Below are 111,794 nucleotides of genomic sequence, written 5' to 3'. Positions count from 1 at the left end.
ATGATATATTACTACCTAAAAAAGGTTCTAGAAATGATCAAGTTGAAATTAGGGAGCTTGAAGAAAATGATTTTATATCGAAGGGCATGCAAGATGAGTTGGATGAAGATGTTGAGATTGAATTGGAGTCCGATAAAGAATTAGACAAGAGTTAGATTATGGTAATAGTTAAAGTATGTATTAATCTAGGAATTATTAGGTATTTGTAAGTTTATAATATATATGTTTTAAAACTAATTTATTGTTGGAAACTTGGAAAACATGAATTTTCATAAATATATTATGATCAATTACATGTTGATTCATATTTATTACACATACAAAGGTAATATAGACTTATATATATATATATATATATATATTATTTTGACATTTAAAATATAAATTATTTTGTTTATTTAGTAGCCTTATAATAATATAATTATAAAATACCTTTTCATATCTAGCCTCGTAAGGCTTAAGATTTGACGTTGCCACCTTACAACGTCTTACAACTTTTAGAACACTGATATAAATACTGTTAATTGTAACATGATGTTAGAAATTGAACTAGTCTAGATGGATTTTAAAATTTTAAAATCCAATTCATCTAAATTAAAAATCCAAAATCAATTTTGAAATTCTATGTTATGGCAATTTACCAAACAACCTTCATTTACAATAAGTGTATACTCACAGTACATTCTGCAATAATGAAGGCACATAATGCAATCAAGGATGTGAGTACAATAGTAATTGTAACTGGTGAACACGCACCTCCCTGCCCACCATCGCCAATTTCCCTTTGATTTTCTTATGTTAGCAATTGCCAATGAATCTATTTCTTGTTCCTCCATGCCTACTTAATTTCTATTGGAAAACCCAAGGAGTATAAATAAATAAATAATAAAGAGAGAGAGAGAGAGAGAGAGAGAGAGCATAATTCCATTTGTGATGATAATTATTATTATTTTTTTGCTAAAATCTATAGCAAGCAACAAAGAATATGACTAGTTGTTTATAAAAAACAAAGGGCCTGTTTGGCCAGCTGTTTTCAAAACAGTTTTCTGTTCTTGAAAACAGAAATTTGTTTCCAAAACAATCTGATAGTTGTTTGGCCATTTGTTTCTAAAACCAAATTCAGAAAACAATTTAAAAAAATAAAATAAAATTGGGAAAACATCAAAAAGATGTTTCCACCTGTTCTCTCACCTTGGCCTCTCTATTGTTCTTTCACTTTCGTTGCTCGACCAGCTCCTTCACTGGCCTTCGAAACGTTCACCGCTCGTCGACCCACGCACACCAGCTAACCTTCGTTGAACAGATCTCGAATAGCCAGCCATTCCTTCAACAAATTTCGAACAGATCTCTGCTCAAGTTCATCGATCAGGTTTTCCTCGCTTCTCAAATCTTTCAATATTGGTTGGATTCTGTCTGTTGATAAATTGTGTTTGTAGTTTTGTTGGATTTGGGTTTAATTGCTTATTATTGATTGTGAATTTTTCTTGGTTAGCCTTTGAGTCTCATACCAATTCCACGATACTCTGGAACTTTTTTTCTTCTTCTTCTTTTTCCTCCCAACGTCTTCGATGGAACTTCTGTCTTTTCGTTCTGTCGGGCTTCCCATTCCTAAAATTTAAAAAAAAAAAAAATCAAATTCAACCCAACTTGCCTATAAGCTTGCTCCTCCTCCTCCTCCACACTTCTGTGAAACTTGGTAGAATTTTTAGATCATGAATGATTGAGATGTAAAGGGTGGTGCCCAGTTATCAAATTCAATTTTAAGTCCTGAATATGATATGTTGAAGAATAACTATATCTAAATGAATGAAAGAAAAACTTATCAGTGCTGAGTCGGATAGTTAGTTGGCTAATTATTAGTTAACTCTGGTTAGGCTCTGTCCGATGTATTATTATTATTCGATCATATTCTGCTATTACTTCCACTGTTCTTCATTATTCTTCTCAGTGTTCTATTTCTGTGTACATAAAGTGCTTGTCTATTAGGGGCTCCTCAAGTTTCCTCTCAACAAATCATTTTCATAAGATCTTTAAGTTTGTTAGTCAAGTTTAATAAGGTTTCAGGGAAGTCATCGATCTTGTATAATTCTCCTGTAAAAATAATATATATATATATATATCTATTAATTGTTTCTATTTTTTTTTTTTTTGGCTCTGATATATTAATTGTTTCTAGTGATAACTTTTAAGCACTAACTGGTAGTGATAGTGCCAGAAACGCACCCTCAACAGATCAGTACTCTTATCAATTAATCATCTAATCTACAACCTTACATGCAACTTCATAGTATCACATTCTTTTTGTACTCTTTTAACTTTTGTTAAACTTGGTAGAATTTTCAGATCATGTGCGATTGAATTTCATGCAAGTGCCTTGATGTTGAAAAGTCAAATAGATGTTCTGTGTGTTTTGGTTTGTGGTAACTTCATTGAAATTTCATAAATGAAAGCATCCCTTATTCTTATGCTTTGCTCACAAAACTGAAAGTGGGTGCAAACCTTTCCTTTTTGAAAAATTCTATTTTTCTACCTACTTTAATTGAGTACATGGGAAAAAAAAAAAAAAAAAACATAGTGAGTTTTCTTTTCTTTTTGTTTAGTTATTTTGACTGTGAGTTTTCTATTTTAACAAAAACCAAATAAACCTGACAGCTCCTTCTGCTGCTGCTGCTGCTCAACCTGTTAAGCTTGCCAAGCTTCCTTCCAATTGTCTAATTCAACATATTGAATTAAAGCAACTTTTTGCCATATTGAATTTCCCTTTCCTATGCTTTTGTTTTTTTGGTGATCTGGGTAAAAAGCTAGACAGAAGAGAATAGTTTTTATATAAAATACATATTCAAATGTGAAGTGCAAGTGTGGCCTAATAGAGACGTGTGGACACCTTTTTTGAAACATATATATACATGAAACCGTGTACACATACATACATATACAAACAAAAGAAAAAAAGATAAAGGATGAGATGTTTTGACATGTGTGTGTGTATATATATATATATGCATGGAGCCAAGAAAAAGTTTGTGTGGCTAAACAAAAGACATGTGGATACCTTTTGCCATATACATGTATGGAGCCATGTGCCTTGGCGACAATTTTCATGTTTCACATGTTTATATATATATATATAAAAAGAAAAAAGAAAACAAAGCATATGGAACCGTGTTCTTTTATGGATTTTTTCCAAGCTCTACATGTATATATATATAGGTGGACATTTCTTGTGGTGGGTTTCTTTTAGATATATATATATATATTATTATTTGGATGAATGTTTATAAGCAGCACTTAAAAAAAAAAAAAATCTGTAGAAACTGGCAAAATTTTGATTTTCATAGAGTTTGATGATATAAATTAAGAAGTGGGTCATTTTTGTGGGGGAATAAAAAGAGTTACATATAGAATGGACTAACAAAGACATGCAAAGAAATGGATAGGAAACAGGAGCTAGAGATATGAATGTAGATTAATCTTCCATACCCTCCATGTGTGTAATTAGTTTGATAAAATACCTGTGGCTATAACGTTCAGATTAAAAATCATGTAAGGCTGTGACATTTTGGTCAAAAAATCATGTAAAGTTGCATATGTTCAATATATTCACGTTTATCATCTTTCTTGCCTTTTCATTCATTGTTTTGTCTTTGTGTCAGCATGGAATTTGTCTCTCTCACTTTCTATGATAATTCCCTTTGTTGAAACTTTTAAATTCCTAGAAATGTTTATGATGATTGCTTCAATTCTGCTGTTTATTTTTTCTGTAGTATATTTGTGCGATGTCAACTATGGAAAATGATGGTGGTGATAATTCAACTCTATGGGGTGCTACCAATGAAAAGATTTATATAGATGTTATGGTAGATTTAATAAACAAAGGTGGTATGAAAGATGGTCAGTTCAGTTCAAAGGAATGGACTAATATGCTTGAAGCTCTGAATAATAAGTCTAAAAGAAACTACAACATGAAGCAAATTAAGCAGAAATTCAATAGACTTTGAAGTAAGCATCGTGAGTTTAGTGAGCTGTTGCAACAAACTGGATTAGGTTGGGATGCTGAAACTAATACTGTGAATGCTACAGATGAAATGTGGCAAAACTATATACGGGTATATGTTCTTTCGTTTGAAGATATACAATACATTATTATTATTATTATTATTATACGTTGATGAATATATTATTTATTCTTTTAGATGCATCCTAAAGCAACTTAATTTCGAAAGAAAGGATGTAAGCATTACAAGCTATTAGGAATTATATTTAACAAGTCAACTGCTACTGGAGTGTTTCGTCATGCATCTACTAGTGATCCACCCAATACTGATGATGAGATGGAATTGGAGGCTGAAAGTGCACATGTTAATATTAATCGTGATGATCCCTTTTCTACTCTCGATAAATTAACAAGCAATCTGAGGAAACGCACTGCATCATCTAGCTCAGAACGTAGAAGTAAAAAGGAAACTAGGTCACAACAAATGAGTGATGCAATCCAAGCATGGACTGAGACAGCAAAGGAAAAGACAGAAGTTGCTAAAGCTAAGGCAGAAAAGTATAAAAGTTCCTATAGTGTGGATGATAATAGTATTGGTAATGTAAAGATTGTTCCATTGCTACATGTGTGAGCCTTCTTGAAGCAATAGATGGAGTTGACAATGCTACTTATCTTAAAGCAGTAGAAAAGTTGAGAGAGGCAGATTGGAGAGAGATATTTATCCATATGTCTTCGCCTAGGAAGAAGGCTTGGTTAGATAGTCTTTAGCTAGATTATCATATATCATAATTATATCTGTAGTAGGATTTGGTATATTAGGATTTAATTTTGTCGGTTTAATGTTTGTGGAATAATATATTTGGATTTTTTTTAGATTTTTGTATGTTTTATATGTTTGGATTTATACTTTTTATGTTTAGATGGTATGTTCAAATGAATGCTATGTTTGTCTACACGTGGTTAATGGTGTGCTTGATTATTGGATGGTTAAATTGTTTTAGAAGTTGAGATCTTTTAATTCTTTCGTCTTAATATATATTTATATTTTAATATTATATGCAGGAAGGACAATAAGTAAAACTCATCTATGGATGATATAAATAGTCCCTCTTCTTCTAGTTCATATGTAGAATTTCAAGACTTTATGATGTTTCTTGATGTATGTGAGTAAACTAAACGTTTTCTAGAAAAAATACCTCAAAGAACTTCAATGTTGAGTGGTCAAAATTTTATAACAGAATTGTTGAATGGGAGTGAAAAAACATGCTATGAGTTGTTTCGAATGGACAAAAATATTTTTCTTTCTCTTTGTACTTGTTTGAAGCAACATGAATATTTGAAAGATACTAAAGAAGTTAGAGTTGAAGAAGCACTTGCTATGTTTCTTATAATAATTGGTATAATTGGTCACAATGTGGGAATGAGACTTATAGCGGATCATTTTCAACATTCCCTTGAAACTGTGGATAGACATTTCACTTTGACACTAAGAATAATATATAGACTTGGAAAAGAATTGATAAGTCATACAAACTCTCCATTGCCTTCACATATCGTCAACAATCCAAAATATTTTCCATGGTTTGAGGTAAATACTTGCTTTTGTAAATATAATTTATGAATTTTGTTACTCTTAGTTACTTTTCTAAAACTAATACTATAATATTTTGGTGTTTTTAGAAATGTATTGGTGCAATTGATGGCACACACATAAGCGCTCATGTTCCTGTTGAAAAGCAAGTTAGCTATAGAGGTAGAAAATCTATAGTGACTCAAAATGTTTTATGTGCATGCAATTTCAACATGATGTTTACTTTCGTTTATGTTGGTTGGGAGAGCACTGCAAATGATTCCAGAGTTTTTCTTGATGCAATTACAAGATCTGAGAATAAATTTCCATTACCTAAATAAGGTAAACATAAAAAAATTTATTGTCTTATTTGATGTTTTTTAGTATAAAAAATTTCCATACATGATTTCATTTTTTGTATCTTTTTAGGTGAATATTATGTTGTTATTTCTGGATTTCCATGTACCATGGGTTTTCTTCCTCCATTTCGAGGTGAAAGATATCATTTGCAAGAATATCATGGTAGAGGTTGCCAACCAAGAGGACCAAAAGAATTGTTTAATTATAGGCATTCTTCACTTAGAAATGTTATTGAACGTTGCTTTGGTGTGTTGAAAAAGCGGTTTCGAATTTTGAAAATGATGCCACCTTACAAGCAAAGTAGACAACCTTTGATAGTTATAGCTTGTTGTACAATACATAATTTCATTTGAAAGTGGGCACAAAATGATGTTATGTTTACACAATGGGAATAAGAAGAACAAGAGATTGAATATGAAGAAGCTAGTACAAGTGGATCAAACAATAGTATAGATTTGTCAGACGAAGCTGCAACAGCTATGGCAGCTTATCGAAATCAGGTTTCACAAGTAATGTGGCATGACTATGTTATTCATATGTAAAATTAGTAATTTAATGGATATTTATAGTTGGAGGTTTTATATTAGACTTATAAACTTTAATTTCCTATTAGCAACAATTATTTTATTATATACTATCAATTACATTTTATTATATAATAATAGACAAAAAAATTCAACCAAAAAAAAAAGTTATATTAGATTTCAATATATATTTTATATATGTATATAATTCATTAATATGGGAATGAATTAATATTATGTAAATAAATATATATATTATAGCTACATATATTATATATAAGGTTCTTTGTATGAAAGAAAAATAAATAAAAACCTAGTATGTAACCCAAAAAAAAATAATAATAATAAAAACAAAAACAAAAAACTGTTTAAAAACATGTAACCAAACATATTTTCTGTTTTTTGGTGTTGAAAACTGTTTTCAAACATCAATGGCCAAACGCTCCTTGTTTTCGTAAAACAAGAGAAAACAGTTTTCTATTTTCATTTCTGAAAACAATGTTTCAAAAACAGAAAACAGAAAACATGGCCAAACAGGCCCAAAGAGCTCGTGATTTTACTTTAATTTCAAAGTACCTAATTTGGCTACCTTATCATTTGATTTTACTTTTTGCAGGCTTTGCATTTTTTTTCCACTCTCTATTCTATTTTGTTCTTAAGCTAGCTTATGTGCTTTAATGGCCGCCGATGGCAATGGGCTTTTGCCTTTCTTTTCAATTTATTTATGATTATGAATTAGCCTAAACAAATAAATAAATACCTTGTTTCAGGTAAATATTTCTTTCTTTTTATCCTAAATAGCTCCACCTCAGTTAGTTTAATAATAACAAGGCTAAAAAGGATGATAGTAAAAGGAAAAAAAGGAGGCTAGAAAGGGTGGATGACAATTTTATTTTGAATTTTTTTGAAAAATAGCCTCATATAATTTAAAATTTGAAAAATAACAAATTTTTTTTTTCTTTTAAAAACTAACAAATATTTTACACATTTGGATTAAAGTACTCTTATTTATGGTGTTTTTTTTTTTTTTTTTTTTTTTTGTACTTTTCTCTATCAAAACGCCTTCTGTCTTTTTTTTTTTTTTTCTTGTTTTTGGTTTTCATTTTCTCTACTTTCACTTTTGAAAATGCATCTAGGGCAAAATGCATCTAGGGCTTTTCGAAAAAGACCATCCCAATCACCATTTTCACCAAAATTCTCTTCCATTCACCAGCATCGTCCTCGCCCATCGTTGTCTCGGCAAAAGTCACTCGATTGAGAGCTACCCAGAGACAAAGGAGAGACATGAAAGGCAAAGCCTTCTCATACCTTTCGCCATTGTCATTGTGATCCTTGCACCACCGTCGTCTTCCTCCCACCATCATCATCCCACCAGAAGCTGGTCGTCGCCACAGCTACATGGTAAAATAGCTAGCCCAATGGTCATGATAGCAGTCCTTTAGGCATTTTCATTTTATTTTATTTTTTAAATCCTACTCCTTTGTACCTTTGGGCATTCAACTTAACTTTAGCTTTTAATTACAGAGAAGAAGTGAGAAGAAATGGCAGGCCAAACTTAACACATAGTCGAGAAACCTCTCTTTGAAAGCACTGATGCAGTCTCTTCCTCCTCCTTCTGACCGCAAAATTATAATTTTTTTTTTTGTTTGTTTGTTATATGATTTGGGGCTTCTTGAAAATATGGGGATTACAGCATTTGCAGATAGATTACAGCATGAGTGGGTATTAATCTCCTATTGGCATTGTTTATGCATTTGAAGCAAAACTTTTGGTGGTCATTCACGCCATTGAAATTGCTAAAATTTTCAATTAGAATAATCTTTGGTTTGAATGTGACTCTATGAATGTAATCAAAATTTAATCTTTGATAAATGTTTGGTGTCTCCTGTTCTACGGTTGGATGGTCTAATTACATGCATTCATAGATGTAATTATACATGGGCTAAGGTGTGCTCAAGCCCACACCCCAAAGTGTAAAAATTTTAGTGGTATATATACAGTCATATATATATATATATATATATAAATTATAACAATATAGATTTGGGAAAAGCTTGTTCTGCAGCGCTGTTGCATTATTTGTTTTTTATAAACTTCAAAGTTTCTCATATCTTCCAGGAAGGAAATGATTGTTGCAGATTTTCTTTCTAAGGTTGCTATCTCAGTTAATTATTTTAGTTAGTTGCCTCATTTTCCTTTGTGTTGTGCTAGATGACATTAGTTGGATATTCTAGAATGGTTTCACCATCATCTTTGTTAGTGATTGTCTTTTACTGGTGTTGTTTTTTTCCCTCCTTTGTGTACTCTTTTAATTTGTTCTCTTAATAAAATTTTGTTTTTTTATGTGGTTTGCTTGTTTAGGTGCCGACCTAGTTGTGATTCTTCAAGGTTAGTACTTTAAAATCACTTGTTTACATTTCCTTTAAAGCAAATACCCATTCTCAATTCAATTTATTGTTTTATTTTTTTCTATTGAAATGTTTCTTTTGCATATTTAATTAAATGGATTTAATATCTTTAATTTATTTATTTTTCTTTATGGCTAATCTCTACATAGAGTTAGCATTTTTTATAATCAAATTAGCATAGTAGTAATAAATCTGCATATATAACTTGAGGTAGCATTGTCTTTTATGCAGTATCTTATTATTATTATTATTACCCATATGAATTTTGGCCTATTTTATCTTGTCATTAATTTTTTGTATCATCCAATAAAAATTGCTTCCATGTTTTCAATATGGATATACATCAGTTCCAATGGAAATCCAATGGATTTAAACAATATTCATGCTAATCTAATATAGTTTGGTTTTGAATTGTTTAATCTAATTGAATCCAAATGTAAGAAAAAAACTCTGATCCAACCTTGATCAATCTCGATTGATTATTTGTATTGGTTTAGAATAGATCCAAATTGTACTCAATCCGATTTTCAATGTCTAAATTTGAACAAATTTTATGCCAAAACTTGATTAGCTAAAATATGTATTCTAAGATATATAAAAATCATTAAACCAAAAAAACTATTAATTAATTAATTTCAATGATAACACGCACATTGATTAAAAAAATGATAATATGCATAAAAAAATATTACATAACTTTTTAACTAATTGTATCAACAGCAAACACATACTACAATACCAAAGCTAAATTACTTGTAAGTAATTGATTCCATATAACATAAACTAATGTTGTCATTAACCAAGAAAACCACCTGGGGATCAATAAAAAAAATAGGCCATGAATGAGGAAGTAGTGGGCCTTTCACCCTCTTTTTACTGACTCAGGGTGTTGATCTGACAAGTGCACTTCAAAGGAAAGGAAGCTAGGTTTCCTATATTTGAATTAACTATTTATTGTCATTTTGAAATGGGGAATAAATTCCTTCTATTTGCTCCCTATTTGTCCATTATGCTATTGCTGTAACTTTTTTTAGGCTTATAAGTACAATGATTATTATGGGACTCCTTTTGGTTAAATGATTTGAATGCTATATGATAGTTATAATACTGTTTTTTTTTTTTTTTTGTTAGTATAAACTATGCTACTCTAACTGGATTTATTTGGTTTATTTATTATTATTATTATCAATTTTTTTTATTCATTCTTTCCTCATTTTGGAAACCTGAGTGATTTTGTACTATTATTTAAGCATTTGGTGCCTTTTATTCTTTCCTAGAAGCTAGAATCTATAAATTTTCGGGGCATGTATCAACTAACATTATAATTTGATTAATAAAAATTGTCAAAGTTGTATAGTGATATCATAGTGATGATTAATAAATGTTTTATTGTAAAATTCATTTCAGTTTAGTTAGCTCATCTTAGTTAAACTAAAAAATATATAAATAATTAAGTTTTGTTACTAATATTGATTTTCTATTTCTTTCAGCATTGGAGGAGCAAGTGATGGATTGAGCAGAGAGAGAGAGAGAGAGAGAGTACTAACACAGCTTTGAGAATATTTATAGAAAATATACCCATAACTACTAAAGCTTCCATTCCGGAAGATAAAATACTTAAGCAACGTATAAGTACGTTGGAAGAACGTGTCAACATCTTAGAAGATTAACTAGATGCCTTAATTGAACAAAAAATGGAAAATCCTATACCTCCCTTTGTGCTTACAACAGAGGAATTAAGACAGCATGAAGAGGAATTAGCTCGTGCAGCTAGTCAACCTCTTCCAGAAGAAGATATGATCATTATCCCACCTAGATCAAGTTAGATGGATAGATAGATAGTCGGTTTATCTCCCATTTGTCGTCTCTCTTTTTTACCCTTACTTTTCACAGATGCTTGTTTTCGTTTCTTATTTCTTTCACTATTTCTAAGTGCAATACCTTCATCTTTTTCACCATGACTTTTCTGTGGTGGTTTGTTTTCGACAGCAGGTGCAATGCTGTATGGAGTAGTGTCATGATGTACGTCGCATGCAATTTTGTCAATATATAGATAGATAGATAGATAGAAGCGACTTCCACAGTCGATGATGAAGGATGGTCGGCTTAGTTAGATATAAACAACTCCCGCAGTCGATGATGAAGGATGGTCAGTTTATCTCCCATTTGCCGCCTCCCTCCTTTACCCTTATTTTCCATAGATGGTTGTTTTCGTTTCTTACTTCTTCCACTACTTGTAAGTGGAACATCTTCATCTCTTTCACCATGACTTCCCTGTGGTGACTTGTCTCTGATAGTAGCTGCAACACTGTATGGAGTAGTGTCATGATGTACGTCTCATGCAATTTTGCCAATATACGCACACTCAAATTCAGTTACATTCCAACTTAGTAATATTATTTATAAACTTTTGTAGTATTTGTAGTAATATTAGTAATCATCATTTGATGATAATCCTTTTTGGAATAGTGTCATGATTTACGTCCCATGCAATTTTGTCAATATACGCACGCTCAAATTCAGTTACATTCCAACTTAGTAATATTATTTATAAACTTTTGTAGTATTTGTAGTAATATTAGTAATCATCATTTGATGATAATCCTTTTTGTCTTTTGTGGTATCCCGTTTATGGCTTAATGAATGTAATTGAATTTGAGCGTGCGTATATTGGTAAAATTGCATGGGACGTAAATCATGACACTATTCCATATAGTGTTGCACCTGCTGTCGGAGACAAGTCACCACAGGAGAGTTATAGTGAAAGAAATGAAGGTGTTCCATGTACAAGTAGTGGAAGAAGTAAGAAACGAAAACAATTATCTGTGGAAAGTAAGGGTAAAGGAGGGAGGCAGCGAATGGGAGATAAGCCGACAAACCATCCTTCATCATCGACTGCGGGAGTTACTACTCATGTTCATGTTAAACCATTGACTCCATCTGAACCTCCATCAACTCCATCCCAACCTCCATCCCATGATAAAGTTTGTATAACTTGTATGAATGTTTATCTTTTTTTATTATTGCAACTACTAATCATTATTGTTTCTTTAAGGTACCTTTGAGAGAGAGATTAACTATCGTTGAAGGTGAAGTGGCTAATGTATGGTAAGATATTAAGGAGTTAAGAATCGCCACGCTTAGAGAATTTGCAAATTTGGAGACCGAGCTTGATAAGTTAATGAAGTACTAAGGAGTGGGAGTTCATGTAATACTTGTAGTTTATGTTGACACAAATTTTTTACATTAAGCGTGTTTAATATTAACATTGATTGTGTTGATTATTTATTCATTTTGTAGGTCAATGATGCCCAAGGTCAAAGTTCAGACCCTCATTTACATCAGTTTGACAATTTGGGAGGTGCTGACGGTTTGGGAGATAGGATGAAAGTGGACGTTGAAGGGGATAAAAAAAAAAGAAGAGTTTGGTCCTGAAGCAACCCCCGTTGATAGACAGTCACGTCCATTCGTTGTAGGTGATGCAGGAGCAAGTGTTGAGATTATTGAGAAAATATCTCCATCAAAGTTTCTGGCTGGGAGACATGCAAGAAATGTAGCTAAACAAAGTATAGATATTGGAAGGCAGGATAGGAAGACGGCACCAGCTATTACTATTCTTTACAGTTTTGAAGGCTTATGGAAAAAACTATAGCGCACTTTACCAGGTCCATCTTCTATTTTGAAGTTTGACCCATACAGACCGGTACCTATTCGACTTGTAAAATTTTTTGACCAACTTATGAAGTTTGGTCGAGCAGCGAGGGTCGATATGGACATTTTATCTGTGGGTAAAGATTTTTTCCAATTGCTTATAACCAGTGAGAGGTGGCTGAATCACGATATAAGTATTTTTCGATCAAGATTTTAATTTTATAATTTGATAAATTCCATAGATTGTCGTTAAACTGCATGGATGTAATTTAAAATTAACTCATATTTTAATGCAGCATATGGAATTCTTGCCTTACTTATTTCGTGTACGTGCCAATCAATTCTCTGATGTTTTTTATCCTAATTTTGAGGTGATAGATGAAGGATTTTGGATAAGTAAAGAAGTTTTAATGGCAGTGTCCTATATGTGGCTATTGTGATTTTGGATAACTAATAATTTATTTTGTTGTAGGTATACATTGAGCAGTGTTATGGAAAGTTCATCCCCAATTCATTTAATTATCAATTCTCATATGCAATGCAAGAATATGTATTGGGGATTCGAATGAAGGAGTTGAAGCCATGGAAATGCGTAAATCATGTATAATATACATTTCTAAATTGTGTAATGTTAACTATTCATTTATTTATGTATCTTTCTTTATTTGTTGTGCTAACTGAATTCCTGTAATTTACTGACAATTATTGATTCCACTAAACAAGCGCAATATACATTGGCTTCTAGGGCAAGTGGATTTGAACGAGTGTTGTATGACTGTATATGACTCAGATAAGGCTGGCAACCGAAATAGGGGAGAAACATATTTTAAGAAATTATGCATTATGTTACCTTATTTACTGCAGTCTGCATCCTTTTATGAGCAGCAGATGGATCATGTAGACCGTTGATGAGTTTATATGTGAATTGGCACAAAATTTCCCTCTAATAAAGTAACGAGTAAAGCTCCTTAACACTTATATGTTTGTTAAATAAATATTAACTATTGAATATGGTTATAATAATGTTATTGTCTCGTTATAATAAATGTTTTTTTGTAGTGGTGACTGTGGCATGTTTACACTCAAGATCATGGAGTTTTTACATACTAGATCACTAGTGACATTCACACAGGATGACATAGAGTTTTTCAGGAGGAAGTATGCATATGAGGCTTACAACAAAGAACTAAACATATGAGTTGGGTGGTGATGCATTTTTCTTTACTTTTGTCATGTTTATAGATGCAAATTCTTTATTATATTAGACTTTTAATTGTAAAGATAATAGTGGCTTATAATATTCATTTAACGAAGATAATGATGTGTTATTTATGTAAAGATAACTAATTGACCTTATAGAAAATGTGTCATGTTTATTTATTAGAATTCTAGTATGCACAAATATCTTATGAGCTTAATTGCAGATTCTGTAAAAATTTTCGCTTGTCCTGTAAAATTTTCCGCTTGTCGAAAAATATTTCCTCCAAGTGGAAAAAATTTTCTCTTGGAGAAAAAATTTTCTTCCAGTCGGAAATCCCATATGGAGACCAATTGAAGCTTTTGGATAATTTTCCGCCAGGTGGAAAATATTTCCTCTAAGCTGAAATCGTTTTCCTCCTGTTGGAAACTTTTTCCTCCAAGTGGAAATAGTTTTTCTCCTGTTGGAAAAAATTTCTTCTAAGCGGAAATTGTTGAATAATATTTACTTCTATCGGAAACTAATTTCCTCCACTTGGAAAATCAATTTCTAATAGATTATTTAAATTAATAGTGGGGTAAAAAAATTGAGAGTGGAGACAAATATTATATAAGATGAAGATAGATTTAACAAAAAATGTATTAATGTTTAAAATCAATAACCATTTTAAAGAAAAGAAGAAATGATATATATTTGTTTTTCTTTCTAAAATCAATTGAACATTTCATAAAATGATATGTAAACTAAAGATTTAAAATCAACTTCAGAAAGCCTCTTTTCATTTGGGATTAAATTCTAAAAAAAAAAAAAAAGAAAACAAAATTGCTAATAAATCTTCCACCGTCGAGTAGAAAATATAATATCCAAGATATGAAATAATTATCAAAACATATTAAACCATAACACTAAATTAAAACTTCCTAATTCGAAGCATAAGATAATGGATTCGTACATCTCTACCTATAATGTCCAACACCACGCATCAGCTACATCTATGTCCAATAACATCTTCACCTTCGGATGGTATGCATTGCATCCTCGGCCGACCGGCTTGCCTCCGTGTCCATTTCGGTGGAATAACAATACGACTTGCCATGTCATCTGGAGCATGCCACTGTTTTTCATCTAACACATGGTAAATGGACTTAGCATAAACTGCACGATATGCAACCACGGTGTAGTAATGAGAACACATGCCATAAGGAGCAATTTTGCATTCTCTGCAAGCGGCAATACAGTGATCACAAGGATATTGATCAAGATTGAAGACTTTGCATGAGCATGTTTTTGATTGAGATTAACTATACCCCTCAAACTCCCACTTTCCACAAGAAATTCATGCATATTAATGGCCTTCATACGTAGTCCAATAGACTCCAAATTTCGTAGTTTGAGTTGCTCTTCCATATGGTCAGTCATAGGCTTCGTCAATTTTGCACCTACAGTACGTCCCTGATAAAACCACATTTACAGTAAATCTCGTATGTGCTCAATTAATGCTACTATTGGCATCTCTCTAGTATCTAGTAAAATACTATTCAAGCTTTCTGCAATATTGGTGGTCATGATAGAGTACCTTCTACATGGAGAAAGAGAACGTGCCCCCCTTGTAGGGTCACATGATCAAATGTACTGGGCAATCCTACTATTTTTTGTCTCAATTTGCCCCATATAAAACTCAAAATCTTCAACCAAATATACACTAGCTGTGAGCATAAAACATTCTATTATTGTTTCATCTTTCACATGTCCATTTGCTTTAATATTTCTGCTTATATGGTACGTGCACAGCGCATGGTATGCATTGGGAAAAACTTTGCGTAATGCCTTTTCAATAGCAGGGTGTTTATCACTCACAAACACCAAATCTAGGAAATCTCCAATGGCATCCTTGAAGTTTTGGAAAAACTATGTATATGCTTGCTTGTTCTCTCCATCTCCAATGCCGAAAGCCAAATGATATATTTGCTTATTGCCATCTATGCCTGATGCAATTTACTTGTACCCTTTGTATTTCCTTTTCAATGTAGTTGTATCAACAGCCAACACGGGTCTTATGTGGGATATAAACCCCTAATGCTTGCTCCAATCGCCATAAAGAAATATACAAAATTGTTATTATCATCTATTTTGATACGTGTAAGAGTCCCAGGGTTCTTCGACACTAACTCATAACAGTAGGCAGGCAACTTAGCAAAATTCTCCTCTGGAGATCCCCTAACACTGTTAAGTGCATACTCTTTCCCTTTCCATGCTTTGTTGTAGCTTATATTAACCCCATATTTCTGCAAAAAATCATGTTGAATTTCTTTGGGTTTGTAAACACGTGCAATCCCTTCATATTTAGATTTGATACATTGTCCGATAACCCGGCTACTGGTCTACTTATGTTCTCAATGCACAATATCTAACGAGTAACTGTGTACATTATCAAAAATTCTTACAACAAATATTTCTCCATTTTTAAATGTGGTTGCACGTAGTCGCCATTTACAAGTATTTTCCAAGCATACAACCTCATACCATTGTGTAGTTGACCGTGTCACCTTGAACTCCTTATTTTCATGAATGCAATAGATACTCAGTTTATTCTGTAAGTCACATTTGTTGCGAAATAATTGTCCAACTGCTATGCTCTCACAACCAGTAAACTTTGACGAAAATATGGCCATAGAACCACTTCTGATGCTCGATGATATGTGGTCACTTGTAGCACGATGAACCATAACATCATCAACTCCTTCATTGTTCATTTCAGGATGCATATCATTATCATTGTCCAGCAACTCATGATCAAAATCTACATCATTATGATCAACATCATCCCCTACTGCATTATATTATGATCAAAGGTTATTTGATGAACATTTCTAGATACATGTTCAACTTTCGAAATCACCTTAACATACAATGGAGGCCGCATCATTGTCATCCCTCCATTCCTCACTTCTTGAAGAAAATATTTCATATCCCTATCACAGCGTATTTCTGTAGGATCCAACTTTTCTGCACATCATCCATATATCTATTTTAGCTTTAGCAAATATTCATTTCAGTCTATCTCAATAGAATTGAAAATCTCATCCTCTAACTTTGATTTTGTGCATCTCTTGCCGACGGAAACCATTATATTTTTACCATTTCGATATTCCTATTTACCATCATCATTTTGTACCAATGTTCCATTATATAAAATCACACTTACAATATCATCATCTTCCATTTTACAACAAAATCAAATGAATAACGTTAAACTAAATTAATAAATATATAAAAATTTGAATAATACTAAACAAACATATTAATTGTATTAAAAAAGTCGATTATGTTTTTTTTTTCCGCCAAATATAGTGTTTTCCTATTGGCGGAAAACTAGCGGAAAACTTACGAAAACTGACAAACTGGAGGAAAATGGCGAAAGTTCATCTTTTTGGCCAAATTTCCTTCGTTTTTACTGTTTTTCGCGATTTTTTAGTTTTACACAAATTTTTTCCCATTTTCAAACCATATGTCAACTAAGTATCTTTAAACTCACATTGAACAGCTTATAAATTAATTTCTTACATACCCATATTAAATAAAAATCTTAAAAAATACAAAACTAACAAAAAATATAAGAAAAAAGAGAAAAAAAAAAGAAAAAACTACATGCCCATATTTCCTCAGTTTCATTTGATAAGAAAAAAGAGAAAATTTTAACCTAAGTTCAGTTTCAGAAATGAGAAAATACAAGAAAAAGAGAGTGAGAATAGATAAGATGCAAAGAGTGCTTGTGGCTTGTTAGAGAATGTCTTGCACAAAACATGAATGGGTGTATAGAGGAAGAAAGAAAGGATAAGAAAAAACATATTGCGTAATTTTCAATTTGGTCAAGGGTATTTCTGTTCCAAGATGGCTAATTTTTTTTTAAAACATAAATTTTGCTATTCTTCAAAAAATGATTTACAGGGGTGGCTGGTTTTCGAAAAAATCCTTTTATTTTACTTCCAAGTTTAAATTTAAAGATCTCTCACATAAAAGTGAAATTAAAAAAAAGAAAAAGAATAATACAACTTACACTTTTGAAATTTACCCCTATTTCAAACTATAATTAAAGATTTGAAAGATTTCAAAAATACCCATTAAAATTTATCTTTTCTTCAAACGGTTTCTCTTTTGTATGTGGCATAATAAAATTACTTATACCCTTAGAATTAAAAGTTCATTTATTTTACCATTTGATTAATAATTATTAATATATATGTACTAATTTAGATGTTTTATTTTATAGATAAAAAATAGCAATTTTATCACTTTATAATTAAAATATTTTCTCACATATTTTACATGTTTATTTTCATTCTCTATGATATATTCATATTTTTAGAAAAATTTAAATTGATTTACTATTTTTCTTAAAAAACAACTATCGTTTTATCATTATGAAAAATAAATAAAATTTTTATATAAATTAATATATATAGAGAGTAAAACTTTTCATAGTCATACTGTTGGAACTAAATTATTTTTATAACTATAAGAAGTTATAATTTAGTGGAGTTGTTCTTAAAAATATTCTAGTTTTAACAAAAAAGTGTTCATGTCGCACTATATATCAACAAGTTTATAGATATTGTGACAAATCTAAAAAATAAATTATCATCTCATATAACTTTATATAAATATTTCATACAATGTTGAACATCAAAAGTAAGATACCATATATTTTTTACAATATATATAAAATTATTACTATGTGAAGGCAGAGTTCTTTAGTATAGATCTAATAAAATTATAATGTAGAATTTATTTTTATTTATAACTAATCCCAACTAGGAATAATTTTTTTATGATTAGATAGAGATTATTCCAATAAAGTGGTTTTATTTAAGGTTTAAAATATCTAACATTTCCATTGAAATTTTTTCAAAATTTTCGCTTTTTTAAGGGGTTGAAAAAATTTAGATCCCAAATAAAAAAAGATAAATTTTCCATAATAGTGATCGAAATTTTTGAAATTTTGTCAAAATTTCCATAGAAATTTTGTCAAAATATCCACATTAAATTCTTAATAATTTTGTTAAAAAATTCATAATATTCATCAAAATTTCAAAAATTTCCATGGAAAATTTGAAAATATTTATGAATTTTTAAAAAATTTGTTATAAAAAATCCATAAATATTATAAATTAACTATAATGATATTTTTTTTTTTTACCTTTGAATTATCTTTCAAATATTTAATGATATTAATAAAATTGAGTAAATCAAATTGAATAACCTTGATAGTTTTTATTTCTTAATGAAATATATATATATACTTGCTAAATATTTTGTATAAGTTTTTTAAAATTCCATTTTACAAATTTATTGTTGATTATATAAGAATGGAAAATAATAACATGAAAATACAATATTATATAGAATTGGTATTGATATTATTTAAATTAATAATATTAAGCAAATAAAAACAAAAACATAATAGAATATATTATACAAGAACAACTACATTTAATATAAAATTCTTATAGTTGATATATTAATAATTACATGAAAAGTTATCATAGAAATATATTTTTTAATAATTATTTTTTATATTTTCTATCTCAAAATGAGAACGAGAAAGAAACCAACAATTTTCAACCATTTAAAAAATTTATGAGTATTGAAATGATATTTATGAAATATAATATAATTATAATAATTGTTTTATCTTAATTAATAAATAATTTTTATAAAATATATTTTTTTTGCATATTTTTATTAATAATAATTTATTTATGATCATTACTATTTACTATAAATTAAATTAATTAAGAGGAATATATTATTTATTTAATATTTTTATAATCAATTTGATAATTTATTGATTAAATAAGCTAATTATAAAGTTTTAATAAAAATTTTTATTTTTTAAAATAAATTTCCATCAAATTTTGTAAATTTTTATTGATATTCAATATTTTCCTATATATCCATGGAAATTTTCATGTTTTGAACCTTCAATATTTCCATCGATATCGAAATTTTAAACCTTGATTTTATTGTATCTATATATATTATATTAAAAATATTTTTTCAGTAGATAATTTTTTTTTTTTTAAAGATAAGATTTTTATTAAGATATATAGAAAAAAGTAAACAAATTTTTGTAATTTAGAACAAAAAAAAAAAGAAAAAAGAAAAAAAAGAGCCAATCATAGATTGAAATTAGATAGGCATGAGGATGGAAGAAAATCCAAGAAAACAAATTCACTTCTCCATGACAACAAATCTCCAAAACTTTAGCAAAATTTTTCGATAATATAGAACTCACAATCTGGCCAAAAAAAAAAAAAAATGAGTGAACCCATACGATCAAGTCCCTCATTCCCCTCATTCACTCCTCCAATTCCAACTTTAATCCTCAATAACAGATATGACAATTCCAAAATGTAGATTAACATATGAAATCAAAATATTTGATTTCTTAAAAAAAAAGGGTCAATTTTCTTACAATCTAAACGGATTTTATCTTATTTTCGAAGCATACATTGTTTTCACCATCCAAACAAGTACATAATCTCTCAATCTTCATCACAAATTCAACATCAAACCCACCCAAATGGATTATGCACAAACTTCTTAGCTTCTTACTCCATTTCAAAATTTATTGTCTTCCATTTGTTTTTTAACATAAAAATGGAAACAAAAATCATATATAAATATATATATACACCGGTTCGTTCCCATGCAAAACCACACCATAACATATTTCCATGTATATTAGGCTTGGCCCACGTGCATTGCACGTGTACTGCTATGTAATAGAGTTAAATAAGAAAGGATGAATATTGTAAAATTGTTTAAGATTTTGGCAAAGGTAAGCTAATATGCCTTTTGATAAAGTATCAAAATTTTTAGTAGATAGTTTTTTTTGAAAAAAGTAGTGGAATTACAGAGATCAAAACTGTAATACAAGCAAGCTTCGATTATGGTGACAAATACAAGATTGATCATTTCCACCTTTTAATCACTCATCGTCCCTGTTTACACAAATCAAATAAAAAATAAAAACAAAAATAAATAAATTATTAAGTATTATCAAGCAAATAATAATTAATAAATAAAATAATTTTTTTACTAATTTGGAAAATATACATTTCATCAAATCATTGCCTAGCGCTTGTTTAGGGAAGACCTTTTTTTTTTTTTTCTTTTGTAGTGGGGATGGGGATTTGGTGAGAAGCTGGAACAGAGAATAGAGAGAAAGAGAAAGAGAAAGAAAAAGAGGTAGCAAGCTGGAACAGAGAGGAGAGAAAGAGAAAGAAAAAGAGATAGGGATCTTCTTCAAAGACAAAGAAATTCAAGGGTTCATAAATTGAGTGAAAAAATAGAAAAGAAATAAAAAAAACAAAAACAAAAAACAAATGAAGCTACTTGGTTGTAGCTGTGAGGAATGAAGTAAGAGTTGGTGCATTCTTCTTGGACGGTCGTTCTTCCTCCTCCTCCTTCTCATTTCCGTTGCTTCTTGACATTGATAATTTCTCGAAGTTTCACACCTTAGAAAGCAAACCCAAATAATCCCAAAGTACACCTTTCCCATCACAAGAATCAATGCAACTTGATAGAGTACCACTTACTCCTGCTGACGTGTTCTTTGATAAGTCGAAAGCTGGTTGAAAGTCTAACCCTACTAGATAAAGGTTTCGTGTATTGTATTTATCTACTGTTGATAAACTCAACCTTATCACAGCTTTATCACAGTAGGTGATAACTACTCTATTTTCGGATGTGTATGTGCAGAGTCCCAGAACAACTTTTTCCCTTGTATTTATATGTGTTATCAATACAAAGCTCAATAAGATCCTTTTTACTTATTCAATACTCTGTTTTCTCACATGGTATCAAAGCCCATCCTATAGGATACTCCAATGAGTTTTTCTTCGATCCAAATGGCCACCTCTTCGTCCAAGTCTTCTAGTATTATTGCTTAACTTACTATGGCTTCCTTCTTTTACATAACATTGCCTAATTATTCTTTTCCCTATAAGTTGGAACAGCATAATTATATTATCTGGTGTTCCCAAATATTACTAGTAATAATTGGATGTAATCTTGAAAACTTCATTAATGGCAGCCTTTCGATTCCACCATTCACAACAGTCACAAACATTATTCACATTGGTGAAACAGTACAAACTGCTGTACCCAACCCCTCTTACCATCAATGGCGTAGAATTGACCAGGCCCTGGTTAGATGGATTTTACTTTCCATTTCACCCGATATACAAACACAGATATTGAAAGCCTCCACTTCTCTTACTGCTCATCAATTATGGACCTCGCTGGAACCTTTTTTAGCACTCAATCAAAGGCCAAAATAATGCAATTGAAAATCCAATTTCAGTCAACCAAAAAGGACTCCCTAACAATCAACTCTTACTTTTCAAAAATGATTTCGTTATGCAACTACTTGCTGGCCTACCTTTAGAGTATGATGTTGTCGTTGCCAGCATAAATTCTAATCATTCAGCCATGACAATAGAGGAAGTACATTCGCTCCTTTTGACTCAAGAAGTCCAAATTCAACAGGCCACAATGTCTAGAATTCCCTCTACTTATATAGCCAACAAACAGTCAAAGAAATTTGAGTCCAATCGTTTCAATAATTCCAGCCGAAATACTGATTAAACTTGCGCCTCAAATGGACCACACTCAAATCGTGGAGAAAATTCTACCAAGGGAAGGGGCAGGGGCCATGGGAGATCTAGCAATTTTGGTGCACGAACATTTTGTCAAATATGTAAGCTTGCTGGTCATACAGCCGATCAGTGTTGGTATAGGTTCGATGATACCTACACAAGTCCAAGTAGTGCAAATGCCTTCTATGCATCCCTTAATGTTGCGTTTACTCCTGACTGGTTACTTGATAGTGGTGCTACCAATCATGTCACCACCAATCCATCCAACATAACCAAAAGAAATGACTGTTTCGGCAGCGACAAGCTTATAGTTGGTAATGGACAAGGTTTGCTAATATCTTTTACCAGTTGTTCTTTCCTTAATACCAGTACTGGAAAAATTAAATTAAATGATATGCTTTATGTTCCAAAGATCACAAAAAATTTATTAAGCATATCTCGTTTGACTAGTGATAACAATGTTATAGTGGAATTTAATAACTAGTTTGTTTTTGTGAAGGATAAGGACACGAAGAGGATTCTTCTCAAAGGCTTACTTAAAGACGGTCTCTATCAAGTTCTGTTGCCAAAAAAAAATTGAATGATCATCCTAGTAGTTTTATTTCTCAGTTCAATAATGTTTCTGGACCTTTACAATGTTTCTGTTCCTAGCTTTCTTTACATAAACGATGGCATTATCGTTTAGGCCATCCTAATTCCCTTATTATGAATAAAGTTGCATCTAAATGCTACAGCTCTTTTTCTGTTAAAAAATCTTGTGATTTTTTTTGCTCATCATGCCAATTAGGAAAAAATAAGAGGTTGTATGCATCACCATCATTAAATAATAGTAAAGAACCTTTAGAATTAATTTTTTCTGATGTGTGGGGATCTGCTCCTGTTGAATCACTGGAAGGTTACAAATATTACTTACTTTTTGTTGATAATCTCTCTTGATTCTCTTGGATTTTTCCAATGAAGTTGAAATATGAAGTTCCTACTATTTTTTTTATCCTTTAAAAAAATGGTTAAAAATTTACTTAATAAAAACATAAAAAAATTTCAGTCTGATTGCGTCCCCTTTAACAAATTTTTAGCAATTTGGTATTATTTTTCAACACCCATGTCCTCATACTCACAATCAAAATGGACGAGTAGAGCATAAACATCATCATATAACTGCAACATCTCTCTCTCTCCTTGCTCAAAGCTATAGCAGCAACTCTTCAACCTTGTCTAAAGCCTTACATCTTGATGTGACAATATCCCATTCCAATACTCCATCTCCACTATTGACCCCATCTGACACACTTCCCTCTACCCCACGGTCAAAATAAATTCTTATAACCAAAGATCCATGTGACTCCATAATGCCTAGCTCAACAAACTCTATCCAATGGGCCTTGCGTGTTCTTCAAAATACACCACTTCGGCCCTCTCCTTCTCCCGTGTTTGAGCATTCTCCCTCTTTGGTCAAACATGTTATTCACTCCGCAAACAGATCTATAGACTTTCTTTCTTCACCTCCTTCTCACTCATTGCTGCCTTCACACCCAATGATCACTTGGGCTAAAGCTGGGATCTTCAAACCGAAAAATTTCCATGCCATGACTGCACCTACTTCTCCGACTAGTGAGCCATCTTTTGTCCCTTCGACATTGCTTTGTCCTAAATGGAAATGAGCTATGGTGACTGAATTTGATGCGTTAATGGCCAATAATACATGGAATCTTGTACCCGCTCATCCTTCTCAAAGGTTAGTTGGTAACAAGTGGGTTTCCAAGGTGAAAAGAAATCTAGACGGAACCATTTCACGCCACAAAGCTCGGCTTGTTGCCAAGGGCTTTCATCAACAACCTGGCTTGGATTTTAAAGAGACTTTTAGCCCGATTGTCAAGCCTTCAACTGTTCGGGTTGTGCTTTTAATTACTGTCTCTCACCGCTGGGACATTCGCCAAATTGACGTAAACAATGCTTTCCTTAATGGTATCCTCATGAAACTGTTTATATGAGGCAACCCGAGGGATTCATTGATCCTGCTAACCTAGCTGCTATGTGCAAGTTGCATCGTTCACTTTATGGTCTTCGTCAGGCACCACGAGCTTGGTATGATCGGTTATGTCACACCTTGTCCACCTGGGGTTTCTGCAATTCTAAAATGGATTCTTCTTTATTTTTGCTTCGTTCCTCTCTTGTTGTTATCTGGTTTTTAGTGTATGTAGATGATATAATAATCACTGGAGACAATTTGAAACTTCTTGATCAATTTGTTGCTGAATTGGATAAAACATTTTCTCTCAAAGATTTGGGTTCTCTAAACTACTTCTTGGGCATTGAAGTTCAACATACAAACGTGGGAGTGCACCTGTCTCAACAAGCTTACATTGATAACTTGTTATGCCACACTGGTATGGTTGACTGCAAACCTAGCCCTTCTCCTGCCAGCTCTTCTGTTCAGCTTGGAGCGGCTATCGGGAATCCCTTTAAAAATGTGTCTTTATATCGAAGCACCATTGGTATGGTGCAGTACTTAACTATTACAAGGCCTAAAATTTCTTTCAGCGTAAATAAGTTAAGTCAGTTTATGCACAACCCCACCGATGCTCACTGGTCCATGTGTAAACGCATTCTTCGCTATTTGAAAGGTTCCAAAACTTTTGGACTTCTTCTTCGTCCGTCTAACCATCTTCGCATCACTGGCTTTACAGATGCAGACTGGGCATCTAGCATAGATGATCAAAAATCAATGGGGGGATATTGCATTTATCTTGGTAATTCTCTAGTTTCTTGGTTTTCAAAAAAGCAAAACATTGTTGCCTGCTATAGCTCTAAGTCTGAATATCGAGCACTTGCACATGGTGCTGCTGAAATTAGCTGGCTCCAATAGTTGTTGCTTGAACTCAAGGTTTCATCTCCATCCATCCCGATTCTTTGGTGTGACAATATGAGCGCTGGGTCTCTTGCTGCTAATCTTGTCTTCCATCAGCGAACCAAACATATTGAGGTTGATGTTCACTTTGTCCATGACAAAGTAGTTTGACATCATTTGGAGGTTCGCTATGTTCCTACCACAGATCAAGTTGCTGATATCTTAACCAAGCCCTTACCAACTGCTCGGTTTTGTCATCTTCAAACCAAGCTCAATGTTGTTCCACCTACATTTAGCTTGCGGGGGGATGATAGAGTACCACCTACTCCTGCTGACGTGTTCTTTGATAAGTCCAAAGCTGGTTGAAAGTCTACCCCTACTAGATAAAGGTTTCGTGTATTGTATTTATCTAGTGTTGATAGACTCAGCCTTATCACAGCTTTATCACAGTAGGTGATAACTACTCTATTTTCGGATGTGTATGTGCAGAGTTCCAGAACAACTTTTTCCCTTGTATTTATATGTGTTATCAATACAAAGCTCAATAAGATCCTTTTTACGTATTCAATACTCTGTTTTCTCACACAACCCAACCCATACAGTAGTATACTTTGTCCTAACTTTGCAGAATCCTTCCCATACGCAAATACACCTTCTCCTCCACAAAAGCTGACACCACACCATTTTTTCCTACTATAGTTATATTATATTAATATCCTTATCTCTTAAGTAATAGGTTAATAAAAATTAAAGGTATATTTGTAATACTGAAAGACATCTTGGTAACTTTATGAGGGCCCAAAAATTTGCTTTTATATAGAGTTATAAATATATATACAAACAATTTTCTTTCTCCCAACTATTGCAAATCTGCAGTCATTTGAGCCATGCCCTTTACCTCGTCACTACAGCTATTTTACCCTCTATCATCTTAATAATCTTTTTCTAATCTTTAAAGTCTAAGTAAAAGAAAAAAATAATAATAATAATAATAATACATTTTTCAAAAAAATAATAATAATAATAGTGGAAACCCCACAACGGAAGGAGAGGGAGTGAATTTGGGTTTGGGAAGACAGAGATTTAGGAAGAATAGAGAGAGAAACTAGGAGAAAGGGAGATAAAAATAGGGAATATTTCATCAATACCTCCAGATTTCATCTAATTTCAATTCCATCCATGTGGTTTAAAAAAACAAAAGAAAAAGAAAAATGAAAAATCAAACACACCCCTTGACGTACTTTCCGTTAAAATTAACTGATAAAAGATAAATCAGTGATTTTTCTCTTTCTCTTACTCTTTAATGCCATCTGTAGAAAACTTGGCCAGTCATTATTAATTTATTTGGATTTTTTTATTATTTTTTTAATGTAAAAATCTTCTCTCTTCACGCTTTTTCTTTCTAACCCTTCCTCACTCACTTTCGTCTTAGGATTAGGATTTTCAATTTTACTCTTTCAAAATTGACTAATTAGAGAGGGTATTTTTGAATTATTTAAATTTTGGATATAATATAAAATAAAGAGAGATTTTAGAATATGAAATTGATATTTTAAATATTATATATATAATGACATTTATTATCTCTGATAATAACTCATTTACAGCTCACATGATTTGTTCTGTTTGTTATTTTAACATGATTAATGGTAAAGAACATGTAAGTTTAGAGTGTAAAATATGAAAAAAATTGTTTATGGATAATGTATCAATCGATATAATTCGGATGCAATCATGCTCTATTTTTTTTTTTTTTTTTTAAGACACGGGGCTAGCTATTAGATTTCAATATATTGTTTTTCCAAAAATTAATATAAAAAAATTGTGTTTCAGTTTTAATTTGAGTTTCAATTTACGATTTACCTTTTTTTTAAAATAAAAAAAAAATTAAACTTCGGTTCTAAGTTTTGTTTCAGATTGGATTAAAATGGTAAATATTGCGTCCAAACAAATATTTTATTGTAAAGTTTGAACCAAAATAGAAAATCCAAAAGTATCACTAACTTGAAAAATTTAAAGATCCAAAAAAGAAAAAAACTTAAAAAAATCTAAAAATATATGATAAGGAATAAGATTAACTACTAATAACTGGTTAACTATGCATTGTCCATGTTAAAACTAAAAGGGTTAATACACTTGGTCGCTTGAACTATTATATATTTCACCTTACTTTACAAATTAGAAAAAATATGATTGCCTCCTAATTTATTGGTTTTTCCCCGTCATTTGAGCTTAATTATGCGTTTTTGTGAATTTTATGAAATTAATCATACATAGCATAATGTAACTCTATTGAAATTTGCTTTACGCATAAATAAGTTTATTTTGAACCTATGCAATAAAGGGTGGACATAAATTGAATCAGACCAATTAAACTGGTCCAATCAAACCTATTCGATCTAATTTGAAAAATTTTTAACCTATACCAAATCAAAACGAATAGATGATTAAATTTTTAATATTTTTTATTATAATTAATCATATTGTTAATACATTTTTATGTTTTTAAATTATTTAGTTTAAAATATTAATAATATTAAATTTAAAATTTAAAATATATAAATTATAATATTTTTCAAAAAAGTTAAAAAATAAATTAAAAATAATAATAAAACATAGGATATTGGACCAAAGACCAATGTACATTTACTTTAATATACAAAGTTGAAGAGACATCTATAAAATTATCCCCTTTGTTTCTGATTTATTTATTTATTTTTAATGCAGCTATTATTTTCAATTGTCTTACATATTCTACATGCGAAGAGTAATAACTCCAAAGATGGGAAACCATGCAAGAAAACTTTTTTGTTTTTTTTTTTTTTTTTTTTTTTTTGGTTTTGTTTTTTAGCTACTTTTTCACTTTAATAGCTTTTTACTTTTAACCATCAGTACTTTACAGCCACGCAGCAAAATGGCCATCTAGAGATTTTTCCTACTACCAAATTCCTTGGCATCTTCAGAGAAATTTCCATGGGCCATCATCATTTAAACCAATGTATCATCTTCAATGATATTTAATTTGCAGAGAGGACAGATTGCGTTGATTCGGAGCCATTTGCTTATTGCATTCACAATGAAATTGATGGTTGCATGGAAGTGCACAGAGTTCTTCTTTCTGCTCCATCATCACAATTTGAAAGACAAATGCAGCACTCCTTGTAGAAACACAAAACAAAGATGAGCTACATTTTCACATTAAATATAAGCGAGATTTAAAATAAACTCAGATATTGCAAATGGTGCTCACAGAATCATTATCCTTTGGACAAAGGTCAAGCATGTCCTTGTTGTTGCTTGACTCTAACCTCTCCATAACAGCTTCTAGCTTCTCATATTCATCGTCAAATATTGTACTAATTGATTGTTTATGCCGGTCAAGGCCAGTCAAATATTCGGGAAGATGCGAGATATCATATACTGAACCACCTTCTAAAATTGCCGTAGCATACAAAATATCTAAAACCACAAGGGAGAAACAAATACTAAATAAAATGATACAGACACCATCCCAATCCAAAAGATAATAAGGAACGTATCAAATGCTAGAAAGACCTTAGTCAATATGCAGTAATTAATTTCCATATAATTTTTCGTTAAACAATTAGTAAAACACATAATAAAATCATGTTTGATCATTGGATCCATTGACTGGTTTTTGTATGCTAATACATTTCGTATTATTCAATATAATATGCATATAGCATTATATATGTCAATATGTATATATTATAATATTGTTCATATATGATATGTATCAACTATAAATACAGCAAATTACAGCTTGCTCTCTTTTATACTACATAAGCATTTTTTATTTTTTTTTTAATGAAACTACATGAGTATTTTTTTTAAAGTACTTAAGAGCGACTCTTTTTTTTACTATTATTTTTTGTTTTTGTATTTTATATGTTAGGATAGGGGGATTTGAATCCAAGCCATTGCCTAGAAACATTAGCTTTTACAGCTTATTTGTTAACATTCAATGATGATGATAAATTTGCAATAACTTATTCAACAGCAATTAATTAGTTAATGCGGATAATATCAAAAAATGAACTAGTTAATGTGGATCATATATAACATTTTGAATTCAAAAAAATTTAGATTTGTAGCAATATGAAGAATGATAAATCTAGAGTGATCAAATTTTTTTACTAAAATTTTAGTATCCATGATTTGGTAACTTTTAAATGGTTTATTTACCCATGTATATAAGACAATATCAATTTAATATTATTAAAAACTGCCACATAATTGGTTATCAAAATTTTAGTAAAAAGATTTAATACCTGTAGCATTGTTGAAGAAGAAATCCTATCAGAATCCTTAAGATCAAGATTAAGATCAGTAGTAGTACAGTACCATTTGTTGTCATATTGATAAGAAAGATACAATTCAGATTCATAAGGCATTCCAAAGCCTCAAAGGAGTGGAAGGTCGGACTCTGAGAGTACTCAAGCACAGCACCACCACAGACACCACAACAATAGCTAGGTTCCACACTATTTTTACCGCCATAGCCTCGGCCTGCTGCTTCAAGTAGGGCCTTGGTTGCTGTTCTTTTTCCACCATTGAAGAGAGAGAAGGTGGTGGTGGTGGTGGCACTAACAAAGTTGTCAACTGAGTATACTATCTTAACAAATTTAAGTAAAAATATAGAATTCAAACATAAATTATACTATCTATAAAATGGGAAACAAAAACAATATCTAAATACTTGTTCTCCGCTTGTGACTTAATCTTCCAAAATATCGATCTGTCATATACTTTGGCACAATTTAGGGAGCTTATTGGGAGGGGTGGATAAATTGCCAAAAATAAAATTAAGCTTAATATTTACAAGTTTTTCAATTTGTTCCACTAGATGATTTTTTTTTAAAAATTTAAATTGGTATAACTTAGGCTTTTTCAATGAACTTTTGAATTTCAAATGTTATTTTAAATTGGTCTAGCCCTGCTTCTAAAAAGATCAATGGTTACATAACATACTACTAATGTAGATGTAGGTTTGGGCCAAGCAATGCTTCCAGTCCCCGAAAGCCCAAGAATTATGTCTTCTATCAATAAAATTTGTTTTTTCATTTAAATATTTTATTTTAAGTAGTGATGTTTAAAACGATGTCGTAGTCAGGTTAGGACAAACTTAAACACTTTGCTGACGTCAGTTTGTAGGGGTCATGTAGAAAGGATGTTAAAAGTAACTGGCTCTGCCATTGATGAATACAGAACCGATGATTTTACCAGGAATTTTCTCTAGATGTCTGAGCGTTGAAGCTAACAATTTTCTAACACGGAGTTATCTACACCAACTACTGAACAAATGATGAAATTATAGAAAAAGGTTCTTATAATTTACGTACCAATTAACTTAATTCGTGTATCAGATTTTGAAGACTAATGGATGTAAGTGGCTTTACTCTTAATAGCTGGTTAACATAATTCATTATATAGATAAATAAATCTCTTAAAATAATACCACTTAGATTTGTATATACAACAAATAAATTTGATGAATCTAGCTTCTGGTCTCGTAATTCTCAATCACTCCCTTTAGCCATGTCTACAAAAGCGATCTCTCATCTTTTCATCCCTTCTATTTGATCTCTAGCCTTTTTCTTAATTTTTTTACTTTTTTTTTTTTTTTAAATCCTATTGGTTAGGTATGCAATAGTAACAGGAGAAAACTTTTTTGTTTTTTTGGGTGAAAAAAGAGGGTTGTATTAACCAAAACAGGCAAGATACATCGAGAAAAGCCATATCAAGGGGAAGCACTCGAGCTTCCATCCTGATATGCAGCCTCATCAAAATTCTCAAGATACAACAAGAGTGGAGTGTGGTAGTGCAGAAGACTCCTCTTAGAAATAAAATGAGCTAACTTATTATTATTTCTTGGAATCCAAGTAAAAGAGATATCATGAAAAGCAGGCCGTAGCTTGAGGATTTTCCGAATGAATCCGACCGTAGACCAATGGCAAGAGGCCTTTAAAGGATCATTAAGGTTTTCAATGATAGTTTTAGCATCGCTCTCGCAGCAGATGCGGCGGTATCCACCTGCTATGGTAAGCTGGACCGCGTGGAGGATACTAGCTGCTTCTGCTGCTTCAGGAAACCCAAGATTAAGTCTAACCGACTTCACCATAACAACTTGACCCTCATGATTTCGCATAACTATTCCAATACCCACGGCAGCACCCTTAACATCTTCTCTCGATGAAGAGTTGGGCCGATGGGGAAGAATGGAATTAAGAAGCTTCTTATGTTCTTCGAATTTGTTGAGCAGAGCCTATACTTCCTTTCCTTAATCAGGTTGCTTCATCTCAAACAAAATGTTGTTCCTCAACTTCCACAAAAAGCCCAATGTAAGAGCAGCAAACAAAAAGAAATAGAGCTATCATCGGGCTGGGCTGGTAGCACAGTAGACAGATGGATCAAAAGCTCGAGGAAATTTTCGAAGCCCTCTATCTGGTAGGAATCCCATCTGATAGTCCAAGGCGATGCCAACCAAAAGGCCCTAGCAGCGGTACAGAAGAAGAACATATGGACTTCGTCTTCAGAGCACTCGTAGCCATGGGGACACGTGATATCAGTAAGCCCCCAGTTTCGATTCCTCAAGGTTGCTCGTAATGGAAGTCCCTTTGAAGCTAATTTCCACACGAAAAACTTCAAACATTCATGAATATTGGTTTTCCACAAGTGGTTCCACCAATGTGAATGATCCCCGATCACAGGATTGATGAAGTGTTAAGCTAATTTGACTTGAAACCTACCTGAGTGGGAGCCTAACCAGATAACCGTGTCTTCTTGAGTATTGTCGACCCAAAAAAGATTTAGTATTTGCTCCATAGAATTTTTATCAAATACTCTATCTAGAACCGGTTGGTTCCATCACCCATCAGGTAGTAGGAGGGACTCTACCATCCCAGACTGCAAACTCGATAAGTTTGGATTGGGGGAAGGTTTAAAATTTGGGCAATTGGGGATCCACGGATCTTCCCAAAAATTTATATTGTTTCCTGGTAACAAGAGAAAACTTGTGTACATCGCTGGCACCGCATTATTGGTGCCACTCTCAATAATTAAACGTCATGTATTCAAAATTTATCACATCGTTTTAAATTGTCCAATTCATGACCATTTTAATTAATTAATTAATTTTTAAAAAGTTTGCATAATTTTTTATGCCGTATTTGCAGAGCCACGTCTTCTCCCTCCCACTTGCCCCTTGCCCCTTGCCTTAATGGTTTTTGGCTTCTCCATGACCATTGTTAAGAAAGGTTGGATAAAAACATTTGTGTTATTGTTGTTGGATTTATGCTTTTAGAACAAGTTAATTCATTGATTAGGAGTTTTGATTAATAATGAATCGTAGGATCCTAAATTAATTCATTAAATGAATGAACCTATTCAACTGGTTATTAAAATACAAGAAAGAGCCTATTAATATGACCTAAGGTGTTATAGAAACTCTAGGAAGATTAGAGTCAACAATTTCTAAATACATTGCTTACTAGCTTTCAGTCACATAAGATTTTACATACTATTTTATCGAGATTGAGAATCTTAGTAGAAAATAAAACACCTTGAAAAAAAAGTAGAAAATGCGAGATTTCTGAATGTTTTTCAAATTAATCTTTTTGTTTATTTTGTGATCAAGTATGCGCGCACACCAATCTGTCGCGTAAAATATAGTTTAGAAAGTCCCATGGATTTAAGAAGATATTTTCTGTACCATTACAGGTTAGTAATATATAATGAAATATATTTATGATATATTTTATTCAACTGTGCGATTTTTTACTTCAGCTGTATGATTCCAACAATTGGTATTAGAGCATTGATTTAATTGGTGTGTCATAGATTGAATCCAAAATTTTAATTTCATGTATATGTGATGTTTATTAGATATATGGTACTTAGGGTTTTAATATTCATATTATTTATAATTATGAATAAATGATTGATTTTTTGCCTTAATCTACGGTAGATTTTTGCCCTTTTTTTTTATTAGGATGTAACAAGGAGGCTAATTATAAGATTTGGTTTCCTTCTTGATTTATTTATTTATTTACTTTTCTAGCAATTTTTTTATTTATTTTGTAATAAAATCATATTTTGAGAAAATTATATGTAAAATACCTGAAATAAAACGCGTAGTCCTCACTCTTCATCAATTTTCAAAACCTTTTGAAGATCGGTTTAAGATATAACCACCATGGATGGATAATATATAGAGAGATGAAGCCAACAAGCATCGAAATGCCATTGGCGGTCCTCAGACGCGCTCGCACACACTGTCGGAAGTGGCTGCGAGTGTATCTTACGTACTTAGATTCATTGGGTGCATGAGGATGCGTGAGTTGTCCAATTTGGATGATTTTCTATAGGTAGCTTCTTATGGTGATGATCTACCCACTTGTAAAATTTCATGGTGATTGGAATTTTTTGCAGTCACCAGTGATGTTTTTTATATTCAAGTTCAATAAGAGACAAGCTAGGGTTGTGTGATAGTGGGTTTAAAACCTTAGAAAACCCTAGAAAACCAGTTGTAGCTTAGCCTACATCCTATAGACTTGCAAGATTTGGAGAAAGGAAGAGGAACGAGCCAAGAAATCAAATTTGGCCTTTCTTGCCCTAACTGAGCTTGTAGGTTTTCTTTCTAGGAAACCATTGAATAAGGGCCTATCTATTATTCAAATTTTTTTATAGTTGTTTAAATTATACGGATATAACATGTTTATATGTGTTTGTATGCCATATAGAATATGTGGTGCCAGATTATTACATCATATCATACATACATGTGTATAATAATATATGTTTTAGTTATATTATTATGGAAAATCCCCATATTAATTTGATTATAAAATATTAAATGAGTGAAGGTTAAAATTAATTTAATTAATTTAAAACCTACGAGCTTCATTAAGGGTCTAATAATAAAATAGTTATGTGCCCCAACGGATAAGCGTAACTGGGTTTTATTGGATTGAACCTAAATTAATTTCAAAATCTTAATTAGGTTGTGTGGCCCAATGTCGACAATGCTTAGATATTAAGAGAATTTTGAAATTAAATTAATGATTAATACATTCAATTTTAATAATATTAATAATCCTCCCAATGATGCTCTATCAATATTATTAAAAGCACAAAGAATATTGGAACAATGATTGATTTTTCTAAAATCAATTTTGTATGGTATATTTTAGTGTCATCTAAGAAAGCTTTATCTAAGAAGGAAGATTTTTAAGAAGTTTGAGACCCCCCTCACCTTTTCTGGAAACTGACTATGTAGGATATTATATATATCATGTTCAAAATGGTATAGTTTACTACAATCAATTTTAAGTGGTAGGTATTAGTGTTATTTAAAAAGACTCTATCTAAGTAGGTAGATTTTTAAAGAGTCTGAGACTCATCTCACATTTCTTGAGAGCTAACTTAGTAGGACACTAAATATACCATGTTCAAAGTTTAATTTATTACAAATGTCTTATCCAACGTAAGTATTTGTAATGGAAACTAAATTATTGTTACAAGAAATATAAGAAAAAAATCGTTAAGGGATCTGCATATTTATATGTTCATTGTAAAAATTACGTGTGAATATATGTGCATTTTTTTTTTTTTAAGAAAATGTCAAACCTAAATCCTTTAGCTATGACTTTGAGTCAAAAGCCTCTAGATGGAAATGGCTATAAAAAATGGAAAACCAATCTTTTTATTATCCTTGAGTTTGAGAGAATCAAGTTTGTTTTAACAGCCCCAAAGCCCCAAGAATTTACTGCTACTGTGTCTGAGCAAACTAAGATGAGATATACAGATTGTCAATGAGAGAATACTATAATTTGTTATTATTTATTGTCAGAGTTGCTAGTTATCTGCAGAAGCAAATAACTAATCTAGAAGATGTATCAGAAATGATTAAGATTCTAGTTAGGATGTTTACTAAGAGCAGTAATACTGCTAGACAAATAGTAATAAAGGCACCGATGTACTATCATATGACTGAAGAGAGTTTCTGGGAGCATTGTCTCATGATGGTGGTGCATTTCAGTCATGCAAAGATGAGGGTGGCCAAGTTGGATGAAGAGGAACAGATCGATATGATCTTGGAATCTCAACCGGATAGCTTCAATCAGTTCAAACTGAACTATAATATGCATAATATGAAGTTTTTTCCTATTGATCTTATGTACTAGCTTGAGAGTGCTGAAAAGACTCACATGAAGTCAGCAAGTACATATCATACTGAAGGTTCTTCTAAACCTAAAGGGTAACCTAAAGATAGGAAGAAGAATAAAAAGCAGAAATGAGTAGTTCTAGTTGCTAAACTAGTTGCAGTGAAGAAGCCGAAAAGTAAGTGTTTCAAATGCGATCAAAAGGGTTATTGAAAAAAGAATTGCCCTAAATTAGGTATGAGTAATTTACATGTAGTTGAGCCACTAGCCATATTTGTTACTTTTTGCAATGGTTCAAACAAAGTAGCCTGCTCATTAAAAGACAAGAAGCTTGAACTTGGAAAATAGGAAACATGTCTCTGTAATGGCAATGCGATTAGTGGAGTTATCTTTTAATAATAAAACCTTATGTTTGTCAGACTGTTTATTTGTTTCAGATTTTAAGAGGAAATTAGTTTCTATTAGTTATTTATTTAAAGTTTCAATTAAGAGTAATTGTATTTTTATTTGTTTTAGAGAATTGATGAATGATCTTTATATTTTAACTCTTTTGTCCTATAATTTTAATGTCATTGAAAATATAGATAATAAGCAACTTTCCTTATCGAAGAAAAGGAAAATGTTGAATGAAATCTATCTTTGTCATTTGCAATTAGGTCATATTAACATTAGAATCTGTGGATTCTAACTTAGTCTGGTCTCTTATAGAAGCACCTGAAGGGATAAAACCCATTAGATGCAAATAGATCTACAAGAGGAAAAGAAGACTAAATGGGAAGATAGAAACCTTCAAAGATAGATTCTTGGCAAAAGATTATACATAGAAAGAGAGTATAGATTATGATGAAACCTTTTCACCAATAGCCATGCTTAAATTTGTTCAAATTCTTTTGGCTATATTAGTAACTTTCGGTTATGAAATTTGAAAAATGGATGTCAAGACAGCTTTCCTAAATGCTAAGCAGGAAGATGACATCTATATGTAGTAACTAGAAAGGCTTATAACAAAAGGCAAAGCTGCATAGGTTAATTTATGGACTTAAGCAAGCATCCAGGTTATGGAACATCAAGTTTTATCGGACCACATAAATGTTTGGTTTTAAGAAAATTCCTAATGAACCATGTATGTACAAAAAGATTCAGGGTCCAATAGTCGTTTTTTCTGATCCTTTATATAGATGATATCCTTCTAATCGGAAATGATGTGAAGGTGTTATTAGGCATAAAGAGTTACTTGAAAATACAATTTGATATGAAGGACTTGGGTGAAGCTAACTATAGTTTAGGGATCAAACTTTTACGAGACTGGAAGAATAAGATGTTGGCTTTATATCAAGCTTCCTATATTGACAAATAGTGGCCAAGTACGACTTGGAGACTTTTAAGATGAGATTTTTAACCTTCAAACATGGAATACATCTTTCTAAGGAGCAATCACTAAAAACTTATTCATGAGTAAAAAACCTTATGCTTCGACAATAGATAGTCTCATATATGCCATGCTGTGTACTAGGCCAGATATCTACTACGCAGTGGAAGTAGTGACTTGTTTCCAATTAAATTCCGGAATGGAACATTAGGTTACAGTAAAGTATTTACTCAAATATCTAAGGAGAACAATGGATTATATGTCTAAGGAGAACAAGGGATTATATGCCTATGTATTTTAATGGGAGTTCAAAAACCCTTAGTTATATAAACTTAGATTTCCAATGGGATATTGATTTTAGTTAATCAACATCAGGCTATGTTTGTACCTTAAATGGAGGAGCCATTAATTAGAGAAGCATTAAACAAACTTGTGTTATTAACTTCACCACTGAAGCTGAATATGTGGCTGCATCTAAAGCTGCAAAGGAAGCTATGTGGCTTAAGAAATTCCTTATGGATCTTCAAGTGATACTATATGCAGATCGACCTATTGCCTTTTACTATGACAATAGTGAAGCTGTAGCACAATCCAAATAACCCAAGTATTACGAGAGACAGAAACACATAAAAAGGAAGTACCACTTGATCTGTTATTTCATACAGAAAGGAGACATAGTGGTTATTGAGATAGCTTTTGAGGAAAATTTGGTAAACCCTTTTACTAAAACTCTACCTCATCAAGTATTTGAGAAGCATGCACATAGTATAGGTCTGAAAAGAGTCCCAGATTTACTTTAGAGTGAGTAGGAGTTAATTAAATTTGTGCTTTAAGAGCAAGATAAATTTTAATTTCATTTTCTGATTTAATAATATGAAGCTTTTTTTTAAAAGTTTTTGCACATTATATTTTACATATAAGGTCCATATTAATTATATAATATATGACCATATGGATAAGTTCATAGAAGACATGATCATAGGTTCTCATAATTAATGAATTGTCTCATAGTTGTTAAATAAAGTTGGGCACTTTATTTAAACTGTAATATTTTATGAAATAATCTATCTTGGTTATTATGAAATATTGATGTGAATTATGGTTATTCTGAGAGGATTGAGAAAGATTTAATTAAGGATAAATTTCTATTAAAGAAATTAAATCTTAGGCAATATTGGATATGTTATTTTTCTTAATCCTGAGTATATTACAAATAGTAATTAAGTAACTATGGTTCTTTGAATTATCCATAAGTGACGTCTATTATGAACGGTCGATATCTTGATGATTTGGAAATTATTGTTCTTTGATTACCAAGTATTTATGAAATATACAAAATGAAATTTGTATGAAATATCCTTTTTATATGTTTCAGTACTCGAATATTGAAAGTTACTAGCCAGTATATTGGATTCGTTAGAGAAACTGATAAGTCAAAAGAATAAATGTTCCAGGCTTGCTCAGATTAAGTGAGAGATTGTTGCATTTATACTCTTGAAGCAAGCTAATCCATTTATTATGAGCTTTGATTAATAATAACCATAGGATCCCTAAACTAGCTTATTAAAAGAAGGACTCTATTAATTGGGTCCAAGATGTCATGAAATCCTAGGAGGATTAGGGTTAGCAGTCTATAAATATATTGCTTACTAGGCTCCAGTCAAATAAGATTTTACGTATTATTTCCTAAAGACTGAGAATCTCGGTAGAAAATAAAACATCATGAGAGAAAAATAGAAACTATGAGGTTTCATAGTATTTTTAAAATTAACCTTTCTGTTTCTTTTATGATCAAGTGTGCCCACATACAGATCTGTCATATAGAGAATAGTTTCAAAAGTTTTGTAGATTTAAGAATATATTTTCTGCACTATTACAGGTTATTAATAAATAATGATAACATATCTATCACATATTTTATTCAATAGTGCGATTCCTAACTTCTGCTGTTTCAACAATTACAAAGGGATCTCCCATTATTTAGGAGGCTTTTGTAACATTTGCAGATTAATTAGTTGTTCTTCCACATATTTCATGGAAAGAGTTTTTCTCATTTCTGAATTTTAACTCAGGTTTATCATAGGGCTTGCAAATAAAAGTTGTTTGATTACATGAGGAAAGATGAATGTTTTCCATAGAGAATAAGTAACTTTCATTTTTAGTTGTGAATGTGAATTGAAATAATAATGGAGAAGAAAGATGGGTTGTTAACTTCATCATCATACAATTTATATGTTCATGATAACAGATGCCTATTTTTTTCTTTTTTTATCGGATGTCCCCAAAGGGATTTTCTTTTTTTCTTTCTTTTTTTTTTCTTTTTTCTTTTTTTGGGTTAAAAAGCAAATGTTTAATCTTAACCCAAGCTTCTCTATTCTTTCCTCATGAGTCATGAGGCTGCAAACTTACATCTTTTTTTTAAAATAATTAAATTAAATTTAAATTGGTGAACTTGTAGTTTTAAATGACATGAAAATTTTAAACGCATGGCACAGAACTATAACAAATTTATAACAAAATTTATAACATATGGTATTTAATTATTCAATATGGTACAAGCTGATGTGGTACCATCATGCATGCAAGATTTTCTTGTTGTAACAAGGTAAGTAAAGGAATTGGCAATTGGCCTCAAATGGAATCAGTTTAGGGTTAAATTGCTAGACATGAAAAAGGTGGGTCCTGAAGCTGTTGATGAATTGAATGATTTCGAGCTTTATGGTCAAGTGTTTTTTCGTTAGCTTGATGTGGTTGACCCTTCTACTGTTGCTTATTTGGAACATTTTATTAAAACCCAATTTAGGTAACTTGATATATTGGTATGATGGTTTTTTTTTTCCATTGAATTTTTCTGTTTTTAGGATTTATCTTTTTGTCTCACTCTTTACTTTAACATACATGCAGCATCTTATGCAAAAATGCATGAAGTTATAGATTTCATTTGAATTTCAGTTTGTTACTGTCAGACTTAAATTTCATTTTATTGGTTTCCCCAAAACGCTATGTTTAGTTAAATTTGTCTATTGGCAACGTTTAGTTAAATTTGTCTGTTGACAACTTTTGCGTTCGATTGGTTAACACCCTGCATCGTGCCATGTGATCTAAGGCTTGTATAAATAACCTGATCATCTTCATTTAAGTTAGTTTTGTGATTTACTCTATTGTAAACCTGTGAAGCTTTCTTAAGCTTGATATCAGTGAATTGAGCTGGAGGCTTTCAAGCTCTCCTTGCCTAATTTCCTTATCAGTAATTCAATCTGTTTAAGACTTCCTACGTCACTTTATGGTCTACTATAAAACCCAAAAATTAGTTTTTCCCTTTGAGATCTTTTTTTTTTTTTTTTTTTGGTTATGTATTATTTGCTATTAAAAAGGCTACTTGTTCAATATTCTTGTGAGAAGTTTAATCATATCTATCTTAAGTTCTCTCCCAAATTTGGTATAGATGCAGTGTCATAACCCAAAGAACTTTGTTGTACGCATGCAATTTATTTGTGAATAGTAACTAATAACAAAATTCCAACCAATAGCTACCAATTTCAAGCCTGCAAAAAAAGTGAAAATGTAGTGGTGAATTACTCTATTTCCATTGTTTTCTTGTCAAAAGAATGGTATCGAACTTGGAACACAAAAACTCTATATGATAGGCATTGAGTGTTATATATTCCATAAATGGCTACACTAGTACTACACAAGTGTAAAAAAAAAAAAAAAAAAAAAAAAAAAGAACAGTTTTTTACAAGTTTATTATTCTAAGCTCTGAGTTTTTAGTCTTCAAGCCATAATCTCTAGTAGGCGATTTAGAATGGTATGGTTTATTTGATAGTATTCTGGAAAGTCATAGTGGCCCACGTAGTAAGCCATAACACTTGCATATGGTCATTCCATAGCTAACAGAGTCTGCAATTAAGTCAAACAAACAAACAAAAATAAAAACAAAAAAATAAAAATAAAAACCATATATTGTTAGAAACACTTGTCAAAATTTACTCATACAATAATTAATTCCAGGAGTATATTTACCATGTGATACCCAATTACGAAACTATAGACTAGTTCTGAGAAATTCCACTTCTTATTTGCAAATCAATAAATGAAGGTTATCGCAATGCTCCCATAAATTCCACAAAGGAAGCATATGTACTGTGTAAGATCCAACATGATCAATCGTTCCAATCCCTTATCCCTAAAATTTGTCCAATCACATCTATATGCATCACGAAGGTCCTCATTGTAAGCTCCCACATAAACAAAGCCCCAGCAATTTGTCAAAACCAGTTTCACAAATGCCCACAGGTAGTCATTCTACACATACATAGAAAACCATCTTCTCGTTGTAATCCGTCTTAATATTCGAGTTAAAAAGTGCAACATCTCAACAATGGTACCAAAATTGAACCAACAAATATACTCCTTAAGAGATTTTGCAAGGATGTTGGAGAGTGCAAAGGGAGTTTCCATTGTAGTCCCTGTTCTTTCTTTCTCTTTTGGTATGCTCTATATATCTTTTAAATTATCACTGATCCCAATAACTTAAACTTTTAGGATGTGGGTTTATTATGTATATCAAGCTTGTCTAATACTCTACTTCCCTTGCCATTTTGGTCTTTACAAATGTCAATTATTACATATATCAAGCTTGTCTTACATTCTCCCTCACTTGTGGGCCATTTTGATTTATATGTATATTGACCTTGTCTAACATTCTCCCACACTTATTAGTCATTTTGGTCCTTACAAGTATCAATTATTATGTATATCAAGTTTGTCTAACATTTTCCCTTGCTTGTAGGCCATTTTGGTCTTTACAAGTGTCAATTACTATGTATATCAAGCTTGTCTAACATTTCCCTTTCACTTGTAGGCCATTTTGGTCCTTATATATATTAAGTTTATCTAACATTTTTCCTCACTTGTAGGTCAATTTACTCCATACAAGTGTCAATTACCATCATTCCCCTTCACTTGTAGGCCATTTAATCTTACAAATGTCAATTATTACGTATATCAAGCTTGTCTCCCCTCAGTTGTAGGCCACTTTGGTCCCTTTAAGTATAAATTATTATGTACATCAAGCTTGTCTCACCTCATTTATAGGCCATTTTGGTTCTTTCAAGTGTTAATTATTATTTATATGAAACTTGTCTAACATTCCCCTCACTTGTAAACCATTTTGGTCCTTATGTACATCAAGTTACAATTGTCAATTGTTACGTATATCATGCTTATCTAACATTCATCTTCACTTGTAGGTAATTTTAGTCCATTTTGATCCTTATAAGTAAAAGTTACCCTCATATCCCCTCACTTGTAGGCCCAGCTTATAGGTAATTTTGGTCCTTACAAGTTTCAATTATTATATATATCAAGCTTATCTCCTCTCACTTGTAGGTCATTTTAGTCTTTACACGTGTCAATTACCCTTATTCCCCCTCACTTGTAGGCATTTTATGTATATCAAGCTTGTTTCCCTTCATTTGTAAGCCATTTTGGTCTTTAGAAATGTCAATTATTATGTATATCTAGGTTGTCTAATATTTCTCCCCACTTGTAGGCCATTTTGATCCTTAAGTATACTAAGTTTTTCTAATATTTTCCCTTGTAGGCCATTTGGAGTTTGTCTAACGTTCCCCATCACTTGTATGCCAGTGTCAATTCTTTAAATGGGTGGGAAAATTTGGTCCATTTTGGTCCTTACAGATGTCAATTACCCTCACTTGTTATCCTTATTTGTGTTAATTACCCTCACTTATAGGCATTTTGGTCCATTTTAGTGCTTATAAGTGTCAATTACCCTCATTTGTAGGCTATTTTGATCCATTTTGATGCGTACAAGTGTCAATTATTATGTATATAAGTTTGTCTAACATTCTCCTTCATTTGTAAGACAATGTCAATTTTTTAAATGGGTGGTAACATTTTGGTCTATTCTTTAAATAGGTGGTAACATTTGGTCCATTTTGGTCCTTACAAATATCAATTACCCTCACTTGTTATCCTCATTTGTGTTAATTACCCTCACTTATAGGCATTTTGGTCCATTTTAGTGCTTATAAGTGTCAATTACCCTCATTTGTAGGCCATTTTGATCCATTTTGATGCTTACAAGTGTCAATTATTATGTATATAAGCTTGTCTAACATTTTCCCTCATTTGTAAGACAATATCAATTTTTTAAAAGGGTGGTAACATTTTGGTCCATTCTTTAAATATGTGGTAACATTTTGTCCATTTTGATTCTTACAAGTGTCAATTATTATGTATACTAAGCTTGTCTAATATTCCCTCGTACTTGTAGGCCATTGTAGGCCAGTGTTAGTTTTTTAAATGGGTTTTGATCCTTGCAAGTGTCAATTATTGAGGTCATTTTAGTCAATTTTGGTACTTACAAGTGTCAATTATTATGTATAAAAGCTTGTCTAACATTCCCCTTCATTTGTAAGACAGTGTCAATTCTTTAAATGGATGGTAATATTTTGTTACATTTTATTTTCGTCCATTTTGGTCCTTCCGAGTGTCAATTATTATGTATATTAAGCTTATCTAACAAGGCCTCTCACTTGTAGGCCATTATAGGCCAGTGGTAATTCTTTAAATGGGTTTTGGTTCTTATAAATGTCAATTATTATAAAGTTAGCAAGCTGCTGGTTGATCAAAATTATTTATGTTAGCCTTCTTTGAAACGGATATTCCTCTAGGATGTACCAAAGATACAGAAATCCCACTATGATATGTGGAATGTATGAAACAGAGAGCTCACAAACTACTGCAAAAGCAATAGCACTGCCATTGCTCTTAACACTATCAATCCCATCAGTTGGATAAGGATGAATGCCACAAATAGCAGTATATTCCCAAGACCAACAAAGTGCAGCACAGATTGAAAACCATTTTGTTATAATCTTGTTCTCCGATCATTGGTTGTTGCTAGTATCTTTGGAAACCAATTTTTTAAGGAAGAAAAAAAAGTAAAAAGAAAGGGATATTATCACGAGAACCCTAAACTATATGTTTTGTGACAATTTGATCCTTAAACATTTTTGTCAATAATTACATCCCTAAACTCATTGAAATTTTTCATCGTTGGGACAAAACATGATTCCGTTAACAATTTTAAAAGAAAGAGCATGTAAGGCACGTGCCAATTTGACAAGGGCAATGAAGGTAATTCTCACATACTCCCCTGTCCCTCTTATTGTATTCCGATTTCCAAAGGGAATAGAAAATTTAGGAAAAAATGATTTAGGTTTTGATTATAGAGTGTGATAGATTGATTAGACAAAGTATTTTTAAGTTTATTAACAGGTTGCGAAGATGTACGCTTAACAAAATTTTTAGTGTGGCATTTTTTCGGCCCAACATTTTCAGAAGTCACAGTTGGAGGTTCAACTTCTGCAATCTCAGATAAATCTCTAGAAACACATTGTTTCTTTGACTTTGTCTGCTAAATGATTCCATAACCCAGTGTCAACTGATGCTCCTAACGTTCTCTGGGATAACTTCTTTTTGCGATAATGTGTATATTTATCAATCACCAATGGAAGTTTTGCAGAGCTTGAATTGGGACAACATTTTGGCTCATCTCTACACTTGTCTAGAAAAGAATCATCTCCTGAATCTTCCTTTTTTGCATCACATGCTCCATCTTGAAACAAAGTATATGCCTCAATTGAGATCACAATAGTCCAAAAAATCTATTGAGATCACAATCATCAAGAAATTCTAAATGCAGAGATGAAAGGAGGCGAGGGAAAGTTGGATAGAACAGCATATCTCAGGCAATTTTCACCGGCATATTAAGTAAAGCTTTAATAACAAGAAGTCCTCTATTTTATAATAGGTAGACTCGAACTGAAACAATTTTCCTTTTTAAAAGCACACTTGTTGATTTCAATGTCCAATCCAATCATAAAACCTTGAAAAAAAAAAGTATTTCATAAAAAGATAATTTCATATAAAGTTATAATTTCTTTAAAGTTACATATATATATATATATATAGTATTCAACTTTGTTGTCATCTGCCAATATTTTATATAAAGAATACATGTACAAAGGCTTTGGTTTAACTTTGTTTCAAGAGATAGAGGCTTTAAATTTAATTTTAGTTAGAGGCTTTCTTTCATTCTACCAAGTCTTAACTGGTGTAGGCTAGTTTTGTTTTTGTTTTTTTTTTTTTTTTTTGGAGAATTAGATACTCATTTCATATTTCTCAACTTTCATCGCATATTGAAACTAAGACAAAAATTAAAAGTTTAATACACAGTTGCAGAGCATATTTTACAATGGTCAAACTTCAAAATTAAAAAGGGAGTACTTATGATCTATGGGTTGATTTTTCTCCTTAATAGCTTCACAGCAAGGTTCCATCAAACTAGGAATAAGCCTCAGTTTGCTTATCTTATATGTGCTTTGATCTTTCTCCCTAACAACTTCGTGAGGTTCCATTGAAAAGAAAGAAATAAACTTTAATTTGTTTGTCTGATCAATCTATCACACTCTATAATCAAAATCCTAAATCATTTTTTCCAAATTTTCTCTTCCCTTTGGAAACCGGAATACGATAAAAGGGACAGGGGAGTATGTGAGAATTACCTTCATTGCCCTTGTCAAATAAGCGCGTGCATCTCACCTGCTCTTTCTATTAACATTGTTAATAGAATTGATTTTTTATCCCAACGGTGAATAATTTTAATGAGTTTAAGAATGTAATTGTTGAAAAAAATAGTTTAAGGACTAAATTGTCACAAAACATATAGTTCAGGAACGCCACGTGATAATATCCCAAAGAAATAAATTAATCAAGAAGACATGCAGTAGAAAATATTAATGGGGTCGGTCCGAAAACTTTTACTATTGAAAACAAAAAATAAAAAGGCAATCGAAAGAGAAACAGCATCAACGTAATTGCAGAGAAAGCAACGAGATTACATGAAAAATTTGAAGCAAAACCCCAAAAAAGATCGCATTTGAGAGAAATATCTTATCGAAATTTAAATTTTAGTAACAAGTAGTAGTCAGCAAACTTTTATTGCCAAAAAAGGAAAAGGCAATTGAAAAAGAACGACATCAACATAATAATAGCAGAGACAACAAGAAAAATAGGGGGGAAAAATCATAGTAAACAAAAAAGATAGTTTGAGACAAATAGCAAGCTCTCTCTGTGCAATATGTAGTAGTACGTAGTAGTGGTCGATGGGGTATCAAATGGAGCTTTTTTGCTTCGCTGTTTGCTCGCACTCGAAAGCTCTCTCTCCGCATATTTCTTGAAGCTTTCTTGAACGAGAAAAAGCAAATTTTGTACTGGTTGTGAATTAAAAGAAAAAATAAAATAAAAATGATGGTTTAAGAGAAATGAGGGATTCTGGAATGTTGGAACTTTTTATATTAATGATTGTGTTCATTATTTTTTTGTTTTATGTTAAAAACTATTTTCAACGAAAATCCTCACGTAACTACTCCACGTGTACGCTCGCGCAGCACCTCATACATATAATATATATATATATATATGCATATGTATATATATTTTAACTACTTTACAGATAACAGTACACTTATTATTATTATCATTTTGTTTATCAATAATATTTTTTCTTGCTAAAATATTTTTTTAACTGAATAAAAAATGTTTTAATATTTTTAATTATATATTTTTCTTTGCTAAAATGTTTTTAAATAGAATTTAAACCTATTTATATATTTTGCATTGTTGATTGTTAATTAATTTTTTAAAATATATTTTATTTATAAATTATATTATTTAGAAAGTTAAAGATATAAATCTCACAAAATTTGAAAAATTAGAAACTTAAATTGCATATTAATAAAATAGAAAATCTAAATTATACAAATCTAAAAGTTAAAGGTATTATTCTGCAATTAAAATTAAACTAACTCCCATAACATTTGAAACTAGAGGGTCAAAATGATATGATTTCAAAGTCTTGCATGCAGATTGCACAACCATACAGATTGCACACTTGAAAATATATGGTAGTGAATTGCAATTAATCAAAATTGTATCATAATAGAGATCATAACTAATCTTCTATTTAATTTAGGGGTTTTTTTGGTAATAAAAAAAGTTAAGGGTTTTTTTAATTAACCAAAATAAAAATGAAAGTAAATTATAGAGGTGTGAAAAAATATATAGGTGTTTTTTAAGTGTTAATTAAAAAGAGTTGCTCCACTTTATTCTGTAAAGGGAAGAATAGCATTAGCAGCACTGCACCCATGAGTTTAAGCCGATTGCATCTGTGACACATCCCGCTTGCTCAAACCATAAAAAATAAAAATACATAAATTAAAAAAATAAAAAAAAGTCTCAGTTTTTTAGTATGAAAAAATTTAGTTTGATTTTTTAGAACCCAAAAAAATAAACTAAAATAAAATAAAACCTTTTTAATTTTGTAAACAAAATATACAAGGCTTTTATAATTTTTTTTTTCCAAATTTTGATGAATAAACTTTAAAAAGAAAATTAGACTAGTTTCATTTTTTTAAGTAAATAAAAAAAAAATTAGACTAGTTTGTACTTGTAACAAATAACAGTGCATATTATAATTTAATAATATGTTAAAACTTGATTTTAGTTTTAATTTCTAATATACTTTACTTGAAACCTGACACATCAACCTTTGGCAAATTGAACGTGACGTTATTTGATTTCTTACCCATAATGCTTTTGTATTCATTAAAAACAAACGCTTTTGTTCTTCCAAGGACAAACATAAATGTTTCAAATATTCCAACTTCTAATATCAAAGGAAAAAGTTGTGTTTGTTTGTTCATCCATAAAATATATATTTCAATTGGATTTTCTCTAAAAACTTTTTAAAAAATCCTACATCTCATTAAATCAATACCAATCATGGTCTTATAAATCCTTCCAAATATTTAGTGTTAAACAAATCTATGTGCATAATAAAAAAAATTAAAAAAAAAAAAGGTACCAAATTTTGTAGACTAAACCACCTATGAAAACTTATCCCAAAAACTACTATCAGAAAGGTGCAAGAGAAACTATTATGAAAAATTAGCAGCCAAAAAATACAAAGAATCGGTATAAATATTACAGATGTAACAAAAATATTAATATATCAATTAAAAAAAAATTTATTATGATTTGGAACATCATCAAGCCATGATGTTCAACACTAAAAATAATTGTTGAATCTCCTAACAGCACTTTTCCTCTATAGATGGATTCATTTCAAATATGGAAGTCTCCACAATTTTCTCATAAATCAAAAACTTTTATAATGATTTTACATCAATATTTTCTATCGTTTCAAGGCTTACTGCTTGAATTTTCTCAGTTACCTTGAAAGGAATATAGTGCTTCTTCCACTTTCTTTCTCAATAATCACAGACTCTGATCATTCGTACTCTTTATACCATGGTTTCAATTTTTGGTTAAGACTAAATGCAGCAACTTTCTTCCTTTCCAATAGTTATCAAATCTTTTTCTTCACCCCAGCGATGCAGCCCCTAGGTTTACAAGAACAAGGATTAGTACAATAAGTAGCTAAAATATTTGAAATTAAGTGCTTAATTTTATCCTCATCAGCAGTAACTGTGGCAATAAATATTAGTCGCTTACTAATACCAGTAGGAAAAACATAATTCATTTTTGTATTAAAAAGCAGAGCTATAGATGGAAACACAATGATTTATGGAAGTAGAGAGAGAGAGAGAGAAAGAGAGAGAGAGAGTAGCATAGATACCATTTTAATCTTCCATACTTAAACAGCATCAAAATGCCCATTTTTGTCCTCGATATCATCTTCTTGTTTCGAGTAGCGGAAGTAGATGAACTGAAGTAGTATCTAAAAGATATTATTAAGGTAGTATAATTTCACAAGGTCATGAGACTTCACATGTAATGCAAGAGGGATCTAACAGTCAAAATTTCCTGCCCTTTCAAGTAAACTAAGTTAAAAGCTATACACAGGTTTATGAACTGAACTTGTGCAACATGATGAATTGAAGAAGTAAGTCTCTTTCTTCTTAAAGGTAAGAAGAAACAAATGCACATTCTTTTCTAAATAAGGCACATAGGAAAGGATGGCATTACAAAGGGAGGGGTAGAATTCCTTTCCAAAATTTTTGGAATGATTTTTTATTTTTTCATGGAAAAGGGTACAAAATAATTACTTTTTACTCAACTTAATATTTGTGTTGTAAAATATACCGAACTTAATTTCATTTCATTACTACTGCATACGATACGAAAAGAATACATCAATCAGAATTGACCATCACTGATGTAATTCTAGAATAGAGAAGTAACTAAATTGGGATTTGCCTCTTATTCTGATTTAAATGAGTTAGTCAACCGATTGAATCATAGTTATCTTTAAAAAGGATACAAAAGTGTCAAGTAACACGCATCCTCCTGCATCAACTAGCCATGGCAAATTGGGTCCAATTTTTGACCAATCCAAACTGTTCACAAGTATGCTACACAAAACAAGAGAACATCCACCTCAGATATATATGAAATAGAAGAAACATACAGTCAAAAAAAAAAAAAAAAAAAACTAAACAAAATAATCAAATGGAGCTAATGGCGAAATTAAAACTCAAAGTTATATTTGGTAAAAGAAACAAAATAGGAAATGGTATAACCATAATCACCTTGCTACATAAGTGGCATTTCCAACCAAAGCAAAGACGAACATTAAAGGATTAAGCCCCTGCAAAACATGGAATCAAAATATTAAATCTCACCCTCTCTCTCACTTGATATATGCACACAATTTGAAAAGGTATATTTCTAACAGAATTAGAAATTTGTGCTATATGCATATGCAGAAAAGATCTTTCTAAAGAAAAAGAACTTTCGGATGGGTAAAACAATCTATATATATATATATATATATGAACAATTTATAAGAAATAAGGAATGTTTAGAACCTTAATAGTATTCTAAACACCTATATCTATCATGTGATATGTTGACTTTTATAGGAAAACAATTATACACCTAGCTTTTCTGTTTCTCCAACTTCTCATCTAACATGGCATTAAAACTTTTGGGAACCCCCTCGATTTTAACATTATCCTAAAGTTTAAATTCTAGCAATGTTAGCCTTAACTATCATATAATGTCAAATTGGTTCATTTGTTAAGTTTTTGTTCGAACTTCATCAAATTAACCACCAGCATTCAAATAGGTAACCTATATAAACAATATATGTTAGCACCGTAACTTTTTTAGAACAAAATTGATAGAGAAGTGAATCCATGTTTTCCTTCATTTCTTTATCGATTTGGTTCAAAGAAATCCTCAGTTTAAATATACATTGTCCAGATAGGCTATTTATTTGAATGTTAAGTGGTCAAATTGATAAAGAGTAATGAAAATCTTAGTAGACAGACCAATTTCACATAATGTCATGGTATAAGGGTGATTGCCACAATTATATGTTCAACATGAGGAAGAGAGTTAAAATAAATATAGTTAAAATATTCTGCCTTCTTATCAGTCTAGACATCCAATATATACGTAGGTGATATACTAGTTATTTTATGCAAACAATAATATAAGCATCCTTTTTTGAGTTTTCCCCTACTTCGATAAAACAGAGTTTATATGCAGAAACTTACAAAGCCTGAAATGTGAAAATACTTACCTCAACATTTCCCTTTTTTATCTGCAAAAATTGATAAAGCACCATAAGTCAGCATGTTAACATCATTCAGATATTTTAACAGAGCTAAATGATTGGACTGAAAAATATGATATGAGACAACTTTTTGTAACGATAAATAGCACATTATTTGCTAATATAAACAGTGTATTGTGGTTTAGTATATCCTCTAGCAGCCTGCAGATAGTTGGAAAGGGAATCTCACATTTAAGAAGATCTGTGGAAGACGTCCACCCATGTAAATAGCTGCCATTCCCCAGCCAAGATAATTTCCAATCCCACTGCTTCCTTCAATACCATTGTTTAGCAACAGTCCACTACTTGCCTGGCAAATCATGAAATAAGTCACTGCTTGAGTTTCCGTTCAATATAAATTTAAAGAAAGTACAGAAGACAAATTAAGCAATTGAGCATGAGATAATCAACAAAGTGACCATTTTACTATTACAGCGTCTAATCAAAACCCTGAGCTAAAAATTTAAAACTAAATGATACAACAACTCTTCAACCTAAAACCTCTCACCAATACAGCTTATAATAGCTATTTCTCACAAATATTATATATATATATATATAGGATTAAGTTGCCCAACCAGTTTGTTTCGCAGTGTTAATGTGTAATATAGTATAATCATACAAGTAAATAAAATGCCACCTACTTGCAACAGCTTTCTTCCTACTCGTATCACAACTCCATGATTTGGATTTTCTGGAACTAAGTTAAATGATAAACGATGGAGTTTCCAAGTACCAAGGAAGGTCATTGCAGACACCTGACGACATAAAACAAAATGCATTACTTACATATAATAAGAAAACATGATTTTGACCATCCAATGTAATACTATGGTCTGCTACATAAAGCTTACCACAGATAACAAGGTCTTCACATTAGAAGGGGATGCAGATTGTGTTGATAAAGCTGGACTAAGCAAGGGCTCTTCAGTTGAATTCCGAAAATGATGAGATGGAGGAGTTTTTTGTGCTAAAACTGATCCTGCAGTGGGAGTATGACTCCTTGATAGAGATCTTGCAGAACTGAAGAATTTCCAAACAAAATATTCCATTATCATCTTAGTCAACAACATCAATTAGTAAAAAGAACTAAAACTTTCTTTTTCAAAAACTATATGGTGAAGATTTCTGCAAAAGTTCTTTACGAACCAAATGTGACCACTTGAATATGTTAACTGGATGTGTATAGGTATTCAGGCAGACCTGGCAGGTAGTTCTTACATGAACCATTCAAAATAGTGTTAGATCTCACTGTAAAATTTATGAATGGAGATAAGTGGGTTGATATTCATGGAATTTGCATCAATGATAGTCCTGTACCAAGTCCTTCCTAGTACATTATTAACTTATCTGATATAAGTTAAGGGAAGAGAAGAAGAGGGAGGGGCAGACAGAGAGAGAAAACGTTCTGGAGTCGCTCAAGAGGTCTACACAGTACTATCAGATTCATCTACAGGTAAAGGATTCAAAAATCCAACAATCTTCTAAGTTTCTGAACGTCACAGAAAGTCCACCATAAATTTAACTCTAATACTTCTCTGCTTTCCAAAAATGGTGCAACTCTAACTATTTAAAGTCAAATTTAAGCCGCGAATGAATTAAACCTTTGAGGGAAAAAGGGGTGAGGGGGCATAACTAATCTATATCTTGACACTCCTTAAACATGCAAAACTTAGAGCTTCAAGAGAAAGTAACTTACACATAGTACAAATCTCTTCCAGGGGAACCACAAGTATTGATTGATGGAAGTGGGATTGGTGAGCTAAAAGCATTTTCTCTGCCAGCAGTGTCAAACTTATCACTCCTTTGAGCATTATTAACTTCTTTCACATTGATACCGCAACTTGGTCTAAACTTTCCACCAACTTCTGTCTGAATAAACTTGGCACCCTGTATTGCAGATACTATAAGTAAGATAGGTTCTATAAGCTCATAAAAGATCTTAAAACAACAAAAAGAATAAAGAAACCAGTCCCATTATAAACGTGCATTAGTTCCAAAAGTTAATTAAACGGTTCAATTTATTCAGCATTTTTACCTTAAAAAGCTATGAAATAATCATAAGAGTTGTCAGATGATGGAACAATTGAATGCAAGCAAAGAAATACGAGAATATAAAGTGTATAAGCAAACTGATCTAAGTAAAATCTGAGACAAAATGACATGCAGTTATCTTGTTATTGGAGTTCTCTTTCTACAATCCATTCGATGGCAAGAACACTTCTTCAATTCTATAGGTAAGAAAAAGATCATAACATTATTGATGCACCATCCAATGTAAACCATATAACCATGTGTCTCCTTCAATTCTCTCTGAGTTTTTGTCAGTTCCTTCTCTAGTGTTACAAGATCTATGTAATCTCATTGAGACCAATAAAATGATTCTAAGGATGCAAAGTAAGTAATTAATGCTTATATATACTTTGTAAAATGGATTAGAGTATATAGATTCTAACCTTTTGTTGTTGTCTACTGTATTTCAGCTGGGGATATATGTGGACATAATATACGCTTTGTCCAGCAAGAATCATGGTAGTCACCGTATACAGCTGCATACCAAGAAAAAAAGGAACAGTCAACTTATTAGCTGAGGATCAAATCAAACAAAATAAAGTACATAACTGAAACTTTGGCTTCAGTTTTATTCTTACCACTGCCATATAGAATTGTGTTGGAAGCTGCATAGCAAACAGTGAAAGGTTCAGTTAACTATCAGTAAATAATCCTCTGAAAAAGGAGAAAAAGAAGCAATGGCCTGTGTTCATTTTTTCAAAGAAAAAAAAAAATTGTAGCAAACTGAGCAAGGAAGAGAGCCACATAGAATAGACAGATTTTAATAATTTTTCTTTTATAACAGATTGCCTAATTAGTTCATAAATGAGGAATAAAAACATGAAAAAAAAAAAAAAATGCTTGCTCTAAGTCTACGTGTGTTCATAGCAGTACTAATTCAAACTTACAAAATTTATCATAGCAGTTGTATTTATATCATACAAGGAACCATTTAGATTTATCAGGTTTTTGTAAATACCATTTTTATTACTTTTACAATGCCTGGTTTAAATCTAGAGGTCAAAAGCAGTTGTTATATGGTTTTTGTCTTCATACAATAGAGGCTAAAGAATTTCATTTTTGGATTTTAAGTTCCCATTAGAACTACACGATTTGGCAATTTGATTGATTCGCAGATCAATAATTCTAGATAATGTTTATATATAGAATCCTTTTATTTAGCATAGGTTCAAAGATTGTCCTTTAACAATTGGAAAGAAAGTTTTAAATTTCCATATCGTTAGATCTGCATTATCATACAGAAAGATTAACTGTGAACACTCAATATAGGGAACAAAAATAAATAAATAAATAAACAAAAAAAAAATGGAAGGTATGACACTCAACATAGGACAGAGACAGTCAAAAAGAAAATTTTGTTATAACTTACAATCAATCATTTGAAGAACCCAGTACAATCTTAACATAAATCACCATCTGAAATTTAATAGAACATAAATTTTTATCCTATCAGTGTCCGGGACATATAACACACTACAAAAACTCAACAAAAGTTGGCACAGAATTTTTCCAATTTACTTAAGAAACCAAACAATAATAATAATGCAGACAAATTCATAAATATTCTACATGCGAGACAAATTCAGGAACTGAATGAGTTCATAAACTTATTGCAACTTCAGGATATAAAACAAGGATAAAAAATAAAAAGAAAAAAGAAAAAAAGAAAAAAGGGCATAGCAAGTATGAAAATGCATTTTAGAAGTTGAAATATAATAGAATTACTAACCGTGGCTGGCTCCAGCATGCAGCCAAAAAGGTTGAAAAGATCTCTGCCAAAAGGAAAAAGGTGCATAGAGAATAAAATATACCAGCTTATATGGAAAAAGGACATATTTCCAGTGAGATTTTCCGATATTAATAAAACAGTAAGGAAATTATTGCGACCTAAAAGATCCATTTCACTTATATCGTTTATCACTATACACATAATGACAGAGCCAAACAGAAAATAATATTGATAAATGTATCTAAACCCTGAAAAGTCAAGAAGCAAAAATCGTACCCGATTAGCCAAGTAATTAAGAAAAGCATAGAAAGGCCCTCAGCTGATTTTTGCTTGTAATTTGTGATTATTTGAGGTACCTCAGCAACAGTCCAACTGACCACACTAAGAAAACCCAAACCCAATGAAACTCCATCTCTTACACTGCAAAGACAATAACCCATGTACTTCCTCACCCAATTCAAACAGTGCTCGTTGATGGGGCACATTACCATCGAATTCTTCATGTATCCCATTGCATCCACAAATTCTCACCTTCAATCTCTGTCCCTATATATACATATATGCCAGTCAATATGTGTGATAGAGAGAGAAAGAGGACAAGAGAAATATAAAGATGGACAAGGAAAAACTAGAAAGAAAACAATCTCCAATTTCTCAGCATATCCCTATTCAGAAGGAAACAAGAAATTAAATGCACAAATAAAAGAATAGCAAATCACACTTTCCCATGATCCCCATTGTAAAGTTTCCCTTTTTTATTCATACTTTCCATGTTCAGAATTGGTTGTTATTTCTTGTTCGAAACAGAATAAACAAAGAAAAAAAATGACTAGTGGCAGCACATGTAACGAGGCCAAAAGCGGAAGCCGCTTTTCAACTAGAAGTAAATTAATAATAAAATCTAGACAAAAACAACTAAAACCCATCAAATCAAATACATATTCACAAGAAAAAAAAAATCAACAGAATAGAATAATCAATGATTTTTAGTATATAAATAGCTTCAATTATTAAGAGAAATAATCGTCTAAAAAGAATAATTACGAGAAATAATCGCCAAAACAGCATAACACATATCACTAACATTATTCCAAAACCAAGTCTGTAAATCCCAAAACAAAATCACAATTCGAACTACATTAATGCTTGAACATATTCTTCAAACTCTGTATAAAAATATAGTTCTTATAAAATAAAAAAATATATTAAAAAAACCCTCCAATATTATGAGTGCTTCTAACACGTACAGTTGAAAGAATGAATTTGAAAACATAAAAACAAAAATTAATAATAATAAACAAGAATTAGGAATCAAAAACTGCATATTTGCATACGACCCTTTACTTATCTGCATGTATATATATATATATATATATGAAACAGAGAATCCAAGTTTTTTATCTGCAATGAAAGAAGTAATATCCTACCTGCTAGCTAATGAATGAAGAATCAGAAACAGACAAAGCCAGGCCAGCAAGCGGTGCTATGAATGTTATATATATTCGAGTATATATATATATATATGTATATATATATGTATGTAGAGGCTGATATATATAATATATTTGGCGTGTATGGCTATTTTGATTTTGTGGGTTTTTTTTATAATGGTGGCGGAGGTTTAGTTTGTAATGTAATTGTAATTTGGTTAGGAAAAACGTTGAAGTTCGTAGAAAGATCAAATCGTGCAGTGCAGTGCAGAGAGGAACGCACAACACTGGAAATACAGTTGTATATATGCCTTGCATTGCAATCCCATTGCCTTCGCTATTGCTTTACACTTGGCCTATCCTCCTTCGTAATTTTCACCTCATTCTAGGGGTATCTCTCACCGCATAAAAACTCGGGTTCATAATCCGCCCCGAAACTCCGGCCCAATATATACAATTGGACTTTGTACGGCCTTGGTCCAAATACTACCTGATGATGAAAGTTCTTCTTGGAGGTACAAAACTGGTCCAGCAACTGACCCAAAAGAAAATTGCTTTTGGACTTTAAAAATCCAAAATGATTAAATACAATTTAAACCAAAAAAAAAAAAAAAATCAAAGTCAATTTGAGCAGCCCAAGTAGGAATGACCATTGATACCAACTCGCAAACCCTAATTTAATGCTCAACAACTAATTTAAGGTTTAAGGATGAAATTTTATCTTTTAATTTATCAAAAAAAATATTAGAAGATTAGAATTTGAATTATTATTTGAAAAAATAATAATTTTTACTATTAAATTGTCGTTCGAAATATCATGTCAAAGAGGGATGTTATTAACTTATTTAAAAAGCTAAATTTTTTTGTTATAAAAATCAATAAAATATAATTTATATTTTTTTTATCCACTAGTAGTTTACATAAGTAAATGTTAATTTGAGATCCGCTTATAATTTTTGGACGTTGAATATTAACAATTTATTATTATAACAATTATTATTATTATTATTATTTGATATATTTATTTTGTAAGCTTTGAGAATATTATAAAAGTTAGTTGTTAGGCAATTGGCATTAAAGTAAAACCCGTGGTCCCCTCCAAGCCCAACCCCAATCAATCGGTCAAGAATCTTGGATTCACAAAGTAGTGATGGTGGGTCTCACACACCGGGGCCCACATCAATAAAAAAACCCAAACCGCACCCGAACCTAAGACCAAATGTTGTAGACCAGCCCAGTCCAACCCCAGTGAGTTTTGAATCCGTACTGAGAGAAGAGCATCGGATAATGGGACCCACCTTTCCAAACGACGTCGTTTTTAATACACACACAGCCGTCCCTCTACACGCACAAAAACGCTATCTGTTACTGTTGCATACATACCCTCTACATTTTCTCTTCTCTCTCTTCCCCACAATCCAGCTCTCTCTCTCTCTCTCTCTCTCTCTAATAAAATCCCAAAAAAATCCAAAAAATAAAAACTTTTTTTTTCTTTTTTTTTTTTTTCTTTTTTCTGAAATCCATGTGCCCTTTTGATCCTCAAAAATCTCTCTGATTGGCAGGCCAAGTAAGAAAATTCCAATACCTACTCTTTTTTCCATTTCCTCTGGAAGTTAAAAGCTTAATAAAGGCTTCGTTTTCTTATTTGTCAACGTCCAAACGCGTCCTTACCCAGTGGGCAAAGTTTCTCGTTTTTCTTCCTTTTTGCCAAATTCCAGACCCAGAATTGATGCCAAACAAATGGGTTCTTGCTGGCTTTGAATTCGAGGAATGAGTTTCAGAAGGGTCTTCTCTCACAATCTGATCTTTCTCTTCTATTAGTTTGTTGGTGTTCTATAAAGTTTTTCAGGTGAACCTCTCTCTCTCTCTCTCTCTCTCTCTCTGCAAGTAAAAAAAAAAAAAAAAAAAGGAAAATTTTTTTGTATTTGTTTTTTTTGTTAACCGTTTTGGAAATTTTTGTAATTCTCATGGAATTTGATGACCCACTCGGGGAAATTGATGTTGGTAACTTACTGTTTTAATTTTTTATTGAGTCAACAAAATTATGTAATGATGGGAAGTATTTAGGTCCCTTGATTTTTCTCTCTTTTTTTCCCAAAATTATTTGTGGAACTGTCTAATTTGAGGTAACGAAGGCCTCTGTTCATTATGTAATTTTATTGGGCTTTGTAGAAAATTTGAAATGTTTGTCTTTTTCCTCATTTATTATTAATTTATTATTATTATTATTATTATTATTTTTCTGTGGGTATGTGTGTTTGTGTTGGTGTTTGTGTCTGTCTAAAGGAGTATGCTTCTATTGGGTTATCATTTCTCTTTTAACACTACGAGCTTATGGACACCTAAGGCTCTCGAGACCAGGGGATAGGTAATGATTTGTCATTTTTGCATTCAGAGGAAAGAAAATTGATTTGTACAATAGGATTTATTGCTTAACCGTTGTAATAAATGTAGGAATTAATAATTTCATGGACCACATATGTGCTAGCTTTTGTCAATTTGTTAGTGACTTGAGACTCTATCTCTCTTGCCCCTTACCCAACCAAGTAGTGTTTCTTTGGATCTTCTTCCATGTTGGTATGAGATATCTCCCTTCTAATAGCCTGTGATTTATAGCTGTAAAAGAGAATGACCATGCAGAAACTAGAAATGTTACTTTTGTATGAATCTAAGTTGGTATACAGTCGGAAGCGGAAGCATTGAACCTCTGAAGTTCAGCAGCTGGCAAATTAGATACACTAGTTCAAAATGCACGGCATCCCTTTAAATGTATTAGAATGTTACGATACTTGAATTGTTATAGTGAGGATATCAAAACTTAAGAATACTAGTTGCTATATATTTTAGCAAGCAGTGACGAAATGGAATTTCGTACTTGTAAGGAACCTGGAAGGGGAGATTTTGAAGTGTTGCATGTTATTTCTTTTTATTATCCATCTAAATTGTTGAGGGATTTGTTACTTATTTGTTGAATGGAACTCTTTTGAATTCATGATTTCTTTTGATTGATGCATTGTATCTATTCTTCGATGCTACTGTTGAGAAGCTTATCCTTCTTAGTGTTCTACCTGTGCAGTCTTTTTCAAAATGTATCATGCAAAAAAAATTTCAACTGCAAGTCTAGTGCCACATAAGGCTCAAAGTGCAGAACAGATTGCAAATGCTGGAGTTTTGACTGGTTCTCCAGTGAAAAATTCAACACCTCCTGGAGGAAGTGGGAAGCAAAGATTGCGGTGGACTTCAGATCTTCATGATCGCTTTGTGGATGCCATTACACAACTTGGTGGACCAGATAGTGGGTATTTTCTTCATAGTGATGTCATAAAAAGTTATTACTTATTTAATCCTTCTTTCACCATGGTAAATTGAAGAAAATTAGAACTATTGGAGCTTTTTCATGTTTTTTGGGTCGGGTGAGGTTGCATTATAGTCTACAAGTTTTTCAAGCTGGGTTTGGTGATGCTGTGAAATGTATTACTGAAGACACTTTTTATGTTCTTCAAGACAAAGTCATGTTGCATACCATGTATGAAATTCACGGCCTACCGTTTTGGATTTTATTTTTTTGCTATCTTGTCCCCTAAGGTGGTTATTGTCTATAGCAAGGAAGTGCATGCTAGTTTCCTTAATCACTACTTGACCTTCTCTCTCCCCCCCCCCCCCCCCCCCCCCCTCTCCTTTACCTCCCCTTTCCTAGCCTCGTTGAAAATATTTTCATGTTTTAATGCACAGATTTCTTTCAAAATATTTTAATGCACAGATGTTCTTTCAAAACTATGTAATCCCTATTAGTGTGATTTATGAGTAAATTATACCTAATAATTAGGAATTAATAAGTGGAATTCATCAAAAAGAGAAAATAAAATGCCCCTATTCTTATTTGGGTTAACATATTAAATTATAAAGCATCATGAAAGAGGGCAGATATCATTGATTCGTAAATGAGTCGCCTGATGAGGGGTTGTTATGCCTCAGAAAGAGAAGAGATTCTACAAAATATAAAATAAGATTGAATGAGAAAACTTTTGAAATTGGGAAACATTTTTATATTATACTTATTTTTTAATACATGAAAATTTAGAAATGTCAACAGTCAATTTCAAATTATAAGGTAGCCCATGTTATTTGTATATTATACTTATATTTTTTATACATATGTATAATATACTTATATTTTTAGTAGCTTTGGCCCATCTCGGTTCATATGAACTGTTGTCTTTAGTTTCCTGAGCCATTCCTGTCTTAAATGACCCATAGGTAATGCTACGTGTTCAAAATATTTTTTGTAGAACATTTTCAAGCATCACGAAAACACCCTTATCCCATGAAGGAGAGTGAACGAAGAATTATACCTGAGATTCTTTTGCTGTTCTCCTCCTTATGTCAATAATATACATGCTTGGCTTACATTGATGAGTGTGCATTACTTTATTTTATTTTATTTCTTTTAGTACTTATTGCTGTATTTGAAACCCTTTGATCTAAAATAGTAGTATTGGTTATCCATCATTACACAAGTGTGGCATGTGAATCAACATCTGTTATATGAAAGCTGCAAATTGATAATTTCTAATTTTTACTGTATGGATTAATCTAAGTAAAACTTCCTTTCCTTAGGATCTATTGATTGATCTATGAGATGATTAGGAAAATGCTGCCACTGTTATTTGTTATTGTTTTTCCAATAGTCTGCTTCATTTATCATTCACTTGGTCATTTTTCTATGTGCTGGTATGAAGGTTGGGCTCATTCGTAGATGTTGCGTGGATTTGTATGGGGGCAGGGTAGGTAATTGTAGTTTCAGTTAGGCTCCTTTCCAATGCAGAGAATGTTGGGAACGGTTAATCAGTTGTCTCTATATCTATACGACTAAGCTCTGCTATGAGTTGCCTGGTGAGGGATTATTAAGCCTCACAAAGAGAATAGATTTTACAAAATATAAAATAAGATTGAATGAGAAAACTTTTGAAATTGGGAAATATTTTTATATTATACTTATTTTTTAATACATGAAAATTTAGAAATGTCAACAGTCGATATCAATTATAAGGTAGCCCATGATATTTGTATATTATACTTATTTTTTTATACATATGAGTATACTTATAGTTTAGTAGCATGGTCCATCTCATTTCATATGAACTATTGTCTTTAGTTTCCTGAGCCATGCCTGTCTTAATTGGCCCATAGGTAATGCCAAGTGTTCAAAATATTTTTTGTAGAACATTTTCAAGCATCACGAAAACAAACTTCGAACCCTTATCCCATGAAGGAGAGTGAACGAAGAATTATACATGAGATTCTTTTGCCATTCTCCTCCTTATGTCAGTATACATGCTTGGCTTACATTGATGAGTGTGCACTGCATTACTTTATTTTATTTATTTATTTATTTTTAGTACTTATTGCTGTATTTGAAACCCTTTAATCTAAAGTAGTAGTCTTGGTTATCCATCATTACACAAGTGTGGCATGTGAATCAACATCTGTTATATGAAACCCTTGTCTTCCCATTTGCAATCTTCTTCAAGGTTCTAGCTGGGTGCTGAGATAGCTGTTTCTTTTTATCTGTGAAATTCTAGCAAATTAAGCTATAGCTGTGTATGACACATTATTATTCTTGTGCAATAATTTTGGGTTCAATTTTTATAAGTTAATATAGTGGAAGTTTGTCATAGGTTAAGAAAATTAAATAAGCATTATTGTTATACAATGTTTCATTTCTCTTATTCTTTCCAATTTGCTTCAGGAGCCACACCAAAAGGTGTTCTTAGGGTTATGGGTGTGCCTGGATTAACCATTTATCATGTGAAAAGCCATTTACAGGTGCAGTCATTGTGCCATATTTTTTTATGTGCAAGACAAAAATTTCAGTATTAATATGCTTTCAAATTTGGAATCAATTCTGACATCTCTTTGTCATTCTATAATAGAAGTATCGCCTTGCAAAGTACCTGCCAGAATCCCCTGCCGATGGTAAAGGTGGTTCCCTTTGTCTCTTCAATGTATTTAATTTCAGAATTGCAGTTTATTTATGGATTTCAACTTGAAAAGTCATTTGAACTTGTAGGCTCTAAGGATGAGAAGAAAGGTTCTGGAGACAGCCTTTCTGGCTCTGATTCCTCTACGTGAGTAGTTTCAGTCTCTTCTGCTACAGTGATATATGTCCAGTTTAGCTCTAGTGCATCTTCTTATGACTTGTAATCTTTTGATTCTCATTGAGTTTGCTTACAGCTATGCCTCTAGCATTTTAACAAAACTTTATATTCTTTAGGGGGGTGCAAATAAATGAAGCGTTGAAGATGCAGATGGAGGTTCAGAAGCGTCTCCATGAACAGCTTGAGGTTTGATTGTTCCTTTCATTTTGCCTTTAATTGCTGAAAGATGGATGTTTTTTTACCAGTAATTACTTTATATTTTTTAAGGATGAAGTTATTAGAAATGCAAATGCAAATTTATTCTAGGGAGTAGACAGAGATGAAGGATTAGAAACTATTCAGGCATTTCAAAAGAATTCCTTGTAAAAAACAACATATAATAATTGAAAAATATCAAATTGAACAACTAATGAAATCACAACCTGCTACAATTATGTGACTTATTTTGCCAACTCTCCTGCCTAAAAAAAGTCTTAAGGATGCTAATTCAGGCATATCAAAAACAATTCCATGTAAAAAATACATATAATAAGTGAAAAAAATATCAAATTGAACATCTAATGAAAGCACAACCTGATACAATTTTGAGACTTATTTTGCCAACCCTCCTGCCTAAAAGTCGAAGGATGCTAATTCAGGCTTTTCAAAAGAATTCCATATAGAAAATAATATGTAATAAGTGAAAAATATCGAATTGAACAACTAATGAAAGCTCAACCTGATGCAGTTATGTGACTTATTTTGCCAACTCTCCTGCCTAAAAGTCAAAGGATGCTAATGCATCTTTAACTTCTTAAAATATTGTTAGGACTTTCTTTGTTGATTGGTATCAGTCTTCTTATTGGAGTGTAGTATGAAAATAAATAAATAAAGAAGAATAGCTTTAAATTATTATGACTTGTTATTGTGACATGTTGCTTGTTCATGTTGAGCATTCCAGGATTCTGCTACTGTTAGTAACTTAATAATTACATGCAGCCTTCTACCACTTAATAAGCACTCTTGATGGGCTTGTTCTTGCATGTGTTAGCCATGTGAGAATTTCTAGTGATGTCAAATATGCATTTTTAGGTTCAAAGACAGCTACAAATGCGTATTGAAGCGCAGGGTAAGTACTTGCAGAAGATCATTGAAGAGCAACAGAAACTGGGTGGTGTAATCAAGGCCTCCGAGTCGATACCATCAGCTGAGGATAACAAGCAGGAGCCTTCTGAGTCGGAAACACCTGCTGACACCTCTGCTGGGCCCTCATTTCCCGGAAAGAGACAAAGGACAGACGATGGGTTACCAGATGAAAGCACCTCGTCACCTGTGCAACCAAAAGCTGACCAGGAGAACAGTTTGGTGGATCAGTGGAACCAGGACTTGTATGAAAATGATGCCCTATTTGGATCGAACTCGGAAGGAGTTAAAAGAAAGAGATGATGGCCGGTTTGCATGTAGAAAGAAGATCTGTAACTAGGTTACATTTGTGGGGTTCGAAACAGGAGTGTTAGTTAGAATCTGTAACTATGTTACTTGGATTACAAACCATGCCATGTATATCATACGAATATACAGTTAATCCATTTGTAATTATGATACAATATTACATAATATATCTATATATAGAGCATATGTAGAAACTATACATAATTTGTGTAAATTTTTATATAGTGCATTTTGCTGTAACCTTCACCTATTTTTATATATTTAAAAATATTAGCTCATTCTTAGCCACCCTTGAGTTTCAGTCAAGTCATTAAATAACAGTTTACTGATTATTGTTATTATCATTAGTATTATCTATATTATGAAGTTAACCGTTCCTGCACATATAAGTATGAATCCTACTGCCTGGTTCATTTCTGTTCTTTGTAAACAAGCAGCTTCAACTACGATGGATGGTTCCTGGCCTTTTTTTTTTTTTTTTGGGGGGTTATTTTTACTTCTCTTCTTGGGCAATGCCTGGCTTTCTTTTGGAAGATACCAAGTAAATTCTTTTGAAGGGTTTCTAATTTCTACTGGGGACAACAGACCAACATCAAAGGTTTTAAGTGCAACTCCGCAACTTGCAGAGCCTGCTGGGGAAAATGAAAGTACAAAGTGAGCCGAAAAAAGAAAAAGAAAAGAGAATGTTACAACACAACACAGATGGAAGGGAAGCTGGTAAATTTGATCCATCACTTTTCCCACATGACAGTATCCCATGCAACCCTACATTATCCCGACCCCGATCCTCATCCCGATGGACTGTCACTATTCATCCCCTCCAATGAACAACAAATTAGCAACAAACTCTCAACAAGTAGCAGTTCAATCATTGCCCATTTTTTCGCTTTATAATCTCTTTAAACTTTTCTTTCTTGCATCTAACTTTTTCTTGTCAGCCTGTGCTTTTGACAATGCACCTTCCTTCCTTTGAGGAATTGTTGATGCTGCTGGTGCAACAGATCCACCACCGCCAGCTCCACCTATCTCTGTTGGAGCTACAACGGCTTGCTCCTTACCATTTGCTCTGGCAGATGTTGTAGATGGCAACGGGGACGGCAAAGGCAATGTAGCACTAGGTGCCGCACTCTTCTGGTCAGCAATAAGTGCTGAGGTGTTACTCTGGTCAACATTCAGTGCAGTGGTGGACTCCGAAATGGCTCCCGTTTTGAATTTTGGTTTTGGCTTAGCATGAATAACGGTATAAAGCCTGCATACATGATTAAAAATACATGGTCAACTGCTTCATAACCAAGAGTAATAATAAAGATACAACTCATTTTGGTTAGAAAAAAGTTTTCACCCATTGAAATTGCTCCGTAAGTCACCAGTAGAAAAACTATTTATGGAAAAATTATCTTATCATGTATACTAAATAAGATCATATACTTGAACGAAATTTTATTCCATATTCCAATTAAAGGTCCTGTGCAACAAATGTTCTTCCAAAGCCAAATCAACTAAGAATGTTGTCTTCATTAAAAACTCCATATTCAAATGTAAAGTCCCTTGAATCCTCTAGAACTTATCATGTTGCAGATTAGATGACCTTCTAATTTAAGGTCCCACAACACATGCCCTTCAGTGCCAATTCCTCCCTACACTATCTTTAAGAGTGGTAACATGTTTTACCACAAAATTCCCCTCCAAAATCATCATGACACGACTTACCTGGCATGTTTTGCATACGCCTCATAATTTTCAAGCAGCATTTTGCCAGCCTGTTCATTCAAGGCTGATTCTGGAAAAGGTTCGATCAACAAGCACCTGACTACCTGTTCCACACAAAACCCAAAGTAGGAGAAAATGACTTGACCAAAAAAGCAAAAAAATCTCCAAACTATTAGCTGATGAAGTTTTGAGACATATATCCAATGGACAGGACTTGAACCATCAATCGAACTTACAATAAGAACATGTCGTAATCCAAGACTTGGATTCCAATCTTTCTTCAGTGTATTGACACAAATCTCCCCATTAGTTGCAATGTTTGGATGGAAAATCTTAGTCAGAAAGTATCCTATAAAAATTATTTCAGAAAGAATAAGTATATTAAAGATTGCAAACAAATAGGTAAAAGAAGAGTAAGAGAGAGAGAGAGAGAGAGAGAGAGAGAGTACAAAGATCCATCACAATTGATTACAATACAGAACCCAAAGCCTTAAACCCAGCTAACTGATGTTCACTACATCATATGCACTTAAATCTTATAAATCAATAAATATACAAACCCTTGGGAGGAGAATGAGGGAAGTCATGAGATAACAACAACTTCATGCGGAAAACACCATTCTCATATGGAGTCCCAGCTGTAAGAAAAAAAATTTAAATGAATAATAATCTTTATAATTTTGAAAACTCAAAATATTAAGAAGATTAGAAAGCAAAAGTACATGCCTGGGCCATCAACATCAGCAAATATGGTTGAAAAGTCATCATCATTTACCCCAACTTTAATGCCTTCGGGAGGGGATTCATCAAGACTTTTCAATTCCTTTGCAAGTTGCTTGATTACATTTGGTGGAAGATTCTCATTTGTAGCCTAAAACCATGGCACAGTCAAACTATAAGGAAAACTGAAATTTGGAAGGGATTATCAGAAATATCACCAGTTTAGCTCATGTCTTAGTTTTGTCCTTTATATTTGACGTACTGTCAAATAGGTATTTACAAACACAGACTACATGGATAATATATGCTTGAAGAGTTTTTTTAATAGTTTTATTTCCAAAAAAGAAAAAATTGCCAAATACATTGCTTATGTATGCCAATTGGTCAGTTTCATCAACCTCTAATATTAAACTAAAGTAGAATAACCTTATTTAGTATTATAGTATCTTTTTTAATAGTTTTATTCCAAAAAAGAAAAAATTGCCAAATACATTGCTTATGTATGCCAATTGGTCAGTTTCATCAACCTCTAATATTAAACTAAAGTAGAATAACCTTATTTAGTATTATAGTATCTTTCAAGGTTACCCTGCTAAAGAAAAAGTTTAAAGGCCCAATTAAAATAGGAGACAACGTGGTTGAATGATTTTTATAATTATTCAAATTCATAAATGAAAAGAGTAATCCACAACTAGCTCAAAACATGTCTAAATCCTATTTTATCCACAGACATGGACGAGTTCCATATACAACAATGAGGCTATTACAAACAAACCCCTCTACTAGCTAGTCCATAAATTTTCCAAAGACTAGCTCTCAACATATTTCCATAGGCCAATTTAAGCAAATAATCAATTTAGAAGTCAAAATCACCATATTGTCATAGCTGAAGCATTTATATTCCTATTAAGGTTATTATAAAGCTAATCACTGACATATTATTGGGTAAGGCAATGTGACTTAAAAAAAAAAAAAATAGAAAAATGAAAGTATCACAAGAAGCAAGAATAAATTACCATAACCACAAAAACTATGGAGGTCTTATACAAACTCCAGCTGCTAAAAGATAATCGATCACTCAGCAATTTACAGCCAACAACTTCAAATTTGTTGGCGAGTGAAGAGACTAATCAAGCAGTCAGCAAAGAGGCCTGAAAATGGTAAAGCAATATCTCATTAAACCATGAAGGTAAATCATTCATCTCCCATTAAAAAAGAAAACCAAAACCAAAACAAATCATACAAACAAACAATAGTATGCGGAATAAGCAATTATAAGGATCAATCCTAACATATAAAAAACAAAATACAGGAATTTGATGTTCTAAAATGACTTCAATATACAACACTTATAGAATGCAAGTAGAACGTCCATGCATAATACAAGGCCTGTTCATGTCTATGTATCATTCATGTCTCAGTTTCAAGGTGAATTATAGACTTATAATGTACGTAATGTTAAAGAATCAGAAGAGTCTAACCAAAATGAAAACATAACTCAAGGATTCCAAGAAACGATTATAAAGACAGCTACAGCATATTCCAACTTTCAAGACCCAATAAATAGTAGATTTTGAGTGTAATCATGCTCAATCTGACTCAAACCCAAACGTATCAGCTAAACCAATATACTCACTCTATATTTTCTACACAACTGATTACAAGTCCACAAAGAGGAAAACTACTAATCTCCCCCATTAGAAGAGAGGTGCAAGGAATTTAAAAGCTTAATCTTTAAACATTTCATCCCCACCAACCTCACCCTTTGCCAAAAGAAAAACAAAATAATATACATATATATTTGGTAAAAACCTACGCCTATAAACCGAGAAAAGTACCAAAAAAGAGAAATAACCATTTCAGATCGAAGTTATAAGAAAAACCCTAATGTTCAAGAATACCATATTCCCATTTCTTGAAGAAAGAAAGCATAGATTCCTAGAAATACATATTTTATATATATATATATATAAAATATATTTAATTACATAAAAGTAAAAGTAAAGAAAACGGCACAATTAAACAGTGCAAGAATCAAACTTTTCAGACCAATGAAAGATCTTCGCAAAACCATGACTAAATCGTCCAAAGTCACAGCAAATTATTCACATTTATTTCTCAGAAAACATAAATTTTTCACCAGCCCAATACCCAAAAAAAAAAAAAAAAAAAAAAAAAATCACACACACACACACACAAATGGAAAAAGAAAAGCAAAACCCAGATGAGAAATCACCTTATCCGATTCACTGAAAGAGAAAAGAGTTAGCTTTGGGAGAGAGACAGAGAGAGAGAGAGAGAGAGAGAGAGAGAGAGACTGTGTGTGAAGAAAAAGCGATCCCTACTTGGAATGATTGATTGGTTGAATTTGAGGAAAACAAAAAAATATATATTGAATTTATATTTTATTTTATTCAAAATTTTTCTTTAAAATAAATTAAAAATAAACAAACAAAAATTATTATTATTATTTATTTATTTTAAAAATTTTGAATAAAATAATACTACCTGAAACGACGTGTCGAATTACAGGGATTCATAGTCGTTGGATTCCTCTGTGGACGGTGGCCCACACGCACTTGGTTGGTGTTGCTCGTTGTTTATTAAATGCGCGTGGGATTTGAAATGGAAGTTGGTGTTTTAATTATTTAATTAAAAAAATAAATTTGAATTTGACCAACGAGTTGAACTGAGTTGAGGTGAGTTGGCCGGGTAGGGGTCAGTGGATGATCATGACCGTTGGAAGGTCTTATTCCAAAAGTAGCCGTTAGCCGTGCCAGCTGCAACCTGCTTTCTTATGCTTTCCTGTTGGGTCCCCAATAATTTTTTAAATAATTTTATTATTTTCTTCTCTCTCTTCTTGTTTAACGTTATGTACATTATTTATATCTATCTATCAAAATTTGAAAAAAAAAAAAAAAAAAACTACTTTTGGGTTTTTTATTTTTTTATTCTGGTTCTTAAATAAAGACAGAATTAAAGATTTTATTAAGATTTGGTTTGAATTTTGTTTTTTGAACAATATATATGTTTTGGTGATCAAAGAAACATTCAAGCCACTTAAATCATGAGCAGACAAAATTACAGGCTATGAAGCAGTAATTTTTTTCTTTGTTTATTTGGATTTTGAAAAAAATAATAAATAATAGTGCTTTCATTTTTGTTTTTAAAGTTTGACAAGTTTTGCATCGTATGGCCCACATAAGTATGAAATATTCAAACTAGATATGGACATTGAGAGTGTCAAAAGTAAAGTAGATGTTTTTGTTCATGTTATTATAGCATAAAAAACATACTCTAAATCTAGTTGTTTTTTCTCTCGAAACACCATTAACAGGTGAGTCGGAATTTGTCTAAGAATTATGAAGAATTAAAAAGTAAAGTGGAGAATAAGCTGCAAGGCTAGAAAGCAAAGCTCTTGTCCCAAGCAGGGAAAGTAACCTTAACTAAGTCAGTTATAAGCAATATTTCCATCTACGCCACGTCTGCGATGAAATTTCCTAAGCGGTGGTGTAAGGACATCAAAAGCAAAGCATCCAATTTTATTTGGAATGGAGGGAGGTCGGATCAAAGGCTGATTCCAATTTCTTGGTCGAGAGTGTGTTTACCAAAATATGCTGGAGGTTTAGGAATAAGAAGGCTTAAGGATATGAATTCTGCCCTCCTTAGTAAGTTAAGCTGGCATCTCGCAATAGAATCTGATCGTTTGTGGGCTCAAGCTTTAAAATCAAAATATTTTACCAGTACCACCTTCTTGCGATGTATCTGGAAGAAGTATGCTTCATGGACCGGGAAAAGTATCCATCAGTCAAGGCATCTTATCCTTTAGGGGCTCTGCTATCGGGGGAGAGGGGGGGGGGGGAGAGGAGACAAAATCAACATCTGGAAAGATCCTTGGATCCCTTTCAATCTAAATTTTAAGCCCAGTCCTTCAAATCCTAGCTTTAGAGCTTGTGGTATGGTTGAATCCTTAAGACTGCCAAATGGAGGGTGGAATGAGGAACGGTTACAAATGTTTGACAGCAGCACTGCAGCAAATATCCATAGGATTCCCATTACCAATTGGCTTCTTGAGGATAAGTTAGTTTGGGTGGGCAATAACAATGGTAGCTTCTCAGTGAAATCTGCCCACAAGCTGGGTTTCTAGAATAATGTCCAAGCGTCACCTTGGTGGCAGTTACTATGGAACTCAGGGTTACATGAACGTTTAAAGTTTTCTATGTGGAAGCTTGCTAACTATGGGATTCTCACTGCCCATAATCTGATTGCTAGAAACATCAGGGTAGTTGAGGCATCTTGTGTTCATGGGTGCAATTGTCTGAAGTATGCAAACCATTTGTTTTTCCACTGCCAGGTAGCCAAGGCAATCTGGTTTGCCATGGCTTGGAGTATAAAATGGGATGCCTTCACAGATTTTTCCTTGAAAGAGAAATTATACCTCCTAGGCCACCCGACTAGAGTTTTCCCGGTGCATTCGAATGACGGAGCACACTTTTTCCTATTTGGATCTATCATTCTTCACCAGTTATGGCAGATTAGAAATAGCTTACGTTTTGAAAACCAGCATTTCTCATTAGAGAATACTATGGCTCTGCTCAATTTTAGAGTTAAGGAGGCTTTAACTCTCTTTCAACGAAAAACAGAAATTATATCAACTTTGAGACACGGTGCTTGCATGGGTAGTCTTAAAACTCCTCCTCAGTTCATCAAAATCAATACAGATGCAACGATCAGAAATGACAACAGCTTAGTTGGCATTGTTGCTCGTAGCCATGAAGGAGAAATATTGAAGATGTGGGTTGTCCCTTTTCACTCAAACATTCCAGATCTTGCTGAAACCTTTGGTATTCTGCAAGGGCTTGTAAAAGCAAAACAGGAAGGGCAGACTAATATTTGGTGTGTTTCAGATACTAGGAGAATCATTCTTAGGTTGCATAATGATGACTTGCAGGGCACGCATTGGATGGCAGAAGGTATTATTCAAGACATTTTGATCGAGAAAAATACTTTTCAAGAAGTCATCTTCCATTGGTCTCCCAGGGAATCAAATATTATTGCAGATTTTGTTTGTAACTGATGCATTAGGAATTGAATTTCTGGTGTAGTGGATGCAAGTAGTCTTCCTAATGTATTTTTATCCTTAGTTTCCTAGGAGTGTGGTTCTTAAACCATCTCATTTTTTTTGTAAGCTCTTTGTAGCTTTTCTGGGTTTTGGTTTCAATACACGTCTATTTTAGCCAAAAAAAAAAAAAAAAAAAAACATACTTCAACAAGTCGAGGACCTTCAAAACATGGTAATTAGGTTTAGGTTGTATGCTATTAGAATTGAATAATATTATATAAACATATATAATATGTCTATGTGTATCCAACCTTTTTTGGTCATACTTATTTTTAATTCTGTTTAAAATATTTTCCTTATTTAATTATTTCAGTTCTTTTAATGGTGTTGTTATATTCTAATTCCATTACTTATGTGAATTTTGGTTTGGTGGAATGGAATAGGAAAGCTACTAGAACTAATGGTGAATCTAATTTATATTCTTATGATTTTAAGAAATTCTAAGAAAGGTGAATCTAATTTTGATATTCATACTACATTTTAATTACTTTTTAATATTGTAAAAATATCTTTTGCTAAAAAGTCACAAATACCCTTTAGGTACATAAATAAAATAAAAATAAATTGTCGCGTATGCTACAATAGAATTTAAAAAAAAAAAAACCCTAAAAATGGAAATAATGAAAATTAATGATCAAGAGAAAGAAAAAAAAAGATAAAAATAATTGGCAAATCATTCATCTCAATCCTAAAAATGTAGGTGTTTAGCTTTCTTTTATTATTTATTTGCTTTCTTTGCATTTTTTTTATTTGATTTTTTTTTTTAAATCTAATTCTCATTCTATATGTTCTTTCAACCAATTGTTTTCATTGTATACATTCTTAAGTTGTTCAATATATGTACCTCAAACGGTTTAATCATGCCCAGATTCTATATGCTAGAAAAAAAATAATTATTTAAACGATTTGTAAAGTTTTCTCGCATAAATATCTTGAACAAAATTGAATTTGTCAAGAATATATAAACCAAACAACTTTAGTCATATACAGGTTCTATGAAATCATCTAGTATATATAACTCAAAGGAATTGTATTTGTTTGGGTTACACTTATTAGACTATGCAGTTATATTCGAGGTATATAATCCGAAGAGAAAGAAGTCATTTGGTATACATAATCCAAGTGAATTATATCTATTTAGATTACATATATCGAATGAAATAGTTATATCCAGGCTCAATTACTGTATATCAGACTAAAATAAGAAAAATAAAAAATAAAAAAGAAAGAAAAATAAAGAAATATTTTTTGTAATTGAACAAATATGAGAGGGATTATTGAAAATGAAGAACATAGAAACTAGTCAAACAATTTTCTCTCATTTTGATTTATTGTTGTTTGTACCAAAAAAAAAAAAAAAAAAAAAGGAAAAGAAGAGCAGAGGAGGCCAAGACACTAACTTGTGAGGAATAAAGAAAAAAGCTAATGAGTAAATGTGATTGGTGGTTCAGACATTCTTGGATGCTGCATATAAGAAGAAATGTTAGTAGGTGTTGTTTAAGATGATAAAAATTTAGGAATTTAGGAATTTGAGCTATAGTATAATGCATAGGTTTAATTTAAAAGGGAATTAAGGGTAGATTAAATATAAATGATTTGTATAAATGGTAAAAATTAAAATAAAAATTAGTTTGTATAGAATATAATATAATTATTAAAATTTATAATGTGAATAGAACCATCTTTAAAAGATGATAAATTCATAATTTTTGTTTTCTTTTCTTTTTTTGGTTGCTCATCAACGACATGCGTCAAGAAGTCTAGAATAATATTCTCCTTGATTACTAATGTTCGTACTTTTTTGGATAGTAGTTTGCTAAACTTTATCATTTATTTCCTAGTTGTGAATTAAACATTTTGCAATTGTACATAAAGTATATAATCAAACATATTTAATGTTGTCTAAAGTTTACGGTTGGGGTTTACTCCCTTGGCTAGGAGTTTTAGTACCAGTCCGAGTCATCATATGCCATGTGCAAAAAATTTGCCGCATCATCTTACCATTCCTTTTTTTTTTTTTTTTTTTTTTTTTTTCAATTTTTGGATTTTGAAAAAGAAATCCTGTTATACACGCCCCCATTTCTTCTTCCTAAGGCTATGGCTTTTGGTTTCCTCTTTCATGGTGATGAACAAGCTATTGAGAGTAGATTTGGAGCCGCATTCCAAATTTATCGGAGAAGTATCACAAGCCAAGGTTGGGTTTCTGATGGTTATGAACTGTTTTTTTTTGGGAGAAAAATATAATGACAGCATGTTTAGCATCTTGGAGTGAGATGTTCACTTTCAAACTCTTGTTGATAATGGAGATGAAAGAGCTAGAGTCAGAAGTCAAAAACCCTAACCAAAGGAAGAACAGCCTGCCCAAGGAAGAAGAAAGGGGCTCGTGAAAATATCTACTTTTTTAAAAGGATAAAAAAGAAAAAAAAAAAAGTTAATTGAGATGGTATGCTAATGTGGCAAAATTTTTTACACATGGCATATAATGATTTGGAGTGATACCAAATGCAAGATTTTCTCGATAGGACAAAAGACAGGCTTAAAAATCCAAATTAAAAAACAAAAAATGGAGAGCTGCTGATGGGGTCCTCCTCTTGGGCCCAAGTTGAGACGATTTTCATATTTAGAGGCCCATAGTTGTATCAACTTTAAAACAAATGCTTTTTCTAAATGCACTACAAAATTAAATTTTATGCACTTTCATTTCATATACATGACATATTAAACATTTGTACAATAAAAATTATATCTTTTTATGATAAGAAAACTAAAATTTATATTATTAGTCGCTGTCATATGTTTTAGTATAACGCACCCAAAAAAAAAAAAAAAAAAAAGAGTGTAAATTGAATTTCCTAAAGTAAATTTGAGCTAAAACAAAAAACAAAAGATGCTTGCACTTTATCATCTAAACCTTTGTAATTACCATTATTACCACATAATTTATTATTTTTGTATCATTTTGATCTGAATAGTATGGAAAATGTTAAAAGCCTAGTGGGAAGTTAACATGTGCAACTCACCGGATCCAATTGATGGAATTATGAAAAATTGATAAATCTAAAACATCCACACCATTCACACATGTACAAAGAGAAAAAATCCAATAACAAACCGTCCATTAGATTATCTTCACGTGTTCTCATTGTTTACAACAAAAGCATGCTGCATATTATTATTACCCCATAAAAAAAGAATAATAAATAATAAATAAAAATATACGGATGTTTCAAACTTTCCATTTATGCCCTTAGCTACATGAAAAAAAACAAAGATCAAATGGATGATAAAAGCAAAGGAGCCCGCATACCATCTAAGTGAAAGACCCAGCATCCCCTCCCTCTCGTTCGAGAAAATAGTCTAAGATAATGTTTCCAACGGTGAGCTTAACCAACAGGTCTGTCTGCCAATACTAATGTATTATTTCTTATTATTTTTATTGTTTGATCCACATCCTTAGAACCAATCAACGTATATGGATTGTAGTAGTAGAGCCATAAAGGATGGAGCTTCTGATCGGATCAGATAGCTCATGTAGAAAGATGGATTATTATACACATTACATTATTACAATAATAGAATAGGTGATAAATATTACTTCATCACAAATCAAGGTTACCAACATATACCACTCGCAAACACATAATGACAACGACAAGAAGAAGCAGCAGCAGTATTCTTCACACCTCAAATAGTTTTATGTACACAATAATAATAAACATTGAACTTCAAGGCATCACAACATGCCCTTCGAAATTTCTGCACAATGCATCATCATCAAGAGAAACAAAGTTACAAAATATAAAACTAAATAACCTTTCAGCCGTTGATCTATCAGAGAATCAAACAAGGAATCTGCTTTGGAATACTGAAAATAATAATTATCTGGGTTGTCTTTTAGGATGCTATGAACTAGAGACTCAAAAGAAAGATTCAGAGTTCAAATTTTAAAAGAGAAAAACAAATATCTTATTGGATTACATCGTATATGTTTTGAGACACTTACAGTAGGGTACGATCTTCCATCGCTGGTTATCTATCTCCTTTGTTCCAATCCCACAGCACTATAGTGGTGCCATCATGGACACCCCGAGATTTATTATCACCGTGAAAGGCATCCACATTAAGGCGAATGTTGTTAACCCTCCTAATTGTTCTGAAACCATCACCTAGATCCTTGCTCTCGGTCCAAAGTATGGATTCATCAAAAACATCCTGGAACATAAGGTATCAGCTGTACCAGCAGACGAATCAAGACAATTTGGATGGTGACAAATTCATAAAAGGGGAAATCCTAGGAAGGAAAATGAATGAAAACCCAATCTTCAAACTTTGCATTGTAGTATGCAATTAAACTTTGAAAACCCAATCTGCAAACTCAAGACCCCCAAACTTCTTTCAAAAGGACTGCATCCTTAGAATCACTCATAGTCATGGCACAGGAAGATAACCTTTGTTGTTAGCATCATATCAAGTTAATAGCTAGGCCATTCTAGGAATGCCTTTTTATTAATCATAAAAGACCAGTCATAGATGTCCCTAATGGGCGGCTTGACTGGAATGCTCAACCCATAACACATATCCTTTAGTAAAAAATATTTGTCAGAAAGCCAAAGAAAAAGAAATAATAATAATAATAAACCAACTATAGATGAATTAAGGAAATCTGGAGGCCAACTGGGAAGCAAACCCAAAACACTACATAAATCTAGGTAATCTGTTATATTAATTATAATGAACCAGTCCTCTTTCAGAAAGGCATATAGCAATTAAGACATCGTACATATTAATATTAACAAATACAGACATTTAAGATTCTGACACACTGAAGAAACAGCAAGTTAACTGCCTCATGGTATACATGCTTATGGACACCAATGAGATATTTCAGTATAACATAGTCCGATTATATTACTTACAAGTATTTTATGGTAATTTGGGAAATGAAAAAAGAAAAGGGGGACAGTCAAACATAAAAGGAGGTAGAAGGATTGGGGAGGTAGCAAACTGTTTCTCAAAACTGGAAGATTGTTGAGTATGAATACATACGCAGAAGTCTAAAACAGCAACCGTCATATATATTGGTCTCAAATTTCCTTGACGAGCTAGCAGCTCAATTCAACATGCTTTTCCTCAAAATTTAACAAAGGAGAAAATTTCACTACATCAGGAGACACCAGTATATTTTGGGGACATTTGCATGTGATCAGCATGAAAGTGCAACTATTGTTGAGTATCTAATAATTAGATAATTTTCCATACAAGGAAGAAGTGTCACTTCCTGTATAACAAAAGACTATACAATATGAATCAATGGAATTGCAATAAAAATAGGATTTTAAGAGAGGACAAAAAATAATGAAGAACTTTTATTACAAAACTGAAACTGTTTCGTTTTAATTAATCAAACCAGGATACTCATTCCCCCAGCTCTCCACACCCATAAAAGAGATTACTAAACAAAGCCAATGCTTCCGTAGTATTTTTCTCAACGCAGAATTAGGGGCGAAACTGCTTATAGATACTTTTAAGAATACCGTAATCCATCTTCTTACCCATTTTCTTATGGTTAGAGGAGTGTGGGCATTGTTTTTCTATCGTTTTGGAGTTTCTTGGTTATGGTAAGCAAGTACAAATTTTTTGCACATGGAGAGGTTTTAGGGTCTATAGCAAGGCTCGGGGCATTTACAGGGTTGTTCCACTTGACATTTTGTGGGGATGCAGACGGGACCCAAAAAAAAAAAAAAAAAAAAAAGGGGAAAAAAAGCCTTTTTTGATTTCTAATCATTAAAAAGAAAATGGAAAAAGAAGCAAGTTTAGAAAAAATATAATCTTCACAATAACAGTTTGAATGACAGGGATACATAATGATAGAGACACTGACCCAATATTCAATATATAGTAATAACATCCCCAACATAAATAAGTAAATGAGAGTAAGTCCTACAAGATGAGTGGCCGCAGTGAAGTGCTTGATAGCCTGACCAGTGGCTTGGTTAATGAGAGCAAAGCTTGGAAACCCTTCTCCATCCTTCACTCTTGTACTGTACTTCTCATCTTTGTACCAGTGCTGCAACAAGTCAACATATATATATATATATATATATGTGTGTGTGTGTGTGTGTGTGTATTTATATATATATGTATGAATATAATGGTAAAATTTACGAATTAACAAAACATAAAATCAAAAAAAAGGAAAAAAAAACACTTAGCAGTACAAAACATCGGATGGGTCAGACGGGGCAAGAATGAATTTGCCATCTCGGATGGTGAGGTCTAAATCGGGTCTGGCCTTGGAGATTTAAGGATTTGGCAAAGACAAAAGAAACATCTTCTATGCTAGGTTGTCAGGATTGACATCTTATATGTTAGAGAGGGATTTGAAAATTGCAGCAGCTGCAAGGGGAGCAATTTACTAAAATTGTAGTATAAAATTTGAAAGGGTATGCAGAAAAAAAAGAAAAAAAAAAGAAAAAAGAAATATATATGAATTAGAATAACCATCCACCAACAATATTTATATATTCAACTTAATTAGTTGAGGAAAAATTAAAGAATTTATGGCTCGCAACAGAGAATCCATAGCAAAGACACACAACTTTTAAACCTAACAACAAATTAAACAAAACAACATCAAAATGTTGTTGAAAGAGCTGAAAAATTCTAAGAGTCAGCGAAGCTGGTGACAATGGGGACGACCACAACAAGAATGATAAGCAGCAAAAGTATCAACCCAATGCACATGCACTTCCTGCTACTCCTCTGGTAGTCCTTGGCAGTATGAAGCTGTTTGGTTCCATCCTTGATATAGTGAGAAGAATTCAAAACATGGTGTTCAATGTCATCCATTTGCTCGCCCTGTGCCTCCACCATGACCGCCATATCCAGGAACACCTGATGCAGCTCCAGCAGGCTCTTCTCTATCTCTTTGGCGGCATCGTGTCTGTCCTGAATCTCCACCACGGTCTCAAGGACTTTACCTCTGCCATGTTCCTCAATTGCCCTCCCCATGAATTCCTCACCTCCATTGGAGATTATCTTCTCTATAACCTCTTCATCTGGGTACTCCCCTGTCACCGTGAAATACCTTCTCCCCACTGTTTCCTTGTACTCATTCATCGTCTTCTGCCTCAGGGTCTGGAACTCCATCATCAGCTCCTTGAGCTTCTTCCGCAGCCCATTTGTGACTGCCACTCTGGTCCTGTAAATGGCCGGGTTGCTGCTGCTGCTCTGGCTGCTCTGCCTCTTGTGGGCTGCATTTGAACGGTCCATTTCTTCCAGCTGAGATCTGACGGCCCTGGCTTTCTTGAGAACCGTGACGATGTCGGCATTGATCTTGCTGCGGAGGGACTTCAAGGCCTCGGATTTATGGAGGGACTTGCTCTCCTCGTTGGATTGCTGTAGGCGTCCCAGAATCTCTCGGAGAGACACCATTTCCTGCTTCACCTTCTCGGCCTCTTCAAGGAAAAGGCTGAGGTCGCTGTCCATGTGAGACGTTGTGGACGATGACATCTCCAAGTTCCCAGCTTCGAGATCCAGATCCTTCATGGCTTCTTTCTTCAGATCCACATAGCTGGTGAAGGATTTTGTCATCAGGTCGTTCATCTTGATTAATTTCCCTCTCCTTCTTCTCTATCTTCGACCTTCAATATCACAGAGCTCTTTCCACTACCCCCTTGGGGAAACACGAAAGCAAAAGAATACGCAAAGAATATGAAGAACAAGCAGAAGAAGGTTTCAGTTGGTTTTCAATTGCAAGAGTTTAGCAGATGGCTTTGTTTTTATCTTAAACCAAACGCTTCAACGGCTATCTTCTCATTTCAAAAAATATTTATCAGATTTACAGATTATAGCCGTTGAAGTCATTAACGGCTATATTTTCAAATCCCCTCATGATTAAAGGAGGACAAGACAAGACGGCCTTAGATAACCAAATTAAAAAAAGAAAAAAAAAATCAAAAAATGGCGAGCTGCTAATGGGGTCCACCTCTTGGGCTCCAGTCAAGACGATTATCATATTTAGAGGCCCAAGTCAAGGATTTTGTCATCTGGTCGTTCATCTTGGAAGAGCTCTGTGCTTCTGATTTTCTTATTTTTATTTTATTTTTTTCATCATTGCGGAAAAGCTTGACCCTTTTGAGATGGGCTATATGAAATGATTAGATGAAGTCCAAAGTGCTGCAGGCTTCAATTACATTGGGCCATAATCGCCCTTTTGAATTGGGCTTTTCAATTGTTGCCAATATAAAAAAAAAAAAGAATTGGGCTTTCCAATCAATCACTTCCTGTTTACAATCGAGGTAAATTTGCGTTTACAGTACTTTATACACTCTCCTTATATTAAATTATTAACCCTGTGTTTGGATTGAAGAAATAGAAGTAAAAGAAAAGAAAAAGATTTAATTCATTTGTTTGGCTTGTTAAAATGAAAAATAAATAAATAAAAACAATAAAGGGGTAGATTATGTCTATTTTAATGATCTAGCTTTCTATTCAAATTTGATAGAAAATGAAAAAAAAAAAAATTTTAATGAAACTTTTCAATATTTCAATATTATCTTTATTGAATAAAAATTAATTGATTAAGATATTTTATATTCAGATATTTTTGTAAAAATATAAATTACATTAATTATTTTTTATTTTCCTTTCTTGTCCTTTCCATTAGTAATCATCTAAATAAACAACTATTATAAATACATTTTTTTTTTTTCCTTTGCTTTCCTCATTAAATTTATCATTTCAATTTCTTTTTCACTTTCCAATCCAAACACCTTCCGATCCAAATACAGTGTAAAAGACTAAAAGCATCTTACACGCATGAGGACTGGGGGAGTATGTATTTGTGTATACATTAATACATATATATAATATATATATATATTTTTTTTTTGGTAGAGTGTATATAGTTAATTTGTTAGTGTAAAAATTCTTACATTCCTAACCAAATTCATAGAAATAATAATAAAAAAAAAAGAAGCAGAAGTCATGGATGATAATGTGCCACTAAGATGTAAATGCACGTGTAACACCAACCACATTTAGAATGGTAGTTGGGACCAGCCCTCCACTTCTCTATGTGTAAGAGAATCTCTTTTTTGTTTATTTTGTTTTGTTTTTTGTTTTTGATTTTTTTTTTTTTTCTTCATCTTAGTTTGTGCTTTAGTGAAAATCTCATTTCACATAAAAGAAAATGGGGAAAAAGAAAAATGTTACTGAGACAGTGGTAGTTGAGGGCCTTAAATTCTGAGTTAGGTGGATACAAGTTTTCCTTAATAAAATGGCCTGCATTGAAAACTTGTTCCTTCATAAAAAAGAGGAAGCAGGGAGCCAGAAACCAAAAAAAAAAAAACAGAGTAAAAAATGGAAGAACCCCAAAAACAAAAGAAGATGAAAATACTTTGCCTTCATGGATTTAGAACAAGTGGGAGTTTTCTCCAAAAGCAAATTAGCAAATGGAATCCTGAAATCTTTGCTCATTTTGACATGGTATGTGCTATTCCTTAACGTAGTCTTTTCTTGCTCTTTATATTTTTGTCTTCTTTCCTTCTACTGCTCAAGTGACCTGTTTGTTGAAAGAAACTTTGACATCTTTTTAGAAAACTTTACAAAGTTTCCAATTCTAGTTAAGTGTATCATCATAGCAAAACCACTATTCTCTCTAACAACAAATTGAGGTTGAACTCTTCAATTTCCGATATCAATAATCTTAAAAAATATTGGTAATGATGGTCTCATTGAAGTAACTAGAAACTCCTGTGGGTTTTCTAAGCAAAAGGAAAATTTATTCTTTTTATGATTATTAAAAAGATAACAAAAATTAAAAAATTGGAGGAGAAAAAGTGTGATGCTTACCAAAATGTTATATCATATGATGAAATAGCCTTTTTAGTATCATTGAGTAAATTAAAACATATATCAAACTTACACTTGGGCTTTTTGTGGTAAAATTTAGGACTTTCCTGATGGCATATTTCCAGCTAGAGGAAAATCTGATATAGAAGGCATTTTCCCACCACCATACTTTGAGTGGTTCCAATTTAATAAGGTAATTTTAATTACTTTAGTGAATATATATATATATATATATATGTATGTAATGATAATAATTAAATTATATAATAATGAACCTGCAGGAATTCACTGAGTACGAAAACTTGGAAGAATGCATCTCCTATCTATGTGAGTACATCACAAGCAAAGGTCCTTTTGATGGTTTGCTTGGCTTTTCTCAGGTACATATGCATATATATATATATATATATAAATAAAAGATATAATATTGGTATCTTTTCTTTATATATTTTTGAATTTAAAAGTTAAATTAAGGGCAAAGAATAAGATGCTAAATCAGGTGGTTTTTTAATTTTTTTTAATTTTTTTTAATTTTTATTTTAAATAATTAACATAGGGGGCAACGCTATCAGCACTATTGCTAGGATACCAAGCACAGGTAAGTCAATAATTTTCTATCATATTTGTTATTATACACATATAGATGGTTTATTAAAAACAGAATCTTGTGAATACAGGGAAAGGTGTTGAAGGAGCATCCACCAATTAAATTATTTGTGTCAATATCAGGATCCAAATTTAGAGATCCAGCCATAACTGATGTGGCCTACAAAGACATCATCAAAGTAAAATCTGTGCATTTCATAGGAGAAAAGGATTGGTTAAAAGTGCCCAGTGAGGACCTTCTCACTGCCTTTGAAAACCCTCTTCTTATAAGGCACCCCCAAGGCCATACTGTCCCAAGACTTGGTGGGTTGTGTTTTTGCACTAAAGAAAGCTTTTTATCAGAACTAGAATTAAAGATGTTCACTATGAGTATATATGGTCACATTTTCTTGCTGATTATAGTGTTAGAAACAAATGTGTTTTATGATCAATTATGATGTTCTAGCGGTAAGTTCTTGAGTAAATTAGCCGACTGAAAGCACTATTGATTACTTAAAGTGGTTCAAGTAAAAGTGATTTTCAGTCACATTGGTCAACAACTTTTGTGAATAATACAACCTTTAATCATGGAATTAAGTTTAGTTATGGAATTTGTCATAAAGATCATATATTTTGAAGTGACTTTTGGAGACCAATTTTGATTGCCGAAAGTGTGGTAGTAAAAGATTTTATTTATTTATTTATTTATTTTGAGGTGGAAACTGTCTCATTGATTTTGTTGGGGACCATGAACAGATGAGGAAGCCACTTTGAAGTTGCTGGGTTGGACTAAAGACATCCTTCAATACTATGGTGCTGCTCCTACAACTGATACACACAAACATGAAAATGGAGAAACAAAAGAAATAGGCATTGAAGAGACAAATCCAAAACCAGTCAGTGAGATCCAAAACCAAGAAAAAAATACGAGAGAAACTGGGGCAGTTGAGGCAATGGTCCAAGCATGATGATGTAGAACATGAAGACAACAGACAAAAGATGGATCCTATTCCGCCAAGTTCTTTGAATGGTTTATCTGGTAGATTATACATTAGTGTATGCTTGATCTTCAGGGAAATTAAATAATGAAAAGAGGTCGTTTGGCCTTTAATCTACTTTTATCTATGTATCAGTAGTCAATGGCCATGAGTAATCAACTCATGTTGTGTTATAAATTGAAACCCATTCGAAAAGTTTATTCAAACACATAAGAACTCAGGATCATCTATAACCACACAGAAAAAACTAGCATAACACTCATTGGCTGATAGAAGCTGATCATAAAAGGAACTTTGAGAAACCCCATGAACACACAGAGATCTTACATTTACAGTATACAAAACAGAAAAAAAAGTTTAAAAAAATATATAGATATGATGAAATTGTCATGGACACAAAATGGACTCCACTGAAGTAAGCTCTCATAGACAACAATTACACAATGGGAAACTTGAGTGACCCTATCTTTACAAAGAAATGGTAATAAATACAGAATATATCCGTAAAAAGGAAAGAGGAGAAAAAAAAAAAAATAAAAAAAAAATCTCATTTTGAGTGCAGAAACCATAGCTCTTTCATCCCATACAGGACTAATATTGGAACTGCATGCAAACATCCAGATAATTCTTCAATCAACCACATCCATAAACATTCTGTAACCAGATAATTTTTCCGCTAACCCTGATCAATTTTCTGTCCAGAAACCATGAAGCAGTTCCAATTGATTTTGATGACAAATAAAAGCCGAACCAAAAGCAGAAAGGGACAATCAGGCTTGAGCTTCTTCATGTCTGTCCTGATGAATACGGACTTCAGATCCTCAAAAGGGGTTAAATTGAGAGAGTCATGAAAGTTTCCACCAAAAGCCAAATTATGACAATAGGAAAAGTTAATGCGCCAGATGATCTTAGATTCTAGCCTGAAGTGTCAATTTCCTTTCCATAATCTTCCTCATGTATATTTCTTCTCAGTCTTCTAAGCCATATATCATAGTCCATTGGATATGGTGTTCCACATAGACTGTCAACATAATCCGCAAATGCTTTCAAAACAGTTGAGACATCTCCTAGCTTCTGCTGAATCAACCTCCTTGACCAAGAAGTTTCTCTCCACTGTAATGCCCCCTCAACTGAATCTAGTTCAGGTAATGCACCACCACAAGAAAAATAAAGCATATAAACAAGGCTCTCGGCATCCGAAGCAGAGCACAACTTTCCTTCCTGAAGAGCAAAAGTTGATGAGAAATGGAGATTCATTGCAGGACGGTCCCTCTCTTCTAGAATAGCATGCCCCCAACCAATAAGGACAAAATGAGGATACCTCACACCGGACTTCACATGAATTACATTCTCAGGCCTAATGTCTCCATGCCGAATTCCTGCAGAAGCAGCAGTTGAGAGTGCAGACAAGCAATCATGGCAGCACCTGATAGCCTCATTGGTGCCAAATCTTCCTCCACTCATCATATCGGCCACTGTTTCACCAACTGGGCTGGTCACAAGAATTGGAGTGCCACACCAAGGGTGATCACAGTTTCCGCCTGAGCTGGATCTCCTGCACTGGCCGGGGTGAATAATCCTGCCAGATGCACTCAACTGAGGTAAATACTTGCTAGATATACCTTTCTGTTTCATAATTGTCAATATTTTAGTCTGTCTTTGAACTTGATACCACAAGCTCATACCTTCCCATGCCGGTTCCAATTGAGAAGGAGGGGAACCAACATATAAAAATAGACTTTTTCCAGGTTCCTCAACTGGAGATGCAACATAATATGGATGTTCACCAGTACTCAGGATTTCGTTAATCTGATAACCCTTCTGCCAATTTGAGTCTTCCAACCATAATACTGATCCCACTTCTAATTTCATTAGCTCTTCGGACTCAACTTTGATGGATTCATCCTGGACTTCAACAATTTCTGGGGAAACACTGTGCTGCTGGAACCTAAATAAACCATTTCCATTTACCCTGGTATCCCCCAACTGCCTCTCCATTCTTCTTGCTTGCAAGCGAGAACCATGGTCAGCAGCTAAATCCTCAATCGAGTGCTTGGGAGGTCCAGCAAACTGCGCAATGCAATGGAATGTGGCGAAAAGGACCTGTAAAGCACCAAGATCTCCCCAATTGGCATTACCTAGCTTGTTCCAGATCCTATCTATTGGAGAAACTGCAACTCTGGAATGTTTTTTAATCCACTCAGCAGCACATTCATAAACATTATTCACATCAAACTCCATTTTATTTACATCTCCTTCAACCTTGAGAACCCCACCGTATTGAGAATCAAGAAGAATAATAAAAACAGAGTTTGGACTCTGTGAGAAATTCAATCTGCTCAATGTTCTTGATATTAGTATGTGAATAGCATAAAAAAGTGCCTCACCTAAAACAGAGAGTGAAAGCTGCTTGTCATTTTCCGCAGCAAGGCTTCCAATATCAGGTCTAAGAAGTGCCAATTCAAGAATATGATCCCACTTCCCGTGAGGATGTCGAGGGTTATTCAACAATATACCAGTAGCACAAAGACCACCAAGCTTCCCATTAGCAATTGCCTTCTCAGCTTGGTAAAACTTCCAATTTTCATTGTATAGACAAGCAACAGAGAAAGGCATGGACTCATCCTGACTCCAAAATGCTTCCCACAAGCCCTTCACACCAGCATGTAAAAAATCTTCAATAGCAAAATGAGCTGTTGCTTCTACAGCATCAGATGTTGAAGCGTTAACAGCATTAGGCATCCTAAATAGCTGCTGGAATGAAATCCCTTCCAATGCGTAATCAAATTTTTGAAGGTCTATCAACTCAAAAGGAACATCAAAAGCAGGCTTTTTGGGTGCTGATTTGTTGGATATCGATTCAAACCAGTCTTCAAGGCTTGCAGAAAGGCCTTCACTGTTCAAGAATTTATTAAGGAACTCCTTGCGACTCCGAGGCCTGCTACCAGATGACACACTAGATCTCTTTGTTCCAGATCCTATTGAATCCTGATCTGGGGACCCACCTGTCAATGCAGTATCATAGTCTTGGTCAGCCAATTCGACTCTTAAATTATATTTTGGACTTTTATCTCTATAATACCTACAAGATGCAAACACTTGTACACAGTTATGAAAATGTGGAGCAACGTGTATCGTTTAGTCAAAAAAGTGTATTGTGTATCATAATATTAAGATACACTTTTTAACTATAATCTACTATAATATATATATATATAGATATATTTATAGTGCATATTTGTATATATAGTTATAGGTGATCATGGTTTTCCAAAATTGTTTTCCATATTCCTTATGTCATATTAAACATAACCAAAAAGAATCAAGAACATAAACTATGAACAATGTTAGTAAATCAATATAGGAGTCCCAAAAATTTCCTAAACAATCAAATTTTCAACTTTCAATTAGTAATATCATTTCCGATAGCATAGTCAGAATCATAATTAGCCGCCAAGTAAATTTCACTTCCTAATTTTCACAAAGCAACACAGATTTACAATAAACTGAGTCCATTTTACAAGACATTCTATTGTGGATCTTGTTTTTAATAATGGGCTACCATTTCTAATACACTTAAGTTATACACCATTTTCTGTCCAAAACAATATGTATGGAGTGTAGTACCATACTAACAATCATGCATGTATATTTTTGCATGTAGATATGGCATATGATGAAAAAGTATATAAAATTTTTTATATCAACATATAAATAATGAAAGCCAACTAGCAATTAGCTAGATACGAGTAAGATGCATAGAAGTATATTGACAGTAAAATATGGTGAAAATTTGTCCTACAGAGTGTCAGGGGTGAATAGGAATTCTGACTCTTTTATTCTCACAAATTCACCTTATGGTGTTCCTAACACTTTTTTTTTTTTTGTTGTCGTTTCACAGGATTTTAACAGGTCAAGAAAAATCCTTGAAAAAAAAAAAGCTGAATAAATAGATAAATAAAATACTAAAATGGAAAAACCATATCACATCCTTCCAGTTCAACAACATTGAAGGAATTGGAATATCCTCAAATTCCCTTAAAGTAGATGCCCATACTGAAGAATTCTTACATTTTTGACTTCTTTTTTTTTTTTTTTTTTTTTCCAATTGAAATTCTCGAAAAAAAAAGAAAGAGAAAAGAAAGTCCTTATTTTGCTCTTAGAATTCCCATCAAAATTTAATCTAAAAGCTTTAACCCAACTGACCGTTAATAAAATTAAAGCGAATGGAATTATACTTTAAAGTTGCCCTGATAAGCTACTAATCCCAGAGACTACCATAAATAAATTTCCCAAAAAAGAGAGAAATTAGCGGGGGTGGGGGTTTAAGATAAAAAAAAAAAAGCTCACCTTCCATTGCAACTAGGGTTATAGTTGTTAAGTGATTCTCGGAGTCCAAAGATATCTCATTGACCAAATATTCCCGTAACCACTTCGCCGATCCACGCTGCTCTCTCCCTCTCTGTCTCTTTTCTCTCTCAATTTTTTTTTTTTTCTCTCTCTTTCTCAGTTGGCAAACACAATTTTAAGAAAACGCCACGATTATTATTATTATTATTACTATTATTATTATTTTTTGTTATTTTCTCGGCCGGCAGCAGATACTATGTGAGACAAGGAAAAAAATAAATAAATAAATAAAAAAAGGTGGGTCACTGTATGATTCACGAATCCCCGTCATTTTCACTTCCCAGTAATTTAATTTTCTTTTTTCAAAGTAAAAATTAATAATAATGATAATTTTCAACTTTTCATAAAGTCAAAAAGTCGATTTTTTTTTTTTTTTTTTTGTAAATTTACCATATTTTAAAAGGGGATGTTTGATTTTAAAAGTAATATTTCAAATATTCATTCTTTCCTTTTTTTGTTTTTTTGAAAAAAAAATTGAATTTTTTTATGCATGAATTATAAAATTAAGGGAAAAATACATATATACTTACAATGAAATTGATCCTAGACCTTAAATTCATATAATATATTACTTCATTAGTCATTACTGTAATTTAATTTTGAAAAAAGATTCGAGTTTATGCTATTATTTATTTTTTCGCAATAGTTAATAAGGAAATTTGATTAATAATCATCAATATATATATATATATATATTTTTATTTTTAGTTATTTGTATTTACATTGGTAAATAAGATAAGTATAATATAATAATTGAAAGATATCGTTAAAAACTTTTTGGAATAATTGCCATAAAATTTTCCTTATTACAGATTAAAATAAATAAAAGTTCATCAACTTCTTAATTGCTTCTTGAGTGGCCACTTGTGATCTTAATAAAGTACAAACTCTTTAGGTAGGTTAGGTTATATATATATATACATATAAGTTGACTAATTAATTAATGTATCTTATATATATATATATACAATCCGTCTATGGTGCGGGCGGTTCTTATACGGACTATAGTATTGGTGACGGTTTTTCATAGTATTGGTGATGATTTTCTAAGAAACCATCGTTAATACTATGAAAAATAATCACTAATATTGCGGTCCTCATACGGATGGTCCTCACCACAGAATTTCCGTGTATATATATATATATCTATATGTTTTTAACTGCCCAAAAATCACTTAAAATGGATCTCTAAATCATTGAGTAAATCTCTAGAGCTAACCAAAATATCCTTCCATGCACTAGAGTTAATCAACTTTTCATTTCGCATTAATATATGGAAGATACTTTTCATTTCGCAATAATATATGTAAGATATTAATAAACTCTATATATATATATATATGTATAAGAATTAATTGTATTTTGATATTTTAATAAGATTTTACAATTTCAACTTTTAATTTTTAAAGTAGTTATTTAAATTTAAAATTTTTCAATCTGTTGTAGATTTGTCTGATCTTCAATTTTGATCAAACAAATTACTTTCTTCATGTTAAACATATTCTATTGCAAATTTTTGGATCAAACTTATATTATTTTATTTGAACAAAACTAAGAATTAAACTAATCTATAAGAAATATAAAAATTAAGGATCTAAATCACAAAACTCTACAAATGGAACGTGTCAAAATGGAATTAACCAAAATATGTATATATATATATATATATATTATAGTATTACCAATATTGTAACAAGGCCATGCCCCAAATATTCTAAAAGATTATTTTCATAGTCATAAGAGGTGAAGTAAGAAGAGAAATACATTGAGTATATGTGCTTATGTTAACAAACTTCATATGGTTTGTCTAAGCACGTAACATTGTGTACATGGTTATTAAGACCCTATCGTAGCCGCTAGCACAGAAAACAGAAAATATAGTACCTAAAACTTTTGCATATATTTGTGGAATATAAACTTTGCTTTAGGACTAGTTAAACAAGGTGTAATATTCCAATAGCAAAGTTTGCAATCGGTCCAAGCAATCCGGTAACGATGCTAACTAGGCTAAGAGCCGCCCGAACGTACCGGTGGGAGGGAAAAGGTTGCAACCAACAAGAGTGAGTTTGACAAAAATTCCACATTTTGATGGGTCAAAGAGAACCCCATCTAGTGTGTTGAGAACCACCTCAAAGAAACCGGTTGTGTTGGTCAAGGCTTGGCTAAGGGTAGTATTACCCCCGTTACATGACAAGGCAACATCTACTTCGGCCAATGGAGGGCTTTTGATTGCCGGCATGGGGATTCGGGTGACTGAGCAAACTAAGAGACCAGCAACCTTCACTTGGGCTATGTTAGTTCCATTTGTTGAGAAACTTTGTGCTACTGATGTAGTGGTAATGAGCAAAAAGGGCAATGAGAAGGCCTTGTTTAGGAAAGTATATAGGATATATAGTTGAAGGTTAGGAGGGCTTTTTTATGTGCATTTGTTTTTGAAGGAAATTACCTATATATATATATATATAAATGTAGATTTCATTGTATAGTTCATGTTAAATGGATAACTATCTAGTTGGGTAAAATAAATAGAAGATACCATTTTCAGTCAAATTGAAGTTAAGACAAAAAGAAACTCCAACATGTAACGCATCCACAAAATGTGGGACTCCTTATTAATTTACCTTGCTCTTTGGACCACATTTTTGGCAATACATATGTTGTCAGGACCCGTCCAGAATTCCTCCTCCGGAACCCTAGACAGCCCTGATCCCAGGGAAATACCACCGAACCTTCCAACGGAAAATCCGGCAGCACCTCCCCTAAGGGATTTACTTACCACAAATTTACCTCCACTGAAAACACACTTCAAAAATATCCCCTTATTCCTCCCACAAACTACAAACTGGTTCCACAAATTTCAGCACTTCAAAACAAAAATACAGTAATCCAGTGCAAGATAAATACAACAAGAGTGAAAGAAATAGTACAACTGCAATAAAGAAGAACAGGGTACAGTACGAACTAAAACAGCGAGGAAGATCAAGTCCGCTCCGAGTGAACGCCGACAACCTGGTACCTAGAGGAACGGAATTTAAGAGTGTGAGATGCTAATCATCTCAGTGAGCGACCCTACTACTATACCATATAATATCACAGTAATAAGTATAAATAATAATTATTTAGAAATAATAATTTCTCTCAAAACCCTTACAATTCTCTCAGTTGGAAAGGTTCCCCTTTTAAAACATTTTCACAAAACCCTTTATTCATATTCCCCGAAAACCAAGACATCAATTAAATACCAGAAGCGGTAACAATTATATTTTTAATTCCAATTCAGTTTCCAAACATTTTATTTTTTAAAACACAGTTCTGAAAATCATTTGATGCACCCACTATATACCAGTGGCGCCAACAGTACCCAGCGTCCCAAGGTACCGCCAGACAGGAGGTTATAGAAAGAAACCGGCATACGGTCGCGTGGCGTCCCACTGCGCCGCTGCTAACCTGGTGTCCCGGCCAAAGGGGGGTGGCCGCCCTCTCCGATGGCATCCACAGGACACCCTCATAATATCAACCGCGCGCTACTCACACCCACCTGCGCGCTAATCACATCACCTGCGCGCTAATCACACCCACCTGCGCGCTAATCACAACCGTGTGCACACTAACCATATCACATATACCATATCACATAATCAGAACACCAGTACGTGCACGGTGCATCTAAAAATTATAAAATCCATAAATTTAAATCATAAAACAATTTTCACATTTTTCATAAGCATAGCGGGCATAATCCATCCGCTTGAACCGGGAATTTTCCCACAATTTCTTTGTAATCAATACCATAAATGCCATGATTTTCAAATCCACCAACTCCCAAATCCATCAATTCAAATATCCACATTTTTTTCCAAGCATAAATAATTTCTCGAAATATCATAATCAAATCCCATAATATTTTATGGGCATATTTCATAAAAATTGAAATCACCAACATAACCAAATATTTTCCTTGAAATATTTGAAAATCAAATCGTGCCCAATTTACCATTAAAACCACACCAATTTCAAAATCCTCAAAACCATAAAATAATTCCACACGGCATAAATTTGTAGAATTCGCATTTTCTTAAATCCAATAAATTCATAAATAATTCTACAATAAATCCAATAAATATTTGGCACATAGAAATTAAATTCCAAATATTTAATTCACACATAATATATTCACCAATTAAATTCCCAAAATTAATTTGAAGGTGGGTCACTCACCTGGAGCACGCAATTAACCCATGATCCACTACGGGATCAATTCTACGACTCACCGGTGCTCCTAGAACAAAATTCACAGACAGTCAAATAAATTAATATTTTATTCGGGTAAATAATACCCGGTACCCGGGGGGTCAAAACACAAATGATAACTAAAATTTACGAATCATATACCGAATCGAAGCTCGAGTGATGCTAATCACAGATCCGGTCTTAATTTCCGATGATCGTACCCGACGGGGTTTGAATTTCGTCGGGAAGCTTTCTGGGTTTCGGCTCCGCAATTCTCCCAAACCGTCGCGAATTGGTGGAAACGGAAGTCGGATTTGGGTTCAGGAGGTCGAACACTGCGGACTGGAGCTGGCCGGAATTTTCGGGTACTCGCCGGAACAGTATTTTCCGGCGGGCCGCCACGTCACCGACAACCGTCGCCGGAACAGTAATTTCCGACGGTGGCCATTTGCTGTGAAATTTTGCAGATTTGTAGATCGTGAGGAGAGCAATCTAACGGGACCGACGGTGAGCAAAACGGAGGTCGGACGGCGGAGAAATCACCGTTTGAAGATTTTCGACCCCTCGCCGGAAAACGCTCCGATCCCGGCGCGTCGGTGGTCCGATGGCCGTGATTTTTGGTGGGTAGGCCGGACTTGAGGAGAGGATGCTGGGTGTATGGCGCGTGTACTGTATATCGGCCGGAATAGTGCCGATTCGCGGTGGCCGGCGGTGGAGGGGAAAAATCGCCGCCAAACTTCGGACGTCCGATCCGGGCGCGTCCGGCGGCCGTTCGCCGTGAAATTTGGAGGTTTTGCCGGAAATGAGGTGGGTAATCTGGCTGGCCGGCGCGTGTACAGTAACTAGGCCGGAAAACGTGAAAATGGCCGGCGGGTCCTCTCTCTCTCTTTCTCTCTCCTCTCTCTCTTTCTCTCTCTTCTCTCTCTTCCCCGAGAGTTTTTCAAAATTAAAACCCTGCGTGACACTGTTCATGCCACGTGGACCACTCAGAAGCTGACACATGGCATTTCACTGTTCACGACCCAAAAACATTAAAATAATACGGTATCCGGTAAACTTCAAACGTCCATAACTTTTTAACCGGATGTCCGTTTTGAGCGTGCCGCTAGTCTGTGAACTCGTATCGACGAGCACTTTACAACCATACAAGAGTCAACTCACAATTACATCACAAGAAAAAGTCAACTCCCGGCACCTTTTAGACAGTTTACACTTCAACTTGTTTTGCCCATAACTTTCAAACCGTAGCTCCGTTTTCGACGTGCTACCAGTCTACGAACTCGTGGCATCGTGCACTTCGCCACGGTACCCTAGTCAACTCAAAATTCTCATCGAGTCAAAAAGTCAACTTTTGACCCCCTTCGGTCAACGGTCAACGGTCAACCTCGGTCAACGTGCACGGATTCCGGTGCGATTTGGGACGGGGTGTTACATATGTACTTTAGCAGTCGGTCAATTGTCTTCATAAGATCACATGCACTTCCTTGTTCACTTTAGTGGTTGGTCATTTTTATCCTTGCATGATTATTTGCACTTTAGTGGTGGTATCATTTATAATGATCTAGAATCTCATGCTAAAGTGATATGCGAGATAGAAATCTTTTGTTCCATTTTTCTGTTTAATTGATAATAAAATTTTATCTTTTTTTAAAAAAAAAAATGGAGTAAAAAAAAAATAAAATAAATTATCTAAATACTGATATGCGAATGTAACTTTTGTTATATATATATATATATATATAAAGAACTTGCGTAATTCACCAAATTAAAATGTAATTAATACGAGGTTAGATCTACACAAGTTACGAAGAAGATTGAAAACTTTGTACTTGCAGGTGGTTGAAAATAATAATATTGCAATAGAAGCAGATTCTGTGGTGTATATTCAATTCTTTAACGTACAATAGTGGCTTTTATCCATCTCCATATATCTAGGAGGAGTTCCATTATGCATTTAAAATTTGAACAAAGTTCAGTCCCATGCCTCTTGTTTGGACCAAGTAACTACTTTTGTTGCAAAAAGAAATCCAACCCCATTGACTTCATCCACCGTACTATGGGTACAATTCAAGTCCCCCATGGTTTCTATTTCTCATGAATCAAATCCACATTTCATAATTCTCCAACTCCTCCTTTAGTCCCCAGTATTATTATTGACAACAAATTTATATTATAGCTATAAATTTTTCACAAATTTATTATCGAGGTATTTCCATTTTTATAGATTGCCTGAAATCCGAACGCCTACCACAGATAAGTGTGGGATATTTAAGAAATTCATGTCATAACGCTGGGAAGACCCGCAAACTATATTGTCCGAATACTTGGTGGGGGATAAAAAATAAAAAAAATAAAAAAAACCCACTAAATAATTGATCTCAAAAATATAAATAAAAACCTAAAGTTCAACCAGAAAGCAAAATAAACCTAGATTGTGACATAATGTCGCAAAAGCTTCGTTCATCATAGCAACCTATGGCTTGCATATCAGATTGGCAATTTGGCATATAAGGTTTAAACTGCAAAAAATTTCAGTAATAAATACCAGCTAATCATAAAAATCAACTGATCTTTAACAGTTCATTTTTTTTTTTACCCCAAATATATGTTTGAAACAGTAAATTTTCAAATACAAGCTTCAGAAAGAGCTTCCTAATCAGCATCCATTTCCTCCAAGGCTGCTTTAGCTGCTGCCTTAGCCTCCTCCAAAAGCTCCTCCGGAACCTGAGGATTATGTTACAGAAATTCTTAATCCCCAAAATAGTGGAATAATAATAAATAATAACTATAACAACAGATAAAATTAGACACATTGGACACCTATAAATTTACTAAAACAAAGACAGTGTTCGAGGTAAAACTAATCTATAGTGTGGCGGATAAAAGACGACCACTGCAATAGAAGACTGTATGTTAGGTTGCTTTGGTGCCAAAAGTCCAATTTGTTGGACAACTAGGGCAATAGAAGGCTAGTTAATGAAACTGAATTTAACTAGATTGTTAGAAGGCAACAAGCCTAAAACTTATAAACGAGAAATTTTAAATAAAGCCAAACAAGTTTTATCACAAGAACATTATTCTACGTAAGCATAATCACCAAATAATTTCTTTTTTTTTTTTTCTTTTTTTTGGCAAGGACATTAATATGCTTAAGCATAATCACCAAATACGACCAACAGGATTAGGAATTTCTTGTTTTTATTATTACACTTATATAACATTTCAGCTACCAGATTACATAAAATGATTATGAAACTTATGTTTCTACACTTAACATTACAGTTACCTTCTGATGCAGCCGGTTTGATTCGTCACAGACCCAGCTCATTTCCAATTCAAACTCTTTGTCCTTTGCCTCATCATGTATTCCATAAATGCTGCTTAGCAGTAGTTTTAAATGACCAAGTTACAAAACAATTCAAATCCAGAATCATAAAGAGATACTAAAATAAGAACTACTTGTTCTTTATCTACCAGGAAAGTACTATTGTAAACTCAAAAACTGAAAAGAACTAGTAACATAAAAAGCTTTCTGACTACATCACCATTTATAACATGCATATTATTTTATGGCAGGTGATCTCAAAGCTGCACAAGAGCTACTAAAAATAAGAGCTACTTGTTCTTTATCTACAAGAAATTTACCATTCTAAAATCACAATTGAAAAGAAAACCTAACATAAAAAGCTAAGCTTTCTGACAACATCACCATTTATAACATGCATATTATTTCATGGTAGGTTATCCCAAAGCCACAGAAGATGAAATATACCACATGTGCTGCAGTCTTAAGATTTTTGTTACTTCTAAAACCACCCCAAAAAAAAAAAACAAAAACAAAAAAAAAAACTTTTTCAGTTCATGGGGAACAAAGATCTAGTGAGTGATTTGTTTTAGAAATGAAAGGTAGAATTCATGTTGTCCATTCAATAAGTGAATACCATTAGCAGTCAAACCACAAATGAAAAAGAACCAATGAGGTAATGAGTACTCATTTGTTCCATATAATATAAAAGAAAAATAGAGTTTTTCTGTACCATAAATACATTGCATAATCTTATTCCACATAGAAATCTAAGTGGGGCAGATGACCATAAAGAAGGGCAGACAATTGATATAAATTTACAAGATGCAGAATAATCAACATTGAAAGAAATGCCACTCACATCTTTGCGACTTCAATAACCCCTTGCCGGCATGTCAATTCAGAAAGCTTCAACTTTTCAATCTCTCTGCCAATACCATTTTACAGCAACATATGTTATACAATCATGATAACAAAGATTGGAGGTTTTTAAAATTATGTAAAATAACACACATTGTTTCCATTAGATATTGCAACGCATAAGAAATGGTATCTATTTACTTCAAAAGGCATTCCTATCCTACAATAGAAACACAATGCCTTATGCCATAATTGATGCTGAGTACCATTTACAGACAAATACAGTTTCATGTGACATAGAAAGATATTGGGAGTAATTAAGAGAATGTTAATTATTTGCATGCACGTTTGTATATAATATATCCTATGTGTTTTCTTTTCAGTGTGAGCTTATATTTGCATGAAAAAGAAACATATTTTCGCATGCAACAGATCTTGCACAACTCATTTTTATTGAGTCACGTCATATTTCAAATGTTGTTAGAGAAACAAAAAAAGTAAATTCTCATCCCGAATTGAGGTAGTTTATAATGCACCATACCCTCAACTACCTGGCATGAGACTACATAAATGCACCATAAATGGCCAAAAACACTTCAATCATCTATGTGGACCACCTTTGGTGGAACATTACAATCAATTTCATCCAATATTTAGCAGGTTGTGTAGAATCAAATAATTTAGCCCACTTGGACCAATATACTTAATTGACCAAGATAATGAACTAGAACCCTTTAACAGAAATTCAACTTAAACCAACCATTTACAGGTCCAATTCTGTCGAGACTAATGGTCCAACTCATGACACATTTCAGTTTGCTTGCTTACAGGCTTAACAATAATTTCTTTGCCATTTGACAGAAATGACCTCTAATTGAGTTTCTACACTTTGATTGACAGGAGGGCATCTAATGTAACAAAAATAAAAACAAAATAGATGACTTGTCATAAACGACAAAGAAATTTTATGAACTTTACCCCCTATTCAATACTATTTATTATTTTGTTTTGTAGCATACCCTATCATTGTACCTTGATTTTTGCAAAATTACAAGCTGTAAACTAAAGAATATATGTATGTTACGCAAGCCAATAATAGTATATTTAATCTCTCACCTTTAAATTTCAACTCAAATATATATGTTGATTGTTCTTCCAAAATAAAATTTCTCTACTCATCGGTTATTGCAATTGGATTTAAAAGCAAATTGAAGCAATTAATCCAAAATTAAAAACGAAGATGTAACTTTAATACCAATATGTATACATATAAATATATATATATATATATATTTACTTTAATCACATTCAAATAAATTTTAATAGTCATCAAAAACTGGAATACACAATTCATAGTTAAAAATTGTACGCATATACATAGAAAAATTATGTTTCCAATATGTTTCCAACATAGGATGGGAAGCCAATGGCAAGTGTTGAGGGTGACACTTCAACTAATGAGTTAAATCCAAAAACCTAGTTGGGCAAGTGGCAACCATGAGCACTTGCCACACCAGCAGGTTCCCAACATACGATTGGAACCAGGTTCCAAAAGATCAAAATTATGTAGATATATACATACATGTAATCAAATTGTCAAAATAAACTTTACAGTAGAAAAAACACAATTTTTAATTGATAGCCAAACAATAGCAGTATGTTAGCATAAGCACTTTTATCTATACTGATAAAAACTCGCTTATAAAAGCTCAACCTGTAATAACTATGACAAATGAATGCTATTTCTTTGTCCATAAAAGCTCCAGATAAAGCAATCCTAAATTTAAACACATGCAGTTATCAGAAAATACCATCTAGAAACTTCTAAATTTCACCTTTGGTTTCATAGGAATCTCCTTTTTTGTAATTAACCATATTGACCTTATCATAAGGTAGTTAATGCTATTTACTAAAAACTTGAAAATTTTTCTATTATTTTGATAGAAATGAATCAAAATATTAGATTAACATTATTGAAAAGTTTCCAAAAATATCATGTTTCAAGTTTTTTCATAGATGCCTCTTTTGCATTGGGATTTGAATTTTCTTGAATTCTGTGCATAGCTTGAGTACCAAGTTACCAACTAAAGTCGAAGTTTTTGCTTCTAATTCATGGAAAGTTGAATACGTGTCATGTCTTGCAAAAAGAAGACCCAACACTATCCTATACCAAGTTACCAACTAAAATCAAAGTTTTTGCTTCTAATTCATGGAATGTTGAATGCATGTCATGTATTGCAAACAGAAGAGCCAACACTATTCTATCTATGGTGTAACATGTATAAGTACAAAGAATCTATTGACTGCTTATTCATTCATTATGGGGTAGCTTCTCAATTGGGGTGTCAACTAGTGCAGGAAGATGATTTTTCTTGGTGTTATCTCAATATTGTTTTCAAATGCTGATTTGTTATTTCAGGTTCAAAGAGGGGGTAAAGAAGGGAAAGACCTTTCTAAGCATACAATGATGGCTTTGCTCTGGACAACTTCGATGGAAAAGAAAATGAGAGGACTTTTAGAGACAAGTATCAAGACATGCTAGTCCTCGTATGATATAAAATCAGGTTTTTGGCATCCCTGTGGTAATCGATTTTTAAAGAGTTTAATGATATACATACAATACATATATTTGAACCGGGAAAACATATTGTCATTTAGATTCATTATTCTACTTTTGTGGAGGATTTCTCATCCACTGTCTTTTCTGTAAAATTTTTATTATAATTAAAAGCTATGTTCCTTATCAGAGGAAACAAATAGTGGTCAATACACCAATAGCATAATGTAGTCAACAAGCCAACAGCATAACATAGTCAATTCTATAAACAATAAATTTGAACTTACGTTTTAGCAGCCTGCCTGCCTTTCCCAATTGCAGCACCAAAGTACCTCTGCAGCATATCAAAAAATCAATATGTTACCAAATAAATCAACTGAAAATAGGCAAACCAAGAACGTAAGAAAAGTGGAGCAAGGGCCGCTCTTTAGACATAACGGATATAGCAAAATATCAACTCACATAAGAAATGCCAGATGGTTCAACCATATACAGTTGTGGTCCTTCTCTATCGTAACCTCCAAGGATTACCCCACATCCAAAAGGTCTACAGAAAAATTAATAACATCCTCAACAAGTAAAGATGGAAAGAGATTTAAATCACTGAAAATATTTATTTCACATCAAACCTGAGCCACCAATATAGTGTACATAGATGCACATAACTAGCAACACGTCCAGCAAGTTCCTTAACAGGAATTGGTTCACCATACACACTGCACAAAAAAGGTATTACTGAGACAAACACATAAACAATATGGCAACATATACATACATATATATATGTGTGTGTGTGTGTGTGTGTGTGTGTGTGTGTGTGTGTATACACGAATTATGAGCAACAACTGCTTAGTTTTTCAGGGTGGATCACATTTTAGAGGCTCCCATAGGTAAATTCAAGAGTCAATCCACAAAACCTGGCATAGCAGACTAGTAATACAAATTTCCAAAGCCAACTCGCTTAGACAAACAACCAGGTATAACCTAGAAAGGATTTAGAAGACCTTACACAAAATATACATCCAGAACATTATACTATATAATTTTAGTATAATTTTTCTTGTTTTACTTCATATAGTGACTAATTGGACAAAATTAAACAATTCAAAATCTTGCCTACTATAAATTAATAAAGTGTTATGGAAATGGAAACAGGATCTCATGGCTCTTTCTTGGACAATCTAGATGGAAGAGAATAGAAGATTTTGAAGGGAAGTTCCAGACAAAGAGTAGATACAGAAAAAAATACACAACTGAATTGAAAAATTATTGTTCAATGGTTTTTAAGTCTACATATTTGCAGCCGAATATATCTTTACAATCAAGATTTTAAGAAGGAAAACCATCATAGAACTTCCGGTATTTATTCTCTATGAACAGCATTGCACTGATCATGAACTTCCAATTGCCATACTAAACAAACCAACTTAATCTATGCTAATAAAAATCAAATAGGTATTCCACAAGTGAGTTGTCTATAATTTAATATCTTTCTGGTCTGGGGGTTCAAGTAGAAAAGAACAGAACAAAACCTAAAATGCAACAGATGAAAATTGGAATCATCTCAGTCAAGGACCAAAATAAGAAAGGCCATGTTAAAATCTCATAACTGCACAGATAGTAAAAGTCTGACAATGAAATAAAAATTCCATGGCATATAGAAGAGAACCCAGGTCAGCTTGGCCACATTGGTCAGCTTATTTGGTAAAATAAACAGCATAAAAAACTTCTCTCGGCAACATTGGCACTCCAGTATGACAAAAAATTCAGGCAGTATAAAAAGTTTCCACATTTAAGAATATTAATGTATTGCATGTATACACACTGAGAGGGAAAGGAAGATAGACAACAAGAGAGATAGTATACGGAAGTGTCTCAACATCTGAATCTAATATCAAGAGAACTACTCAACAGGAATTATCAGGTTGAAAAACAAAATTTTCATCCAAAGAGGGAATTTGCTTTACCCAACTCCCTTTTGATAACAAGGCAGAAATCCCTGACCCAACATTCATTAGTTTCATATGAAGAATAAAGAGCACTCTGCCCCCAAAGAAGAGGCCAAAAATTTGTCTATCTAAATCTAGCAATCTGGAAAAACTGATTTAACACAAGTGAAAAATTACCACAAATCCTAGAACTTTAAATTGTTAGAAAGTGTGCCCAACAGCCCCAACCACACATATCAAGCCAACACAACACACTAAGCCTCATCATCCATGTAAGGCCACATACTAACTAGAACCTAAATGTGGGCTCGGCCTTAGACATGTACAACCAAATAAACAATGAAAAACAGCGGTCGTTATGAATTACATTTGCAACAACACAACATTTGAACAACAAAGCTCCACTGCTATAGTAAGTACCAATCAATACCACAACTCACTCATTTAAGCCATTATGAAGTGAGGCCAAGTATGTGCATCAAACCAACACAACATAGATTACCATTAAATAATGAATAAATCAGGACTCAGTAGAGAAGGAGGTTCAAACACAGTCGAATGCAATAAAGGAGAGAAATACATTATCAAATCGAAACATGTTACCACATTCAGATATTCCAGAGACTAAAACAAACCTTTCATAGTTAGTTGCTTCAGATTTAGCCCTTGCAACAATTTGCCTACCATCTGCCGCCAAGCCAGCCACAGCCTATGATTAAACAAACATCAGCAAGTGCATTGAAACTAACAGCAGGCAGAACGTTACCTAAAAAGATGTTGCTCCTCAAGAACAATCCAAAGGAATCAAGAGTTGGCAAAAAGAATGCTAAGAAAAATCTTTCGTTTTCTTATTGATGAGAAACATAACTTTATTAAAGACGAAATATCAGAGACGAATTACAAGATTTATGGGACAAGAAATCCATCAAAAGGAACAAACAAAACAAATCTAGAAAATAACTCATTGCTCAAAATCCTAATCACTTCTTCTAGTTACAACTCACTGCTCAAGTTCTATTAGCAGTTGCTAAAGATTTGTAAAGAACTAATCATATAACAATCAACTCCACAAAAATATTACAGGGAAAAGAATAAAGATGAACTTATTGTATAAAAAAGAAACTGCTCTACTGATCCTAAAGAATATAAAGTCAGCACGCAGTAATTTGAGACCTCAAACTTAACTCAGTCCTCAAGAGCATAACATCCATCACAAAAACATAAATCAGAAAATTTGCAAACACACACATCGATGCGTAAAACATACAAACATACGTTGATTCTGAAGTTAACTACCAATCTTAAAAATCCCAACATTTAGGAGTTGTAAGCTAAAAAAATAAAAACATTACGATAGTACAAGAAATATGGTGGGAATACCATTCCAGAGTGGCGATGAACAGAATGAATTCTTCTATTGGATCCAGGCAACATCATCTTAGATGCTATGAGCTTCTCCACACCCTAAATTTTAACATCAGAAATTACCCAATGTAAAAAAATATAGATATATTACAGAAAAAGAAGAAAATTACTCAAATTAACCAGGAAAAAGACTTTACCATAACGATACCATCTTTGCATCTAATTCCAATAACAGTCCTGCAAAACAAGTTCTAAATTTTTCAAAATATACAACATAATAAGCAAAAACTGAAGATGGGTTTTTCAAGTGCTCAAGCCCCAAATCGAAAAACTAAATCCGCGATAAAAAAAAATAAAAAAATAAAAAAAAAAACTCCAAAAACCCATCTTTCTCCCCGCGTTTTCTGGGGAACCAAACGCAAAGAAGAAAAAAAATGGAATAGGGAAAAAGAAAAATTACCCGCTGTTGTCAACTGCTTTGGCGGCGTATTCGATCTGGAAGACACGGCCATCGGGAGAGAATGTAGTGACGGAAAGATCGTAACCAGTTCCTATGCTGCTCATCTTTCTCCTCCTTCTTCTTCTTCTTCTTCTTCAGATGGGTTCCACTTCTGCTTTTCTGCTTCTGAGCAAACTTGGAATGCCCAAATTAGAGCTACATATACACTGAGAGACCCACCTTTCTTTCCTCTCAAGAAATAGCGAGGTTTTTCTTTTTCTTTTTGTTTATTTATTTATTTATTTATTATTATTATTATTTTCAACTTTTGGGCTGCATGAATATTTTCAGAATAGGCCCCCTAATTTATCGACTATTTATACTTTGGGCCCTGTTTTGGAGTTGGTTTTTAAAAGTAGAGAGCTTCCAAATATTTGTTATTAAAAATGCCTCCGACCTTTAATCCAATTTTGCGTTTCTTGTTAGATTTTAATACAAGTTTATTTTTTTCTTCATAAAAAAAAAATTTAGAAAAGTAGTAAATGTGGCGAAACAATTTTTTTTGTTTTGAAGGAGCAAATAAAATGTTGTTATGAAATTAGAAGTGCATTTTTTCTAACGTTTATACAGAAAAAAAAAATTAAAATTAAAATTACACTTTAATATACGTTAATTTGAAATAATTATATTTTTTATTCTCACAATTAAAATTTTGTATTTCAGGTCTTTATTTTTATAATTTTTTTACTATCTGTGATCAAGGACTTCATTCAGACAATATATGCAATTTGCACATTATTAATATCAAAATACATTCAATTCAAATTGGAGATATTAAAATGTAAAATTTTAATATTTTTAAAAAAAGTAAAAATGTATTTAATCTACACATTATAATGAAACTGTATATCAATTTTAAAATATCTAAGAACACATACAAATTGTTATGTATCAATATGATTATTATAATAAATGATCATCAATTAGAATCAGATTTTAAATAATAAATAAACATATTTTTTTGCTAATTTATGTCAACTATGTATCTCTTAATAATAATAATAATAATAATAATGAACTATGTATCTCCTACTAATAAATAAATGAACAGAACAATTCTCCCAAAAATAAAAATAAAAAAATGCTTTAAACTTTTTGATAATATAAGGCTTTCCAAATCTAACTGATCAGCCAACTCAAAATAATTCAATCAAAAACTCGAACTAAATAAAATTTGCAAGTGTCATGGACAAAAAAAAAAAGAGCCAACATGTGAAAGTGGAAATACACCATAAGCAATAGAAATTGAACTAGCTGTTATAGCATATTAAAATAACATTTATTCTAGAAGTTCAAGTTAAGAGTTACTAATAGGTACTTTCCTAGTTGTAACATTATCACAACCATCATATCTCAAACATATAAAGAATAAAGGTGGCCTTTTTACTCCCAAACATGAAAAACTAACAATGATTGTTTTGAGTGGAAACTAACAATGATTATGAAATTTATAATCTATAAATTCCTCTTATAACTAAAATCAACTCTTTAATTTTTAAGATATTACAGAACAATAATAATAATATTAAAGATTAACTTAGTTTTATTAAAAATAAATCATGACAACATCCATTCAATAAATTAATGGAACATTGTGATGTGTATATATATGAGTAGGTTCGTAACATAGGCTAACAACTGTATTTCAAACATATCAAAATATATAGATACACAAACATATATATTAATGCAAATAAAGAGTACAGAAATATGCATAATGGTCTCTAGAAAACAAAGAAAAATAAAAAGCACACTAGAGATTTTTATTTTTTATTTTTTTTGAGTAATATAAAAGCACACTAAAGATTGATGAAGAAGATAGTAGGCTTCATGTGTTCAATTTCTCCTATCCCTTCTCCTCCTTTTTCCCATTCTCTTCTTGGATAACATCTTAACCAACCATCCATTTCTCCTTGTGATCACAATATCACCAAGAACTACTCCAATTACCAGTCCACTTATATATCCCATCAACACAAATATCCAATCTAGCTTGAATAAAGACTCTGAATCTTCATCAAGTTCTTCAGAAGTCACAGAAGGTGGTTTGGAGGACTGAGAATTTTCACATTTCTTTGACAATGGATCACCGCACAATCTTGAGTTCCCTTCAAATGAACTGTTGTCGAATGTACCAAATTGTCTCGCTCGTGGTATGCCCCCTATGAGATTGTTGTGAGAGACATTGAAGATTGCAAGGAATCCAAGTTGTTGGAGCTGTTGAGGGATCTCACAAGAAAGATTGTTTTGAGAAAGGTCCAAAGATTCAAGCATTGCTAAGTTGCCTAAAGATGATGGGATACAACCAGTGAGCATGTTGTTGGAAAGGTTCAAAGAGTGAAGACCTTTTAGGTTCCCAAACGATTCAGGAATACCTCCTTCAAATTTGTTGCTTGACAAATCAATAAAAGCAAAAATATTTTGGATGGCACTATAGTATCTTTCCACACCTTTGGAAATTATTGTGATTTCATAGAGATCATTACTTGTGTAGTGGTAATCCTTTGAAAGAGTAAAGTTCCACTTAGCACTCATATAAGTGAAATCATTGGCATCCAAAACCTTCATTTCATTCCAGTTGGAGACGTATTGAGATGGCAACTCCCCTGTAAAGTTATTGAAAGAAAGATCAATCACTCGCAACTTGGTGAACTCAAAACCTCTTTTAGGTTCTCCAACGACACCGTAGAACTTATTGTGGGCTAGCAGCAGAAGTTTCAACTTTGTAAGGGACCCCAACCAAGATGGATAAACATCATTCAGTTGATTGTTCGAGACAACAATACCTTCAAGCATCATACAATTGGACAATGACCGCGGTAGCTGCCCTGTCAACTGATTATTATGCAGATCAATCATTCTTAAATTACTTGCATTGTTGCTGCATATTTGAGGAATAGTGCCATGAAAGGAGTTATTGCTCAAACTCAAAACTGACACAGAATTGCTCAAGTTTCCAAAACATTGTGGAATCATGCCTCCTAAGTTGTTATTGGACAAAGAAAAGGAGTAGAGAGAACTCAGATTGCAGAACAAAGGTGAAATTTCTCCGCTTAGCAGATTGTTTGAGACGTCATATTGAACAATGGATGGAGGAGGAATTGGTAGTGGTCCTTGCAACATGTTATTTGCAATTCGAAACAGACCTAATTTGGTCCAGGGAAGAATTTCAGATTGTTTATGAAACCCTGTCAAGAAGTTATTGTTAATGCTAAGTGTGACCAAAGTGTGTCTGCTTGTGCTCCACATCCATTTTGGTACTAGGCCATGGATATTGTTACCAGAAAGTTCCAACCACTCCAACTCATTTTGATGTCTAAGGAAATCAGGAAACTCATTCAAGTTGCATAAACCCAAGCCTAAAAGTTTGAATTTTGATATTGTTGCATTCATGTTTGTTTTCTCAAAAAGTAGAGACAAATTGTTTCCACTAAGTTGAAGTTCTGTTAGTCTTTTCATGTTAAAAAACATGTCAAATTTTAAAGTTCCACCCAAATTGTTTCCCTGTAAATTGAGATCTTTAAGGTTCATGAGATTTGATAATGACTGTGGAATTGGACCATGTAATTGATTTTTTGCAATTTCTAGGTGACTTAATTTGCTAAGATTACCTATCCAAGATGGGATTTGACCAGTTATTTTATTGGAATTGAGAAATAAATGAGTGAGTTGGGTAAGATTTTGAAGAGAAGACGGAATATGGCCACCAAAATTGTTATGTGAAATGTCTAGAGCTGTTAGTTGGGCAAGGTTTCCTAGCCATGGTGGGATTAGACCAGTTAATTGATTGGAATAAAGATATAAATTAGTGAGTTGAGCAAGATTTTGAAGACTAGAAGGAACATGACCACTAAAATTGTTCTGTCCAAGGTTTAGATAAGTAAGTTGATTAAGCATACCAAGTGAATGTGGAACTGACCCTGAAAATTTACAGTCACTAACATGTAACACATTTAATGACTCAAGTTTTCCAATTGAATTTGGCAGGCTGCCAGAAAAGCTAGTATTTGCCAACATCAATACAGCAAAAGAGCTACTTTGGTGAAATTCAGGAATATAACCAGTGAGATTTCCATTGGATGTTACACTAAGAAAACGTAGATTAGGAAGTTGGAAAATTTTTGCAGGAAATTCACCATGCAATTCACAATCATCAAGAGACAACAACAGCAAAGAAGAGAAGTTTGCAAGGAAATCAGGAACTGTGGATGATATGTCTGTGCCAATAAGATCAAGTACTTGTAAACTAGTTAAGTTTCGTAGCAAGCTTCTCGCATTGGGATTCTTAAGTTCCAAAAGTTTTTGGTTAGTATTTTCATCATAATTCAACGACAGATCAAGGTGTGTTAACTTAGACAAATATGAAATCTCTATTGGAATTTGGCCAGAAAAATAAGACCTAGATAGATCCAAATAGGTTAGGCTAGAAAACTGACTTACAGCGGAAGGAATTTCAGAAAAATTGAAGTGATTACCAGAAAGACTCAGGCTACGAAGATGAAAGAGGCTGAAGAGAGTGCTGTTGGAGTTGATGGAGCCAAATAGACAACTATTTGTAAGGTTAAGGCCAATAACATGACCAGTCTTCTCGTCACATTCAACACCATCCCATGAGCAACAATTACTATTTTGTCCTCCTTCTTCGTCATCAAATTTCCATTGTAGAACCTTAGGATAAGCACCTTCTTGAGGAGAAGCAGATTTGGTAATGACAAAGCTTTTCTTGAAATGCAGTAAGGCAGACCTCTCATCATCATGACAAGAAGGAAGAGACAAATTAGCAGCAACCACAATATTGATCAACAACATAAGCTTTAAGAGCACCACAAGAAGCAGAAGAACAAGTATGTTGTAGAATGACAACCCCATTATGCTTTTACTTATTTATTATTATTATTATTATTTTTTTTTTTTGGTCTTTTTCTTTCCTTATATCTGGTAAAGAAAGAAATATTTTGGTGTGTTTTTCAATGATGATCGAGGATCGATGGGAGTATTTATAAGCAAGTGGTTCTGAAAAATTGGACACCAACTTGGAAAAATCTCAATATAATAATTTTGTAATATTTTGGTTCAAGTTTGTGAAATTGTAAGGATCAATCATGTTTTCCTTTACCATGTACATACTCAGCCATTATTGATGCGCTTCTTATCCCACTTTATCTATGTAAAGTCTTTGTCGAGCAACCTTTTTTTTTGTCTCACAATTAATTGCTTTGTACGATCATTGTTGTACAATAATTCTCTCTGTGAAAACCTAGATCAAGATTGATAAAATAGCTACAGTTTGGTTAAAAACAATGTTTAGTAAGCAAAACCTAATGGGGCCCTGCTAGCACTTGAAAATTTATTTGAGAAATAGAAATGAACAAAAACAATCATTTCACAGAGATGAGGTTAATTGATGTAATATTATTTACTCGGCTCAGGGGTAACCTATGTAATTTTGGTTAGCGTGTTTGTCCTAGAATTTATATTTTGGTCGGTACAATGCGCAACACACCACATGCAACAATGTGAAACAAATATTGAATTCAAAACCTACATTTGTTTAGAGGTCATATCACAATTTTCTGCTGCAATCAAAATTTATTAAGTTCATATAGTCCATACTGTTGTCTCTCTGTCAACATTCTCTATAATTCTATGTCCAAAGTTTAAGAATTCAAACAATCATATAAATATGCATCGTCCATGGTGGATATTTTTTTCTTGCCCAAAAAAACATCATGACCCTTTCAAAAAACTAGAAGAAAAATAATGGGTATATAAATGCTGCAAAGTATTCTCCATGCACAAATTTTATTAGTTTTTTTATTTCTCTTTTCTTAATATTGTTTACAAATATTAGAAATTAATTTGTAATATTGATCCATTTTGAAAAAAAAAAAAAAAGATGCTGGTTTCTTCACATTAAACACAGCTCAATGACTCTAAATGGGATATTTTATATATATATATATATATATATGTATGTATGTATATCCTGTCAATACAAATTTCCAAGAAGTAGCCCACATGTATATCCCGTCGACACAAATTGCTAATCCATTTTAAGTAAAGATTCTGAATCCTCATGTTCTTCGGAAGTTAAAAGGTGGTGGCTCAAAAGACTGCGAATATATTCACACTTCTTTGACAATGGATCATGGCATAGTCTTAAGTTCTCGTCAAATTGAAGACCACAAGAAATTCAAGTTTTGGAGTTTTTTGGGATCTCAGTACAAGAAAGATTATTTTAAGAAAAGGTCCAAAAATTCAAACACTTTTTAGGTTGCCTAAAAATATGATGCAATATACAACCCGTGAACGTGTTGTTTTGAGAGGATATTAGAAAGTAAAGACCCTTTAGGTTTAGGTTTCCAAAAGACTCGAAAAATCCCTCTTTCATATCTTGCTCCACAACTTAACAAAACCAGTATAGCATCTCTCCATTAAGAATGATTGCACATTTATAATCTAGAAACTTCTTTTTAACAAAACAAATGAACTCTTTGAAAAATATCTCAGAGAAAATAATTAATAAGCATGCATGAAATTATTAATTTTGTTAAAGATAAATGAATACTTTATTGTCCCCCAATAACTTAATGAGAAAGTTATTCTTTCACTACTAGAATCGCATTGATAACTGACGCAATAAATGCGTCGCACAAAATAAATAACGACGTATCGCACGGTGTCGCCTAATGTCTTGTCGCTAAATCTATAAGACAACAAGCGACGCATTATAAGAGTCGCCTATCTTTGACTTTTTAGCGACTCATATTTATTTTTAGCGACGCATTAATAGAGTCGCCTATTTAGCGACGCATTGACTATTTAGAGACGCATTATTAGTGTCGCCTATTTAGCGACGCATTTTACTATTTAGCGACGCATTAGTAGAGTCGTCTATTTAGCGACGCATTAATAAAGTGACTATTTAGCGACGCATTAATAGAGTCGCCTATTTAGTGACGCATTAATAGAGTTGACTATTTAGCGACGCATTAGTAGAATTGCCTATTTAGAGACGCATTAATAGAGTCGCCTATTTAACGACGGATCGACACTTTTAGCGACGCATTATTTCTTAATGCGTCGCCCCTTCTTTTTTTTTTTTAATTTTTTTAAATTTTGTGAAAAGTGATTAAAATAGTAAAAATATAAAAATAATTAAAATACAAAAAAATGAAAACTAGCTTCATCCAAAATAAATAGAATACAAAAATTTTAAATAAATATTTTGTCATAACAAATTAATTATCAAATAAATTAAATATCATCTCATTGATATATTTTTACATAATTTGTAAGCTATTGTATTTTTCATAACAAATTTAATATTAATTAAACTTCCATGAATGCATATTCATTGAGATGGAAGTTGACCTCTTGTTGACGATATTACATCCTCATACTGCATATGGAAACATTAAAAAAGTTATTAGCATGCACTTATGCAAAATAAATAAAATATTAATCATTATTAAATTTGTAATTTAGTATAAATGAAAATTTAAAAAATATTACCATTGTTCTTAAAATTTGACGAATCACATTTCTCCCCTCATAGTCATTACAAACATAGTCACTCTCACATTCATCCTCATTATCATTTTCATCGACACTTGGCAACTATATGACAAATGGATTGTGAGCCATCTTTGTATCTCCAAGAACATCTTCTTCAACAACCGTACGATGTTGTGGTGAAGTTAAAATAATAGACCATCTTGATTCAAGTTAATCTTCAACACAAAATACTTGTTGAACTTAGCAAAATAATGTCAAGCAATATCACAAACATAATTTCTAAAAAAGCAAGATTAATAAAACCCAATGAACCTAAGCTGCAGTTAAAATGAAAAAAAAAAAAAAAAAAAAAACAACCCACCTCATGTTAAGAAAAAATAAACTCACCTAAACGATGGAGATAAAGAAAGAAGAAAACCAAAAAATCACGAGGGCGACAAAGAGAAATCTAGCTTCTCGGCCGACGACAACGTAGGCAAATGAAAAATGAAACCTGGAATATCTCACTCTTCAAGTCTCTCTTAGATTGCTTCCAAATCTAATATCGATTAGGTGGTGTACTTGATGTAGTTTTAAAAAAGAAAAAATGGATTTAAAGGAGCGCGTAAAAATTTAAAAACGCGCCAAAAATTTTCAAAAAATGGCAAGAACGCGCCTTTTCTCCCAATTGCATTTTTTTTCTTTGATTAATATTTTTATTTTTCAACTACAAATAAAAACTGAAAATATTTCTTAAAAATGCGAAGCAAAATATCGAAGATTGCTGCTTATTTTTCTGTTTTTCAAGTACACCTTTATTCTTTATAAAATTTGCATGTCTTTCAAAATTTTTGTTTTTGTTAATTGAGAGAATAGGCAACGTATTCTCTTCAAGAAGGATTGCCTGTGGTGTGGTGATTTCTTGAGAGTGTAGGAGGTCTTGGGTTCAATTCTTGTTATGGTCCTATTTTGATTTTATTTTTTTTAAATGTTTAAACAAAACAATTTAAAAAAAAAAAAGGAACAGGCGACGCATTTGTTGAGGAATGCGTCGCCTGTTCTTGTATTTGGCGACGCATTGATTCAATAATGCGTCGCCAAACACTATATTAGCCAATATTTGCTATATTAGTACATATAAGTGATTTGGCCTAGTGGTGTGGTGATTTCATGAGAGTGTATGAGGTCTTGGCTTCAATTCTTGTTATGGTCCTATTTTGATTTTATTTTTTTTAAATGTTTAAACAAAAAAATTGAAAAAAAAAAATGAACAGGCGACGCATTTGTTGAGGAATGCGTCGCCTGTTCTTGTATTTGGCGACGCATTGTTTGAATAATGCGTCGCTTAATACTATATTAGCCAATTTTTGCTGTATTAGTACATATAAGTGATTTGGCCTAGTGGTGTGGTGATTTCCTGAGAGTGTATGAGGTCCTGGGTTCAATTCTTGTTATGGTCCTATTTTGATTTTTTTTTTAAATGTTTAAACAAAAAAATTGAAAAAAAAAATGAACAGGCGACGCATTTGAATGCGTCGCCTGTTCTTGTATTTGGCGACGCATTTATTCAATAACGCGTCGCCTAACACTATATTAGCCAATATTTGCTATATTAGTACATATAAGTGATTTGGCCTAGTGGTGTGGTGATTTTCTAAAAATGTATGAGGTCCTGGGTTCAATTCTTGTTATGGTCTTATTTTGATTTTATTTTTTTTAAATGTTTAAACAAAAAAATTGAAAAAAAAAAAGAACAGGCGACGCATTTGTTGATTGTATTTGGCGACGCATTGTTTGAATAATGCGTCGCCTCACACTATATTAGCCAATGTTTGCTATATTAGTACATATAAGTGATTTGGCCTAGTGGTGTGGTTATTTCCTGAGAGTGTATGAGGTCTTGGGTTCAATTCTTGTTATGGTTCTGTTTTGATTTTATTTTTTTTAAATGTTTAAACAAAAAAATTGAAAAAAAAAAATGAACAGGCGACGCATTCCCTGTTCTTGTATTTGGCGACGCATTGTTTGAATAATACGTCGTCTAATACTATATTAGCCAATATTTGCTATATTAGTACATATAAGTGATTTGGCCTAGTGGTGTGGTGATTTCCTGAGAGTGTATGAGGTCTTGGGTTCAATTCTTGTTATGGTCTTATTTTGATTTTATTTTTTTTAAATGTTTAAACAAAAAAATTGAAAAAAAAAAAAAGAACAGGCGACGCATTTGTTGAGGAATGCGTCGCCTGTTCTTGTATTTGGCGACGCATTGTTTGAATAATGCGTCGCCTAACACTATATTAGCCAATTTTTGCTATATTAGTACATATAAGTGATTTGGCCTAGTGGTGTGGTTATTTCCTGAGAGTGTATGAGGTTTTAGGTTCAATTCTTGTTATGGTCCTATTTTGATTTTATTTTTTTTAAATGTTTAAACAAAAAAATTGAAAAAAAAAATGAACAGGCGACGCGACGCATTTGTTGAGGAATGCGTTGTATTTGGCGACGCATTGTTTGAATAATGCGTCGCTTAATACTATATTAGCCAATTTTTGCTGTATTAGTACATATAAGTGATTTCGCCTAGTGGTGTGGTGATTTCCTGAGAGTGTATGAGGTCCTGGGTTCAATTCTTGTTATGGTCCTATTTTGATTTTTTTTTTAAATGTTTAAACAAAAAAATTGAAAAAAAAAAAATGAACAGGCGACGCATTTGTTGAGGAATGCGCCGCCTGTTCTTGTATTTGGCGACGCATTGATTCAATAATGCGTCGCCTAACACTATATTAGCCAATATTTGCTATATTAGTACATATAAGTGATTTGGCCTAGTGGTGTGGTGATTTTCTAAGAGTGTATGAGGTCCTGGG

At 32.6% G+C, this 111,794-nt stretch overlaps 9 protein-coding genes across 16 annotated transcripts; 3 read left to right on the top strand and 6 right to left on the bottom strand.

Annotated features, from left to right (window-relative positions):
* Positions 1-47,851: 47,851 nt before the first annotated feature.
* LOC107423513 (uncharacterized) lies at positions 47,852-55,940 on the bottom strand. The gene is made up of 14 exons (XM_016033083.4): positions 55,671-55,940; positions 54,520-54,789; positions 54,244-54,286; positions 53,093-53,119; positions 52,898-52,990; positions 52,141-52,331; positions 51,296-51,464; positions 51,086-51,199; positions 50,632-50,751; positions 50,409-50,429; positions 49,411-49,469; positions 49,143-49,233; positions 48,498-48,599; positions 47,852-48,261 (listed from the first exon to the last, which is right to left on the bottom strand). The coding sequence occupies exons 2-13, from the start codon at positions 54,753-54,755 to the stop codon at positions 48,516-48,518; spliced, it is 1,248 nt and encodes a 415-aa protein (XP_015888569.3). The 5' UTR covers positions 54,756-54,789; positions 55,671-55,940; the 3' UTR covers positions 47,852-48,261; positions 48,498-48,515.
* A 1,161-nt stretch (positions 55,941-57,101) lies between these two features.
* Positions 57,102-63,550, top strand: LOC107423514 (myb family transcription factor PHL7). 7 transcript variants are annotated; one of them, XM_016033087.4, is made up of 7 exons: positions 57,102-57,522; positions 58,750-58,968; positions 61,423-61,499; positions 61,607-61,649; positions 61,744-61,801; positions 61,948-62,017; positions 62,903-63,550. In XM_016033087.4, exons 2-7 carry the CDS (start codon positions 58,761-58,763, stop codon positions 63,254-63,256), a joined length of 810 nt encoding a protein of 269 aa, XP_015888573.2. In that variant the 5' UTR covers positions 57,102-57,522; positions 58,750-58,760; the 3' UTR covers positions 63,257-63,550. The 7 variants fall into 7 exon arrangements, with proteins under 7 accessions (XP_015888573.2, XP_048333112.1, XP_048333110.1 ...); XM_048477155.2 differs by having other exon boundaries at positions 58,750-59,001; XM_048477153.2 differs by having other exon boundaries at positions 57,105-57,522; positions 58,750-59,001; positions 61,607-61,655.
* Positions 63,551-63,808: 258 nt separating this feature from the next.
* Positions 63,809-68,089, bottom strand: LOC107423515 (ubiquitin-conjugating enzyme E2 22). Of its 2 annotated transcripts, none has more exons than XM_016033089.4 (7): positions 67,929-68,089; positions 66,709-66,843; positions 65,699-65,843; positions 65,533-65,610; positions 65,209-65,321; positions 64,973-65,076; positions 63,809-64,511 (listed from the first exon to the last, which is right to left on the bottom strand). In XM_016033089.4, the coding sequence occupies exons 2-7, from the start codon at positions 66,709-66,711 to the stop codon at positions 64,151-64,153; spliced, it is 804 nt and encodes a 267-aa protein (XP_015888575.3). In that variant the 5' UTR covers positions 66,712-66,843; positions 67,929-68,089; the 3' UTR covers positions 63,809-64,150. The 2 variants fall into 2 exon arrangements, with proteins under 2 accessions (XP_015888575.3, XP_048333113.2); XM_048477156.2 differs by lacking the exon at positions 67,929-68,089 and adding an exon at positions 67,742-67,852.
* Positions 68,090-69,650: 1,561 nt separating this feature from the next.
* Positions 69,651-70,769, top strand: LOC132803181 (uncharacterized). Its single transcript, XM_060815454.1, has 2 exons — positions 69,651-69,782; positions 69,870-70,769. The coding sequence occupies exons 1-2, from the start codon at positions 69,651-69,653 to the stop codon at positions 70,767-70,769; spliced, it is 1,032 nt and encodes a 343-aa protein (XP_060671437.1).
* A 6,532-nt stretch (positions 70,770-77,301) lies between these two features.
* Positions 77,302-78,616, bottom strand: LOC107423509 (syntaxin-related protein KNOLLE). Its single transcript, XM_016033080.4, has one exon. It carries the CDS (start codon positions 78,417-78,419, stop codon positions 77,478-77,480), a length of 942 nt encoding a protein of 313 aa, XP_015888566.1. The 5' UTR covers positions 78,420-78,616; the 3' UTR covers positions 77,302-77,477.
* Positions 78,617-80,115: 1,499 nt separating this feature from the next.
* LOC107423518 (dihydrofolate reductase) lies at positions 80,116-82,379 on the top strand. The gene is made up of 6 exons (XM_016033093.4): positions 80,116-80,303; positions 80,770-80,862; positions 80,951-81,049; positions 81,226-81,267; positions 81,347-81,578; positions 82,011-82,379. Exons 1-6 carry the CDS (start codon positions 80,178-80,180, stop codon positions 82,220-82,222), a joined length of 804 nt encoding a protein of 267 aa, XP_015888579.2. The 5' UTR covers positions 80,116-80,177; the 3' UTR covers positions 82,223-82,379.
* Positions 82,380-82,589: 210 nt separating this feature from the next.
* On the bottom strand, positions 82,590-86,810 carry LOC107423517 (uncharacterized). Its single transcript, XM_016033091.4, has 2 exons — positions 86,603-86,810; positions 82,590-85,257 (listed from the first exon to the last, which is right to left on the bottom strand). The coding sequence occupies exons 1-2, from the start codon at positions 86,607-86,609 to the stop codon at positions 83,168-83,170; spliced, it is 2,097 nt and encodes a 698-aa protein (XP_015888577.3). The 5' UTR covers positions 86,610-86,810; the 3' UTR covers positions 82,590-83,167.
* Positions 86,811-93,355: 6,545 nt separating this feature from the next.
* On the bottom strand, positions 93,356-101,648 carry LOC107423519 (proteasome subunit alpha type-3). Its single transcript, XM_016033094.4, has 10 exons — positions 101,389-101,648; positions 101,126-101,165; positions 100,944-101,027; positions 100,199-100,272; positions 98,244-98,330; positions 98,077-98,161; positions 97,902-97,948; positions 95,059-95,124; positions 94,179-94,269; positions 93,356-93,616 (listed from the first exon to the last, which is right to left on the bottom strand). Exons 1-10 carry the CDS (start codon positions 101,490-101,492, stop codon positions 93,545-93,547), a joined length of 750 nt encoding a protein of 249 aa, XP_015888580.1. The 5' UTR covers positions 101,493-101,648; the 3' UTR covers positions 93,356-93,544.
* Positions 101,649-102,806: 1,158 nt separating this feature from the next.
* LOC107423508 (receptor-like protein 33) lies at positions 102,807-106,509 on the bottom strand. Its single transcript, XM_016033079.4, has 2 exons — positions 105,903-106,509; positions 102,807-104,033 (listed from the first exon to the last, which is right to left on the bottom strand). Exons 1-2 carry the CDS (start codon positions 106,294-106,296, stop codon positions 103,264-103,266), a joined length of 1,164 nt encoding a protein of 387 aa, XP_015888565.3. The 5' UTR covers positions 106,297-106,509; the 3' UTR covers positions 102,807-103,263.
* Between the last annotated feature and the right edge of the window lie 5,285 nt (positions 106,510-111,794).

The sequence above is a fragment of the Ziziphus jujuba genome, chromosome 3 (assembly GCF_031755915.1).
Source record: "Ziziphus jujuba cultivar Dongzao chromosome 3, ASM3175591v1".
NCBI lineage: Eukaryota > Viridiplantae > Streptophyta > Magnoliopsida > Rosales > Rhamnaceae > Ziziphus > Ziziphus jujuba.
Note: the sequence above shows the minus strand (reverse complement) of the source record. Positions and strands in the feature narration are given on the sequence as shown.

Coding starts and splice junctions, on each gene's coding strand:
- LOC107423513 (XM_016033083.4), bottom strand. CDS start 54,755: ATGGGATACATGAAGAATTCGATGGTAATGTGCCCCATCAACGAGCAC. Junction 53,120..54,243: donor GCATGCTGGAGCCAGCCACG/GTTAGTAATTCT, acceptor TTTGCTATGCAG/CTTCCAACACAATTCTATAT. Junction 51,465..52,140: donor GGAAGAGATTTGTACTATGT/GTAAGTTACTTT, acceptor GAAATTCTTCAG/TTCTGCAAGATCTCTATCAA.
- LOC107423518 (XM_016033093.4), top strand. CDS start 80,178: ATGGAAGAACCCCAAAAACAAAAGAAGATGAAAATACTTTGCCTTCAT. Junction 81,268..81,346: donor TGCTAGGATACCAAGCACAG/GTAAGTCAATAA, acceptor TTGTGAATACAG/GGAAAGGTGTTGAAGGAGCA. Junction 81,579..82,010: donor CCATACTGTCCCAAGACTTG/GTGGGTTGTGTT, acceptor GACCATGAACAG/ATGAGGAAGCCACTTTGAAG.
- LOC107423508 (XM_016033079.4), bottom strand. CDS start 106,296: ATGGGGTTGTCATTCTACAACATACTTGTTCTTCTGCTTCTTGTGGTG. Junction 104,034..105,902: donor TCGTAGCCTGAGTCTTTCTG/GTAATCACTTCA, acceptor ATAACTTTACAG/GGGAGTTGCCATCTCAATAC.
- LOC107423519 (XM_016033094.4), bottom strand. CDS start 101,492: ATGAGCAGCATAGGAACTGGTTACGATCTTTCCGTCACTACATTCTCT. Junction 95,125..97,901: donor GGCAGGCAGGCTGCTAAAAC/GTAAGTTCAAAT, acceptor TGGTATTGGCAG/AGAGATTGAAAAGTTGAAGC. Junction 94,270..95,058: donor GTTATTGAAGTCGCAAAGAT/GTGAGTGGCATT, acceptor ACTGCTAAGCAG/CATTTATGGAATACATGATG.
- LOC107423514 (XM_048477153.2), top strand. CDS start 58,761: ATGTATCATGCAAAAAAAATTTCAACTGCAAGTCTAGTGCCACATAAG. Junction 59,002..61,422: donor TCATAGTGATGTCATAAAAA/GTTATTACTTAT, acceptor AATTTGCTTCAG/GAGCCACACCAAAAGGTGTT. Junction 61,802..61,947: donor TCTGGCTCTGATTCCTCTAC/GTGAGTAGTTTC, acceptor TATATTCTTTAG/GGGGGTGCAAATAAATGAAG.
- LOC107423509 (XM_016033080.4), bottom strand. CDS start 78,419: ATGAACGACCTGATGACAAAATCCTTCACCAGCTATGTGGATCTGAAG.
- LOC132803181 (XM_060815454.1), top strand. CDS start 69,651: ATGGTTGAATCCTTAAGACTGCCAAATGGAGGGTGGAATGAGGAACGG. Junction 69,783..69,869: donor TTGAGGATAAGTTAGTTTGG/GTGGGCAATAAC, acceptor CCTTGGTGGCAG/TTACTATGGAACTCAGGGTT.
- LOC107423515 (XM_016033089.4), bottom strand. Junction 65,077..65,208: donor GATTACGACATGTTCTTATT/GTAAGTTCGATT, acceptor TGTGTGGAACAG/GTAGTCAGGTGCTTGTTGAT. Junction 64,512..64,972: donor GCGTATGCAAAACATGCCAG/GTAAGTCGTGTC, acceptor TCATGTATGCAG/GCTTTATACCGTTATTCATG.